Source organism: Wyeomyia smithii, chromosome 2, assembly GCF_029784165.1.
Source record: "Wyeomyia smithii strain HCP4-BCI-WySm-NY-G18 chromosome 2, ASM2978416v1, whole genome shotgun sequence".
NCBI classification, from domain to species: Eukaryota; Metazoa; Arthropoda; class Insecta; order Diptera; family Culicidae; genus Wyeomyia; species Wyeomyia smithii.
In genome coordinates, this window is record NC_073695.1 from 15,099,989 (window position 1) to 15,232,436 (window position 132,448).

Genomic DNA, 132,448 nt, shown 5'->3' on the forward strand with positions numbered 1-132,448 from the left:
GTTAAATAGTTTGTTTTGGAAAGTCTTCGGGTTTTACACCGGAAGTGCTTTCAACGGAGTAGTTTCAAGCCGAAGTTCATTTTAAAGGTTGTATAATTAGGGACACCATGGGGGGGTAGACAAAATAATTGAAGCAGGCAAAATTTTATCAATATTTAAATGGCCAAAACATCACGAAAAATGAATCAATTTTGACGAAACAGGTTTCATTTTACTGGAAAACTATCCTAGTTTCCTAGTATTACCTGAGAACTGGACGTGACCAAGGGACACTGGAAATGTTTCGGAATTCAGGAGTGTGTGTCAAAGTGTACTTTTTCTGAAATTTTGTTTCTCTAAGGTTTATATGTTGCCAAAAATTTAGAATTTATTTCTAGTTCATTGGTACCTAAAGATTGAAAATTCGCCAAGGAATCTTCGAGATAAGAATTAATTAAGTATGGGTGAAGATTTTGACGGTTTTTTTCCCTGTTGGGTACAATTTTTTTTGAGCTTGCAGCACCCTAGTCGAACTCAATAAACATGTGGGTGTGTCGGTCTTATTCGCGACTACGATGCTCAAAAAGAGCTCTCGTATAGATTGTCAGAGTATGCGTGTTGACCAAAGCAGGAATATTTCTTTCCTTCACTCTCTTATGCGAAAAATCGAACAAATATCAGCAGCTTCATAGTCCCAAAACAGCTTTGCAAATTTGCATTTGAAAATTTTACTGGACTAACATTTGAAAAGGTCAGATTTTTTTTTTCGCAGATTTATTTTTGGAGGTTAAATATTTACGCTGATTTTCAAATGACCGTGGTTTTTTACGCGAATTTTTTAATTAAAGTGGTTTATTTAACGGCTCACTGAGAAACGCAGTTGTTTCACGAGGTATATATCCCCCGCATAAGGAAAGCTAACTGTATTTGAATCTTCTTATAAATCAATATATCCAAGTAAAGACGAGAGATATAGAATGGTTATCAAAGGATAACTTTTCAAAAATTATCTGAACTTTCTTTCAAAAATATAAAAAAAAATAAGTTTAACATCCTACACTGAAAAAATATAGTTTTAACCCTCTAGTGCCCAGTGCCGCCTTTAGACGGTCTCCAGTTAGACCTCTAAAAAGATTCAATCAATACTTAAATGATTTTAAAGATTTTAAAGATTCATAGTGATTTTTTCGAAGCTCGTCTGAAAATTAATAACCGGTCAGTAAAATGAAACCGGTCATCAAAATTGATTCATCTTTCGTGAAATTCCTGCCATATTAAAAATTGACAAAATTTTGCCTTTCTCAATCATTGTGAGGGTGAGCCCTGTATAAATCAGGACACTTTTTTTCGGTGCGACAATTTTGTTGATTGATTTCATGAAGCTACATTTGGAGGAATTTAGTGGAACTAAAATTGTTTGTTGGGTAACCGATACTTCAAAAGTAAACAGTTCCAAGTTAAACTAAACGATTACCAGAGAACTACCAATAGACTGCCGCTATGCAAGTCCATCTTATTACAAGAGTAAGCATGCCGTATCATTGCTTCTTATGAGATGGGGCAAAAAGTTTGGATTTTTTTTAAGTTCTCCAGTACTAAGTTGTCCAATTCATCTGTTCTTAGGAAATTGAAAACTATAAATACCTAGTTAGCTACCATTTTTTCTCAGAAACTCAGTGACACGCGGGGCGAACCTTCGCACCACCAACAATGCTAAATTTTGTCGTATAGCAGCATCCAACAAACACCTAGCGGCAAAAGGAAATCCTGGGGTAGGGTAGGTGAGGTCTCCTCCTTCTAGGTCTCCTCCAGTAATCAGCCGCACTGACTTGCTCGTCCTTATAATATCGATAATTATCGTTAACGTCAAAAAGTTAACGATAATATCGATGACTGGAACTTATCGATATTATCGATAAGTATCGATAAGTTTCCCATCACTACTCATAATAGTTCTGAACAGCGACGACAGCAGTTCTCCCTTAGTAGCAGCGGGAGCGAGCAGTGGGTACCATCGATAGCAGATAGCGGCCACAACTGTGGCATGGCTGCGGATAAGCGTAGCAGTTTCAGCGGATCTCACCATCGATAGCAGCAGGGCCAGCAGAAGCAGGTACAGCGGGTACCAATGGCGGCCAGAACTGTGGCATGGCTACGGATAGCGTTGCAGTTGCTCAGCAGTTGGGCCAGCGTAAAGCGGCTACAGCTGTGGCATGGCTATGCTTAGCGTAGCTGTTGCAGCGGGTATATCAGCATCGATAGTAGCAGGGTCAGCTGATGCAACGACACTCCGTTCACTAAAATGCTGTTTCAGTGAGGTAGCGGGAAGCATCAGCAGCAGGCTTGCATACAGTGAATACATCAGCCAGCAACTTTCTGTAAGGCCTCTGCCATAGTAGACGCGAAAAGCGGCGCGAACCGATTCGCTCGGCCGCAGGTTAATGTACAATAACCTACAGCCGAGCGAATCGGTTCGCGTCGCTTTTCGCGTCTATTATGGCAGAGCCTAATGGGAAAGTTGTATCATTTTGTTCAGAAGAATATTATTGTCGGTAATATTCCAGAGATGCGATTGCGTAAATCCGATTTTGAATTGAACAATTGTTCTTTTGAGAACAAATAAAACACTTATTTGAAGAGTTAATAGCTTTTGGTACCAATAGCAGTATAGTGACAGCCTCAGCGGTAGATGCAGATGCAGCCGCTACTTCCCTGAGGCCGATGTAAAGGTAAATAGGAGCAGCACGGCGAAACAGTTCGGGTTATGCTTAGACGCGCGTCATTTTTCGTTCTTGATATTCCCCACATGAAACGACGCGCTTTCGTATGATAGCGGTGGTATTAGCGGTAGATGCATTTGCCAACACTTCCTCCAGTAAAGCCGTGTCTAGTTTTCAATGTGAAAACACCTTTCTCATTGTGTTGACCGTGCGCCTTAGTCCTCACTATCGAGGTAACACAGAGATGTAAGATAAACACTACATCCTATTATAAATTGAACAATTGTCCTTATAAGGACAACAAATGAATTAATGAAGATTTAATTTTGAATTAGAATACTTCTCTCAGGAAGTTTGGCTACATAGGGATGTGAAATGAAAATCGGAAACTGAAAAAAGTGAGAAATATGTCCAACTTCAAATGCTAATAAATCGGTTAGTTTTCGATGGATTTCCTTCGTTTTTGCAGCAATTGAATAGAAAATCTTCTAAGACTCCTACCAAATGCATGAAATTGCAATTTTATCATTCGAACTATTGTACTATTGAAAACTCTCAAGCCTTGTCAAAACACAAAATTCGACCTCTGATTGGTCGTTATACCGCGCTTTCCCAAGCACGGTCGGCAGAGTTATGGACCTAGTAAATTGGGAATGCATCATTTGGCCTATATTAGAGCTTCATCAGATAATAAACACACATTTCATCGGATATTAAATTGAACAACTGAAATTTGAAGAACACAAATGAATATTTGAAGAGTTAATATTTTCTCGTTTTGCGCTATAATTCAAAGTTAATTATCTTCATCTACATGCATACTCTGATTATTATTACGTGTTTGCGTCGCTTAGTGTTTGGCTACGGTCATGCAGAACGCAAATAACGGCGCGATGCGATTCGGCAAGACTATTTACTACTAAAACTATTTACTAGAAAAAATGACTGACACGCAAGCAGCCGGGTTATCTTTCTTGTAAAAGTATTCTACTTCAACCTTTCGGTCGTGGCTTTGCATACAACCTTCTTGTGATTTTTTTAAATCATTTCTTGTGCTGTGCGATTACAATAGTCTGCAATATATCGGCAGAAACATCTTCTGCACACTGGTAGGGGCAGGCTACCCCGCCAGTGATCTGATACGCAGCTGATATATCAGCAAGAATAATTCCCCCGCACCGCTGTTACCCCGCTAGCAGCACGGAACACCATACGATCGAGCAAGTGGAAGTCAACTACAAGTGGCATCTACAAGGTCGCGTGCAGCGTTGCCAGGTCATTTTTTCAAAAATCTGGAAAAGGCAAAATGAAAATCTGGAAAAAGCTTGCAGTCATTTCGTGGGGTGAAAGGTTAATTTTTCGAATAAAAGTCTTGGGGTACGCAAAATTTGAGGTGACAAAATTGCAAAATTTCGCACCAAAATTGAAGTGATGACCTTTTTGCGGAACAGAGAAAATAAAATCTGGATAAAATCTGGATCATCCATGAAATATCTGGATAATTGGACATCAAAGCTGTCTACCTGGATACATGTTCAAAAATCTGGATTATCCAGCTAAATCTGGATACCTGGCAACGCTGGTCGCGTGTAAGATACGGCCACTGTGTCACAACACGAAGCTGGATCGTCATTGTTTATTCTGCGGAGACACTCGATTGATCCTACTATCAGCCGTGAGGTCGTGACTTAGACGTTCGGTGAAGTATTCCCTTTAGATTTTTTATCATTATTATTAATATATTACTATCAATATTATTATTATTAATATTATTATTATTGTTATTATTATTATAATTATTATTATTAATGTTATTATAATGATTACTATTGTTATTAGTATTAGTATTACTTTCTTTTTTATTTTGATCCATTTTAGTTTGAAAAATTGTTTTTAAAATTTAATATCAACTACTTGTTTCCCCCCCCCCCACATTCGAATATTTTTCGTTTGTGTACGGTAGAGCGTAACGCTCCCGCAAAATGGACGACATGCAGGTGCACCTTTTTCTAGATGTGGAAACAAATGGGGAAGAAATTGATATTTCCCCCAGCAGTTCTCCCTTACCTTCCCCTGTACCACCCCCGCTACCTAGCCCCGTACCAAGGGTACCGGAAATACGGGTAAAAGCTTACCCAGATGCCGCTAGCAGTCCCTACGTTGTTTACTTCCGGCCCATAATAAAACCTTTGAATATAATTCAAATAGGCAAAGACCTGGCAAAACAGTTTTCGGCCGTAACCGAGATTACGAAGGTGAGGCCGAACAAACTGCGAGTTGTCGTGAGTAGCTTGAAGCAAGCAAACGAAATTGCTAGCTACGAGCTCTTTACAAGAGAGTACCGCGTGTACATCCCTGCCAAGGACGTGGAGATCGACGGTGTGGTTACCGAAGGAAGCCTCACGGTCGATGACATTTTGCGTCACGGGGTTGGCTGCTTCAAGAACCTCCTGATTCAAGATGTAAAGATACTGGATGTCAAGCAATTGCATTCAGTATCCATCGAAGAAGGGAAGAAGAAATTCCTCCCTTCTGATTCCTTCCGTGTAACATTCGCCGGATCCGCACTGCCGAACTACATCTCTTTGGACAGGGTTCGTCTGCCTGTACGCCTGTTCGTACCGCGGGTCATGCATTGCCAAAACTGCAAGCAGTTAGGTCATACAGCCACCTACTGCTGCAACAAGGCACGCTGCAGCAAGTGCGGAGGCAATCATGCTGAGACCGCTTGCAGTGAGGATACTGAAAAGTGTCTTTACTGCGAGGGAGCTCGGCATGACCTTTCGGCGTGTCCCGCGTACAAACAGCGCGAGGAAAAAATTAAGCGTTCCCTTAAGGAACGATCAAAGCGCTCTTTTGCAGAAATGCTTAAGAGGGCTGAGCCACCCTCGACAGGAAACATCTTTTCCTTTTTGCCAACCGATGAGGGTACATCTGACGATCCCGTCGAAGGGTGTTCTTATGCCTTGCCAGAGGGATCTAGGAAGAGGAGAATGCTCAACTCTCCTAATCTTTCTCGCAAAGGTCGTAAGATAACCCCTAGCGGAATGACCAATAAGACAACACAAAAAGGAAGCGGTGAAGAAAAAGCGAAGCAAGTACCCCCCGGTTTTAATTTCAAATCAAACCAGGAGTACCCAGCGCTTCCTGGGGCACCAAAAACCCCTCGTGCACCCATTTCTCGATCAGAAGACATAAAAGAAACAGGGTTCATAAAATTCTCTGATATTGTGGACTGGATATTTGAAACTTTCAACATGCCAGATCCCCTTCAAAACATTCTTCTTGCCCTTCTCCCTACAGTGAAAACCTTTTTGAAGCAACTCACAGCAACTTGGCCCCTCATTTCAGCTATCGTATCTTTCGATGACTAATACGTCGAAAGAGGTTAGGAATTTTGTCACTGTGTTACAGTGGAACTGCAGAAGTAACATCCCCAAATTCGATTTATTTTCACATTTGATAAACACATACAATTGTGATGCGTTCGCGCTCTGTGAAACTTTTCTCAATTCAATTGACCAACTTAATTTCCACGATTTCAACATCATTCGTCGAGATCGAGACTCACACGGTGGAAGGGTACTTTTAGGGATCAAAAAGTGCTATTCTTTTTTCAAAATCGACCTCCCCTCGATCTCGAATATTTGCCTTGTTTCGTTATATATTCCCCCATCCGCGCGGATTGAACAGAAGCAACTCCTTGATATAGCAGAATTGCTTCCCGCACCTTTTTTGATTTTGGGAGGTTTTAACTCTCACTGTTCGCTATGGGGGTCGCTGTACGACGACAACCGATCTTCTTTAATCTGTAACTTGATCGACGACTTCAATATGACACTTTTGAATACTGGGGAAGCGACACGTGTACCTAATCCTCCAGCACGTGAAAGCGTGCTTGACCTATCCCTCTGCTCGACATCATTAGCGTTAGATTGCCAGTGGAAAGTAATCAACGATCCCCACGGTAGTGATCATCTTCCAATCGTTATATCAATTGCTAATGGTTCAACTCCCCCGAACCCAATCAATATTTCCTACGACCTTACACGTAATATTGATTGGAAGCGTTATGAGTCTTTTATAGCGCAATCTATCGAGACTCACGAGGAACTTCCTCCGGAGGAAGAATACGCGTTCTTAGCTGGCTTGATAATCGACGCCACGACTCAAGCTCAGACGAAACCGGTACCCGGGGTAACGATTAGACAGCGCCCTCCCAACAAATGGTGGGACAAAGAGTGCTCTGAGCTGTACGCGCGAAGGTCCGCGGCGTATAAGGACTACCGCGAGTACGGCACTGTCAACCTACTTCGAAAGTACGAGGCACTGGGCAGGCAGATGAAGAGCTTAGTAAAGGCGAAAAAACGCGGTTACTGGCGGCGGTTAGTAAACGCGGAACCGTGACGTTTCGAATGAGAGTGAGGAGTATTCAGATCGCTGGATACTCGATTTTGCCAAAAAGGTCTGTCCGGACTCTGTACCGGAACAGAAAACCTTTCGCGACGCGTTTTTAGTAACTACGGAAGAGCCCCCATTTTCGATGTTGGAATTTTCAATGGCTCTCCTGTCGTGCAACAATAAGGCTCCAGGGTTAGATAGAATAAAATTCAACCTGTTGAAGAATCTACCCGACACTGCAAAAAGACGCTTGTTGAATTTGTTCAACAAGTTTCTTGAGCTAAATATTGTTCCGCATGACTGGAGGGAGGTAAAAGTCATTGCTATTGGGAAACCCGGGAAACCTGCCTCTGATCACAATTCATATAGGCCGATTGCGATGCTCTCTTGCCTCCGGAAATTAATGGAGAAAATGATCCTCTTACGGTTAGACAAATCGGTCGAAACAAACGGTTTACTTTCAGATACTCAATTTGGCTTTCGCCGGGGCAAAGGGACGAACGATTGCCTAGCGTTGCTTCCTACTGAAATTCAACTCGCATTTGCTCGAAAAGAGCAAATGGGTATCTGCGTTCTTGGATATTAAGGGGGCTTTTGACTCTGTCTCTGTAGAAGTTTTAAGAGCGAAACTTCATTCGCAGGGACTTTCACCAAATTTGAATAACTTTTTGCTCAATTTGTTGTCAGAAAAGCATATGTATTTCTCTCATGGCGATTCGACAACTTCCCGAATTAGTTACATGGGCCTTCCCCAGGGCTCATGTTTAAGTCCTCTCTTATATAATTTTTACGTCAATGACATCGATAAATGTCTTGCAAATTCCTGCACGCTACGGCAACTTGCAGACGATAGCGTTGTATCCATTACTGGAAGCGAGGCTAACGATCTGCAAGGACCATTGCAAGATACTTTAGACAATTTGTCTGAATGGGCTCTTAAGCTGGGTATCGAATTCTCTCCGGAGAAAACTGAGCTGGTCGTTTTTTCTAGGAAGCATAACCCAGCTCAGCTGCAGCTCCTACTAACGGGTAAAACGATCTCTCAGGTTTTAGTCGCTAAATATCTCGGGGTCTGGTTCGACTCTAAATGCACCTGGGCTTGCCATATTAGGTATCTGACACGAAAATGCCAACAGAGGATTAATTTTCTTCGTACGATTACCGGAACCTGGTGTGGAGCCCACCCAGGAGACCTTCTAAGGCTTTACCAAACAACGATATTGTCTGTAATTGAGTACGGGTGTTTCTGCTTCCGCTCCGCAGCAAACACACATTTGATCAAACTGGAACGAATACAATATCGTTGTTTGCGTATTGCCTTAGGTTACATGCAGTCGACCCATACGATGAGACTTGAAGTGCTAGCGGGTATTCTTCCGTTGAAACATCGTTTTTGGAATCTCTCTTACCGGTTGCTAATTCGATGCACAGTTATGAACCCATTAGTAATTGAAAATTCCGAGAGGTTGGTCGACCTTCAATCTCAATCCAGATTTATGACTTTATATTTTGACTATAAGGCTCAAGATATTAATTCTTCTTCATACGATTCCTCCAATGTCGCACTTTTAGATACTTCTAATAATGCTATATTCTTCGACACCACCATGAAACAAGACATTTCTGGTATCCCGGATCAATTGCGACCCCAAGAGATCCCTAAAATTTTTTCCAATAAGTTTAACCATGTTAGTTATGATAAAAGGTTTTACACAGACGGATCTAATCTAGATGAGTCCACTGGCTTCGGTGTTTTCCACGAAAATTTTACCGCCTCCTACAAACTCGATGCTCCTGCTTCCGTGTACGTCGCAGGACTTGCTGCCATTCAGTACTCTCTTCGGATCATCGAAACTCTACCCATAGACCACTACTTCATCTTCACAGACAGTCTCAGTGCCATTGAGGCTCTGCGATCGATGGAGACTGTGAAGCACACCCCGTATTTCCTGGGGAAAATACGGCGGTTTTTAAGTGCTTTAACAGATAAAAATTACCGGGTTACCTTAGCGTGGGTCCCTTCTCATTGTTCCATTTCGGGCAATGAAAAGGCTGACGCTTTAGCTAAGGTGGGTGCTATTGATGGCGATATTTACGTAAGACCAATTGCTTATGATGAATTTTATAGCATTTTGCGTCAGAGAACACTCAACAGTTGGCAATCATCATGGAACTCAGATGAACTGGGACGGTGGCTACATTCCATTTTTCCTAAGGTATCGACGAAAGCATGGTTCAAGGGGTTGGATGTAGGTCGGGACTTCATTCGCGTGATGTCCAGACTTATGTCCAATCACTACACGTTAAACACGCATCTCTTTCGTATAGGGCTTGTAGACAGTAATCACTGCGTTTGTGGCGATGGCTACCATGGCATCGAGCATGTTGTTTGGTCGTGTACCGAATACTGTGGTGTTAGGTCTGAGCTTAAAGATTCCCTTCGGGCCCGAGGAAAACAACCGAACGTACCCGTTAGAGACATTCTGGGATGCGGTGATCTCCAGTACATGACACAGCTATACGGGCTTATAAAAAATGCTGGCATTAAAATTTGATTTCTTTTATTTATTTGCTAGAATACAATTTCTGTTACAAACTGAAAGAGAATGATACACCCGGCTGGAGACACTAAAACGAAGACTCGGCATCTCTATGTTTACGCAGACACCTCAGGCCAAAACTGCTCAAACAGAACATCACTGGTTAGCCACGTACAAATGAATACATTCTGTAATATAAAATAGTTAAAAACAAAATTGTAACACCCCTCCTCTCACCTTAAATCCCCACTAGCTCGTAGTCGGCCGCGAGAATAAAAAAAAGGCCTCCCTCTTTTCCCTGCTAATTTAGAATTTAAAAAAAATGTACTTGGCTCAGTTAAACATAAATTGTATCGTGCCGTGTCAAATAAACTATTTAAAAACTAAAAAAAAACGTGCGGTGTTTTATTCGATATTATTCCTTTTTCTTGGTCTTCCAATCGCGCTTTCTGTCGGTGTGGCTCTGCCCACACTTCTATCCCAGACCCAGAATGTTGCTGAAAGACGTAATTCATCGTCAAAAAATCGTTTTTTGCCCTATCAATCTTCGAATTTTATGGGGAAGTGGGTGACTTTTTTCAAGAATGTCTTGAATCTGCGAAGCAATCTGATAAGAAACTGTTTATTTTCGAACAAATTCAAAAGCTATACAGAAACAACAATGTACTCTCAAAAATGAACAGACAAATTTATTACAATCTTTAAAGAGGATTGTCATCCGAAAATACCAACACACTGGTGTCCAATTTATTCAATAAACATTCTTTACAGCTTCTGATTCAATTATTCCCTAGGCATTTCATACTATGCAATCGTAAAACGAAACTATGAACTGAGATTGCGATAAAGTAGAAACGAAAAGGTCGTTTTCATTACCCCGATATGCAGTCCTGATTCCTTGGTAAATTGTCGTAAATCCAACATCAGAATCAAAATATGAGTTTGACATTCGATTCCATTCATCGTCTACTTTGATTACAGGTAAGAAGTTGTATCCCATTAAATTTTTCAACGTAATCGCCGCTTTCTCGATCCATATGTCAGAGACAGACAGAAAAAAAAAAACACTGCGCAGTTATGTTCGATTGTTTGATGGTGTTGTCTTTATTTTGAAAAGTCCAAAAATGTAAAATGTAATAATCATGACTGTTGACTGGTTACAACTAGTAATTACAATATGGTAACAGTACAGATGCGATAACGTTCGCGGGGTTGTGTGAGAATGTGTGTGTGTGACGAAATATGTTTCTGCTGAAGTGGTGGCGAACGGTCGAATGATAGCAATAAACGGTGATTGAATAATTTGAATTTTGTGAACTCTTCAACGTTAGTGTGATTTTAAGTTTTTTTTTACTATATTAATGGATCACTTTTGTTTTACGGCCCTGTTGGCCGCACGTAAGAGTGTCACTTTCACTGCTCTGGGCAAATGAGTTCGATTGATCGCGCTTTTTGTTTAGTTGGTAGATAGAAGAAAAGAGAGAGAGAGACAGTGAATGGGGTGATAGAGGTTATGTTTATGTTACGATATTAGATCGATTTGGAAGCCGATGAACAAGAGCGATGGTCGAGTGGTTCGGTATAAGCATGGCTTGTACAGTTTTTTTCTTCTATGCAATGATTTATGTTCGTCGTTGAAAAGATTGGAAGCATTTGATTGTTTTGCGAAACTTCGGCAGGTAAGTATAAAACGTAAAAGAGATAATTCATTTGAGTTGACCGTTTTTGACCCATTATTAGTGCGGCCGGCGGGGCTGTGACGGGTTTCACTCTTGAACAAGCAATCTTGACTTTTGACGCTCTCCGGTTGCCGTTCAACGGTTAAGTTCAGTCGTTAAGGTTGAAGGGGGCTTCAGAGGGACGAAGGAAAAAAAAGTGCGCTGCTGGGTATTGTGCTCTAGACTGACTATCCTAACTACCATTTCGCTTAGTGCTTCTAGCTGTTTTGAGCTGATACGATCAATGTCAATTGCCTACCGGCTGGTAATTGATGGCTGGAGACAACTGAATGGATGTTTTGGCTGACACACGAGGGGACCCGCGAATGGCTACCGAGGGCCTTGATTCTCTTGAATAGGTTAGGCTTCAATGTTTGCGAGAACCTTCGAACAAATGTTTGAGAAATGGCCACAAATTACTTCATTGTTGATCATACAGCTTATAAAAGAAATAGTTATGATGAAGAAAAAAGTATCATTTTAGATAAATGACAAAAAAAACTTGACAAATTGACAAACTTCCGAAAACATCCAAAACAGTGCTCCATCAACCTGTTTTCCAATCAACTTTACGTTCCCACAATTCACGGGAAATTTTTGCCTGCTTTCTATTAAGCAAAATTTAATACGCTCCTAGCTACTAATCCGCGCGAAAGCATTCGGGTGTTTAGGCCAACTTTTTGATTTGAATACGCTCTCGTTAAGTGATGCTATGCAAATTGCAAGGTAAGTGCGCCTTGGTGCCACACTAGCAGGAGGCTCCTAAGTCTTTTCTTGGAAGGTGCAAAATTAGGCGACTGCCCTATAATAGTGTAGTGGTGCTGTAGTTAATGCTGCGAATGTTAGAAGTATCTTTGACTATCCTCTTAACGACAAGCACGACGACTGACTTATTCGATTCGAAAAATATATACGCGCTCTCTGTTTCGCGCGTGTATACCTGGGCCAGTGTGTAAGTTAAATCACAATGCGCTATTACTTTCTTTGCTGCTTAGTTCTTAGTTCTGAGTGAATTATTAACGATTAATAGGAAAAATGTATAAAAAATATTTTGTTGTTACATTTATGTAATGATTGTAAACATAGATAAATACTGAATGATTGCGAACGTTTTTCAGCTTAGTAACTTACGAGTGAAGAAGACTATGTACAGCTAAGTTAGCGCAGTATGTGCAAAACGAAGATTTTTTGTATGCTTGGACGGATCAGGGGGTAAATTTTCCTATGTTTACTAATTCGTCTGCTACATATACTTGCTCTAGATACTCTACACTTTGCCCGATGATTCCGTACAGTATGGAGAAAACAAGTCAATTGTTCTGAGTGATTAAAGCTTCCGTGATTTGATTCTTAGCTTGTAGGATTACGATACACTTAATGAACAAAAGCAAGTGATTGATTGATTTGATTGGATTCTTTATGAGCTAACTAGTAGAACGTTAAATTGGTTTCAAACGGACAACAATGAGTTAAACTTGAAAAGCGTAAATTTAAAATTGACACACCATTCGGCTGGTGTTTTAGCGTTGGTTTTACTCAATAAACAATTTTTTTGTTAATGGCTAGAACTAGTAGTTTTTTTTACAATCATATTTTAGCTAACTCTAAAGTTTCTTTGTGATTTGTAAAAGTTTAGATAAACTGGATTGTTAAAGGTTGTATTTGGAGTTGATCATGTTAAGTTGGAGTTCCAAATGCGAATTCAATACGGCTGGGTTACAGCTCATCACATATAAAATAATTGCACAAACATAACAGCATTAGTTTAACGTCTCTAGACTAGAAAAAACGGTCTCGTGACAAAAAAGCTTCCTTGTTCGTTCTTGGTTTCGTTCAGTGCGTTTGCGATTGTTGTTTCGATTTATGTATACTAGTTTCATGGAAGTAATCATGGTTGACGGAAAATATTTCGGAGCACTAACTCTAGTTGATGAGAGAAAATAATAGAGAGCTTAACGGTATAAGGGTTACCAAGATCGGCAAAAAGTACGTTGGCTTAATTGTCCTTCTTGTTGATATTCAGAACCTTCCTAAGTTGCTCCCTAAAGTATTGCCTTAGGGTAGTTTGGTAGCATTACGAGGTTTTGTGTTTCTTGCGAGGATCCCGCCGGGCCAGATCGGGTGTCGAGTGCAGGGGCAACTCTCTCCACATGATCTGTAAAGTAAAGGGATGAGTAAAATTTTTGTACATTTGAGTTCAACCTACAATTTCCTCATCGTCCGGAACTCTCGATAACAGGTCTAGCACTTCGTTATTAGGAACACTGTGCGGCCGAATGAGCCGCCGACTGAACTTGACTAGTCCCCACAGCAGAAGTAACACTCGCATCGGAATGTAGTGCAACACTAGGCATACAACCAGCAGCAGTAGAGCTGTCAGCCAGCTCAACTCGGGAACAGAGAAGTTAAATGTGCTACAGAATAAACAAAAACAATGATTTACTGAATTTATAAGAAGCTCTAAAGGAATCATACTTTTTCACACTTTCCCCCAGCGAAGCCAGATAGCCGATTGTGTTTTGCACACTTTGGGAAACCTCTTGTATAGCTTGCAGTCTTTCCTTGATAGTTTTCTTCTCCTCCTACAAAGAGTAAAGAGTGGTAGTAACAAAATTATAACTTCCACTAAGATTAACTACCAACCTTTTCCTTATCCTCCTCGTCCTCATCGTCGCTGGCCACATCGTACTCGTCGGTTGTAGAGGGCGAAGACGAACCCGTTAGCCATCGTATCAGCCAGTTTCTGTAAACAGGAAAAGTTTGAAACACCAGCCAGGTATTTCACCGAATGAATAAATGATGACCCAATCCGGCGGAGTGGTCTTACTTACTTCAGCAAGTACAGCAGGGCTGCCGCTGGGATGGTGGAAATATCGAACCAAATGCATCCGCAAATCCACAGCACTAAAGCGATAAAGGACCGCACCGGGGATTCCCACTCGAAGCAACTTCTGCAAAATTGGAAGAATTGGACTGTATTATGCAAACCTAAAACACATCCGCTCGGCTGTCGGAAAACGTACTGAACAAATTGTCCTACTTCTATAAAATACATAATAACAGCTTTCAGTCTAGTTACGTTACGTAGAAATAGTTGACGTTTGAACTTTGCCTCCTGCTGGACGAGCTTTTCCTCCTTCGGTTCCAGCACGCGGAGCGCCGCCCGGAGTCTGTTCCACACTACCGTCATCTCCAGCAGGATCTGCGTCGTTGCGGGCGGGATGAATAAGCGGAAAGAGAACAGTCAGTATATTTATTCCATACAAATGAGAAATATGGAAATCATAATGTCTTTATAAGACCGTTAAGGTCGATGCTAATGAGTTTTAGGATATGGAAATTGTTGTCCTTAAAGTTACAGTATGCCAAAGCCGATATTATATCGGCATCGTTGCCCTCAATTCAAATGGTTGTTCTCAGACTTGGTAAACGGTTGTCTCCTACATCGAAACGCCTGAATGCATGCACTATAGATGTGCTACACCGCTTGGTATCACAGTTACACCGCATAGAAAAATTTTGTGCAATCCAACGTGTTCTTCGAGGTTGTAGGCAATAAGGTTGCGGATAAACGTAGAACTTTTTCGCATGCTGTGCTTGAAGAATATGAGTTCTAGAAATCGGGTAATGTACCTTGAAGAGCACTTTTAGTATGCTTAAATTGCGTGTAACGCAGCAAGCCTCTTTGAATTGTGAATATTTTCTGCATATCGGTTCCTAACCTAAACTTTTCCACTGCCTACTCTGCTCTCTTTTTTATACCAGCTATCTTATCCCATTTCACTGCTTCTTCATGCGATTAGTCGTCATATTTCTGCGAATTGAATTTGATTACCAGAGCGTATAATTCGATTAGCTAAAAAAGTACAGAAACTAAAGGTGCTCGCTGAAAGGTTTGAGAGGTTTGTTTTAGACTAGGCGTTACACTGATGACTTACGTAAGAAAAACAGTAGAGTAGTGAGGGGCAAATCGGTTTGGTTTCCAAGCGGTACATGAACCTTTTGTCTTCATAACGTATTATCAGAGTTTTTCGAATTTTGATTGTAGCATGACAATTTCACTTGTTGAAAATAAAAACCAAATGCGAACTTTAACTCCGCATGGGGGGGGGGGGGGCAAAAATACGCAGTTTACGGTTTTTGGGTATCCTTAATTAAGTTAATCATTTTTTTTAAATTTTACATCGATTCTTTTTAGCTGCGTTAGAGCGGTGCACCAAAACCTTTTTTTTATTCCATTTTTAATCCGGTTTGCTGGGGGTATGTTCCGAAACTTAAGGATTTTATAATTATTTGAACAGAATTTTACAATTATTATTTCAAAGTTTAGAAAATAACTTCCACAGGCCGTTTTTATGGTTTTGGTGATTTACCCACAAAAAGAACCTTTCGGTATAGATCCTACAGGGGCTTCTACAGGCCATAGAAACAATTAAATAAAACAAGGTCAAATACCATCCAATAAGGGTATTTTCAACCGAAATTCAACCATAAATGGGAGTGCAGACACAAATAACCAAAACAAACACTCCATCAACTATTATGGTGCAGTTTCGCGGGTAAACCGGTTGGTGAAAAAATTGTTCACTGTCTATATAACAATATTACCAATTTGAAAAAAAAAAAATTAATCCGTTCCGAAAAAGTATTGTGTTTTAGCTCAGCAAGCAAACTTCAAATCAAATCTGCAATGTGACCTTCCAAAATATGTGTATTGCATATAAGTTGTCGACTAGTGCCACTGTAATTGGATTTCTGCAATTGTCGCATATAAGTTGCATGTAAACATGATTGTAATCAAGAATGATTGAGTAAAGTTACTGTGTGGCATAGAAGTTACACTACCCACTCCGTAACATCCCTGTAACAAAGTGAGATTAAAAGTCAATTCGCTACAGATATGTGACATGTTTTTCTTTCATGTCACCTAATATATTTCACAGTAATTGCAATGAGATTACTGTGTGACTTTCCATTATTTTTTTTTATTTTTTTTAAGGGGGGATTTGTTAGTAGCTTAAGTATTTATGATAAATATTAGTAAATAATGAGTATGTGTGTCCAATCACAAATGGTGACTTCTCAACACTGTTAGAAATTTGTAATTTTAATTGTTAGGATTTGTTTGCTTTCGCAATTAGGACTTATCATTCGTAGGGATTTAAACCTACTTGTCAGAAAAGGGGAAGTAAACTTACAACTAACTTAATTGCTAACTTATTGGCTATAAAGAGAGCTTATCGTAGCAATTGAGGATTGCAACGATTTTTGTCGAAAATTGTTAATAATTTTATTTGACATAGCTTCTAATGGTTCAACACCAGTAAGTCTATGTAATTCGAGTGTACCAAACCAAGGAGGACGCTTCAAAATCATTTTCAGAATTTTATTCTGAATCTTTTGGAGCGTTTTCTTCCTTGTTGAACAGCAACTTGAACAGATCGTTACAGCATAAAGCATTGCTGGTCTAAAAGTTTGTTTGTAAATCAAAAGTTTGTTCTTTAAACAAAGTTTAGAATTCCTGTTAATGAGAGGATATAAACATCTCGTATATTTGATGCACTTGGCTTGTATACTCTCAATGTGCTCTTTGAAAATAAGTTTTTTATCATAAATTAGTCCCAAGTACTTAACCTTGTCGGACCAACTTAAAATAACCCCATTCATCTTGACAACGTGATTATTGTTTGGCTTGAGGAAAGAAGCCCTAGGCTTATGCGGAAAAATTATCATTTGAGTTTTAGAAGCATTGGGAGAGATTTTCCACTTTTGCAAGTAGGAAGAAAAAATATCTAAACTTTTCTGCAATCGACTGCATATGACACGAAGACTTTTTCCTTTTACGGAAATGCTTGTGTCATCGCAGAACAATGACTTTGTGCATCCTGGAGGCAAATCAGGAAGATCTGAAGTGAATATGTTGTACAGGACTGGACCCAAGACTGAACCTTGAGGCACACCTGCTCTGACAGGAAATCTATCAGACTTTGAATTCTGATAGACAACCTGCAGAGTTCGATCAGTAAGATAATTTTTTAAAATTTTGATTAGGAAAATTGGAAAATTAAAAGTTTGCAATTTCACAATCAAACCTTTATGCCAAACACTGTCGAATGCTTTTTCTATGTCTAAAAGAGCAGCTCCAGTGGAATAACCTTCAGATTTGTTAGCTCGTATCATATTAGTAACTCTCAGCAATTGATGAGTTGTGGAATGCCCATGGCGAAATCTAAACTGTTCATTTGCAAAAATTGAATTTTCGTTGATGTGTGACATCATTCTGTTAAGAATAACTCTCTCAAACAGTTTACTTATTGAAGAAAGCAAACTGATTGGTCGATAACTTGAAACTTCAGCTGGGTTCTTATCCGGTTTTAAAATGGGAGTAATTTTTGCATTTTTCCATAACTTGGGAAAATATGCAATTTTGAAGCAGCAATTGAAAATTTTCACAGCAAATTCCATTGTGCTCTCAGGGAGATGTTTGATTAGTATATTAAAGATTCCATCGTCACCAGGTGCTTTCATATTTTTGAAATTTTTAATAATTGATTTAATCTCATTCAAGTTAGTTTCAATTATTTCTGCAGGTAAAAAATTCTGGGAAGAAATTAAATCAAATTGACGTGTGACTTCATTTTCAATTGGACTCACAAAATTCAAATTTGAGTTATGAACACTCTCAAACTGCTGAGCAAGTCTTTGAGCCTTTTGTTCATTGGATACAAGAAAACGTTCACCATCTTTTAAAACTGGAATAGGCTTTGAAGGTTTCTTAAGAATCTTCGACAGCTTCCAAAATGGTTTTGAATATGGTTTCAATTTTTCAACTTTAGTCTCAAAATTTTGATTTCTCAGAAGAGTAAATCTATGTTTAATCTCTTTCTGTAAATCTTTATAAATAGTTTTTAAAACAGGGTCACGAGAACGTTGATATTGACGTCTGCGGACATTTTTCAAACGAATTAGAAGTTGAAGATTTTCGTCAATTATTGGTGAATCAAATTTCACTTGAGCCTTTGGAACAGAATAATTCCTGGCATCAACAATTGCACATTTTAATGCTTCCAAAGCGGAATCAATATTCACTTCGTTTTGCAAATCAAGCTCATTATTGAAATTTCTCTCAATATAATTTTTGTATCTTTCCCAATTAGCTTTGTTATAATTAAAAACAGAGCTCATAGGGTTTAAAACTGATTCATGTGATAAAGAAAAAGTTATTGGAAGATGGTCAGAATCAAAGTCAGCATGTGTGATCAAATCACTACATACATGACTTTGATCTGTAAGCACCGAATCAATTGTTGAAGGGTTTCTTACAGGAGAGAAGCATGTAGGACTATTCGGAGACAAAATAGAATAGTATCCTGAAGAACAATCATTGAATAAAATTTTGCCATTGGAATTACTTTGAGAATTATTCCATGAACGATGTTTAGCGTTAAAATCGCCGATTATGAAAAATTTCGAACGATTTCTGGTGAGTTTTTGTAAATCACCTTTAAAATAATTTTTGAGCTCGCGTGTGCATTGAAATGGTAAATATGCTGCGGCAATAAATAAAATCCCAAGTTCAGTTTGAACTTCGATTCCCAAAGTTTCAATGACTTTCGTCTCAAGATGGGGAAGAGCACGATGTTTGATTCGGCGATGAATAACAATTGCAACTCCACCGTCGGAACCCTGAATCCTATCATATCTATGAACTACGTAATTGGGATCATATTTTAATTTAATGTTAGGTTTCAAAAATGTTTCAGTAATAATTGCAATATGCACATTATTTACTGTTAAAAAATTAAAAAGCTCATTCTCATTGGCCTTCAATGAGCGAGCATTCCAATTTAATATTTTAATTGTTTTATTTAAAATCATTGCTAAATTTTAAATTAGAAACAATTTTAATAGTAAAATTTGTGCCTATTTGAATGGCTTCAAACATTGATTTTGCCTGCAACATGGCGTTCATAAGATCGAACATTGCCTGTTGCAAAAAAGAAAGTTTACCTGCCGTAATAGGCCCAGGCAGTTGACATTAGAAAAAATATTTTCGGCAGCAATATTAGCTGGAGTAATAGGTGTACAATTATTTTCTAGCGTGTTTTGCTTACCCATATTAACGGTCATTTTCGAACTACCAACACTAGGCGGTATAATGTTCGAACTACCTGTAACCTGTGCATAAGTTAAACGGGTATGCACATGAGTAGGTAAACAAAGCGTCACTGGTACGCTTGGAGAATTTTGTTTTGAAAATGGTTTTAATTGAGAAATTGAATTTTGTTTACCTTGCCTTGCCTTAACAATTGCTAAACGGACTGGGCATTGATAAAAATTTGACATATGGTTGCCGTTACAATTCGCACAGCGAAAATTTTTACTCTCTTTCACAGGACATGTGTCCTTTTTGAGAGAAGAGTCTCCACAATTAAGACATTTTTGGTCCATGTTACAGAATTTGGAACCATGGCCATAACGTTGGCAAGTACGGCATTGGGTGATATGCTTTTCACCTCCGCCATACTTCCTATAAGTTTCCCACTTTACACGCACATTATACAAAGCATGTGCTTTTACAAAAAATTTTAAGTTGTTAACCTCATTGCGGTTAAAATGAATTAAATAATTAACAAGGGAAATCCCAGTTCTCTGACTGTTTTCGCCTCGTGATTTTTGTTTCATTAGAATTACTTGGGTAGGGGCTATGCCAAGTAATTCTGTTAAAGTAAGTTTGATCTCATCAACGGTTTGATCGTTGGTGAGACCTTTCAAGACAACCTTGAACGGCTTGGCGTTCTTGGTGTCATATGTAAAAAATTTGTACATCTTGTCAGTTAAATACTGAACAAGACGATCACGCCCTTTACTGAGTCGGCAAATAAGCGGCATTCACCTCTACGGCCAATTTGATAGGTAACTTTAACGTTAGAAACAAACGTTGAAAGTTCCTTTTTGAATATATTAAATTCAGAAGAAATAGTTACCACAATAGGTGGAACTTTCTCCTTTTTTAAAGATTTTATATTTTGTATAGTTTCATTATTGGTAACTTCCATTTCACCAGCTTCTTGCTCAGGCAAAATATCAAAAGGATTGTCACTACAGACACTCGATGTGTCAGAAAGAGATGCCTCTCTTTTCCTCCCCGCAGCGATGCGTGGTTTCTTTTTCCGTCCAGCCGTTTCAGGTGATACGAAAAAAGTTAAAACAAATGTTAGATTCAAAAGTAGGTAGTCTTGAGAAAGACTGATGGGAAATAACTTTCAGGTAGTCTTTAAAAGACACACTGACAAAACACAAACTTTGAAGCTATAGGCAGTCAAAGACCAGTCCACAAGCAACCGAAAAAACGTCTGATCTGTAGGACAGTTCAAGACGCACTGTGTGACTTTCCATTAAATTTCCTTTTCACACAGACGTCTTGACATCTAGCTGGTAAATTTTTATTTCCTTTTCTGTTGCCAATTCCAAAAGAGTTCGGACGGTAGTCAATCGTGCTACTGAACAGTGCACAACGGTCCAGAAACCAAATTTAGGGGGAAATTTGGGTCTAGAGCTATTATTATTATTATTATTATTTATTATAATTCATCTGACAAGTTATAGTCTTAATGAATAAAAAAAAATTAAATTACTTAAATTTAACAGATATTAAAAAAGTCTAGCTGATAGCAATTTCTGTTTATAAACATTCGAGGTACATCCAAAATCAAACAGTTGACTAGTTTTGTTGAAGATACGGATTATTCTGGAGATTGGTTCAAAGTATCCAAAGACAGAGCGATGGAACGGCGTTATAAACATTTCATCCAGTGATCTGCGTTGAATTCGACCAGGAGCATTCAGAGAAAACTTGCTTAGAAGAGTCGGGCAGTCGATTTCACCTAGAATAACTTTAGCAGCAACCATTGCCTGCTGAATTTTTCTTCTACGTTCCAGAGAAGCAATCCCTAACAGATTACAACGGTGTTCATAAGGAGGAAGGTTCAACCTGTCTGTCCAAGGCAGTCTACGAAGTGCGAAACGGACAAAACGCTTCTGCAGTCTCTCAATCCTATCAATCCAAGTTGTCTGGTATGGTGCCCACACTACAGCTGACGACTCCACAATCGATCTTACTAACGCCGAATATAGCGATATCAGGCAATGGATATCAGGATATCAGTGAAATCTTTAGACACCTTCATAAGAAATCCTAGCTGACGACTTGCACGGTCAATAATATTGGCTCGATGCGGCCCAAAAGTCAATTTATCATCAAGTAGTACCCCAAGGTCGTTAATTTCATTGACACGAGCAAGAGGTGTACGTCCGATTGTATGAGTGGCTTTTATGGGATTACTACATCGATGGAATGAAATTACAGCACATTTCTGGACACTTAGTCATTAGGTTTTTTTGACACCAATCTTCAAAAATATCCAACAGATCTTGCAGTCTCTGGCAGTCGGAAAGTTTGTCAATGACCATATATATCTTTAGATCGTCAGCATAAAACAGTTTACATCCTCTTCCTAGACGGGATGCAACATCATTTATATACAAAACAAAAAGGAGCGGTCCAAGATTCCCTTGAGGAACGCCGGAGGTATTTGTAAATCGTCGGGATGTGCAGGATCCAAGTTTGACACTCAGGCTTCTATCACTTAGGTACGATTGCAACCATTTAACCAGGTCGTCGGAGACACCCATTCTAGCGAGTTTTTCGAGTAATATTCGATGATCAATTTTATCAAACGCAGCTTTCAAGTCTGTGTATACAGCATCGACCTGCTTCCCGTTTTCAATATGAGCGATACAGTCCGAAGTGAAACAAAGCAAATTAGTTGTCACAGAACGACCAGGATAAAAACCGTGTTGATCACTAGAGATGATGCTTTTTGTGTGAAACAGCAGATGATCACTTAGAATCATTTCAAATAATTTCGAGCAGGCGCTTAGTGATGTTATACCTCGATAATTACGAATATCTTGTCTGTTTCCTTTTTTGTGAATCGGAGCAATATGCGAGTTTTTCCAAAGAGCTGGGAGTTTGCCTTGTCGTAAAGACCAATTAAATATTTTTACTAGTGGATTAGCAAGCTCACTGATGCATTTTTTGAATACGACAGCAGGGATACCATCAGGTCCTGGAGCATTGGAGGTTTTCAACCTTTTCGCCGCCTTTAGAACAGCTTCCTCGGTTATCATCTATCTGGAAATTTTGTGCAGGTTGTGTTGCTGTATAGTCTAAGTTATCACAGAGATACTCGCCTTCGACGAGGGTGGAAACACCCTCGCCATCCGCATTAAAAAGCCCTGAATTGGTTATGGTACATCTACGGTAATTGTCTTCTACATCTAATTTATCAGAGCATCCAAAAATCGGGTCAGGTTGGCTGGCTGAGCAAGTTGTGCGCCGGGCAGCTGGCTCCACCAGAAGTAAAGCTGTTTCTTTTAGGGAACAACTGGTGTAACCATTGGGGTTGCTGATGTCACACCAAGTCCGTTTTTTGATCCGTAATCTCCGAATTCTCTAAATAAAATTTCGGCTGGCCAAGTGCTTGGCGTCATTGCTATTGTTTTGTGCTTTGGATCAATGCCCACTTTGAAGGAAACAAATTGAAGTGATTTCACATCAACATCTCGTTTGACCAATCTGACGACATCGGCTGGCTCGTCGCACTGTATACATTCTTTGATCATTGTTTGAATTTTATCGACGGTAACGTCCGGATGAATCCTAGATAAATAAATCCAGAACTTTTTCTCTGCTACAGGAACTGTCACAATTGTTGTCGAAAGACTGGTGTTCGTTCCAGCTACGATGTCTCGGTTAGAAATAGGCTGTTCTTCACGGCGACGTTTTTGTGTCGGACGGTAAACCGCTGGCCAAATATTGCGTGAACCTCGGGGAGTATATTCAGTTTTATCTGCAAGACTGGTAGCTTTCACTCCTTCCTTGCGTATCTCAGCTTTCAGTTCATTAATTGCATCTGTCTGCTGCCAAGAGCGGCAATAGTAGGGCGGAAAGTAGCAAATTTTATCAGCTTCAGGCATCCGTCACAAAACCACAAGATGTTTTCGTTGGAAGCCTTCAGTTTCGCAAAGTGCTGATTATTCAGCCCAGCACATTTAAAATGAGCCACCGTGTCGCAAAAGCCTTGGCACTTGATAAAGTCGGTATCCTTTGTCGGTTTAGCGCACTTGTCACAAACAAACTCCATTGTTCAACTTAATGGGAGTATCGGCACTATTCAGCGCGCAAAGATTATCGAAATTACGAGCACTTAGAGTTTTTTTCGGGTAAACTTCACGTTAGCTTAGCACTGTATAACTTTATTAAGCGGTTTATCACAGTCTAATAGTAAACCAAATGGAAATACACTATGAATTATAAAAAAATTAAACTTAGCACAAATGCAGCGAAATAAACAACAACAGTGTTGCCGGATAGCAATACTTTAGAGAAAACAAGCATATGATAAAGCGCTTATTGAAAAATTACCCAAATTTTCGATGCAATCAAGTACCTATCTAACTTTTTTATCTTTGGAAACAGAAGAAAAAGTTGTTCTACAATGTTTTGTTAACTTTGTAAAAATGTTTTTTTTATCTTCTATCTGTCTTCTTTCTATTTTATTTTCAAAAAATCATAACTTTTGAACCAGTTGATTGATTCTCGATCTTTTTGCATTAAATGAAAGGTAACTTATTCTAGTTCTAAGGAAAAATAGCGAAAAAATAAATCAGTGTGCATTCAAGTGCATAATATATAAAATAATTTAAATTTTTGTCATGTTTTGTCAAATGTGCCCTTTAAATTGAGACCAAAAGATATTTTCTAGGTTTGCCCCAAAAAAAAAACAAACAAATGAAAAACGCATATATTTTGATGGAAACATTAATAACTTTGAGTAGAATTAAGATATTTACGATATCAGCATTGCAGATTGTTTCTCTTGAAAAGCTTTAAATGTCGTTCGAAGACAGTTTTAAGGTTAAAATTTAGAAATGTGTTTTTTTTTATATATAAATCGGTAATTTTCAAAGATAGAATACAACTTTTTTTACAAAGTTATTCAAAAGTAACAGAACTATAATGTTCGCATACGAATAAACCAGCGCGGCCTGGCTGTCAAACTTATAAACAACCTTGTGCGAAGATCCCTCGGTCATCGAATTTTCGAAGTCATCCCATCAAACTGTCATCGATGCAGAATGCCGATTGTCATTTGTTGACTTCCTTGTTCCGCCAGCTAGAATATTCACCGAGGTATAAATAGCGTTCCAGCACGTGAAATACCTCTCTTCTACTTCGACACGGATGGTATTCAGTACTGTAAATGAGCCCCTGATAGTGCGTTTCCAATCAATACATAAGTTAAAGTTGAATATAAGATTTAAAAATGTAGTTGTAAACTGAAATATATTTAAATTAAGTGAAATTAACCTTCAAAATCAAGAGAAAATTAATGAAGTGAAAAGCTAAATAAAACGTGTTACATGAACTGAAATAAAACAAACTTAAAAGTGATCTGTGAAGAAACCAACGCAGCCACATCTGTTGTTATCCGCTGAGATATCGACATATAACATTGTAGAACAACTTTTTCTTCTGTTTGCAAACGATGAAAAAGTTAGATACTTGATTGCATCGAAAATTTGGGTCACCGTAATTAATAATAATTTTTCAATAAGCGCTTTATTATATGTAACAACTTCGTAGAAGAAAGTTTTTTCTGAAGTATAACTATAGAGCTCGAGACCCAAATTCTCCCCTTAATTTCGTTTCTATACCATTGCGCAATGGTACCGTGGAATGGGGTGAAATTGATCACTTGGAAATTCGTGATAAAAATACTAATCAAAAGATATTGCTCTTACAACACTAGGCAATGTTACCGTGTCCTTAAACGCAACTTTTGCATGATTCACATACCTGTCAACCCTTGCATGCTCAGTGCAATTTTCCATATTTTCGAAAAATTCTCAGTCAAAACTCAGTCAAATTTGATCAAACAAGTTATCAAATAACAAAAAAAAAGTATTGAATTTCCTTAAAGTAATCATAGTTGAGGGTTAATTACGTTAAATTTGGAGAAGTGAGTAAAGTTTGATAAAAGCTCAAAAATGAAATTTTCAACAATGATCATTTCGTACCATTAAATAAATACTGATGAATTCGCAGGAAACCACAAATATTTTAATTTAAGAGCTAGTTTTTGAGCTTTTGCAACAAACCGAAATAAAATCGGTCTAACGACGATCAAATAAGAGCAAATTTAGCAACAAGCAGCTCGTGAACCAAAATAAACAAATTTTACCCTGATATATTTTTATTTTCGTTTCCAAACTAGCTGTAAATGATATTTTCAGCACAGAAATCATCTGTGCACTTCTGATTCCGTTCCGCAAACGAGTAATCGATTCTGGAAGAAATTTTCCAGAATCTTGTACGGCGACACCGGTACATGGATGCTCCTGAGCGCAAGCGCTATGGAGTCCCAACTGGCGCTATTGAACGCATTCTTCAGGTCAAACGTGACGATTGAGCAATAGAGTATGCCTTTCTTGCGCTGGAGTGCTACCTTCGCTGTCTTTGTGGCGGAGAGGATAGCATCCAGCGTAGACCTGTTTTTCCGGAAACCGAAATGGTTTTTTTCCTCTGTGTGGACTCATCACTGCGACCAGAGACATTTGATCTATTGTGATATAGTCGAGGTGTTTTCTGTACTACGCACTTCATATTATAGCCAGTATCACTATTGAAGTGAATGATACGCTTTTCATTTATATCCGTGCTTGTGTGTGAGAGTTTACCCTTTCGTTTCAAGCTTACTGCTCTACTATACCGAGCCTCTTTATATCCTACCAATATTGCCAATTACAATTCCCTGAACTGAGGCTAACGTTCCTCTCTGACCAGGTTAATTCTAAGAGGGACTTATAATGTCAAGAGGAAGAAGTTTTATCGAAACCTCGTTCCCCGTGCCAATATCGCCAATTACAATTCCCTGTAGAGGGTAAATATTTCTGAAATCAGTTTTATTATAAGAAAGACTTATTTTGACAACAGGAAGGAGTCTTATCGAAATCTCGTTTCTCCTATCAACACCGCGTCACAATCACAATTCCCTGAAGAGGCACTCAATACTTCACCTCTGGTCAGTTTTATCATAAGTAGGACTTATATTTTGTCAAGAGAAAGGTGTCTAATCGAAACCTCGTTCCTCCAGCCAAGACCGCGCTATAATTACAATTCCCTGGAGAGAACTATTATACGTTACTCTGAACAGTTTATAATAAAACTTTTTTTGATAGGATGAAAGTCAGCAGGGGTACTATAGAATTCAGCTTGAAGGAAGAATATGGAGTGGAGAGCCTGAGAATTAACCCATGTTAAAGTTTTTTTTTGTCTGATTCTACTAAGATTCGAACCCACAACCACTCGCTTATCAAAGCGGACTCTGTAACCTTGCGGCTACGTAGCTCCCTAACCGAAACGGTTACTTGTCAGACCGTCTACACCCTCAGTGTACTTCATTAGTCTGTTAAGAATAATACTCTCAAGCACCTTGCCCGCAGTGTCCAGCAGGCAGATGGGTCTGTAAGCCGATGGGTCCCCTGGCGGTTTTCCAGCCTTCGGCTGTAAGACCAGTCTCTGCCGCTTTCACCTCTCCGGAAACAGGCAGTCATCCAGGCACCTCTGCATGACTGCCGGGAACAGCCCGGAGGCCGTGTTTATCCCCAGCCAAGTTATGGTTTCCCTCCGGTCCTCTAGGGAGTTAGCGATCACGATGAGTTTCTCATTCGTAACCCTTACCTCTTTCTCGATTGCGACACGGCTGTCGTCGCACACGGATCTGTATCTTAGATACTGTAACGTCGGACGTGACTGCCTCGACTCGACTGCCGGAGGCCAAGAACTGGGCTCGTGGCGAGGAAAGAGTCTCTCGATGATACGCTCCAGCATCGCTGGTGATCGCTTTGCAGGCGCCAGCGCGTCTTGGCTATTACGATCATGTTGGCGGGACCCCACGGATTCGTATTCGCATTCGCGCATAGCCTATCGAAGCAGGCCCTCTTGCTTACCTCAATCGCACTCTTCAGCGCTGATCATGCAGAACCGAAAGCTGCGTCTTGCACGGAGGCAAGCACTGCGAAGGGGTGCTATCGTGTCAGTCCATTAGTATACCGGTGATTTCCCATTTCTAGGTTGGCGACGTACGCTGGACATCTGGGGCCTTCCATAAAGTGTTTGGCGTCCTGTCAGGTTTACCGGAATATGCCATGCCCTTGGGAGACCCCCGCAATCCTTCGTTTTTTGGGCTGCACCACCGCAACACCTGCATAACTGACTCCTATCGGGCCCCTTGCAGGTCTAGGACTTATGTCCTCTCTCCAAACATCTCAAGCAAACGTCTGGTCTGGTTGTCAGTGTGTGTCATTTGATAGTTTGGCGATAAATGAAGTGGCGGATGGTATCATCTGAAAAAACTGACCATTTTACCTTAAACAGAACGCCTCACAGTGGAACACTTAGAACATCAAACCTGATCATAATTATTTAAAAAAAAATTTGCACTGAAAACGTATCATATTGTGATAATTAAAAAAAACAAATGATTGGATTTGGATAATTTTTTGCATGGAGTAACCCACCTTAAAGTGATGGATGACATTTCTTTAAATGAAATTTAAATTCAATCATAGTCGAGTCAAAATTCATCCAAATACTTGAATTTATCATGAAATGACTTTTCAGTACACATTTCAGTCGTTTGACAAAGTTTCATTTGGGTAACCAAGGCTACAACTATCCAAGAAGCGAAAAAATAAGAAATTCTTGATTATTTTCACATAGCGATAAAACACGTATAAAAACAATATTTTGGGTTTTATTATATTGATTTTGACAAACACCTGGGTATTTGGAGAGACTAGCATACATGCTGAGTACACATTTCTGTTCGATTAACATTCTTCAACAATCTCCATCGTTGTTTAATTTAAAAATCACTTGTTTATCTTCGGAACGTTATATTTTAGCTCACGGTATCAAAGCGTCATTATCATGCACAAAAAACTGTTGAATTGCGGTCGGTTCAAACCTCTCGTTAAGACCGTAAACATAACTTTTGGATGTTGATGAGCTGTCAAGTGATCAAGCATACATCACACTTCAAAATGAAACACTACAATACAAAGTTGATTCACTTATGATCAGGTTTTAAACGTATTTACTCCTATGTGCGACTTTTTAAAAACGCAATCTCTCCCACTATTTTCGATCAAACATATCGTAACCTTCATAGTAAAATGTAGCCTAATACTAGACAAACACGGCTGCACAATTGAATAGTATGAAAACTTTGTAGAACTCCTCCAAACCTTAAATGCAAGAGCGTAAAACTCACAGCAACATCAACTTTTAATGTTTCCTTGTTTACATTGACACTTCGGTGCACTTAACACTGCAAATCATGAGATTTTAATATTAGGCTAGGTTTTGTAGTTTAAGGAAAGGATGAAGAATCATATGGAACCCAAAAAGTCATGCTTTTCAAGATGAAGCACCAGATGGACCCCAGGGGTCGAAATTACCTCACACTACCCTACATTATTTTTGATTTATGTCGAATTCGTTTTTACGGCAGGACTATACCGTCCCGGACTAGACTTTGCAGTTGAAAAAAAAAACACTTTCCGAGCAGTTGCAATGGTGTGCTGTCACTTTTGTTTTGGTCATTATCGCCTTTGTCTTTTTATCGCGTTTGTGCTACTGTACGAAAAATTTGCCAATTTACTGAAAAATGTCAAAATAACAAAATAAAATAAATAAAATCCAACCTGATGTTTGACACGCGAAGAACGATAACCAAAGCAAACCGATTTTGACGCATTTTTTTTTATTTTGACACATACAAAACGAGAAAATATTAACTCCTCAAATAATCATTTGTGTTCTTCAAATTTCAGTTGTTCAATTTAATATCCGTTGAAATGTTTGTTTATTATCTGATGAAGCTCTTATATAGGCCAAATGATGCATTCCCAATTTACTAGCTCCATAACTCTGCCGACCGTGCTTGGAAAAGCGCGGTATAACGACCAATCAGAGGTCGAATTTTGTGTTTTGACAAGGCTTAAGAGTTTTCAATAGTACAATAGTTCGAATGATAAAATTACAATTTCATGCATTTGGTAGGAATCTTAGAAGATTTTCTAATCGATTGCTGCAAAAACGAAGGAAATCCATCGAAAACTAACCGAATTATTAGCATTTGAAATTTTTCTCACTTTTTTCAGTTTTAGATTTTCATTTCACATCCCTATGTAACCGAATTTCCTGAGAGAAGTATTCTAATTCAAAATTAAATCTTCATTAATTCATTTGTTGTCCTTATAAGGACAATTGTTCAATTTATCATAGGATGTAGTGTTTATCTTACATCTCTGTGTTACCTTCATAGTGAGGACTAAGGCGCACGGTCAACACAATGAGAAAGGTGTGATTGAAAACTAGACACGGCTTTACTGGGGGAAGTGGTGGCAAATGCATCTACCGCTAATACCACCGCTATCATACGAAAGCGCGTCGTTTCATGTGGGGAATATCAGCAACGAAGAATGACGCGCGTCTAAGCATAACCCGAACTGTTTCGCCGTGCTGCTCCCATTTACCTGTACATCGGCCTCAGGGAAGTACCGGCTGCATCTGCATCTACCGCTGAAGCTGTCACTATACTGCTATTGGTACCAAAAGCTATTAACTCTTCAAATAAGTGTTTTATTTGTTCTCAAAAGAACAATTGTTCAATTCAAAATCGGATTTACGCAATCGCATCTCTGTAATATTACCGACAATAATATTCTTCTGAACAAAATGATACAACTTTCCCATTAGGCCTCTGCCATAATAGACGCGAAAAGCGACGCGAACCGATTCGCTCGGCTGTAGGTTAATGTACAGCCATCAGTAGAGCTGTACATTAACCTACGGCCGAGCGAATCGGTTCGCGCCGCTTTTCGCGTCTACTATGGCAGAGGCCTCAGAGAAAGTTGCTGGCTGATGTATTCACTTCATGCAAGCCTGCTGCTGATGCTTCCCGCTACCACACTGAAACAGCATTTTAGTGAAGGGAGTGTCGTTGCATCAGCTGACCCTGCTACTATCGATGCTGATATATCCGCTGCAACAGCTACGCTATGCATAGCCATGCCACAGTTGTGGCCGCTATCCGCTATCGATGATACCCACTGCACTGCTCCCGCTGCTGCTAAGGGAGGACTGCTGTCGTCGCTGTTCAGAACTATTATGAACGGCTTCGACTAAAACAGGCTCTTATATAGGGATGAAAATAGGAATGAATTATTTTACGTACGTGGTGGAATGATATAACTTGAAAAATATGTGTGACTTCATTCTGGCTCAGAGCGATCATTTGATAAGCTCCACCTCTTTTTTCAGTTTCTAAAGTTTTTCCTCAGTTTCGTAGCACGGATGCACAAAAATGATTTCTTGTGGACATTCTGTCGAGCCGGACCGGTAGCACTCTCATTGAAGCAACATAATAACATGTTTTGTGTCGTGTTGTGCAGCTTGGTTGAAGAAAATATTCCCGTCCCCGTGTCGCATGTAAGCAGATTATTGCGTTCAGTAGACAGTAGATAGTGTATCCAGCGAATAAACACCGATGGTGCTCTCACACACGCAACGGTTTTAACCCGTATCTTATTGCGGTTTGTAACATCAAGCGATTTCGTTTGCTCGCTGTTGCGTGTTGCATCATGTTGCAACTTGGCAGCTGAGAGACGACGAAATTCTGTTTATGCTGATTGATTGAATCGACTTCATATTAGCTCTGCATAGTCGAACTAACTGCTTTTGTGAATGCGTACTAACAGGGCAGTTAATTATTCAATGTCGGTTATGCTGATCGCAGCCTTTGCGCTGCCCCTACAGTGAGGAGTTTACTAAATAAAGTGAAAATTAGACAACTACAACAGAATTTGATTGCATCCCGCACAGAATGTCTGCTTGTGTTGATGCCAGAAAATTATTAACCTTCAATTATTTTTTCATTTGCCTTGAAAAAAGCATGTTGCGGTTCAAAATCGGTTGCTAATTACAACCTTTGAGCTGCCCTAACACTGGGGGAATTAAGATACACGGACAACATGCACTGTGGAAGCTATTTCACATTCAGTAAATTAGACGGGTGCGACAAATTTGAATTGCTAGGATGCAACACAGAATGCCGCCTCAACACGGGGGGAATAATGGCTGTCTGGCGACACACGCTTTTTCGGTTTCAGATTTTCATTTCACATCCCTATGTAGCCGAACTTCCTGAGAGAAGTATTCTACTTCAAAAAAACACTTTCCGAGCAGTTGCAATAGTGTGCGTAATACCAGAGGTAGCTGTCACTTTTGTTTTGGTCATTATCGCCTTTGTCTTTTTATCGCGTTTTTGCTACTGTACGTAAAATTTGCCAATTTACTGAAAAATGACAAAATAACAAAATAAAATAAATAAAATCCAACCTGATGTCTGACACGCAAAGAACGATAATCAAAGCAAACCGATTTTGACGCATTTTTTTTATTTTGACACATACGTGTGAATGTGTTGGTGTCTCCAAAACTGCACTCTGTTTCTTTCGCGGACTGTCCGGGACAGAAGAAGGGTAGTCCGGGATAGTCCGGAAAATGAAAAATCACAGGAGGGTTGTGTGCAAAGCCACGACTGCAAGGTTGAAGTAGAATACTTTTACACAGCTCTACTTACGGCTGTACATTAACCTACGGCCGGGCGAATCGGTTAAATTAGACACGGCTTTACTGGAGTAAGTGCTGGAAAATGCACCTACCGCTAATACCGCCGCTATGCCCCTACCGTGGGGGGGTTCACTAAATAAAGTAAAAAATAGACAACTACAATAGAATTTGATTGCATCCCGCACAGAATGTCTGCTTGTGTTGATGCCAGAAAATTATTAACCTTAAATTACTTGTTTATTTGCCTTGAATAAGGCATTTTGCGGTTTAAAATCGGTTGCTGATCGCAACCTTCGAGCTGCCCTAACAGTTGGGGAACTAAGATACACGGACAACATGCACTGTGAAAGCTGTTTCACGTTCAGTGAATTAGACGGGTGCGACAAATTCAAATTGCTAGGATCCAACACAGAATGTTCGCTTGCGTTGTCAAAAAATTATTAACTTCCAATGACTTGTTTATTTGCCTTGAAAAAGGCATTTTGATTTTCAAATTTGGATTTCCTGATGGCAATCTTCATGCTGCCCCAACACAGGGGGAATAATGGCAGTCTGGCGACACACGCTGAGAAGAACCGCGCTGCACCTGAGACGTGGTGACCAACCTCAGGGTTAGTGCTGCTGCTAAGGAAGGACGACTGCTGTTGTCGCTGTCTAGGACTATTATGAGCGGCTCCGGCTGAAACAGGCTCTTATATAGGCCAAATAGCATGTTTTCAATTGCAAGGTATATGATTCTGTCGACCGTGCTTGGGAAGCAATCATATAACGACCAATCAGAGGTCGAATTTTTCGTTTTGACAAGGCTTGACTATTTTCAATAGTACAATAGTGCGAATAATAAAATTACAATTATCTTCATTTGGATAGAATCTTAGAAGATTTTCCAATCTATTGCTACAAGAACGAAGGAAATCCATCGAATACTAACCGATTTATTAGCATTTGAAATTGGACATATTTTTCATTTTTTTCGGTTTTAGATTTTCATTTCACATCCCTATGTAGCCGAACTTCCTGAGAGAAGTATTCTACTTCAAAAACACAGCTCTAGGACAAAGTGTAGTCCGTGGAGTAGCTACACCGCAAAAACGAAAACGACATTAGTATTCCTTTGAAGAAGCGTGATGAACTCGAGAAAACTGAGCATGAGTTTGGCGAGTAGAGAAAAAAACGAATGTTGATAAAATCAAAACAGCACTGTACTGCGTTTACAAAATATTCAAGTTCCATTTTTTTGTCTGCACCAGTAGGCGGAGCTGATCAACTAATCAACTAATTTGCCGGTCGTTTTTTTCATGTTCGGTGTGAGCGACTTAAAAATAAACAAGACTTCGAAATAAAAAATCCAGCAATTTTTTTCTCGAAGTTGAAAGAATTACTTAGATCTTGTCTTTGAATATGAATTTTCACGAAGTTTGCCGGGTCAGCTAGTAATATAAAAAATTAGAGGAACGACCGTATTTAGCTTCCGATTGGTGTCACGTTGACTAAAACAAATCTTAAAACAATATTCAATGCATAAAAAAATCCCGGAGAGAAGCCTACACTGAACGAACCCGGCACGGAAGCAGTGGCAATAGCGCTTAAGCCTGCAAGGTTCACACTTGTGGAGCTACCGTTAGAGCCCTTCGGATCTCAATCCCGGATAATCCCTAAAGGTACGACCAGGAGCTGAGGTGATTTTAACTGGTTCTCCCGACAGGAACGATAGCGATTTAGATTTGCAGTTTGGTCTGGACCTTTTTTTTACTTATTCTTAGGCAGAATGACTTACCTGCGGTTGTGTTCCCTTCGCGCGGGTGTACATCTTTTTGTCCTTCAGGGTGTACCATCGCTTTTCGCCGTTTCGTATCCGCAGCAGCGGGATCACCACCCGCCCTAGGAACTCCACCTTGTGGTCCCGATCCTCGTCAAAGACAGTTATCTCCAGCACCGAGGACATATCCTTTACATTACTGCAAGGCACATAAAGAGGGGGAGAGAGGCAATGCAGAAACAGGTTTTAAAACGAAAATTAGCAAATAACAGCCACAGGAAAAGTAAACGCACACAACTGAACAACATATCAGTGGTAAGAAGCCGACAAGTTAGTTAGGAAGAGATTGCTTGCGAAACTTACAAAGTGAAGATTTTGTTCCAATTGGGTGTTAACGTTTTATACTCGGTTTGGGTTTGCAATCTAGCGTTGATTAGCTCTAGCACTACGAATGGATCTGACTTGCCTCCGATATCTGCCGCCGCTAGACCTGTGGCCCCAAACACCTTGACCGTTAGGTGACCGACGTCACGCAAGTTCTGCAGGGATCGGTGCCAGACCTTGAAAAAGCACGCGTAATTGTAAAGCAATGCCCAAAATGGCAGTCAGAACGAAAAACCAACTTACGTATCGCTTCTGCAGGACCGATTTCTCCACGGGATCCTCCCGGTATGCGGTCAGATCGGTAATCGTTTCGGAAGCCGTCGTACCGCTTATCGTTAGCATCAGCTGCACCTCGCCGGTGCACTCCTCCAGCGGATGCCACGTAATGTGCGTTCGTTCACGGGGAAGACTTCGCAGGTCGATCGTACACTTGCCGTAGGTGTTGTACTTCCCGCACACGACCAGCTCCAGCATTTGATCGTCGTCGAACAGGTGCAGATCGAACTGCTCCAGCCAGCGGGCTCGGTAGGAGTTTTTGCTTTTGTATTTTTCGTTGCCTAATCTGAAACCACAGAAAGTGTTGATGATAAACGTTAACATTTATTCATGATTCGACGTACCTAAATCGAACGTAAACATCGTTAAGCCCGTTCTCGGCGTCCGGTGGGAGTCCTTTGGCTTCGATCAGCACGATCGTTACGACCGAGCTCCAGATTTGCGACTTCAGTCGGCGGGAAGCGTCTGCCAGTTTTGGATTTCGCTGAAAGTACTAGAGGGGTTAAGGGAAAGCGGGTTTCGCTTAGTGGTGGTGAGAGACAGTAAAATTGCCAGCCTAGTTTTTCTGCGGTGAGTGAGAGGTGGAAGAGGATTAACTAAAAGCGCACTACGGCTAAATCTAAAAGCATGACTGGTGGGTGTGCGGGTTTCACTAGAACTTTGTGAGTTTTGTGACATCAACTTTGCATATTTGAAAAACTTAGACGTCAATTTATACGAATTTTGCATTCTTAGTAAAACATAATTGGAAACGGTCCTTTCCAGAGTACCTAATCACAGAATTTGTATATTCATTGAATTTTTTTTATAACTTCAAGTGTATTTTTTTGATTCTCGAAAATCCTATATAATATATCCCAATGTATTAGACTCCTTCATAGGAAAGAATTTTCTGTACAACTTGATATTTTTGTTGTCTTCGATAAAAACAGATTTTTAAATTTTAAAGTTAACTTTTACTACATGTGGCGCGATAAAAAAGCAACGCAATTGAAAGAGGGTGAAGGAAATGACACTTGTAATACGCTAGTCCTGCTTACTTGTTCCTTATCTTCCTGGGTTTTTGGCCACAGCGTGACGTTCAGTTTGATTTCTCCCAAATCTTTGTTCGCTCGTTGAGCATCCTCCAGCTTGATGAGCATTTCCTCCGCTCGGCTCAGTTCAAGTGAGGTGAGCTGCAACTTTGCCGCTCCCATAAAATCATCCTGCAGACCCCAATCGTAGTCGAAGACCTGACGAGGAAATAAGCGTTGATGTTGATGAGTTGTTGAAGCTTTCATGTGACGCAGTGCTTACTTTAATGTTGATTGGCTGAAAGGGGTCCTCCACGGGTACGACGAACGTCTCGTCCCACACCGGGTTTAATTCCTTGTGTACGGTTTTCGATTTGTAAAGTAGCCTGCCGCCTACCTTGAACTTAACGTACGGATCACTTGTGCCTGTGAGGGAAAACAAGAGGTGAAGAAAAATCATAACAAGTGATTGATTGACGGGTCGGCGGAAGGATGTGTGAAATTACAATGCATACCGCTTTTATCCATGGCCACCAGGTTGTGGCCACTGATGAGGTGTATCCGCAGCTGGAAGAAGGAATGTTGTCGTAGCTGAGTTTCGCGCCGTCGTTGCACATCTTCCGGGCCTCCGATGGTACTGGAGCTCGCAGCGGCCTGGTATCCGCTCGTGGTGGGAACATCGTTGGGTCTTACTACAGCTGCTATACTGCTGATACTAGGTTCAATATCTACTTTGGTCGTGAGCTTCAGCGCGTTTCCTTCCGAGCTCATTGAAGCATTCCTTTCGTTCGATCGCACCAGCGGTGAATCTCCTATCGTTTGTGCCCGATGCCGGGGTGATTGTGTTTGCGGAGTGGCAGAACTGCTGTGCTCGGAGCTGTTATCCGCCGCGTAGTCACTTTGACTGTCGCGTCGTTCGAGATCCTGACCGGTGGATCCACCCCGTGTCCGTTCTTTACTGCGACCTCGGGACCAGCGATTCTGGAATTAAAAATGAAAGATTCAGAAGTTGTTCTCTTAGAAATTTTGAAACTCACCCTTAAAGTGTTGAAGAAACCATGGGTCCGCTGGATGACTCCGGGAATCGTGGGACCAGCGACGGCACTGCGAGCCCGCTGCGGTGATGACTGCGTTGAATCGCCGGATCCGCCACAATCGTTACAGCTGAGCTCCGAAGCCGACTTGCTGAGATGTTTGCGCAGCGATGAACACTTGGATTCTAGATTCAGTCGAGAACGTTCTACAGCGTTAGTAAGTTCCGGCAGTGTGGCCACAAGTAATAGCCAAGCAAGCGAGGTTGTGCGCAGGGTGCCAGTACGGCACATACGGATGGTTTATATTGAGGCACAAAGATAGATGGGGAATACTGAGTGTGGTTGAAATAGTGTGGGGTTAAGTTCTTTTTTTTTTTTGCTATGATGAGTGCAATGTTTTAATGTGTAATTGTGTGTAATCGAAAATTGGAATGACACAGAAATAATATCTGAAATGGAAATGTTTTGTAAACCATTCTCTGAAGTTCGACTCTGACTTTCTTTTAAATTATTACCATGTCGATGCGTGTGTCATAAAGAATACGCTGCAGGGCAGTAGATAAACTTTTACCAGCACCGCAGCGGTTGCGGTGGCCATATTAAAAATAACCACTTTATTGTTCTCGACGGATGACAAAGTTTTCCACTTACGATGGAATCGATTCAAGCACATGCGGCCAAGTGCAATTGCGGATGCAAATGAGATCAAAAGTTGTTGATGCAGTTTTATATGCTATTTTTGCCACGCGCCGTCCGTGTTGAAAGCGTTTCCCATGTAAAATAACTTACGTACTTCGAAAACAATTTTCTAATATATTTGATTATTCTTCCATTTAAAATCCTTTTAGGATTTCACTGGAGAACTAACCACAGGTCACGCATTTTTTTTATTTATCCAAATAAGATAGTCAGACAGGGTAATGGGTCTAGGTTTGGAACTAATTTTTCACAGAATTGTTTGTAATTGGGGAAAATGACGAAATTGTCGGCCAATCCCTGGCCAATGCAGAGAAATATAATCGCAGGGAATTGTAATCCGCGTTAGAAAACGTGAAAAATATACTTTGCTGTGAAAACGTGTTTTATTCGTATTGTTGTATAAAAGAAAGAGAAAAAATATGACAGGTCGACACGGGACCTTCTTTGTTCACTAGTAAAGAGTATGTGGTTATAGATGGGCGAAAAGTTCATCAGCGCACCGATACTGGAAATTTACCAACACTCCTCCTCGCTGATTACTTTTCTTCTCTCTTCTGACATAGCCCAAGCATTTGCCTGAAATGCTGCATCTTCACTGATCCTAGTGGCTTGGTAAAAATATCAGCCACCATATTTTCCGTCGAGCAATAGCACAGTTGAATCGTCTTACTAGAAACTAGGCTCTTGGCATGATGGTATTTCGTATCGATATGCTTACTTCTTTTATTCTGCCTCTCAAGCGACACAAAATCGATACAGCTACGATTGTCTTTATTGACCACTGTAGGAGATTGTTGTTTGTGTCCCAACTCCAATAATAGTCTTCGCATCCAAACCGCTTCCTGTGCAGCTTCCGAGAGAGCTACATACTCAGCTTCCATGGTAGATGTTGTTACACATCCCTGTTTGCGGCTTGCCCAACTTACGCTTGCTTTACCAATCTGATACACAAAGCCGCTGGTGGACTTCCTATCGGTTGTGTCCCCTGCCCAGTCCGCATCACTGTACCCGATCAGTTCTAAGTTCTTCGTTGCATCACTGCTAAATTTCAGCTGGCAATCCTGCGTAGCCATTAAATAACGTACTACTCGCTTAAGTTCCACCCAGTCTCGCTGCATTGGTTGTTTAGTTTTTCTGCTGAGGATTGACACGGATGCTGCTATGTCTGGTCTTGAGTTAGTCGCTACGTACAACAGCGCACCAACCAGACTATGATACTGAACGTTATCTGCCAGTGCTTCTCCTTCTTGCTGTCTGAAATATCCGGGGTCTAGCGTATATCTAGATGTTTTCGCACCGATAAGCCCAAACCGATCCGCAATCTCTCGTATAAAACACTGTTGATTGATTGCGTAGAACCCATCCGAATCTTTTGTCACTTCGATGCCAAGAAAATGGCTCACCTCACCGAGGGATGAAATGTCAAAACTCTGTTGTAGTTGCCTCTCCAGTCGCTCAATTTGGTCTTCATCCTTACAAACAACAATCATGTCGTCCACGTAAATTAATAGATAGATCCACACGCCATCAGCTAGTTGCTTGGTAAACAAACAAGCGTCTGACTCCGATTGACGAAAACCGAGGCCGACCAACACTTCCTTAACGGTTGAGTTCCAGACTCTTGCGGCTTGCTTGAGTCCGTAAAGGGCTTCTGTTCAATTTGCACACTAGTTCTTCTTTGCCCGTTACCGAATAACCCGGAGGTTGACGCATGAAAATTTCTTCTTGCAACACTCCGTTTAAGTACGCGTTTTTAAAGTCAACATGCCGCACTTTAAGGCCTTGGTGTCCTGCAACAGTTAACAATACCCTGAATGTTTGTTGCAGTGCTACCGGTGCATGCACTTCACTGAAGTCTTCACCAAATCGTTGCGCATAACCTTGAGCAACCATGCGTGCCTTAAAATGAATTGTTTGCCCCGTTGGATCCTTCTTTTCTTTATATACCCACTTCGATCCAATCGCGTGACGACCGGGTGGTAATGGAACGAGAGTCCACGTGCCATTCGATATTAACGACTGGTATTCTTCGTTCATTGCCTTTACCCACTCTTCTTTATTCACGCTTTTCAATGCATCCTTAAAATTCTTTGGTTCACACTCCTGAATCTTCGCAACACCTACCACGTAATCATCAAACCGTTTCGGTATAGCTCCGGCATTCGCCCGTTGTGATCTTCTCCCTTGCAGTTCATCACTAGCACTACCAGCCTCGTTATATGTGTCATCAATATCATGGTATTCTTCATCTGACGAATTCATGTCCGAGGAAGAGTCACTCACTAAATCATGATTATCGCCATTTTCTCCACATTGCACATCACCAATTTCCCGATTCTTCATTGAATCTCCATCACTCACTTCAGCTTTCTGCCTTGAGCTATTGCTTGGCTCCTCCTGCACCTTCACGCCGAGCTCGAGAAACCTCGCATCACGACTTATGGTAATTTTTCCCGTACGCTTGTTGAGAAATCTGTACGCTTTCGATCCACAAGCATACCCTACGAAGGTCAACTTTTCGGCTCTGCTCTGCAACTTGCTACGTTTAACATCAGGCACATAAACGTACCCCTCACACCCGAAAACCTTTAGCTCACTCAAGTTAGGCTTCTCTCCACACCATAACTCCATTGGCGTTTTCTGTACAACCCGCGAAGGCAAGCGATTTTGAATGTGAGCTGCCGCCGCAATTGCTTCACCCCAGTACTGCTTTCCCAGTCCTGCATCCAGCAGCATACATACTGCCATTTCCTGCAAGTATCTATTCCGACGTTCAGCGACACCATTCTGCTGCGGGGAATAGCCAGCAGTCAGCTGCATTTGAATACCCTCTTCGCGATAAAATTGTTGTAGCTCCTTGTTAACAAATTCTGCACCACGATCAGAACGAATTATTCGTGGTTTCTGCTGGAATTTTTTTTTCAACAAACCTGACAAAGCTTTTAATACATTCCTTAGCTTCCTCCTTATCTTTCAACAAATACAAAACAAGATAGCGACTGAAATCATCTATGAGCACCATAAAATACTTGTTTCCCCCAGGTGTAACGTTACTCATTGGCCCGCAGAGGTCTGTATGAATGAGCTCTAGTGGTTGACTCGCTCTATGTTCTGCTTGCTGTGGGAACGGCAAGCGCGCCATCTTCCCTTCCAAGCAGTGTTCACACACGACTTTCATATCGCAGTTCACTAATTTCATTCCTGTAGCTGAGTTTTCCTTCTGTATTCAGTCTATAATCGTTGGATCCCGATGACCGAATCGTCTATGCCACGTATGCTGGCAATGCATAGTGTGACTACCACCTGCAGCTACTGCAACATGCTCCGAATTTTTCAACACATATAATCCACCATTACGTTCACCCACAGCGACAATGTTGTCGGACTCATCATGGATCTCAACGCAATTTGGCTTAAATATAACATTAAAGCCTTTATCGGCAATTTTACTCACCGACAGGAGTCCACTATTGCTTTCCCGAACCATTGAAACCTGACACGGTACCAGCGCCATGCCCACCGGATTTAGTACACTTCCCGTTCGCCAACATAACCTGCAGACTCGACGAATCGTCCAGGGTTTCGAAAAAAACTGTCGCAGCTAGTCATGTGGCACGAAGCACCACTATCCACCGTCCAGAAATGATTTTGCTTCACTGCCGAACGAATAACATGAGTCTCCTCCTGCGCGAAAAAACTCACGGCTTCCGTGTTCGAGTTAGCCTGTTTCGCTTTCACTGGCTGATTATTGCTCCGACCCGAGCTGCCTGCGTTGTTTCCAGAAGGCCCTGGTACCGGTTGCTTATCTTTTGCCGCTTGCCACTTCCGACAATTCTTCTTGAAATGACCGGGCTTTTTGCAAAAAAAGCAAACAATGTCTCTGTTTACCTTTTGCGTTTTCAGTACCTGTTCGCCAACAACTTGTTTCCCTTCTCTTTGCAATCGCTTCTGATACTGATCCACCAGCTTTGACCGGACAAATTCCAACTTTATTTCTTCATCGGGTCGTGCCTCTAACGCCGATGCAAAACTATGGTACGAATCGGGCATACTGCGCAACATCATCGCAATTTTTAATTTTTCATCCAGATTCAGTCCGCAATTCTGAAGCCGCTCAAACACTGAGTCCATCTCAAGCAAGTGTTTTTCGACGTCACCGCCCTCCGGAAGCTTGGTGTCACACAGCCGGTTCAATAGTGACAACTGTGAAGTTGTCGACGACTTCTCATGGTATGCTCTCAAAGCATTCCATACCGCAACAGCACTAGCACAATCTTTTATTATGGTGTACTGAGTCTGCTCAAGACACAAGCCGATCGTAGCGCGAGCTTTTCTATCAGCTTTTTGCCATACCGATGTCTCCGGTTCCAGTTTTGGTTGTGCAACGACATGCCAAAGGTCCTCTCGCACAAGAAACATTTCCATTTGAAATTTCCATGTAGCGTAGTTCGTGTTGTTAAGTTTAACTAACGTTAACTAACGAAAACTTTCCTAGGTCCGCCATTTTGCCACCACACAACACGCACGAACCGAACAAAACACCTAACGCCGTCGACCGAAAAAACTTTTCCGAATTTCGCGACAAAAACGCTACAATTCTCACGGTCTGATACTGGGACCAAAACCTGTCGGCCAATCCCTGGCCAATGCAGAGAAATATAATCGCAGGGAATTGTAATCCGCGTTAGAAAATGTGAAAAATATACTTTGCTGTGAAAACGTGTTTTATTCGTATTGTTGTACAAAAGAAAGAGAAAAAATATGACAGGTCGACACGGGACCTTCTTTGTTCACTAGTAAAGAGTATGTGGTTATAGATGGGCGAAAAGTTCATCAGCGCACCGATACTGGAAATTTACCAACAGAAATATGAAAGAAATATAATTTTTCAGTGCTAAGATTCTAGGGATGAACAGATGACATTAATTTAATTTGAAATAAAACCTTGATAACGAATGTGTGTTGGTCATAATACATTTCATGCTCTTACGTGTTTTTAATATTTCAAACGGTTTTAAATCATTAAACTTATAAAGTATAATCCGTGTTGGTATCGTCCTGATGATTTTTAATGGTATTGGTAATGTTTTTCCGGAAGGCTGCTATCGTTGAAGTAGTACAGCCAGTAATGATTACTGATAACTTAGGTACTGACTGAATAATAACAATAGTAACTGATCGATTCACTTTTTTGGTTTCAGATGCTGTTTAGGGTAAAAGAACCGTTGGTACGCACCGGCTCATGAAATAAATAACAGTTTTCTGATATCATTGTGTTCTGCATTCTGCATTTCCCACATTTTCTGTGCGAATAATAAGATTTTAAGACGGTTCGACTGTATGTGATACTAATTGAACATCACCGGCGTTGTCCGGGGTTAAAGGTTCAACCTCAGGGATCATTTCCTCTAATTAACTGCCTCTTGCGCACAATTTGAAAATACTTATATTGGGTGGTTCCATTTCTGGCTGTTTTACCGACACTGGAAGTGGATTTCTAAACATCTGAAGTTGATTCCTGGTTTATAAGTATCATCTTAATGTCGAAAATAGTCATACTTGATGATGTTCCATCACATTAGGCTGTTTTGAGCAATCGAAAATTGCCATATTGGATTTCGAAACGGCTGTGGTCAAATTTCGCCCAATGAGCATCATCTCGTTTTTATTATATTATATTTTATAATTTTCGCTACCTAAGAGCAAGTTTGTGAGAGGTACAACCACATGTTGTTTTGATGTTTTCAAATTGGGATGAAATTTTCAGTGTTTATTTGTCTATCCAAGGTAGGATGTTTCGTGAAATTTTAATATTTTTCATTGGGGTTAAGTGGGGCCACACGGCCCTTAACCCGTTCCGGCTTATGGCAACTCTAGAGCACCAAGAACTGTAATAACATCAAAGTGTTCAATGTTTCACTTATATGATCGACAAAGATGTCGATATGAAATTATCGAAGACGTAATTTTTCTTTGAAACGTAATGTCTCAGCAATGCATAAAACTTCGAGGTCTGATTTAGTTTCAAAAAAATCAGAAAAATCAGCTTTCTGTCTTCTAGTTCGAAAACTTTCTGACTCGACGATCCATCCATTTCTAAGGCACTTGTAATGAACAACTTTTTCGATATCAAAAATTTTTTTTAGCTTTTTTTATCACCCAGAAAATTATAGCTTTTACCGCTTTGAGACACAACTTCCGGAAGTCCGATTGCAAAGGCTGAGTTAATCTTTCAGACCTTTGCCAGAGACTTGTATTACAGAATTCTCCGTTCGTGCGGAGGAACTAAAGACCGCGCGGATTCAAGAATGTTGCTATATTGATTTATTCAAAACAAATTCTAATGGAACACCGAAGATTTTCCGCCTGTCCTTTTATAGCTTTTTATTTCTTAACTTTATCGCTAATCTTTTCTTGTTGCCTACTCATTGCGCTGTCAAGCAGTCATTGTTGTTTCTCCCGTGGAAAACAAGGTGTTTAGTATCAGCACTTTATTTTGACGAAGAAATGTCGAGAAAACATTCTATTTTAGACTATGCAACAGAAGGTTGAATCAAATGTCTGTATATGGGAGTGCAATTTTGTGACTGTACCTCAGGGAAAGAGACTGCGCACAATTGAGTTGGCATTTCGCATGCGAACTTTTTTACGAGAAGACAAAAGTTTTCGAACCAACTGCTAAACGAAATCCCAAAAATTTGTTTTAAATATTGTTTTAGAACTAATCGTTGACTGAACTACGCAATGGTCAATTTAAGCAGCACGTGCGTTTCACGGTAGGCGGCTCCACTAATGATAGCAGAAAAACACTTTATTTCCCAAGATGCTCTCTCCTATTCTCTCTCTTTAATATTCTCTCGCAACCATTTCTCTACTGCAACGCACCCATTTGAAAGTGAGTAATGTTAGCGCACCAAACTATTGTCTCTTCATGCCGTTTTGTAACATGAAAAGTTTCTCTTCTCTCTGTCTACCTGGCTCTCTCTTTAATTCCTTGCTTCCCTGCTAAAAACCCTCCAGTCTCAAGCCTCATCTTCCCGGTCTCCTCCACATCCACGCACTCAGGACACATGGGGGAAGTATCCAGAACTTGTGTAGACACTTAGTTAAACGTTGTGGAATTATATTATTATAGTTATACCATTCTACAACGTTCGAAAATTTTTATTTCGTATGGCGTAATACTCATGTACGAAAAATACATCTCATTTCTTCTGAACCCGCCTTTATTTTCAGTTTCAGTTTCGTAACACGGATGTACAAAAACGATTTCTTGTGGACATTCTGTCGAGCCGGACCGATAGAGCTCTCATTAAGGCAACAAAATGATATGTATTGTGTCGTGTTGTGCAGCTTGGAAGAAAAAAAAATCAAAAGAAAAAAAAATTTTCCCGTTCCCGTGTCGCATGGAAGCAGATTGTTGCGTGTTTGATATTGCCGATGGTAAATATGAGTATGAAGGTCGAAATTCTGCTGTGATGTCTAACCATAACCGTCTTCTTCAAGGCGTTAATGAAGTGTTGTGAATTTTCTAAAACAGACTCAGCATCGTGAGAAGAACGTGCCGAGCATTTCTGTTTGAAATCGGGTTTTTTTCGTATATACGGCTTGTTATGCACAGTAACAACAAATCGTAATAAACATCACACTGCTGTGCATTTGCAGCTGCATCAAACCTCAGTTGCAGTTTATTAATAATTACACAGTGCAACAATAGCGCCATTTTTGAATTTTTGAGAAACCAATAATTTTTGTGGTTTTTTCGACGCCATTTTGTTTTGAGGCCAAATATCAAAATTCTAAGAGTTTGTCCACATATTAGCATCTTTTTACCCATCTTTTAAAAAAAACAGATCTTAAATCGGACAAAAACTGAGCTCAAAACGGTGATTCTACGAAACCGGGTTTGGCATAGTTTCAGTATATTTTTCACAAAGCAAAATGAAGACCGTTTCGATAATTATAAATTTACTTACGATCAACCGTCATTTCAAATAACGTGCAGTATTCAACCAAACGTTGGCTGCGTCCTGTTGTTTACATCCAAAAGGAACAGATGCTGCCATTTTTTCTAACATTTAGTGCGAAGTTTTGAAAATACGTGGCCTTTCTCCCGAGCAAAGAAAGCGAATTGTGCACAAATGGGCACCGTGAGTGGTCTTTCTATAAGAAAATTAGCCAGAGAAGAAGGTATAAGTGTCGGAGCAGTTCAAACCGCATTGCGGAAGTATTGTGAAGAGTGCACATTTACTGATGCACCAAGACGTGGTAGAAAACCCGGGCCTGTTGATCCCACAATGGACAAAAAGGTTAAGGAATACTACAAGCGGCATCCTTCAGTATCAGTACGAGATGTGGCGAGAAAGCTTGGAGCGAGTAACGTTATGCGTGCCAAGGGAAGAACCGTCGGAAGCAGAAGCAGCCAAAACGAAATCCAAAGCAAGCTGAATCTGTGGAACCGAGAGCTCGGAAGCTCTATGACAAACTTCTGACCAAAAAAATGGGGTGTGTTATCATGGATGACGAAACCTACTTAAAACTGGACTATAAAACTCTGCCAGGACCGCAATTTTATACATCACCGAAGGGAAAGGATGTCCCTGAACCAGTGAAAGCCATTTACACCGAAAAATTCGGCAAGAAGGTGGGAAGAATGTGGGAAAATATCTCGTCCATTCATTACGAATGACACAATGAATGGTAAAATTTACGTGAAAGAGTGTTTGCAGAGAGGGTTGTTACCCATGGTTAAGCAGCATAACAATCCTCCAATCTTTTGGCCCGATCTTGCTTCCTGCCATTACTCTAAGGATGCACTAGGGTGGTATAAAACAAATAATGTCACATGTGTCCCTAAGGAGATGAATCCTCCAAACTGCCTTGAAATTCGCCCTATTGAAACTTTTTGGGCTTTGACCAAGGAAAAGCTGAGGAAATATGTCAAACCAACGGACAATGTAAAAAATATAAAAAAGATTGGCTTAAAGTGGTAAAAATGGTCGGAGAACACACTGTGCAAAAGCTTATGAGTAGTGTCAAGAGAAAAGTTAGAGAACTCGCGTATCCTTCGAAAAAATAATCCCAACTTGAATTGAAACTGGAAAGAAGACACTTATTATCTATATTTCAGAATAAAATGACCCGAAAAAATCCTGTATTTTTTGTTTTATTCAAGAAAGAAGATGTATTTATAATTTTTCGGAACAGTCTATAATATCGATTATTTCTGAGTATTAATGGTAATTCGCAAATATCTTAAAGTGGTAGTCAAATTATATCTTATTTTGAGTAAAAAAGTCTCAGAAATCGAATGGTAGGTGTCTGATCAACGTAAAATGTCAGCAAAATGTCTATTTTGCCCCAATTCCCCTACAATACTAAAATAGGTTTATCTGCTGACATTTTACGTAGATCAGACACCTACCATTCGATTTCTGAGACTTTTTTACTCAAAATAAGATATAATTTGACTACCACTTTAAGATATTAGCGAATTACCATTAATGCTCAGAAATAATCGATATTATTTTGCTTTGTGAAAAATATACTGAAACTATGCCAAACCCGGTTTCGTAGAATCACCGTTTTGAGCTCAGTTTTTGTCCGATTTAAGATCTGTTTTTTTTAAAGATGGGTAAAAAGATGCTTATATGTGGACAAACTCTTAGAATTTTGATATTTGGTCTCAAAACAAAATGGCGTCGAAAAAACCACAAAAAATATCGGTTTCTCAAAAATTCAAAATGGCGCCATTATTGCCCCTTAAGTTGAAATATATTCAAACTCGGGGAAATTTAGTTTTGCATTAAAATACACAAAAAAATATATATAGAAGCCAAGGCAGAAAAAAAGTCAATTTTTGTTGCACTGTGTTATTCATTATGCTCTTCCAGAACATTTAGTAGCCTTGAAAAAGGCCGATTGCTGCAAATGCAATTTTCATTAAATTTTTGCATAAATGCTCCATGGTCAAATATACTCGCTGCAACTGCTACGCTATTCGTAGCCATGCCACAGTTGTGGCCCCTATACGCTACCATTGGTAACACTGCCCCTGCATCAGCTAGCCCAGCTGTTTTCGATGCTGACACTCCCGCTGCAACTGATACGCTAACCGTAGCCATGCCACAGTTGTGGCCGCTTTACGCTGCCATTGGTATCCGCTGTCCCTGCATCAGCTGGCCCAGCTGCTATCGATTCTGAGATCTGCTGCAACTAGTGCGCTATCCATTGCTACGCCACAGCTGTGCCGCTATCCGCTATCGCTGGTATCCACTGCACTGCTACTGCTGCTGCTAAGGGATGACTGCTGTTGTCGCTGTCTAGAACTATTATGAGCGGCTTTGGCTGAAACAGGCTCTTATATAGGCCAAATAGCATATTTTCAATTGCAAGGTATATGATTCTGTCGACCGTGCTTGGGAAGCAATCATATAACGACCAATCATAGGCCGAAGTTTTCGGTTTGACAAGGCTTGACTATTTTCAATAGTACAATAGTGTGAATAATAAAATTACAATTATCTGCTTTTGGGAAGAATCTTAGAAGATTTTCCAATCTATTGCTGCAAGAACGAAGGAAATCCATCGAATACTAACCGATTTATTAGCATTCGAAATTTTAGATTTTCATTTCACATCCCTATGTAGCCGAACTTCCTGAGAGAAGTATTCTACTTCAAAAAATTTGCCAAATTTCCTACCTTTAATAGACAAACAAACGCTGAAAATTCAAACCCAATCGGAAAACATCGAAACAACGTCGCTCAGAAAGGTGGCCGAGCTTCCCGCGAACTGGCTCTTAAATTTAAAATAACTTCAAAACGAATGCATTTACGAAGCTTTTTGATTTGAAATAACATCACTGAAATACAATTATTATTAAAAATGTTGGAATATAAAAAATGTTTTCAAATTTAACCTGCAATAAAAAAAATATTTTTCATTTCTCAAGTTACGTTGAAGGAAAAAAAAAACAAAGAAAAATTCAAACTTTTTTCTTGTATATTATTAGTTTTAGTACTTATTTAGAATTTTGCGTGCTCAAAAAAAATTGTTTTTACAGTGTAGATTTTTTTACGAGGCAGCACCCGTTTCCTACAATTCGTTCTCAGACAGTTTTTCTGTACAACCAAAGATTTCGGAGCTACAATCTTTGAGTAAAGTTTGTGCCAAAATAAATACGCCCTTTTAGGAAATCACTCGTGTGTCCAAACAATTTGTCTACCAGCAAAAAATACTCAGTTCGCTGAGTCAGATACGTGTGCAAACTTTTGCGTATTTTTAGATCGTTTGGCGTAGTTTCGCTTTTGATGTAAAATAAAAATTTGTGAGTTAAAACTTAAATTTTTCTACTTACTTGAAAAATTACGATCACCAATTTTCTTCCGAAAATCAAAAATACAAAAGGAAAACCGATGCAAGTTTTGCAAAATTTCAACATTGGCACATTGCGATAAAATAATAATATAATTTGATCTTTTAACTGGTCATTTTTGATAGTGAAACATGGAAACCCCTAGAAAATCCCTGCCTTCGTATCAAAACAGATTTATTCTCCTAATTTTTGAAAATAAAACTGAGAAAAACTACGCTGCTGTAGAATCGCAGTTCGATCTCAATAAAATTAAAATAAAACTGCTTCAAAAAATATATTTAAACTAGCTGACCCGGCAAACTTCGTACCGCCGCCTTGAGTTTTATTGATTGTTGTATTGCAAAAACTGAAATATCTAACTGCTGCTAAAGAAAACATACCCAAGATATGTTTTAGTTAGGTAGTATTTTTAGTTTTTTTTAATCCAGCGCTCGTAAAATTCTGAGTTTTTATTTAATTGAACATTATGAAGCACCTTTCAACCATAATAAAATTATTTCAATACATGTCTGAAAATAAACAGTCATTCTTTTGAATATTCTGAAGGAAATTATTACGTTATTTATTCAATTATTATTCAATTATTCAAAAGCTTGGCTTAATGCAAATATAGTGAAGTAAAAGTGGTCAAGGAGGTCCCAGCCACTAAATTTTATATACACTAAGGTCGCTTTTGACGCGGTTTTTTGACGCGGATTCTGGAATTTACGCGGATTTTTACGCGGATTCCGGAATTTACGCGGTTTTTTACGCGGCACGTATCCCCCACGTAAAAAGCGATTTTGGTTTATTCCACAATGTCGGGGTCCGGGTCACGTAAACATGCGACATAGAGCTGTCCATGTGAGAACATGGCTTTGGGTTTTATCGAGAATGCGCGACGCACGGGAAATTGCAGACGTTTGAAATTAAACGACAAATCGGTAGGAGTAATCGGGATACGCGGGATTATTACGACTTCTCCTTTGTAGTTTCCTATCAGAATTGTCGCTCAAGGACATTTGCCACCAGGTAGTGGCAGCAATGCATCTGTTCGGTGGTAAATTTGACCTTGAATCTACAAAACAGTTTTATTTGAAAATATTTGATTAGCATTTTTCTCTCAATTGAGTGTTTAAGTTACTATACTTTATTTTTCTTTTGTTCAAGACTCGTTTAAAGACTATGAAAACTAAGTGTGTAACTGACAATTCTGAGATATATGGGGTGTCAAACGTCGGCGCATTTCGAGCTCGTCTTGTTCTTAACCGATCAACTTCCCTTCGGGACTCGTATATATCCTAACTTTCTAATATTCTATCTACAGTGTTGCGGAGCCTGACACTTTTATTGACCTGCTACTACTCGTGTCTTAACTCGCAAAACTGGAACAAAAACAACGAATTTAATTTTAATTCAACGGCATTGTAAGTATTTGAACATTCCACTTACAACAACTTCATCTGAACAAAAAACATTTCGACCACAGCAGAAATTTGTCAAAGTCAACTGGAAGATATGCAAGAATCAGTTTGATCATGTAGATTAGGGAACATTTCTTTTATAAAATACCCTTAGCGGCATCTTCGTTAGGAAGCATTTCCACTACATGTGGAGGAAAATTAATCGAAGCCAACTGAAACCAGTATGAATACTCCTCAGAATTCTTGCAAAAACACATTATTATTTTTAATCTATTATGTTTATTACGTACCGACAGTCTCTTCTTTTTTCTTGAAAAACAGTCACAGCACAAATTAACAAAAACCGACGTTGAATTTAAGTGGCATCAACAGAAACCAATACGAAAATCGCATAGAACTATTCCATAAAATATTAAATCGTTTAAGTACCGGGGCGGTGATGGAAACTTGTTTCGAATTTTTCCGATCAAAGGCAACAAAAAATCGTTACTCACTAAAACTCACAGAAAACCTCTCAGAATCTCAGAAGGGCGGAAATATCAAGGGTTGGTTTTTAACGTTTTATAACTTTTCCAGTTGATTTTCGTTATTGCCATGGCAAAGTGACAATATGGTTTTATCTTGAACAAAAATTCTCGCAAAACCTAATGGCCAACCATTTTCGGGTATTTTGTCTTTTTCAAACATATATTATACCAATTGTTTTTCACGTGACCATGTGACATAAAGCTGTTCATGCGAGAATATGCATGTTTTAGGTTTAATGCCACCAGTTATCAGGGCTTTGGGCATTGTCGAATATCACGCATCACATACAGACGTTTGAAATTAAATGGTAGGTACACGGAGCTTCGAAATTTTCGCTTCAATGACATTAATAATTCATCTGCTTTTTAAGGCAGATCTGCTGCCTAAGCACAGTGCAATTGACACTTCGCAACATTATAGTTTTCAATTCAACATTAAACAATTAATTGTAAATCCAGAGATTTGTAGGAATGCAATAGTGCCTATTTAACGAAACATGAACAGAAATCAATTTTTTTTGAGAAGCAAAAACTACACGTTTCTTTTTTTTCCAGCATGAGCAAATGTCAATGATCTAAGTCAGTGTGCATTTTAGAGAAAATTGAACAGATTGATTAGATCCGAGCAATGGTAAATTAAATCATCGCACATGTAGTGTTATTCTTGTTCTTTCTTTTCTCTTATTAGATAAATAAAATGATTATATGCAACTTTGCTCAGATAAGCCAGAAATTTAATTTACATTATCAAGTATATGCCCTTGAATAAAATCAAAGCCACGTTGAGAGTATTCACATGCATGTCGAGTTTGCTGCTACCACGCTATAGCGCTTTTGCATAGAAAAGGTGTAGTGTAGGTGCAGCGAAAACGAATATCATTTCATATGTGAATTATCAACAGGTGCTTGTTTACTCAACAACGACGCCTCAATAACGACGCTAACAGCTTGTCTACCGCTCAGAGCTTGCAATCATAGTAATCTAATGACGTTGTTTTTGGAGTAAAAGGCGGGAGAAGGCGAAAATGTATTTCAATTTTTTTAAACTTTAGCAGTTGTTTATTGTTATTTTTATGGCTTATTAACTCGTCGGAGATCAAGACAAAACAAACACAAAAAGAATCATTCAAATCCGTCGATTCTATTTGGAGTGAAACGCTGTTATACAGACACCAACTTATTTTTATTTAATAGATGATTGGAGCTTAATTTTGGGTTGATATTACCTAAAAGTCCGTTATAGTCGTGTTATAGTCTGAAATTCAGATTAGTGTTTTTTTGCAATTTTTTCGAATTCATCTCATGTTTTTCCACAGCGGATCATCGTTGATGTGAGATACTTTATTTATACCACAAAAGAAAAATAGTTAAATACTTGGCACGTGAAAGTAGCGGAAATAATTCAGTTCACAAAAACACACAACTATTTGCGTCATTATTTTACCAAAAGATTTTCAAAAGTGTTCAAAGATATAAGCTTCACACCCAACTTCGTTCTGCATCCCTAAATGCTGAAGTTCAATAGATTGAAATTGAGAAACGAAGCGTGTCACTTAGAAGTATCAAACTAATGTGGCAATTTTTACTCACACTCACATTCATTTCAATGTTTAGCAGTGGTAACATTCCTGTACATCATAGCTGAAGCATTTTGAAATCATTTCACTGCTCTTTCATCGGTGAGGATAATTACGTAGGTATATCCGATCGTTTTCCTTGTTTAAAACAGCCTCCATGGTAAACAACTTTCCATCCGGAAAAATTATGTTGTGATCAGCGTGCAACCTACATCAGGCCTATTGGCTATATTTTAAAATAAGAAAATACTGGTCGACACAGGTTTTGTTCTAGGGCTTAAACTGAAAAAAATAAGATAAAATTATAGCTTTTCGACCATTTCCGTGAATTTTGGTGCCCCTAGCCAGTTAGGAAGTGTATCAAAAGGCCACAGACTAACTGATTGCCGGGTTCCTCGCTTGTACATTTGCTTACAGGAAAACTTAATTTGAGGATCCGAAGACTTTATGAATAGTGGCACCAAAACTCACAGGAATGGTAAAAAAGCTATTATCTTCAATATATTCGTTTTTTTTTAACGTCACAGAAATGAATAATGAATGCGTAGAGCTTAATGTTATAGCTCCCTATGTGATTATTTTCGAAGAGTCCTGAATTTCGGTTAGAGTAATTAATTTTGTTTATAATAAACCTATAGCAAAGCACATAATTTGAAACTATTATTAAAAGTTTCGCAGGTTCCGGATACGATTACAGGTTATTATCATAGCTATGGTTTCACTTGTTCCAGGTGATTAAGCAAACTTCTTTTGGCGGAAAGTGCTTAAAATTTTTTCAATTGCTTTTGAAGTTTCACTATCAGGTCGTAAAAACTACTTTCTTTTGCATTCGTTTGTTAAATGCATTACTATCCACAGTCAGCAGCCACCACGCTTAAGGTTGAAAAGAATATCATTTTCACTGTGCTGCTTCCCCACGTTGTACCTACTACATATCTTATTTATGCTACGGTGGATTATTGTTCAAGACAGTGCTCTTCTCAGTTTCAGGTACGTTTCGCCATTTGGATAGCGCACAGGAAAATGCGCAAATATTAATATTTGTAGCCTTTAGAAGTTTCTTCAAGTCAAAGCAGAAGGCCGTTTAAAGATATTATTTTGCTGCCAATTTTGGTACCCGTACATTTACTAGATTTTAAGTTTTCAACACGGTTGACGCTTGTGTGTGTTTGAATTGTTCCCTTAACAATAGTTTACCTTTGACCAATATCCCTTAAAAAAAACTTCGACTCCCAACGTTACCACCGCATCAGTATTGTAGGAATAGATATTGTAATGTGAATTACTACTACGGGAGACGAGCTTCATAATAAATGTTGTGTGGCCGGATGGTATTAGGATTTTATGCGTGTTGTTCTGACGAGACTTTTTCCTTTCTTCCACTAACATTTCCCATCTCATGTGACATTTGTGAGAGCACGTAGAGTTCTTTGCGGTTCGCTTGGGTAAATATTGGATCAACAGTAGCAAAGACGTTGCTAGCACGACAAAAATTTTCCAGAGACATGTGACCTTCATTTTACAGCATGTAATTAGATTCTCATGTCGCTGCTCACGAACAGGGGTAATTCATTCTCGTAAACATGTTTATGCTACCGACAAATTTTGCACCTGTCGCATTCCAAATTCAGTTCGAGAGTTTAATTTAAATGTGGCGTACACACGTACAGCTCAAAGTATAACTGTAGAAAGTTTGATAGATAAAAACCAGAAAAAAACTTTAATTGTTCTCTGAAATTGTACTGATCTGATAGAACAATTAGAATTAGCCGGTATTATCAATTGTATGTCGTCGTCGTTGTTAGTTCGTATTTTGGTTAGTGGAAGCCGATGGCAAAATATATCCGATACAGTTGGGAAAATTGAATTATTGGGGCTTCGTTAGGGAACTTTTTACCGGTTCATTCTTTTGATACTGTCATTTTTGTTTTCCTCTTGTTATCCTTTCATCGAAAGGAAATTGTTCGCGATTTAATTGTTTTATGTTGTCAACTGTAGAAGCAACATAAACTTACTATCGCAACTTCTACCTTTTAAGGTTTTCTTTTGAATGTGTTTTTAAGCAATTTAAAAAAGTTTTTCATTATTTGATGAAATTTGTACTATCGAAATATTTATAACCAATTAATAAACATCCCTATTTAAACAAAAAATACGAAATTGTCAAAGTTGCTGAAAATTTAAAATCTGGCAAAATTTCACGGTAGTATTTTTTTGCTGTTAGCTTTCCACTGATTCATAAAATCAGAACCAATCTGCTTTGAAATAGAATTTAATTATTCTGAAACAAAACTGAGAACAAAATGCAACTGTAAAGTTAAGCAACTATGAGACGAAAAATACCAGAAAATGACACTATCAAAAGCAAAATTGAACCTGTTTTGTGGTAAAAAATTAGGACAAAGAATAAAAAATCAAAACCATATTATCGGATGCTGAGAACAGATTCGAAGCAGGAAGTGTGGCTTTGTGCGAAACAACTTCCGGAAGCAGAAAAACGAAAAAACACAAGTTTGTGCATGGTGATAAACTTTGGCAATTTGTTTTTTTTTTTCTCCGTGTGCGGAGATATTCGTACATAAAGTGGATGCACTTGGAAGCTTTTAAAGTTTGGCTGAATTTCAGTTGAAGGCAATAAAAAATCTCGCACTAAAAAAAATAATCTTGATATCGTGTCGTACCCATTTTCAGCTTACGTTGAAAAAACACCTCATCTAAAAAGCCTAGCGTTTCATAAAAGTATCTGTTATTACTGAGACACTTTGAATGGTAATCATGTCTGCCGCTTCCTTTTTTTGTGGACTATGTGTCACAGCTAGATTTTCAAATGATGGATAAAAGCTTCATGCCATTACTCTATACTGATTCTTATATACCTATGTTCAATCGGTCGTAAATAATAATGTTTTAATTCTCATCAAAACGATGCGCCAATGTTGCAGCTAGGCTTACAGGTATTTCAAAACTAAATTGCTCTGTTTGTATCACAAAGCATGTTTGCGGGATTATTTCTTTTTTGCTACCAGCGTAATACCACTCGTATGCCATAGTTGTTATCGATATCACGAGAGCTGCTATCGGAGAATCGCAGATAATCGTTCACCATTATCTCATGCCTCGGTTGAAACGATTGCTCTGGATCACGAATGGGAATTGCTCGTAATCAATACATACCGTCGCTGTATCCCGCTCCAGGTGCTAGGCTAATGACATGTCACTGAATAATGAGTAAATTAATTATTTTCAATACGGTCTAATCGGGTGTATTATTGCATGCTTTAACAACAAAACAATAAACCATCTCGATTATGACCGCTCCGCTTACACATTTTGGTAACAAAGTTGTGGTCGTTTATTGGTTCTACCATGAGTATAAACAAGTCATCAAGCCAATTTTGACCTATTCTCATGTTCGTGATTTTCTCACCAGCAAATTTTCAATCGATTGTTGAATATTTACTTAATCAGTACCTACCCACCTCCGGGCGCAACTTGCCGCAACAGCACACAATTCAATACTCGGATTGGCTTTTGTCTACACACTGCGCTATTCCGATGCGAATGATTATTTCCAGCGAAGCACTAGCTTCATATGGCTTTTACGGAAACACTACAGAACAAGTGCACTCCAGAAAAACAATTCACCGGTAGGAAAACACGATTGGATGCTGTGATTTCTAAAAATCCCCTTTCGAAAAGTAGGTACAATTCGCGCCAGCTGTTGCCAGCTGTTCACGTCACTTCTGCTCGATGCGAATACCAGCGGGAAACTGAAATGAATTTTGCGACTGCAAATTCAGCTCAACCCGGCTTGCTTTGCTTCGTCTAACCGCAAAAAGCAGCGCACTATCGTGAAGTTTATATGCGCTTCGCTGTTCGCTCGTTCTGGGTCGCTAGGTACCCCCCAAGCCCACCCACATCTACATATCCCACAGTGACGACGACGATGATAGCTATGACACTGTGCACAGTAGGCAGGTTGGTTTGTACTAAACAGTTGCTTTAACTCGATATCAAAGATATGCCTCCATTGTTTTTAATTGTCATTGCACAGTGGTCCAGATCGTCGATTTAGCGGTATTTAATTTTTTGTGCAAAACCAGCTGTTGTTAGGTTTATAGTATATCTGAAAGATATTTTATGTTTGAGTTATTATGTTTTTCCCTTTCAAAATACGCCCTTTTCAAATGTTTGTATCTAGTTTAATAGCAGACACAAAGTAAAACTATTAATTGCGTTTGAAAGGTCGTACTTTTTTGTATATAATATATAAAATTTAGAGAGTTTTTTTTATATATTTTGTATTTGATCGGTCTATATCACTCAACCCAACTTTTCTTGTGAATGAGATAGCGCTTCCAAGTATTCAGAGAAAATATGCAGACATAAAGTTGTTTGAAGACCAAGTTTTGATAGAGTCAAAAATAAAAAAGTTACATCGAAAAAACTAGATTTTTCAGCGACACCCTTACTTGCTATCTTAAATTCATCATACCGCTAGAAGTATGCTAGATAGAGACTAGCTTTCTTCAGCAAAGTTATTTAGAATGAATGGATCTCCAACTCCTCTGAACTACAAAGAACCGTATTTTTATCAGCAAAAAAGTTAGTTTTGCTATTTTTGATAAAAATGGAGCCACCCTAATTTTTCTTTTCTAAAAAGAAGTGCCTTTTAAAACACAAAATATTTTGCCAATACACTACAAACCTAACAACAGTTGAATTTGCACAAAAAATTAAATACCGCTAAATCGACGATCTGGACCACTGTGCATTGGTAGGGTGGTTCAGGTTGCGGGTTGTTTTAGTTTGGATACAGAAATAGAGTTTTATACTGCCGGCGCACGAGAAAAAAAATTTGGATTTCAACCAACCGCACAGAAAAATACGTACTTACCTAATTTCGTCGCATAGTTGTGTTCCGCTCTTCTATTATTAGCAGTATCACTATGTAAATGGATGTGTATGGATGTAAAAGAAATGGTGTACCTATGTATGCTTTTCAACCTTTCCTTAACGCTTACTATTCCGAGCTTAGTTTATCTTGTCAATACAATACAACCCCCCCGATCCAGAATCAGCAACTAGACCCCGCACGATACCAGCAACTAGAGGCCCGAGAAAGTCTATTTTCCAGTACGTGTCTTGGTTTAGCAGAACATAACAAATAAGCTGCTCATTGTTTTTGGCTGTTTGAAGAACATCATGACGCCCCAACAACAAATCACCAATTTTAAAACGCGTTTTAGTTTTAATCTTAGATTTAATTTCAACTCGTAGTCGGCAGCGAGGATAAAAAATTTGTGTTTAGTTTTTAAGATACTTTATGAAGTAAAATTCTAGAGATAATTGGCCCCGTAAAGCATTAACTTGTAGTGTGCCGTGTCAAATAAACGTTGATAAAAAAAATACAATACGATTACAATTCCCTGAAGAGGTCTCAACTAGATGTCCCTTTAGCAAGTTTTATTGTGCGAGGGGACTTATTTTTGTCATGAGCAAGTCATCGAGATTTTATAGAATTCAACGTGAAGTAAGGCTTAGTAGAGAGCCTAAGAATAAACTCATGCTAAGGTCCATTACCGTCGAATGGCTAAAATTGTACTAAGAGAATATACTGAATACGACATTGTTTGGAACATATTTTCAAAACGAGTACTGGAACACAGTGAACAAGATCCAGTTGCTACTAAAGTTTGGTAACAATTCTGTTTTTAAAATATGCTCTAAAAATTTTTACACCAGTCATTAGTCTGGAGTGACTTTGACCACTTCATTGTTTTGATGAATTCGAAGTGAAACATTGCAGTTTCAACAAAATTCAACAGCCTAAAATGACATAGGCGACATCCATGAATTACGTAACGCAAAAACCCAATTTTTAGACCCCCACCCCCATATGTAACGAACCCCTACACCTACCCCTCATAAAAATTACGTGACACTATACAAGAATCTGCTTGATAAAAAGCTCGTTTTTGGAGAGTCTCTCCAGAGTTTTTGTGATAAGTAACGCTGATCTTACCCCCCCCCCCCCTTCCTATGTAACAACTCGTAACGCTCAAGGAAACCCTCCTCCCCCTATGAGCGTTACATAATTTATGAATGCTTCCATAGATGAGTTTATAAAGATGAGAAGCAATTCAAAGGCCATTCACATTCCAGTTTATGCAGGCGAGTGTTCACGATTCATGCAAAATACAAAATACACTAAAGTTTTTTTAACGCGGGGAATACGTAGCGCGTAAAAAAAGTCCGTGTAGCACAAACATCACTCTAAAATTTTAAAATTAGAACACAATTAGTAAAAATTACGACAAAATCGAGGCTCTAAAAGCACATTTTTTTTAATAATTCAAAAAGAAGTTAAGTGATCAAAATAACTCTGGTTAACGGTTCCAAGATTTTAACATGAATAACACTGTGCTACAGCGATTTAAAAAATCTTAAATGTCTGAAATGACCTAGTGTAGGTAAAAGGTCTTGTTGAGTGTAACATTCGCTCATACTAAAGAAGAAAGATAGGTCTTACGAAATAAATACTAGTATGTATCAATTTGACCAAAACATGTTGATTTATTTGTGTTTAATTTTTATTGTTCATATTTTTCCACGCAATTTTTCAACTTAACTTGAAATTTTCCACATATTTTGGTGAGAAAAAGAATACAAAAACACTGGTACTTTGAAAGTATATTCGATAAAGAATCGAATAGTAGTGGTTTGTGAGAATCGGGTGATATTTGGCTGAATAATTAATTTTTCAAGTGAAATAGAATTTTACCATCACAATTATTTTTTTCGAACTAATTTCTATTTTCAACAACGGCATTTACCAGTTAACATGCAAAAACTGAACTTGAAATAAAATCCTGTCCGAAGAACTTCTATGGTTACGTGAAAACTAAACTAAAATCTGACAATTTTTCCTCTACGATGCATCTTGACGAAAATGTCGGGGATAACTCGGAAAGGATTTGCAATCTTTTTGCGAAATTTTTCCAAGAAATCTATGCAACATTTTCTGAAGAGGATCGCGACCATTCTGCATTTTATCCAAACTTCTCGAGGGATATTGGTGTAAACCAAATTCATGTGCAGGATATTTTTCAGGCGTTGAATAGCTTAGATGCCTCAAAGGTCCTAGACCTGACGGAATTCCGCCAGTATTTATGAAAAATCTTGCAACAGAACATACAGCTTCATTGTTCTGGCTCTTCAACATGTCATTGGAATATCGATGCTTCCCATCAAAATGGAAAAGCTCGTTTCTAGTGCCTATTTTCAAATCAGGCCGGAAATCCGACATACGTAATTATCGTGGAACAGCCCTAATTTCTTGCATTCCTAAACTATTCGAAGCAATTGTAAATGAAAAACTATTTTCTCAAATTAAAAACCGAATAACTGAGAAGCAACATGGAATCTTGAAGGGCCGTTCAACATCGACCAATTTACTTGAATTTATAAATTATTCATTGAATGCAATGGATAGTGGAAACCATGTAGAAGCTCTTTACACAGATTTCAGTAAGGCATTTGATCGCATAGACATATCAATGCTACTTTTCAAATTGCAAAAAAATAGGACTTGAGCCAAAACTCCTGAAGTGGCTCGAATCATATTTAACCAATCGCCAACAAATAGTTAAATTTAACGGACAAAACTCAAATCCGATTCTAGTCACTTCTGGTGTCCTCCAAGGCTCTCATTTAGGACCTCTTCTTTTCATCTTGTACGTTAACGACATTTCCTTTATTCTCAATAAACTAAAAGTGTTAATTTATGCCGACGATATGGAGCTCTTTCTGGAAATAAGAAATGAAGAAGACATCAATGCATTCCAGAATGAAATATACATATTCTACACATGGTGTAAAAAATGCTTACTAGAGATAAATGCAAAAAAATGTAACCACATATCATTCTGTCGAAAAAGAACAACACCAAACATTACAATATCATTAGGAAACCAAACTGTAGCAAATTGTGAAAGAGTTAGGGACTTAGGAGTTGTCTTAAACTCCAAACTAACCTTCATTGACCACTACAACACAATAATCCACAAAGCTAATAACATGCTAGGATTTATAAAGCGCTTTTGTTACAACTTTCAGGATCCGTATACCATCAAAACATTATATATAGCCTATGTAAGATCGATACTGGAATACTGCAGCATTGTATGGTCACAATCATACAATCACACACGAAGAAAGAATAGAATCAGTACAAAAGCAATTTCTATTGTAAGCTCTTCGTAAATTAGGTTGGACATCATTTCCTCTTCCATCATATGAAGCTCGTTGCATGCTCATAAACATACAATCATTGAAAGAGCGTCGTGAATTCGCAATAGTGTCATTTGTAAACGACATCTTTTCGCAGCGCATTGATTCAGCTACACTTTTATCTAAACTGAATTTTGACGCACCTCTTGAACAACTTCGAAATCGAAACACGTTTGCCACCAATCATTACCGCACAAATTATGCAAAATTCGGACCCTTGAATCGTATGATGGCCACTTACAATAAATACTGCGAAACCGTTGACTTTACAATGTCTCGGCATGAACTTAAACACTTTTTTAGCTCAATACGCAATCGCAACGCTTATTGAAAAACAAAAATAGTTTGTAAGTAAACATTGTATTAGAATATTAGAATATTGTATATTGTCTACTTCTGATTGACAAAATGAATAAAGAATATATTCCATTCAAGTTCATTAAGGCAGACAATTGTGCTTATTACGGGAGCTACCTTACGGTGAAATATATTTCACTTTCACGCTCATTCCACTTTTTAAGATCTATTCCCGGTTCCACCTCAAGTTAGGTGGCCAACATTACCTCCGTGAAGTGAGATTGCCAGTGCAGTAAAATTGAGGATAGGACAAGTGAAATGTGGGACTTTCCCAGCTCCGAAAAATTTCTAAGTCCCGGAAAGTCGATTGAGCTGAAATTTTGTATGAGGACATTTTTCTACAGGAGTAAACTTTTGTGCCCTACCACTTAACGAAATTCGAATGACAAATTTTCCCTCACGTTTCATTGGCCGCAGCTAAAACAATTGTAAGTCCCAGAAATCGATTTTTTTCAGGAAAAAAAGATTCGCCTTGTTACTTGTTAACTTCCGTATCTTCGTGAAATCATTTCACCGTTGAAAATAGTTGTGAAATAATTCCACTCGAAACGTCGCTTTTTCCGTTTTCATAACACTCATAGGTGCTTATTACGGGAGTCACCTCACGATGAAATATATTTCACTTTCACGTTCACTTCACTTTTAGAGACCTATTCCCGATTCTTCCGTATCTTCGTGAAATCATTTCACCGTTCAAAATGGTCGTGAAATAATTCCATCCGAAACATTGCTTTTTCCGTTTTCACTTCACCCATATGACAATCATAATAACCCAGATTTCACGGCAGATGTCACTTTGCGACGTTTTTCTCACTTACGTGAGTCCCGTAATAGGACTTTATTCACTTCACTCTGATTTCACCGTGAAGTGGCTCCCGTAATAAGCACCAATGTGTGCAGCAGGGGAAGGGAAAAATAGGCGAACTGGAAATATGATACAGATTTGGAAAAATATACCGACGGGACATGAACCGGCAATCTCCCTGTCTCCGGCAGGGTGTTTTGACCAATTAAACTACGGGGGACGGTGCACATAGGAGTATTTGAGCCAGAAAGCTGGCCAAAAGTCCAAATCGCTCTATTTTAGTAGTAATTGGATAGATTTACATCAAAAACATGTTATTTTCGTATAATCAACACAGAAAAGGTGACATCCATTTAAAACGTCACCCAAGATATAAAATATTGATTTAAAATTCGCTTGCTCCATTTTTCTAGTGTCTTTTTACACATGATATAAAACAAAGATTTAGAAATTTCCATATAAATCTTCATTTAATAAAATGTCAATAAAATAAAAAAGAGGAACCAGGAGGAAGATTTTTCTTTTCGTAAATTTTCAGAAGGCTTTGACCTTTCTGTCAATGAATAAAGCTTCGACGGGACTTGCGTGAAAGGTTACTAAATCATAAAATTAATTTCACAATATTATGGATTTTTTGCGGTTGGTTTTCAAAATCACTTATTTCGTAATTATTCCATGATTATGTTATGCATTCAACGTTTTAAATATTGCAAAACAGTTTCCTTATCTCGTAGATTATGTCCTGTGAGAGAGAAAAATTATTTGACATAATTTTTCAATTTTATACGCCACCCGAGCTGTAGCACGTATTTTTCAAACTGACCAATTTACTGTGGAATAAGTTTGAAATGTCCCCGTGGTTCTGTGGTTAGCGATGTCGGTCGGCTAGCTCTCCCACACGGTTGTGATATCGGGTTCGATTCCCGATCAGGTCGAGGATCTTTTCGAGCTGGAAATTTTCTCGACTCAGCACTGGGGCACGGTGTATCGTTGTATTTATCCTACACATGCAAAATGTGCCAAAAACAATATCGATAACGAATTCTCTCAACTAATCTAGTTGATCGAGACCGCATAAGCCCCCCAGGCTTGCATGCGATATTGTTTTTTTTAACTTTGAAACCAAACTGTTATGGTTTATGTGATAAGACACCAATGGGTTCTGGGATAGCATGAGGGTATGTTTTAACTGAAATTAATTAAAAATAATGGAAATCGTGTATTTTGTATCGGACTTTTGGCCAACTCTTTGGGTCAAATACTCCCATGTGCGGTGGTACGTGCAAGTGTTATTTATACAACTGAAAGGAATGTCTCATCACACACAGAAGAGTCAGCTGACGCTGATAACACTCTTATAGACCTGTGTGATCGAGACCAAAGTTAGTCTGAGCCGCGCTGTATCATATTTTCAGTTCGCTTATTTTTCGCTTTCCCTGCTGTACACATTGTCTGCCTTAAGGGGTAATATCCACAAAAAAAATTTTTCTTTTAATTTTTTTTATTGGCTTGAATCGTGCTAAAACTATCTTAGAATCAAAATCTACATCGTCTAGGTGCTGATCTAAACTCAAAATTCGTTTAAATCTAGTTTTACAGAACAACTTTTATGCTCTAAAATAACATTTTTCATTTATTTTGGCGATGCTTGTTTTTCTTTTTATTTCGTAAACTAGCAGAAGTTACTTATGATCGTTTTCGTTTGTCTAATTTGAAGTATAGAGGTCGCTACATCAAGTTTTGACCGTTGCAGCGTCTCTACAGTACGTGATTACTAACAATTTCCCTTTGTTTAGTCCTAATAGACGTTCTTGTTGTGTACGTTCTTTGTTTGAGTTTTTCTATACGTTTTAACTGTGAGTTATATTCAAAAGTACTTATATAAGAGTGACGAGTTTGAGTTTTGTGTGGGGTCGGACGCCAACCGCGTCAAAGTCGCTGAGAATCGCATGTCTGATATCGCGAAAGAGGCTAGGCGCAGCCTTACATCAGATAACGAAAAGGAAGAAGAGGAAAATAAAGCCCAGGAAGGACAACTTTACGGTGCAGGGATAGCTGACTGAACGCAAAAAAAATATTAAGGGACTTTTTTATTGCCGTTCTTAAGATTTATAGCATTTTGAAACTTTAAACGCGTTTTTCTCAAAACCGTGTTTCCAAAATCGGCGCGCAGTAGAACTGAATAAGTTTACATCTGATCGACTTGAAATTTCAACTGTAGCTTCTTCATTAGATTGTCTAGTGAAGTACACACTATTTTGGTAATTCATTAACAACAACAAAAGTTATAAACAATTGAATCGATTTTTTTTGTCGAAAAAGATTTTGATTCCAAGCCGTTGCCATTTTGTGAAGAAAAATTCTAAAAATATAATCATGTGTACTTCACTAGCGACACTTATGTAAATAACAAAAAAAAAATTGTTTTGGTTATAGGTAAGGGGCCATCCACATACCACGTGAACAGATTTTCAGCGATTTTGAGCCCCACCCCCCTCCCCCTACGTGGACAACTGCCCATATAAATTCTAAAAAAATTGTATGGACCGTGGATATTAACCCCAAAGCTGTCCACGTGGTATGTGGATGGCCCTTAACGGTGGGCACGACTTTTATTGCTCGCCGCGGAAAAACTTAAAAAAAGCGGTTCACGGCAATCGCTGCACATGGCGGCTGTGCAAAAAATGTAAAAAAAAGTAATACATTTTTTTTTCTATTCTCCAAGAGCTGCTTAATCCAATGATACATTAATCCAATGATAAATATGTCCAATTTCAAATACTAATAAGTCGGTTAGTTTTCAATGGGTTTCCTTCGTTCTTGCAGCTATCGACTGGAAAATTATCTATGCGTCCGTCAATGCAGAAAATTATATTTTGATTATTCGGACAACATGATCGAAATTGTTTTGACCCAAACAAAAAAATTTTGTGATTAATTCACCTAAAAGTGAGAAACGAATTTTACTGTTCGCATTTTGCATATAAAAATCCGCTTTGTTCGGCAAAGTACAACAGATTATATGAGAAACAACTTTGCCAAAAACAACATACTTTTATCTGCCTATTTAGAAGGATTTAAGTGAATTTTGCTCTACTTTGCCATTAAAATCTTTTTTTATAAAACATTTATTAGCGATTTTCTACAATTTTTCAATGTTGTTTGCTATAACGAAACTAGCAATTTCATCAAAGAAAGTTTATTTTTCATATTTCTTTGGTTATTGACGATTTTTAGTAAAATAATGCACTAAGTTACTAACAGTTATCTACAAAATCTGCAAATATCTGTAGACAAAAGAATTCCTATAATGAATAAAAAATTAGAAGATCATTCAATCAAGATATAAGCATTTGTCTCTCGCTGTCTCTTGCATTCTCTTTGTGTAAATATCTGTTAACATTATTTTAATACAAATAAAAATGAATAAATATAAGAGATAAAAATAAACATCTTTTGGTGAACTTGTGTTTTTTGAATTTTAGTGAACAACACATAAACAATCACAATAATTTTTTCAGGAAATTAATATAAATGCTATATTAAAAAAATTATAGCGGCATTCTTAAGAAAACTCAATAATAGTTCATTCAAATTGATCAGGAGAGGTATGGTGTCTTTGGAAAACCTGTTTCTTATTAAATGTGTTACAGTTTCACCGAAAAAAGTTGATTCTAATAAACAAAAATGCGAAAAATAAAACCTGTTTGTCACTTTTAGGTAGATTCATCACAAAATTTCAACTGCTATGAAATGGAGGATAATTAATAAGACAACTTTTCTAAAGGTACTTAAACCACTTTCTTATAAGACTTTCTTGAAAGAAGAACCACGAAACATCACTAATTTATTGCAAGAGTGCACAAATTGTAAATTAACCGTCTTAGGGAGAAAGCTTTTGAAATTGGCTCTAATTAGTCATCTTTGCCAGGGGGATAGCAAGGACGTTGTTCTGTGAAACAAACGGACATGAAGCTGTTTGAAACTCTACTAGCCCAAGTTGAAGCGAAAGATTTTTGTTATTGACTAATTATCTTTTTAGCAACCAACAATCATTCTAGAGATGATTCCATTGCAAATTATTTTTTTTAAAATAAAAATTGATTTTCTCTATCACTTATCGTTCTAATTAGTTCTATCATTGTAATCCGCCGTTTTCGTACCAGACTATGTATATAAAAGAAACTGCAAAACCAGCAATAATCTCCTTTGCCGTTTACACTGAAGGAAGCTTAGCGGCACTCATTGAAAGTGGGTCAGACCGACAGCAGCGTGTTAAAAAAGCTCTGAAGTGAATGTGTTTTCCTCACCTTTTGCTGCGCTAATTAGGAGCTACGTGATGCTTGTAAAGTAGCTAACTACCTGACAGACAGAATGTGGTCGTGGAAATCGAAGAACAGAAAATGCCTAAGTGCCAGGATTAATTTACACGGCACTAAAACCGACAAGTGAAAATGATGACGAATGGGAAAAGTGTAAATTAGCACGTTAAACTGTACTTCACTTTTCATCTGTTGCTTTTGTCATGCGAGTGTTTTCACTGTCAGAAGTATAAAATATAACTTTAAAAATTTAAACAGTTTGATCTCAGTCTTTGGTTTATTGGATTTTGCTTCAGTTTTAGCGAACAAAGCGTTTCTAAACTCACGATTCTAATGAAAACAGACTCTTCCATTCGCACGTGAAAGCTATCAGGAAATTATCACTATCAGCGAACATTACGATGAATTGTGTGACTGCTTTCCTCAAACTGCGCAGAATATAAAAACGCCAGAATCAATTTTCTTGTTCAAGTGTGTTTGCGATTTTTATCGCTTTCTCAACGATTCCTGACGTTGTTAATTGCCCCGCACTGCATATTCAATTATCTACTCCTCTTCCTGCTGTTCGATTATGCATAGATCTGGCCGAACCATTCTCCCGTGCATCAACCAAGCGAAACCGGCCTCAGTGTCAAGGACACCGGAAACTTTCCTCCGGCTGCAGCAACTCGATTAGAGTGGAAGGATATTCAATTAAAGCCTCTTCCTCGTTTCGTTGTAGCGCTCAGCTCAGACAAAAATGTTCCGATATGATGGCTGAGAAAATCCATCATCGTTCCTTCCACCCACATGAACACATATGCTGATGCTTATCGATGATATCATGTGCGAAAAGCTCAATCTGCTACGTAACAGTTCTGAACGCTACTTTTGCAGTAAACGACTTCAGGCAGAGCCGCGAGTTGCGGCTGTGCAAGTTTCCCTGGAAACCAAGAGAACGGGTAAAAAACCTCTCCGCTCACATGTGAGTACGATTTACGATGAATATCCTCGACCACGGTGTTGTTCCTATTATTTTCTCTTTCCATCGCCGTCTCTTCCGATGTCGAACATTCCAAGGTGTGTCAAGCAAGACGTATGCATGAAAAGAAGTAATTTTCCCCCACTCAATCACGTCCCGAGGCTTCGGACGGATTTGGGGTGAAAGCTTTCACACCAGCCGTTGCAATTTGGTGTAAATTAGTGGCTGATGGCTTAAGTGGAGATGTATTGTCACGTGATGGTGAAACGATGTCAGCCTAATGCCAGAGATGTGGTAACAATGATAATCGTTTAATCTTGTTTGGACGAACGTTCCGAAATAGAAAAGAAAATGTTAATCGTCTTCACTAGCGAAGAACAAGTAATTCGATTTTGCGACGGTTGAACAGAAATATATTCAAAAGATTAAATAACCGTTTCATCCATATCCTTTTGATAATTATTCATTATTCCTCATTTATCATTCATTGTTCATCATTGAACACTCATCATTCATCACTCATTATTCATCATTCATCATTAATAAGTGATCAGTAATCAGTAATCAGTAATCAGTAATCACTAATGATTCATCATTCATCATTCATCATTCATCATTTATCATTTATCATTTCTCGCGTAATTTTTTAAAAGGGACCCAAGTTACAATGACAGATTCTCTCCTTTCTCACTTTGTTTCGTTAATTACGTCGTCATTATATATATTTTCTAAGCATTCTTCCCCTTAATCGAGAGATAGTAATACTGTCTTGCTTACTATGCATTAAGTGTTATGAAATATGGAAAAAATAACATAATTATTGATCAAAGAGAAAGTAAACAAAGAGAGTCTCTCAATGTTAGATAGGACGCTTTGAAAAATTACGCGAGATTTATCGAATATCATTTATCATTTATCAATTCTTATTTCTCATTTATCAATTATCAATTATCAATTAACAATTATCATTTATCATTTATCATTTATCATTTATTATTTTCTATTTTCTATTTTCTATTTTCTATTTTCTATTTCCTATTTTCTATTTTCTATTTTCAATTTTCAATTTTCAATTTTCAATTTTCAATTTTCAATTTTCAATTTTCAATTTTCAATTTTCAATTTTCAATTTTCTTTTTTCTATTTTCTATTTTCTATTTTCTATTTTCTATTTTCTATTTTCTATTTTCTATTTTCTATTTTCTATTTTCTATTTTCTATTTTCTATTTTCTATTTTCTATTTTCTATTTTCTATTTTCTATTTTCTATTTTCTATTTTCTATTTTCTATTTTCTATTTTCTATTTTCTATTTTCTATTTTCTATTTTCTATTTTCTATTTTCTATTTTCTATTTTCTATATTCTATATTCTATTTTCTATTTTCTATTTTCTATTTTCTATTTTCTATTTTCTATTTTCTATTTTCTATTTTCTATTTTCTATTTTCTATTTTCTATTTTCTATTTTCTATTTTCTATTTTCTATTTTCTATTTTCTATTTTCTATTTTCTATTTTCTATTTTCTATTTTCTATTTTCTATTTTCTATTTTCTATTTTCTATTTTCTATTTTCTATTTTCTATTTTCTATTTTCTATTTTCTATTTTCTATTTTCTATTTTCTATTTTCTATTTTCTATTTTCTATTTTCTATTTTCTATTTTCTATTTTCTATTTTCTATTTTCTATTTTCTATTTTCTATTTTCTATTTTCTATTTTCTATTTTCTATTTTCTATTTTCTATTTTCTATTTTCTATTTTCTATTTTCTATTTTCTATTTTCTATTTTCTATTTTCTATTTTCTATTTTCTATTTTCTATTTTCTATTTTCTATTTTCTATTTTCTATTTTCTATTTTCTATTTTCTATTTTCTATTTTCTATTTTCTATTTTCTATTTTCTATTTTCTATTTTCTATTTTCTATTTTCTATTTTCTATTTTCTATTTTCTATTTTCTATTTTCTATTTTCTATTTTCTATTTTCTATTTTCTATTTTCTATTTTCTATTTTCTATTTTCTATTTTCTATTTTCTATTTTCTATTTTCTATTTTCTATTTTCTATTTTCTATTTTCTATTTTCTATTTTCTATTTTCTATTTTCTATTTTCTATTTTCTATTTTCTATTTTCTATTTTCTATTTTCTATTTTCTATTTTCTATTTTCTATTTTCTATTTTCTATTTTCTATTTTCTATTTTCTATTTTCTATTTTCTATTTTCTATTTTCTATTTTCTATTTTCTATTTTCTATTTTCTATTTTCTATTTTCTATTTTCTATTTTCTATTTTCTATTTTCTATTTTCTGTTTTCTTTTTTCTATTTTCTATTTTCTATTTTCTATTTTCTATTTTCCATTTTCCATTTTCCATTTTCCATTTTCTATTTTCTATTTTCTATTTTCTATTTTCTATTTTCTATTTTCTATTTTCTATTTTCTATTTTCTATTTTCTATTTTCTATTTTCTATTTTCTATTTTCAATTTTCAATTTTCAATTTTCAATTTTCAATTTTCAATTTTCAATTTTCAATTTTCAATTTTCAATTTTCAATTTTCAATTTTCAATTTTCAATTTTCAATTTTCAATTTTCAATTTTCAATTTTCAATTTTCAATTTTCAATTTTCAATTTTCAATTTTCAATTTTCAATTTTCAATTTTCAATTTTCAATTTTCAATTTTCAATTTTCAATTTTCAATTTTCAATTTTCAATTTTCAATTTTCAATTTTCAATTTTCAATTTTCAATTTTCAATTTTCAATTTTCAATTTTCAATTTTCAATTTTCAATTTTCAATTTTCAATTTTCAATTTTCAATTTTCTATTTTCTATTTTCTATTTTCTATTTTCTATTTTCTATTTTCTATTTTCTATTTTCTATTTTCTATTTTCTATTTTCTATTTTCTATTTTCTATTTTCTATTTTCTATTTTCTATTTTCTATTTTCTATTTTCTATTTTCTATTTTCTATTTTCTATTTTCTATTTTCTATTTTCTATTTTCTATTTTCTATTTTCTATTTTCTATTTTCTATTTTCTATTTTCTATTTTCTATTTTCTATTTTCTATTTTCTATTTTCTATTTTCTATTTTCTATTTTCTATTTTCTATTTTCTATTTTCTATTTTCTATTTTCTATTTTCTATTTTCTATTTTCTATTTTCTATTTTCTATTTTCTATTTTCTATTTTCTATTTTCTATTTTCTATTTTCTATTTTCTATTTTCTATTTTCTATTTTCTATTTTCTATTTTCTATTTTCTATTTTCTATTTTCTATTTTCTATTTTCTATTTTCTATTTCCTATTTTCAATTTTCTATTTTCTATTTTCTATTTTCTATTTTCTATTTTCTATTTTCTATTTTCTATTTTCTATTTTCTATTTTCTGTTTTCTATTTTCTATTTTCTATTTTTTATTTTCTATTTTCTATTTTCTATTTTCTATTTTCTATTTTCTATTTTCTATTTTCCCTTTTCTAATTTCTATTTTCTATTTTCTATTTTCTATTTTCTATTTTCTATTTTCTATTTTCTATTTTCTATTTTCTATTTTCTATTTTCTATTTTCTATTTTCTATTTTCTATTTTCTATTTTCTATTTTCTATTTTCTATTTTCTATTTTCTATTTTCTATTTTCTATTTTCTATTTTCTATTTTCTATTTTCTATTTTCTATTTTCTATTTTCTATTTTCCATTTTCTATTTTCTATTTTCTATTTTCTATTTTCTATTTTCTATTTTCTATTTTCTAATTTCTATTTTCTATTTTCTATTTTCTATTTTCTATTTTCTATTTTCTATTTTCTATTTTCTATTTTCTATTTTCTATTTTCTATTTTCTATTTTCTATTTTTTATTTTCTATTTTCTATTTTCTGTTTTCTATTTTCTATTTTCTATTTTATATTTTCTATTTTCTATTTTCTATTTTCTATTTTCTATTTTCTATTTTCTATTTTCTATTTTCTATTTTCTATTTTCTATTTTTTATTTTCTATTTTCTATTTTCTATTTTCTATTTTCTCTTTTCTCTTTTCTAATTTCTATTTTCAATTTTCTGAATTCTATTTTGATATTTTCATATTTTTCTGTTTTTTTTATTTTTCTATTTTTCTACTTCTCTATTTTTCTATCCTTTTATTTTTCTATTTTATATTTTTTTATTTTTCTGATTTTCTACTTTTCTATTTTTCAATTTTTCAGTTTCTCAATTTATCTTTTTTTCTATTTCCTATTTTCTATTATTTGTTTTCTGGTTACTGTTCACTGTTCACTGTTCACTGTTTACTGTTTACTGTTTACTGTTTACTCTTTACTCATTTCTCTTTACTGTTTGCTGTTCATTGTTTAGTTTTTAGTGTTTATTTTTTAGTGTTTATTTTTTACTGTTTACTGTTTAGTGTTTTTTGTTTATTGTTTATTTTTTATTGTTTACTGTTTAATGTTTACTGTTTACTGTTTACTTTTTACTTTTTACTTTTTACTGTTTACTGTTTACTGTTTACTGTTTATTGTTTACTGTTTACTGTTTACTGTTTTCTGTTCATTGGTTACCGTTACTTTTTTTATTTTCTGTCTTCTGTTCACTAAGAGTCAATCAAAATAATATCTTTACTTCATCTTTTGCAGACATGTTAAATAAAATAAATGAATAATGAAATCAAATGTATATTAAAGGCAATAATTGGTTTATGGGTTTTGATGAGTTGAATGCGTTAAAAATCCCTTAACAAAAAAAAAACTAAAAATTTATAGTACAAGGCGTCCCCACCGACCTGCAAAATTATGGAGCCGCATTGTCCATAATTAAATGACCCTTCATGAGAAGGAATGCGTCAACAACAAATAATACCATGCGTCTCCGCCAGTAACCAAAGTTATGGAGTCCCATTGTAGTTTACAATTGAACATCATCCTGTAGAAGCAGGATGAGGCAATGAATCATCAGGATAAGATATTTTGGATCTCAATTTATTGCTTCTATTTGTGTGATCTGATTGTGAGTCCCAACGCGCGCAAAAAGCGGATAGAAAAAGGTTAACGATTCTACTCACGCCGCTCCTCTCTTGAACCGGAAATCTATCCAATTTATTTCAATCCCGCAGTAGCACTAAAGAGGTGTTGGTGCACGAATCGATCAATTTTTCCGTTTTTGCACTTTTATACTTGAGCTATCTTCTTTTTAAACACTAATCAGATTTTTTCTTCGCTTTTCGCAGAGCAGAATTTTCAGATCAACAGTTACGTAATTACTTTTGCGGGAATCGAGCTTTATATGTCAGATATTTGACGTGTGTTAGGCTTCCGATAGCTGGGAACGCCAATGTTGAACTGAACTTTGCAGCACAGTTTTGTCTGTTTGCCGCCTGCGATAAAAACCCGCGGAGAATTCAATGACTTTACTGCTCTCTTCCGATGGTGGAATGGCATGTAAACACTGATCGGTCGGTGCCGGAAAATGAATGACGGGCGGAAAAGCCATTCCCGCCAATGTCATGCGTTTCCTGTTTACTAGGCAACGTTTTCGCATGCAAACGACGTCCAATAAAACTGGAAAATATTGATGAAAACGGGGGAAGAATTACGAAAGATTTCCACGGCTAAGTGCTTCCGGCTGTCATATAAACGGTCGCAATGTTAATTTGATATTAATAGGCTGGCTTGTTTGATATGGATGCTGTAGAATAAATCGTTTTAGTGCGGCTCGGAAGCGACTATCATCGGCCTATTTCATAAGTAGAAATTCAATTCTGCCTGTTGATGTAATACGGGATGGTAAAAATTTATTGGTGCGTTCCCGCTAGCGTATGAATTTTTGATTTCCTTTTACAACCCACCATAGCGCACCTGTTCATCATTTATGCAAACATCTCTCACTCGACCATTGCAATAAGATCAACAGAAGGATTCTCGGTGCTAAATTATTCAGAGGATCCAATCCAGCGCACTGTGGTCCAGAAATGAAAAAAGGTGGTCAAAAGTCATTTTCTCATAAACGTTACATTTTAGAGCAATACTGTCTTCGGGAAAGTTTTAGAGTAAAAAAAGATCCTCCTTTGGACATCAACAGATCCGTGATTAATCCTCCTACAAGTGAGATAAAACAAATATTTTCTCTAAAACTCAATATTTTTTATCGCCGTCTTTGGCAAAGTTTTCCAAAATAACATAACAAAAAACTTTGCTGAAGACACTAGGTAGCTATTTCTCAATCTTACTGAGCTATCTGATTATGTTCAATGATGTTTAAAAATAAAGGTTTTTGCCGTTAAAATTCATATTTTATACCACTATACTTCTGATATTCTTACTGAACTTTTTAAACAACATCAGACCTTTATTTTTTATATGTTACAGTAGGCTTTATTTGATGATAATTAGGTTTCCTTCAATTTTTCGTGCCAAAAAATTCACTTTTGACAAGTAATTTTCGATTTTCTTCCGTTTCCCAACACATCCCAAGGCAAGATTACCACTAATTGAATTGTCCATGTGCTCTGCACACACGGCAGTTAAAATTTCTTGCAGAAATTTACAGAAACTTATAAAATCATGAAAACAAAACAACTTTAACTTGAGTTCATTTAAGTCATCTTGATCAATAGCGGATCTTTGTTGCAAAAAACAAAACAAGCTTTGCATTTTTACCTTTGATGCATCTTTTTAAGTATACTCGATGTATGTAAACACGTGGTTTTTGAAAATTCAAATTTCAGCTCAAATATTCCCGAATAGGTGTACCGCTCATATAATTCATCTTTGGTAGGCAACAATAATAATTGGTTATTGTTTACATGCATTGATAATACTTCAAAAGATGCATCAAAAGGTAAAAATGCAAAGCTTGCTATGTTTTTCGCAACAAAGATCCGATATTGATCAACATGACTTAAATGAACTCACGTTGAAGTTGTTTTGTTTCATGATTTTATAAGTTTCTGCAAATTTCTGCAAGAAATTTTAACGGCCGTGTGTGCAGAGCACATGGACAATTCAATTAGTGGTAATATTGGCGTGGGATGTGTTGGGAAACGGCAGAAAATCGAAAATTACTTGTCAAAAGTGAAATTTTTGGCACGAAAAATTGAAGGAAACCTAATTATCATCAAATAAAGCCTACTGTAACATATAAAAAATAAATATAGATGAGGAAAAAAAAAATATAAAAAATAAAGGCCTGATGTTGTTTTAAAAGTTCAGTAAGAATATCAGAGGTATAGTGGTATAAAATATGAATTTTAACGGCAAAAACCTTTATTTTTAAACATCATTGAACATAATCAGATAGCTCAGTAAGATTGAGAAATAGCCACCTAGTGTCTTCAGCAAAGTTTTTTGTTATGTTATTTTGGAAAACTTTGCCAAAGACGGCGATAAAAAATATTGAGTTTTAGAGAAAATATTTGTTTTATCTCACTTGTAGGAGGATTAATCACGGATCTGTTGATGTCCAAAGAAGGATCTTTTTTTTACTCTAAAACTTTCCCGAAGACAGTATTGCTCTAAAATGTAACGTTTATGAGAAAATGACTTTTGACCACCTTTTTTCATTTCTGGACCACAGTGCAGCGCGAAGGTGGTCTCCAAATTGAATAGAAATCCAACAAACAAGAAGGTATCATTTTCACTTCCTTCTCACTCACTCCTCTCTGTTAGCTTTTTTTTTGGATTCAACGTTGTCGGTATCAAATTTGATTGCGGTCAGATCCAATCCAACCGTTCCTATGCTTTGCATTGCTTGCCAAAAGAAACAGCCACAAGCTCTCTAGTTTCATAATCTGTAAGGTCAAGGCCGGTGGATTCAATTTCTGTTCGACCTAATACCTAATGTGGACGGATGACAGGGAGAGTGCATCTTCGTCTAGGGAATTATGGCGAGCGGGTTTGAATTACGTTTCCACTGCACTGGGATGGTCAAGTGTCGTTTGAGGCTTTAGGTTTATTGCGGCCTATCAATGTTCCGAGTGCGAAGGTTTCTATTATTTTCATTATTTTACAAAATCTCTCTCTAATATGACAATTTTATATTTTATTCTCTCCACTAAGAAGTTACTCAGGGCAGAAATTTAAAATGGACCAAACAGAATATTTACAATAAAATTATCATTGTCGATTGGAGTGATTAAAAATCGTGTTTTATATCAAAATCTTGGTTCCTTTTCATCAAGCCTATCGCCCATTAACTCAACCAGGAAGGCGAAAAAAGTACCCTCTTAAATGTTTTACTTCAAGCAATTTGCTCGAAATTGACACGAGAAGATTGATTTCCCGTGAAAGTAGCCTTCACCACGCAGTCGACAGGAGAGTTAAATATTTTATTTCGCTGTTTGAATAGACAAGGAGAAAATGGCTATCACCGCTCAGTCATGTCACCGAGCTGAATTTACGTTCTCGGTTGTGTCATTTTAAATAACGAAAGAAATTAAAATTGAATCACGTAGCGTAGGAGAAGAAATTTAGTTGCTTTTATTTTCTGTCACCGAATACAGATTAACACGTTGCGAACGTTGCAGTTTAGCATTGTTTTATCGAGTCTTTTGTGTGAACCTTGCAAAACTTGCATGTTGCGCAACGCTACGTTATAAATCATTATTAACCACAAGAGTAATCACTAGCAGAAAACGCAAAACCTATACACGATTCTAGTTATAACCTCCTGTTTCGAGCAATTCGATAGGTAGCATTTACTTTGTTTTCCGGTCCGATTGGCCCGGCACCAATAACGCCAATCGAGCCATTTCGAAAAGTTGAGTTTCTTCATCAAACCGGTTGAGTTTAAAGGGCACACTCGACCGTTGTTGGGAGCAACACGGCCGAAGAAAAGTTCTACGGTGATAATGCCATAACCAGTTTGTCTTTGACATGACCCCGAATCGAGAGCATCCGGTTTCGACTGTCGTTGTGGCACACACGTTCACAGATCCGGTTCCTGGTGGAAAATAACTTTTTCAATTTATGTTCCCCGGAGCATGATTTCTTTACTACTTAAAGTGCTAAAATGGTTTTGTCCGAAACAAGGGTAAACAGGAATGCTATCAACCCTACCTGTAAAGAAGTTGCCTGCAGCAACTATGGTGAAAAAGGATCGGAATCGTAGCAGGTAATAAAGCGAGGTATTGACTCTACATAGTGAAAGTTCTCAGCATAAAATCGATTGTTCTGTCACTTCTCCAAGCAAGTTTGAAGCAATGTAATCTTAAAGATAATTACAACTACAGCCACTAACCGTGTAGCTGCAAATGACGGGCAAAAAAAATATGAGCTATCCTCTGGTTTACCCATGTTGCAATGCATAAAAAATTAATATTTTAATTTACCTCTGCTTCAGCATTAACCATACTTTTTCTCGGCTGGAATATCTGCAGGAAAATGGCGCTGCCTGTAATCGTTATGTCTTCGCCGCGAATCTACCAGCTGTCCTGGCCACAGAACGAAATCATTGCTTTCGCTCCGTTTCCTACTTTGCAACAGCGTGGCACAAACATGGAAAGTTGGAATGAGAATAACCTGTGTGGTTAGTGTAAGGGTACTAATGTTTTGAAGTTGCGGTTATGTTAAATAGTTTCGAGTTTTTTTTCATTACAGCTGAAACAAGTTCAACATGTTTCAACATTTTCGGAAGCTGTAATCCAAAGAAATTACATTCGCCTTTACACCAAAGTTTCAAGCTCCGCACGGTGGAATCCCAACGGGGAGCTCATTTCTCCCCAGCACCAGAAGCGCAGCGTGAAAAATGTCAGAGAACGTATAAGATAGGCGAGAAAATGTTGCCTAGCGGGAGTTGCTTTTGGCGTTCCCTGGGCTTTGGGCTTTCAGCAGCAGCATCAGCAACAGACGTTCGAGACATCGACAAGTCGATTTGCTTCTGGTGATTTATTTATTGCCCAGCTGGCGAAGTAATGAAGGTTTAAAGTTTAAACAGCCCACACAAGCGTACCATCGGGAAGAACATTCACAGAATTAATTAAGGTTGAAAATTTCATGGGATTTTGTGAAGGTTAGACACAATGTAGACAGGATCAACAATTATCATAACTTTTTTAGTTAGGTTGGATCTTTGCTGGCTACGATGGTGATTTGAACGTAAATATTAAAAATAACTCATAAACTCGCTAGTAACGCCTCATTCTGATACTTTTTGTACTTTTTTGAAAAAAAATGAAGCATTTCGGAGACGATGTTGAATACTTCTAGGCTAATCTATACAAGTTAGAATGAATGAACCACCTTAAAGAAATTATTTTCTGATAAAATAAAATTTTCTAATTAATAAGTTCATTCCATCAGTCATATTTAAACGTTACCTAGAGCTAGAGGTTTCAATTTTACCAGACGTACTAGAGAATAACCAGAGACGACGTCGCTTCATCTCCGGCTCGGAGTGCAGGAGAAGGGAAATTATTACGAGGTAGGCTATTTAGGGACTTAATATGGATCTCATCTCACGGAAACAACAACGAAAATCTCACGGTGAAGGTAGACGCGTGCAAATTGAATGGGAATCGCCGTGCTTATTTTGATTGTCGCTTCTCTAGTTTCCATCGTGAAGTGAGGTCGGGAATTGAGCCCTTAATTATTTTTGAAGCTACAATACAACAATTCAAATTAAACTGAGGTAAGTGATGCTTCACCACTTATTCTAAAGCAGCAGTTACCTAATTTAGAGAATTTTAGAAAGCAAACATTGAAGTTCAACAAAACGGTTCATTGGTTTATTGCTAAACTATCAGAGAATCTTAAAAAAATGAACCCTTGAAGGTACACTGTTCCCTGGCCACATTGATTTTTGAAGAATTCATCTCTTTATCTTTAACTAAAATTTGAAATTTCACATAAAAATTTCATCTAATAGAATTCAATTGCACCCATGCAGTTTTTTACCAGGGAAGAGGTGCTTCACCTACAACAAATGAAAAAAAAATCTAATGACTTCAACCAAACAACGCTCCCCCTCAGAGTAACCAATCATTTAAAGAAAAGAGAGAATTGAAGAAGAATAATTACTGAAATTCAGCGCTTCAGAACAAAAAATTGATAAATTGCACGAAATACATTGCCATAATTCTACGTCAACATCGCGGGAATGTCACGTAAACAATCTCTACCTTTTTTCTTCCAAGCCTTTTTTTTGCTTTAAAAATGCATTCAAATTCATACAAAAATAATTGACCTGGCGTAAAACAAAATATTTCCTAAATATAGTGATAATTTTGTGGTGTAACGAAAAATTCAATTCCCACATAATGAAACATAAATTTCTGCATAACTCAAGAACTAACCAAGCAAATGACACGTGGAGATTTTTAGGAGCAAGAAATATCTCTATGATAGTTCGATACTCCTCCACCTTCTATGAAGGGAGACTCTCCTATAAATAAATCATCATCGAGTTTCTGAATTATTCGAGCTTTAATAGAGCAAATATATAGGATCAAAATTGGATTTAAAGTTCAAGAAATGTTTTTTTCCGAAAAAACTAATCATTTCAAATGATTTGCCCTTTGGGTTTAAACGTATCCAATATCAGATTGCTCATGCATTTGCAGACTTACGTTTGCGGTAAAAAATGGACAAAAATTGCCGATTTTTCAAGGGTTTAGCTTCAATCGCACTGACGAAACTACTCATGCAGCATCAATCATAGTAACCCATGAGTTAGAAAAAAAATGACAGCTCTATCAGTCAAACTCTAACTGTGATGGCGAAAAAAGTGAAGCTACTCCGTTTAGAAGTGTGCGCGTTCAAAGAACGGTACTCCGCTACGTCAAAAACGGACATCGTGTGGCACTTTGTGGACGCCGGGTATGCCCGTTCCGGCATCTACAACATCTTGACACTATTGGACAACCTAGCGGTGGTTTGACCAATTGGTAATTCGGTTCAATGATGGCAATTTGGGTCACGGGTTGCTTTCAAACAAGTTTATTTTTTGTTCAGGCCAACGTTTCGAAGATATATTTCCTCGTCATCAGGGCAACTACAGTGTACAGATCACAGTAATTAATGACATAAATTATTTCTGTATTTAAACACTTACAACAGGTTTTTGTCACAAATTATAAATTTTGTCACAAATCTATACTGAACTTAACTCATGTACAAATAGCAAGTATGTTAGTTTAAACTTTTAAAAATTTAAATCACCGGATGAGCCTCAAAACTTACACAGTATCTTCCAACACACATCATACACAATTAAAGCCGTCGGAGAAACATTGCGTCAGAAAAATGCCGGGTTAGCTAGTACATAAAAATTGTACTACAAGAAACATTGAGTAATATAAAACGATTCATGTAGAACTTTAAATGTCTTACATGAAGACTTGCATAAAAGCTTGTATGCATGGCTGAATGGATAAGCAGTGCTGCCGTTACGGTCGTCAAAGGTGCAAATGTAATTGAAATGTTTCTATTTCTCGCAACGTTGCATTTTCAAGACTTATTCTATAGTTAATCATTCTTGGCTTCTTTTCATTTTACCACTCCTCTACTCAATAAATACTCTAAACTATATCACTAAATATGGGTCAGTTAAACGACCTACCTGATGTGTTTGTAAAAGGTAGAGGTTCTTCGATGAAGGGTTACTGGAACCCTCTGCAATCTGGAGTACAAATGATGCGCTTCATACGAAGTGTAATACCGGATATTGGTCAGATTATAACGTCCACAAAACATCAAAAAATTGATCGCAGTGACGAAAATACCCAACACGGAAAAAATATGGGTCAATATGGTTTGATATAGATGTATCAAATGAGTTAAAGATCTGAAAATAATAGGGTAGGAAACATATTCTAAGCAGCTTTAGGAACCGCCTGTGTATTGAGACAAAATACTAGGAATCTGTAAGGTGAAATACAAACATAAGTATATCAATTTGTTCTCTATCTTTTCTCTGTCAGCACTTGTTTTCAAATTCCAGAACCGATTTAGCAAATTTTAACAAGAATCAATTAAAGTTCTCTATCGAGGAACACTATTCCAATCACCCCGAACCTTTCAAGCAGTTTGTTTTGCAGGGGATTTTCTTTAGCACCCAAATAGTGTCTGAATAGCTGCAACTTTTTTCTTTTGACGTTTTTTTTTTCAAAGATTTTTCTGTGTTGAACGGTATTTTATGTATTCGTAAGACAGCTAGTTAATCAGAGTTTTCGTTCTCATCATTGAAATTGTCATTATTGGTCAAAATTCAGGAGATTGAGGCCCGTCTATTTTGACTGATTAAAATAGGCGCCACTGCTTAAGCCGTTCCTTACCCTAACTGAACTTATAAAATTCCAATATTATTTTGAGACAAAGTTTACCGAACCAACTCCGTAAAATACAAGATGGTGAATGCCGATTCCTGGAAAACGACCAAAAATAGATAAATGCCAATGAGCAAAGAGTGTTCATAGAGCCGGAATGATACCTAGAGGCCATTCTGATTGTCCAACATTAGTATTTCCGGAAACGGGGTGACTAGAAAGGCTAGAAATCGATCCCAGAAGCCATCAAATGATACAAAAAGCATATATAAGCTTGCGATTGTGTCTTGCTCGTCACGTTTCTGTATTTTTTTTTAACGATTTTCCTTTCGATTAAATATTTTTATTCTAGTTTGATTGGAGATGAATACCTAGCACGTTTATCAAAAGGGATAACCGATTTTTTCACAGCAAGGTCATTCCACTAATTATGAATAAAATGTGTTATATACCTAGGAAACAATCAGTTGATTAGTTTCGCTTATCAACGGCTAAACCGATTCGAATGCTGTGTCATTTCTTGCATCATAGGACAATCATATTATTTGACCATTTTTATCTGGCTGAAGCTTGATCCAGATGTGCTACCTGTGGGCTTGTTTTGCCATTGTAAAAATTGTATTGATGATTATAGATATTTTTAGATCTTTTCAAAGAACCTATTTTTTATAACACTCGCGTTAGGAGTTAGTCAAAAAATTCAACTTAGGTCAGCACAACACCCGAGACTGATGTCTCGGATAGATTTTTTGATTACACTAGTCGACAAAAGCGAAACAAGCGTTGCCCTAAGGTTCGAAAAAGCTGCCCTAGAAAGATTGTAGCTTTTTAACCATTCCTGTGAATTTTTGTGCGCTTGGTCATGACCAAAACGCGATTGTTTGTTTGATCGGTATAGTTGTAGATAAAAAAATCGTCCTCAAAAAAAAAAAATATATAGGGGAGAAGTGCCAGTTATGGCAATACCTAGAAAATGTACCAGTTATGGCCTATGGAGTTTAAATGGTGTATTGCCAAGACTGGTACCATTGCGCTTATGCGATACAACCATAACTGGTGCACTTGCCATAACTGGCTCACCTACCCTATGTACCATGTAACAAATTAAAATTTGTCAAGCATATTGTGTAGTTTTTTGAGACGTTATAATTATTCCTACCATTTTCCGTGGTGAAACATGGGAAAAAATCTCAAAATCGAATATCCTCATACATTTTTCATATGAACAATACTCTTTACCCTCTACTGAGTAAATGATGATGTGCGATAAAGTGTGCAAGCGATACAAAATAGCTATTTAGCGAGGTCGTCTTATACGTCTTGCGGTGGTGTAATCGGAAACGCATCTGACCGGAGATTAGAAGTTGTGGGTTCGAGTCCCACCTGCTGGACTATATTTTTCGTAAATTTCTAATTAACTATTTCCCCAGTTAGTACATTTTTCAATCGTCAGCTCCACATTTACTGCTTGAAATTAAAATACTATACTTTAACATAATGTAGTGCATTATTAGATCATTATTGAGCTCTCTAGAAAGGTAAATGCAAAAAAGTAAGTTTGCCCATATAAATTTTCATACAAATTTGAAATGCAATGCGCCAAGCGGAGACAGAGCCAATCGACTTCCGGTAGGTTTGGGGTTGTTTGGGGCCCCAAAAGGAACCAAAAAAACTTGGTTCTGGAAAATCGATTACTTTTCCCCACCCTAATGCCTTATCTTCCAGACACGGGCATAAAAAGGCAGATCCATTTGGCATCGCTCTCGAGTAAATCTCGGTTGTGTTTGGTCTTTATAACCAATTGTGTCTGTTAACATTTGTACTACAGAATTCTTTTGGGAAACCCCTAAGGCGCGAAAGCTAAATTTAATTTATCAATCCACACAATTTTAAACGGCCATTTGTATGAAAGGTGCTACGTAGTGCTAATGTTAGCAATCAACTCAGTGCGAGGTATGAACGTTAGAGTAGATTTAACCCTCTAGTGCCCAAGTTTATTTCTAGACGGGCTCCGGTAAAATCACTATGAATCATTATAAACACTTTTCAAGTATCTATTGAAGCTTTTCAGAGGTTTGACTGGAGCCCGCCAAATGGCGGGCTTGGGCAATAGAGGGTTAAATTCTAAAATCTATATGATTGATAGCAATGGTCGATAAAGGTGAAAAAATGCTACCCTAAAGCTCAAAATAGTTGACCTAGAAAGATAATAGCTTTACAACCATTTCTGTGAAATTTGGTGCTTCTAGTCATGTGTCAAAACGCGTCAACTTATGTTAAAGAGACGCATAGTAATTGCTCGCTTTCATCGTTATGCTTACGAGAAAACTCACTTACGAGTCTCTGAAAAAATGTTGGAGGCTAGGGGCACCAAAATTCACAGAAATGGTTACAAACTTTAATTTTTCACTTCTCTCCAGTTTGAGTGTTAGAGTGTAATTAAACACTAGCAAAAAATAAATAAAATATATTTTGCATAATATTCAAAGATTTTTTATATGAATTCGCTACTGAAATAGCAATCGAGCTTAACATCGAATTTATTACAACAGTTCCGATTATATACAATACTAGCTGTTCCGGCAAACTTCGTTCCGCCCATTTTTTCTTTATTTGCATTTTTGCAAACACTCTAAATTGAATTCACCTACATCTTAAGATTTACCTTCCGATTTGTTCCAAGACTGCAGAAGCATAACGAATCGGACATTGGATACGTTCAAACTCAAAAGAAAAATCGTTTGAAATGATTGGTTTCATCGGAACGAAAATATCCTTGCCTTTCAGCTTTTGTACATCACCTCGATTCCGAAAATTCGCATATTTTCAGCTGATTTCCAGGAAAGGAAATGGTCAGCTTGGATTTGAAAATCGCGCGAGTAGTCAATTTCTGGCCTCTGACCATCAGTTTGATACCGGAAATACCCCTATGGTTGTTATTCACTCATTTTGGGCGGTTTTTCAGAATCCGGAATTTGCTATCTTGGTTTTCATTCTGGCCTCTGAGCGTCACTCTGGTTCCGAAAATAACCATTTTTACCCACTTTGGGTCACTTTCACTTCCGGCTGTTTTTCAGCCACCCCTCCTTCCATAATAGGGAGGGGTGTCAAACCATCATAGAAACATTTTTCACCCCCAGATACCTTCACATGCCAAATTTGGTTCAATTAACTCGATAAGTTCTCGGGTTGCGCAAAAATTTGTGTTTCATATGTATGGTACCCCTCCCTTTCGGAAGCAGGAGGGGTGTCGGACCGCTATTGAAGCACTTTTCACCCTCAGAAACCTCCACATGCCGAACTTGGTTCCATTTACTTAATTATTTATGAGTTATTCAGAAATTTGTGTTTCATTTGTATGATGAATTCGTAGACTATTTGTAATTCATGAAGCTGTAAGAAGACAGAGCTTCACCGGAGGAAGGCCGGAACCCTCAATCGGCAAAGATGCCCCTTCTGCAGATTGTTATGAACCATGCGTATGATCGAGTTTCAGTAAGAAGTGACTGGTTTGTAATGGTGAAAACTTAGTCAATTGACATTTACTTACAATTGGATGATAATTAATGACGAGAGGGTTGAGCTACGTACGTTATAGAATGAAAAAATTCGAGAATAGAGTGATGTTTCAAAAGCGTTCTGTGCCTGCTGCCAGCATTACAAGCAGATAGCAGAAGTGCAGCATCCGCAGCTCCGCAACAGTATTAACCGTGTTGCGATTAACCTTGCGGCTATTGCTAGGGGAAAAAAACATTTTAATACTAGTACCGGGAAATCCGAATCAGAGGCAAAGGTAGTGTACCGCAATTTTTATTTCTCTTAGTTACGGATAGTATAAATGCTTGTATATCTTTCCAACCAAACCAGTGAGAAAACTATCTAAAAATCTATTGGAAAGCTTTCTATTCCGAACCGGATAGAGCTCTCATAAAGATAACAACATAACATGTATCGTGTCATGTTGCGCGGCTTGAAGGAAAAATATGTTCTCGTGTCGGATATAAGCGTAGAAATTCTGCCGTGATGTCAAACTATAACCGTCTTCTCCAAGACGTTTCATCCTTGTTGATGGGGTGTTGGGAATTTTCTAGAACGGACTCAGCATCGTGAGTAGAACGTGCCGAAATTTTCTGTTTGAAATCGCATTTGGTTTGTATATACCGCTTGTTATGCACAGTATCAACGAATCATAATAAACATCACACTGCTGCGCAATTGCAGCAGCATCAAACCACAGTTGCAGTTTATTAATAACCATTAATTATGGTCTTCCAAATACTTGTAGTAGCCTCGAAAAAGGCCGATTACTGCAATTGCAGTTTTCATTCAACTATCGCATAAATGTTTCATGGTCAAATCGCATGCGATATCCGCTCTGACATAATAAATTTTTCGAACGTTAGAGAATGATATAACTGGAAAAAGAGGCGTAACTTTTTGATTTGGTTCCATTTGCTTTGAGTAATACAAATGTTTGTACAGTGCTTTTTCCATTTTATCACGTTCAAAAAAATTTCACGGTGAATTTGTCGAAACCGTAAATTTAGCGAAAAAAAAAGAATTTTTTGTGTTTTATTGAATTGATATTTATAGTATTTTGAGTAAACTTCAGTGGAATATAAGTTCAAGATACAAATGAATAAACGAATAAAAATTAGTTCATAGTTAAAAGATCTTCTTTCTCAACTGCTCGAATAATACATAAATTTTCCTCCAAAGTCAATGAAATACGTATTTCACGGTTCATTTTTCTCAAAATTATGACACAAATTAAATGTAAAAGCTGTGACACTTGGAAATTGATCAAATAAATTAAGTTCATAAAACTATACACATGCAAGGACACAAGACACAAGTGAAAATGATGGTTCAAATACACTTTCTACAACTGGAAGTACATTATAATTGATTTAGATTTTTTTTAAAAAGCGTGATAAAAACGAAAAAGAGCATGAGAAAATCGAGCGTGAATTTGGCGAGTAGTAATAAAAACGACTGTTAGTAAAATCGAAACAGCATTGTATTTCGTTTGTATCGGAGCTCTTCCTTTAGAAGCAGGGAGGGGTGTCAAATTACGATAGAAATATTTTTGACGTAGGACTACGTCTAACCGCACTATACCGAGATTCATTCCGCGAAAACTAAAACCAAGATGTAACGACGGAATGAAAGATTTCAAACGGTTATACTGATGTAACCACATGATGGACCACAATAATCGATATGTCGTTGGATTGATAAAATGATGGACAATTTTGTGATTATCCAATTTTCATTATCACTTCATTGTTAAACAGTGAAAATTGAATAAAAGTTTCAAGGTCGAATGTTCACCAACAATGTACCAATCATATGCGAGCACGCCTAGCACAGAGTTCATGAATAGACACCAACTGCCTGCAGTGATATCCTGTATAGCAGTGGCAAAAAAAAAAAAAATTTGACAGAATCTCCCCGTCCCAATAGGTCAACTTATGTTAGCTTCCATCAGCCTAGACTAAATTGATGTCTTGAAGGTAAAGCTTTTTCGGAAAGTTCGTAACCACCTCCACTACCAGACAGTTTTACGTTCTGCTGTTAACAAATATGTTAATGTTAATAAAACTGATGTCTTGAAGGAGAATATGATGGCACAGGCAACAGTACTGCACCAAGTAATGTATGAACAGAGCGCTGGTTCCTCGTCGTCTATCAGTGCAGGAAAACTTGATATTCATTTTTGTGCAGTCAAGCCAAGTGAAAACTACATTGCCACTGTTGACGCACAGTGGGGCGTGGAACACAATCGAATTGCCGTTTGAATTGTCTTCTTCTTCTTCTTGTTTCGTATAGCAGCAAATATCAGAAATCAATATGATTTTTCGGATGTCGCAAAATAGGCTGCGCCGCCGGGGACAACAAAATGCGTTGTTTATTTTTGAACTCTACACTCTGCCTTTTTTTAGATTTATTTAAATAACTAAATATAAGGTATTTAAAAGACAATAGAAAACCAAAATGCTCCGTACAGATCTTTGAATAGGTAGTTAAACGAGCTGTACTGATGATTATATTTTACTAGCTAAATGAATTTAGTCCAATATGACAATATTAGTTGCATCACGCGGCGGCAGTTTAGAGAAAAACGAAATCCATTTCATCTTGATATTAGAGTTCCGACGTTAGTGTTTGTATTTTTCAATTGAATTTTTTTTTGAATTAGCATTTGCAAGAAAATATTACTTTCCATAACCTTACTTGTAATTGAACAACGCTATGCAAACATTAATTGCTGAGGCTAATGTTGTGCATCACTCTAGCCCAGTTAATTTTCGAAGATAACGGACATATAACTTTCAAATATGGTATCTTCGTTGTTCTTTGGTATCTTGAAACTGATCAAATTTTTTTCTGATTGATTCTGTATACTGATAAAATGTTTAAATTGACCTGAATTGAATGTTAACATGTTCATAAAATTCTATGTCAATTTCAAATTTTCTGTGAATATACATTTTCTACTAAAACTGTGATTCGTTATCGATATTTTTTCCACGAGCTTGTAATTACAGGAAAAAAATTTATGTGACATCTTTGCCGCTTTGTGATCGGTGAGTGAGCCAACTTCAACAAGACAAATAGGTATAGAAGGAAGTTTAATTTCTACTAAATCGTACTCAATTAAATATTTTATAGAAGGTTGCCTTTTCGCGCATTAAAGAAAATTCGCTGTATTAGAACGAAAGGTATTCATCAATGGTCCAGAAACCAAATTTAGGGGAAAATCAAGTATCTAACCTTTTTATTTTTGTAGATAGAAAACCTTGTTTTACAATTTTATAACTCCAATAATTTTAAGTAACTTTGTAAAATAAAGTTTTTTTTATAAAACATTGCTATAGAGCTCTAGACCCAAATTTTCTCCTAAATTTGGTTTCTGGACCATTGTGAATGTTAAAGAGCAAACTACAAAAGTAAAACGAGCTCAAATCAAACATAGCTTCAAAATAAAATTATAAAATTATTGTAGTCCTACGTCAACTATGCGGTCGTGTCTTGGTTACCACCCTCCTACTATTTGTTTCTTAGTACTTTAACGTGCCAAATTTGGTTTCATTTGCTTGATCAGTTCTCGAGGTATGCAAAAAAAATGTGTTTCATTTGTATGGGGGCCCTCCCTTTCAGAGAAGAAGGTGTCTCAAATTATCATAAGAACCTTCACCGGCCTCGAAAAACCCTCCATACAAATTTTCATGTGAATCGGTTTAGTAGTTTACAAGTCTATACGGATCAGACAGACAGACAGGTAGAACTCCATTTTCATATGTATAGATTAAAACGGTCCTTTTCAAGGACATTATGAATAAGTTTGATCAACAACAATGAGTGTAGTCTTTCGTTCAACATGCACTCATATCTCAAATACAATTTTCATTCATATAAGCAACTAGTTGAATACCCGATCTTGCTATGAAACCAAGAAAGTTGATGAAAATTTTTCTAGTTTCATTGAGAAATAAATATTTTGGCGATTTCCTTGTTCTCTTTCTTTTTTTCTGTTACCTTTTTTCCTTCTTCTCTCGCTGTCTCTCTACTACTCGGTCGCTAAACTAATCCACTAACTCCATCATGACATCGATAGGAACAACCCTGATTTGGTGTGTAGAATACTGGAAAATGTCAATTCACTCTACATAGAAATCGTTTAATAAAAAAAAAGTTGGTACAAATGATATATCATACCCGACAACACTGGTCGGCAAAAGCTGAAACGAGTTACCCTAAAGCTCAAGATAGTTGCCTTCAAAAGATTATAGCTTCTTAACCATTCCGGGGTTCGTCGTAGTTACGCTTGCTTACAGGAAAACTCATTCTAGTCTCTGAAAAAGTTACCATTTAAATTCACAGTAATGGTCAAAAAGTTATAATCTATCTCTTTCCGTATTGAGAAAAACCAGTGTTTACCAGTGTAATTGGAAAGTATTTAAGCATTCTCCAGTTTTACACAGCAAATATCGGAAGTCACAAATAAGATTTTAAAATGGTTCTAGACCTCTGGACGTAAGCCGGTTTACTTACGTTGAAATGCTTTAACTTTGCCCACTATTGATCGATTTTAATAATGCGAACACCATTCAACTGGAATCCTCATTTGCTGTTCATGCATTTGATCTTAGCTACCGCATATAGGACATTCCTGAGTTCCGATAGGCAGGGCAAAGCTGCCAATTTCGGATGATTTGGTAATGGGTTGCATGATAAAAAATGCTTATTTGCATTAAGAGTATAGGCGGAAGAACCATTCCTGAAGCGAATTCATCACAAGGAATCTTCCAAAAGACATATTTCTAAATATAGGCTGCATTAATCACTCTCGGAACAACCTGGATGTCCCGAAGGAACCCGTAGCAGCAGTAAAGCATGTATTCAAAAATGTGTCTCTAGGAACATTCCTCACTACCGGTTCCTTCGAGAAGATAGAGGTGTCGCTCGCTATATTTTGATGCAAAAATGTAAATATCCCTTACTACAGGTTCTTTTGGGGACTTCCGGATGAAAAATAGTGTAGTTGCCGTGTCTACCGGAATTTAGAAATATTTCCTTCATCCGGTGACTTGGGGCGGCACATGTGTCAAATAAGACTTGAAAAGTTTCTCAGTTAAATGATGAACGAATTATTAGAATCGAACAACGTTTGGCGAAGCTACAGCATTTCAAAGATGATCAAAATTTTGCCTTTTCTGCTAGTTTTGATTTTTTATTATCCTGTATATTGGGGAATACATAATCGTTTTTCGGCGATGGAGTCATCCTTATTTCGAAAATACTCATATTGAAGAGTATGTAATCCATTTTTGTAGTTTTTCAGAATCCGGAACTCTGCATCTTAGGTTCCAAAAAGTCGTCGGATATCGACTTCTGGTTTGTAAGCATCATATTGGATCCGGAAATATCAATACGAGGGGTTTGCAAACGCTGTCCATAGCGTGTATTATTAACGACTGGTATTAGTTATACGGATGGGATTAATCTGGCTATACTGGCTCCTGAACATGATCACTTTTAAATATAGCTTCCCTTGAAAACGGCCACCAAAAATGGCCGAAACGTCGGGCAGTTCACACAGGTTTTCGGATATTAGCTTCAAAAAGACTGAGGAAGCCAGATCACCATCTTGGTTTCAAAAATGATATCGAACATCAGATTTAGATTTCTGTACATCAACATCTGGCCTCCAGACATGACTAAGAGTCCGATAATCATTGAATTCCGAAAAGTTCCTATAATGCATGGAAATGCATGCCCTCCCTTTTTCAGTGTTAGCGCATTCCCCTTTCCAATATTTTCATGACTTTCTTCTTTCTACAAAAAAAAAAAAACGATTCGGTTAGAGTATTTCATCGCAATTTACTAACAAGTCAGAAGTTCCCCAAGGGAGCAACATGGGACCCTTGTTATTCACACTCCACCTGCATCATGGTACGATGATTAAAAATATTACACGCCAGCTTGGTTTTATTTCAAAAGTAGCCCATGATTTCAAAGATCACACTGCCTAAATGCGCTGCCCCTATGCGCTTTATTGCACTACGCGAGTTCCCTTACGTGATTTAGCTAAATTACCCTAGTATCCAGATCGCAGCCGTTTGGTTGGTATTGATACCCTATAGGCGTCACTGCAGATTGTATCAAGCAGTTTTTATAGCCAAATTACTTTGTGGAGAAATAGACTCACCGAAGCCCCCCACCCCCACTATCATACATCATTTGGCTACAATGAGCAACGATAGTAGGGTTCGAATGTTATTTAAAGCGTTTAATTAGGTTTCTCCATTGTCGAGTAAGTCGCTGGTCTCTAGAAAAACAGCACTTTGAGGTGGAAATGTTCTACAATTTTTGTTTTAACTATTATTCAATAAAATCTGTTATCCAGATTGTATATGTACAACAAAACGTTTCGAATGCAAATAGTGGTGATCAAATCGTTCCAGCTGTTGCTTAAATGTTTTTCATGATAAAAAGTTGATTGCGACCTATAGAAAATAATTCCAATGTCTATCTTTTGAAAAAGCTAACTCTGAGGTTGATTACTTGGGTCTTTGTCGACTCTTCTTTCAACGTTTAACCCAAAAATTTTATTCGTGTAAGTCCTGCAACATTTTAATTTTTTTCAATCGATTTTTTCCATGTCTAATTTTACCTTTAAATAAATGCAAAAGATTATAGATATAATAGATAAAATGTAGAAAACCCAACTTTTTTCAAGGTGAGGAGACTGCCTTAAGGTAAAACAAACAATCAGTAAACTTTCAAGTTTATAAAACATTTTTTCGCATATAATGAAGACTCTAATGGAAGAAAGTAGACAAAATTTCGTTACTTCAAACAGAATTACCAATATGAACACCAAAACTGCTTTGAAAATCAAAAACTTGCTGATTACTTGTTTTTGTTTCCCAAACTTTGTTTGTTCTTTTTTTCTAACATAAAATGCATACGAATGTTTAGTTTAGAATAACCGTATTGCTACCGCAAAAATATTAAAAACTTTGTCGACTATTTATCTTATCATTACCGCAACTTTGAACCACATACCGAGAAAAACATAAAAGTTTTTGTTTAACTATGAATTATTGCCAAAGTTTTTTGTTTGCAAAACTGTACATTAATGTTAGTGTGAATTTGTTGGCACGTTGTTAGCTTCATATGATGACAGATAACATTTTTTTACTCAAAGCGTACAAGGTGGAAACAAGCAAACCCATTTTCCCGGGGGGCTGAAATTCGTCTTATCTTTTACCGCTTTTGTGCGGTCACCCAAAAACGTCATAGATCAAATGTGTAAACCAACCAACTGTGTGTCACGTGGTTGACTGAATTTGTAACATCATTTGTTGTCACAGCTTTTGTTGTACAGTGTTATTTACGAGCCGGACAAAAAAAAAACAAACTCCCGCGCCCCAGCACTGGGTCTGTCGGTTGACACCGGTAAAGGATACCGACTGACTGCCTGTGGGAAGCAACAAGCAGCAAAACTTTTAAATCGATTATGGCTGTCGGCTTCTCTTGGCACAATTTTTTTTCGTGTGTACTCGCGGCACGAATGTCAAAGAGCAACTCGCGCTGCCGGGGGATTTCATACCGAATCATCGAGCCGTTAGCAGAACCCTTTCAAATGTTAGTGAATCTCCAATATCCAATATCGACGTTGAGTTTTGCGGTGAACATTCTTCGGTGAAAATTTAATACAACCTGAGAAGATGGTCTCAATTCATAGACGAATTTGCGTGAAATCCCTCCGCTGCTTCTTTGTGGGTAAAATGAAACGAGTTTTATTTCTCCTCTATTTCCTGAGTCAAGTAGCAAAAACACGAACTACGGAATATAATAGTCACTCAATGTGGTAAATTATTAATCAAGTTGCGTTTGTGAGAGGGATAAAGAAACAATGACTGTACGTATGTTGTGAGTGTAAGTGTATTTTGCAATTGTTGGTGTGCGAAATTGTGCTGCAAACGAACTTAAGGGGAATCTACTCACTGCTACTGCTGCCGGTAGATGGCGTCATTGCGGTAGGTAGGTCTGCCATACCTACAGGTATTATGAGCCGGAACGGAAGTCGACGGAAGCTACCTGCTTGCTACACGTAACGGATTTCACACACGCAAGCCGCTTTGTCTGCTGGTACGTCAGGCTTACACTGCCCCTGCGGGGACGGGTGCAAGCAACAGCAGCGGTGGAGCGTTGATGGAAAAATGAAAAAGAACAACAACCACTCTGTTGCTCACTGCTGCCGGGGGGAGCAACCCTCGGCATTAACGGTGGTACCCTCCCCAAACGGTAGGGGCAGCGTTTCCGCGTTCCTGTCTATGGTTGAAATAGGGGCTGCAACCATCGTCGGGCGGGTTTTGGCCGGTTGACACGAGATGGTTATTAGGGCTTATCACGCTTAATGTAGGAACCCAACCAGGAGGCACACCTTGCTTTCTGCTGCCGGTAAGTGCTGTGATTTTCATGCTAAATTGCAATGTTCTTCAGGCTTGTATCATTCCGTTTTGGCATGCCGTGCTTCGAAACACAGTTTCAATACCGTTTTGCGAGTTCCGTCGTCGATCCGGAAACTAGTTGGTGGGATGTTACTCTTTTACCGTTGACAGGGGTATTTGGCTGGAAAATTGCAGAATAAAAGGAGAAAAACTATATTAAAAAGAAAGAATAAAATTCACTCATTTTGCTTAGGCAATTTGCTCCAATTCACAGTCACGTATTGCTAAGTGGGATAAGGATTTACGACACCATTAAACTTTTTTTCACTGAGCAAATCCCCCTGAAGTTGACAAAAGTATAATCACGTAAATCATGATACCGTTGGTAAAGGTCACGCTGTCAAGAAAGATGCCGCTAGCCCATGGAAGATCGGTATTTAGTTGTTAAAACTGCCTGTGGTTTGCTTCCATCTTGAAGACAATTTTGAACGTTCCAAACCTCCTCAACTGTTTCTATATGGATTGAAATTTTCTGAGTAAAACATCAAATGTCATCCATGACAAAGATCAAATTGTTTAAAGGGCATGCATCGTAAAACTTTTACGATGAAAAGGATTTAATGATGGGTGAAAAGGCTTAAAGCGTTGCTCTTACATACGAGTGCCATCGTTGGAATCCGTGATTATCCAGCGGTATGGAAATTGTACGGTGGTCTACTAGTAGCTTACAAAAATAGTGGCACTTTTCTCGGACGTGATTTCTAGTGTGCTATCAAATTTTGGAACTAATAACGACACCAGTCACGTTCGAGAACTGAGAGGGAGAAAACTAATCCGCGGGATGCTGCTAGAGTTTGACAAATTCGCTGGATGTCTACAAGCCATCTTTACAAGTTGATGCAAGAGTGGATAAGATCTCCCCCTGGTAGATAGATGAGGTTTTCTCAAACCCATTGCTCATGAATCATGAGACATAATGGAATATTCATTCTACATCACTTTCAAGTTGCAAAACAAAACCAATAAAATGTCGCAATTTGCATATCAAACCACCCCCTTTTGATATCCGTTATACATAGTTGCGATTTTTCATCCTAATTGGAACCGAGAATAAATTAAGCTGATAAAATTCATACATAAACTAATAATAGCATGAATTCAAGTTCAAATTGTATGTCTAGGTTGATAAACAAACAAAGACAGTAGGTGTTGGCTAGCTTTCATTCTGTTGATTCAGTTATGTCGATTGAGAATTTACGGACTAAACTATAGGTTTGATAGTGGTAAAATAAGAATAACGACAGACTTTCAATTTGTGGCGGCAAATCTGTGTCACGCTTAAATTTCGTGCGATCAGGTTTTTTTGATTTTTCATACTGCTGCAGTTTCGATTCGTACCATGAACAAACGGTTGATTAAATCGCTGCAAACCAAATCTTTTCTAACATTCTAGCAAAAATGCGAAAATGAATACCTAACTCATAGCCAGTGATCGCATCAAAGTTGAACTGAGTAACTCTTTTCCAGATTTTACCTCGACTTGAATTTGCTTCCTCACAATAGTTCGATCGTAGTTGATCGATTAAGTTTAAATGCATGCAGCGCACGATGTATTAAAAGACGAAGGCGATTGAATTGATGCGATAATTTTGATCGAAATTCATGCTTTCGAAGGACAATGCAAACAGCAGACACGATCTCATCGAAATATGCAGGGAGTTTTAAAACTCACTTGGATGCGAGTGCAAAGTCACACTGTCTATTCTGCAGCATTTTCTAACATTGAAATGAAATTTTTAGACTAAAGCGCATAGTCAGGAAGAATAGGCATGGTTCAATGACATTTTAAACACTTTTGCTATTCTTGATGTTTTGAAATTTTTGAAATTTTGCCTTTTTAAACAATTTTGTAATTTTTTGACATTTTTGTCATTTGCAACATTTTTGAAATATACCCATGTCATTGGACATTTTGAACATGCGGGTAGCTAAAATTTTGGATTTTATTCTACTGCTGTCAATGAAAGGTAGATGTACTTGAAGAACAATTGAGCTTATTCTTTATTAACAAAAAAAATCAACATTTGGGAAAGCTCCGTAATCAGTTTTTCGACGAAGATTTTTCATGTAAACAGAACAAGAGCGGTGTAAAGTCTTCACGTCGAGTTTTCTAACGAATCTTTTGATTCTAACAATCAACTGTTTGCAGTTCGTTGTTCTTCATTTATTTTAGTACACCACGAAACTCAAAATCAGAAAGAAAACTTCTATTGGACGATCATGAGGCAGATTTGTGAGGTTGCATATTCCTGATAAAAAGGGGTTGAGAAGAACATTCTGGAACGTTTTTTTTTTGTGTAATGCGATAATGGTTGATCTGGCCAAAACACATAGTTCCTATCGACATTTTATTCTTGAAGAGATAGAATCAAAACTATTCTCAAACATTCGTTCTGGTTCACATTTTGATCGATAGTCTGGACTTTAAACTATGCTCTTGACAATAAGAACGAATTGTTTTTTTGTCCATAGATTTGGCCAGTTTGTAAATTATACACAGTCGAAACCGGAACATTTTCGCTTTTAAAATGGTTTTTTGTGCAGTCAGTTGAAACTGTATATCGCACTTGCAAAATGCTCCTTGTTTCAACACTATTTTGAACAGAACTGAGGTAAACAAGAACTGCATAAACAAAACAAAAAATAGTAGCACAAAGAGAAGAAAAGATCTTATATATACATACTCCCATTTCTCTTTGAGCTTGTGTTTTTGTGGAGTAAGAGAACCTCCAAAAATCTAAAATTTCAATTTCACATTTTTTGACATTTTTGACAACATTGACGGTTCTGACATGTTTGATATTGTTCGTCATTTTTAACAGTTTTTACATTTTTCACTTTCTAGATTCATATGTTTGTATCTTTCCTTGTTGTCGTAGCGTTCCTTACAATATTAAGCGTGATCCTAATAATTAGGGTTTGCAATATTCCCGGGAATCGATTTCCCGGGAAACGGGAATGAAAAATCGCGTTTCCCGGGAATTCCCGGGAACCGGGAACGGACATTTTTTTAGCAAAATGAGTTTTTAAATGAAGTTCATCAGAAAAAGGTAACAAAAAATTGTTTAAAATATCATTCTCAATTCGCATGAAAAACAAAACAAACAAATGAAATACAAAATGTGATCGATTTTCGTAGTATATATTTTGAAGAGAAAAAGAGGAGAGTTAGGGGCTTCATGACGTCAAAAAATCTCTTCAGATCCGCTGACAATTTTTCGTTAAGCTCGAAAATGTTATTTCCTTCTGTAAAACTTAACTCAAGTCTGCTGAATCACCGGTGATGTTCGATTTCCAGAATACTTTAAAATCACAAAGAACAGCTTTTGCTACACTTAATTGAAAACTGGTGTCCGATTCTTTCACTTTGTTGAAGAGAAAACTGAGTGTTAGGCAGGCGTTGGACGCGGAAAATATTTGCTATATTCGGTAAGGTTTTTTTGGGCAAAATATTTTTTACGTTACAGTAAATATTTACTGTTTACTTGAGCGGTAGCTAACCTATTCGCATTTTTTTTTCATTTAAATATATTTGCTATGCCATTGTGATATTTTTAAACAAACTGCGTCTCAAATCTAGTTTTCATTGGCAGAACAACAATTCAAACCCTTTTGGAGTTTATTATTGATTAGAACGTAAGATTCCGAGGAAGAATTTCGGTTAATTAACTACGTTATTTCGTTATTTCGCCGTTCGGTGATTTTCTGTGACCGAGACAAACCGGAAGGAAACGATAGAATACTAAATAATCAGTTCAATACGACTCAAAATAAGTAAGTCTTAGAGCATTTGAATGCTTACTAATCAACATGCAAAGATGATTTTTACGTTGAAATACTATACTGACTTTGAGATTTATTAAATGATTTATTTCAGGTCGCACCAGTTTGACGTATTTAATTTTATTGCAATATTGCATAAGAAACTATAGTGAATCTTACAAAATTTTTCGCGGAACTCGGGAGTCCCGGGAATCAATATTTCTGTTCCCGGGATCCGGAAATCCCGGGAAAAGCTATTTCCCGGGAAATCGTTCCCGGGATTGCAAACCCTACTCATAATATTTCTTACAAGTTTTATTACTTCCTGCAAGAAATCGGATGTCCTCTAAATACATAGGTTAGCTGTGAATACTATGAATAAATACCCCCGGCCAAGCAATTCTGAACAGATTTACTATGAGCAAAAAGGTTAGAAAACTATGTAGTGAGTTCTACAAAGTTCCCTTACTGCGCCAAGTAAAGTAAGTCGACGCCGCTATAAGTGTCTAGCACACCCATCCAAGGGGTTTCAGTTAAAAATAACTCAAAAGTTGTTGATTCTGATTTAGAATACCTATGAGAACAATTTTAAAACATCGGATTGATAAACGAAACTTTTTTAAACATGCTAATCCTTTCAACCGCTTTCCTTCGTAGGCAAGTAATTCGTGACTTTTCCTACGTAAAACTGGCTCAAATAGTAATTTTTGGACGCAACACTTCTTTCATTGGAATTCATTCCAAGAATCGGAAAAACTAAATGGCTGAAAATGTTGTCGGAAGTGGTCTTATTTCATATGCCGCACAAGTCGCACAAAAAAAATAATCGCATAAAAAAACTCGCACAAAATAAATTTCGCACAAAAAAGAGTCGCACAAAAACAGGTTTGACTGTATTTGGTAACCGGACATAATAACTGGTCACAAGCAATGACCAGTTTTGATGGGAGGTGCAAATCAAGCCTAATTATTAGATCCGAAACACGCAAACTGGTTTGGCTCAGGTCCTAAAGACTCTCATGGCATCGCGGAGAGTAATTTTTCGATGTTAGGAATAACTTACAATATTCTCAACGGCTATAATTAACATAAAACAATTCATGACGCATAATCGAGGGCAAGGAACCGAGGCGGCACAAAGCCGCCGGGGTTTCCGCGGTCCGAGCCGGCCGCCGACCCACCGTCGGAAGTGGCGGCCTCTCGCATACAAACAACTGATCTACTGGTTTTCTAGGATTATTCAAACAGGTTTTCTTTCCCTTAGTAGAGTCCGAACAAGCGGTAGCGAGTAAGGACAGCTTACACTTGGACAAAAGAGTCGGCCAAAGGCCGCGAGTGTGTGTTGTTAAAAAGAAAATAGACCATTTTTTGATTCTGCCATTCGTGCTCTTTGTGATTCTGCCATTCGTTATTCTGCCCTTCGTAATTCTGCTTTTCGTGATTCTGCCTTTTGATTTTCTGCCCTAGTAAGGCTGCATGTCGAAAAAACTATATGTACACAGCAAACAATCAAGAAGTGAATACGAACCGGAACAATCGACAACCACCTAGGCGACGAAATAAAGACGAAGATCAGAAGCATGGAAGATGGAACTGAAGAATTTATTTATTTATTTCGTCAATCATAGTAGACTACATCTTAAAAACTATTGCTAACATCACAAATATAGTTATGTAATTCTAGTGTTCAATATTTTTCTAAGAGCATTTCGTGACATCGTTAAATCAATAACTTCACAATATTTATTGTAAAGACTCATCATACTATTAACTGGCCCGGCCATGGCATATTCTGTTCTATAAGAATTTAATACGAAAATTTTTCGCGTTCTTAATGAGCGTGTAGGAGCATAAAAGTTGAGTTTTCCAAGCAGATTTTCCGAACTTATGCGTTGTGAAACTAAATCGTTGACAAGAGTTACCGAAGCAATTTCTCTTCTTTTTTCAAGCGTTTCTATATTAATAAGCATGCAACGCGATTCATAACAAGGGAGAGGAAATGAATTCCAACCTAGTTTTCTTAGTGCATATAACAAAAACTGTTTTTGTACGGATTCGATTCTATTGGAATGGACGTCTTGATAAGGCGACCAAACAACACTACAGTATTCTAAGATAGATCTAACATATGTAACAAAGAGAGTTTTTATAGTGTACGGGTCTACGAAATGATAACTGAACCTTTTTATAAAACTTAGCATACTGTTGGCTCTATTGATGATCGTATTGTAGTGATCAATGAATGTTAACTTAGAATCCATAATTACTCCTAAATCTCTAATTTGATAACACCTTTCTACAACTTGATGTGCAAGAGTGCAACTGGCATGTTCAGGATTTTTTTTCCTTGTGTAGGATATAATACTACATTTTTTTACGTTGAGATCAAGAAGACTTTTTTTACACCAAATGTAGAAAATGTCAACCTCTTGTTGGAATTGTTGGATGTCTGATTTGTGTTTTATTTCCATGTACAGTTTCATGTCATCGGCATATATCAATACTTTGAGACGATTCAACACAAGGGTAACGTCATTAACAAATAAAATGAAGAGCAAAGGGCCTAAATGGGAGCCTTGTGGAACTCCAGATGTCACTTTTACTGGTACAAAAAGGTGTCCCTTAAACCTAACCGTTTGTGTCCTGTTCGTCAAATAAGATTCAATCCATTTAAGTAGGCCTGACTCAAATCCCAGTTTTTTTTCATTTGAACATAAGCATGGAAATATCTACTCTGTCAAAAGCTTTACTAAAATCCGTGTATAGAGTTTCCACGAAGTTGCCTCTGTCCATAGACGCAAGAGAGAAATCAACAAATTCAAGTAAGTTGGTAGCCGTAGACCTCCCTTTGTAAAAACCATGTTGGTTACACGTTATGCGATTCTTTACCTGATTAATTATTTTTTGGTTTACGATAGCTTCAAAAAGTTTAGGAATACATGATATTATTGCAATGCCACGATAATTTTTGATGTCAGATCTCTTACCTGACTTGAAAATCGGTATAAGAAAAGATTTTTTCCAGACTGATGGAAACTGTCCGGACGTAAGGGATAAGTTGAAAAGCCAAAACAAGGGTTTTACGAAGGCAGGAGCAAGATTTTTCATGAGTGAGGGTGGAATTCCATCTGGACCTGGACCTTTTGAAGCGTCCAGTTCTTTTAGTGTTGCGAGGATTTCTTGAACAGTTATTTGCTTAATAGATACGTTATTTATTTGTTCATGCAAGTGCGAGAAATATTCAAAGTCCCTGACTTCGTCGCTATTTTTATAAACGGTTTGAAAAAAACTCGCAAACTTGTTGCAGATTTGCTTTGAGTCAGTACTGGCAAAGTCTTCATATTGCATGCGAGATGGGAAGTTATTAGACTTCATTTTATCGTTTGCAAATTTAAAAAACTGTTTTGGGTCTGATTTAATGTTATTTTCCACCCTCGTGTTGTGGTTCTCATACGCAATAGATATTTTAGTATTCAGTTCATCACAAATGTTCAAATATTTGTCCAAATTTCTTTGGTCTTTAAGTTTTTTGTGAGTTTTATGAGCTTTTTGTTTCCTATTCTTTAAATTTTTGATTTCTCTGGTGAACCAAATGGGATCTTTTGAGCTAACCGTTTTCTTTTTTGATTTTGGTACAGTTGAGTCTAAAACACTATACAGTGATGATAAAAAATTATCAACCGCTTTGTTCATATCTATTTCATTTTTTAGAAGTGATTGCCAGTCGATGTCAGTTAATTTACGATTGATTAGTTCAAAGTTTGCTTTAGTGAAGTCATATTTATATTCAGGATGATGATCAGAGGGTCGTGATCTCTCGGTATCAATCATTAGCGAGTACTCAATTGCAGTATGAAATTTTTCATTTTTCCATAGGGGATATTCTGCTTTGTCAACACTAAAATCTTCCGTGCAATTGGTGAATAAAAAGTCTAAAAAACAGTTTTGCTCATTCCGGATTGAGTTTACCTGATTTAATCCAAGTTGACTAAAACTGTCAAAAATAAATTGCAGAGTTTCGTTTTCTCCTACTACAGGAAGTAAAAGCGATTCATTATCATCGTTTACAATAAAATCAGCATCATTTTGATTGAAATCTCCATATATATGAATTTTTGAGTTAGTGTGGGACTCATCATTCACTAATTCTACCGTCCTTAAAAATTTTTCATATGATTGCTTTTTGGCAAAGTGGGGTGGAAAGTAAACAGATACGAAAATATGGATTTCACCCTTCAACAGAACTTTAACCCAGACATCTTCAAATTCGGCATGTTTCTGGGTTATGATTTGCTCAGAATCATGCTGAACCCCAACAGCTACAAGCACTCCTCCACCTGATTTCTTATCAGATAGTGATAAATCACGATCGCTCCTGAACACATTAAAGGAACTGTTGAAAACTTCTTCACTTTTAATATCTTCGTTCCAGTTCGTTTCCGTTTTTAAGATGATTGAGTATGAACATCCACTTATTCTGTTATTAATGTGATTAATTTTGAGTGCACTGCGCATCCTGTTGAAATTCTGAGCATAAATCAATACTTCATTGACTACTGGCGTTGTTTTTTCTTTCTCTGAGCGTCACTGATTTTGAGAACACGAATGCTTACAATAACATCCATCACACGGGAAACTTGCTGATCTAAAATTATTGTTATTGTTATAGTTGTGGCTGCCAGCCAAATGGTAAGGACACGATACAGCTGAAGAGGTCGCGGGAGTCGTTAAGTTGAGAGGGCTCGTTGAAACGGTAGGCATGAAAGATGATTGTGACTCATTATTCGCTGGGTACGGATTAAGTATTTCGCCTCGTTGAAAAGAGATATGCTGGAGATTAGGTGGGGGTCGAGAAAATTTATCCTTCGCTGCAGCAAGAAGCACACGGTCTGGTGGTAGTTGGTTGTAGTAGCTGTTGTGAAGATTCCTGTTAAGATTGAGGTAACGATTCGGGATTTGATTGTTGTTATAATTGATGCTGTTATTGTTGTTGTTGGAGTTGTTAATGTTGCGGTTGTTGTAGATGTTATTATTGCGATTGAAGTTATTATTGTTGCGGTTCTGGTGGTTGTTGTTGCTGCGGTTGTTGTAGATGTTATTGTTGTGATTGTAGTTGTTATTGTTGCGGTTCTGGTGGTTGTTATTGCTGCGGTGGTTGTAGATGTTATTGTTGCGATTGTAATTGTCATTGTTGTTCAGGTGGTTGTTATTGTTGCGGTTGTTGTAATTGTTACCATTGCGGTTGTTGTTGTTAGTATTGTTGTTGTAAGCCTGTTGTCGTCGATTCCTCCTTCTTCTGGCTGCATCTGCATTCTTCAACTGTACCAAACGACGCCTTTTACGTTCATCATAATCTGTCCAATCCGCTTTCCAAACTTTTTTGGAACCTAGAAACCGCCAACCTGAATTATTGGCGTTATCCAAATTAAGTTCTGTTGCCAAATTTGGAAGTGAAACAGGTGAAGCTATTGGGGGAGCGGCAACACTCGCTGACTTAGATCTTAGTTCTTCGATGCAGGATGACAGAGTTTTAAGTTCATCTACAATGTTTATCTCTAACGGACTGGTTTGTATTGAACAGCTGGTTGCTGTTTCTACAAACAGCTGTCCTAACTGAGAAAGTTCGTTATTTATGCTGGTCAGCGATTCCGTTAATTCGTTCCGAAGTTCGTTCCGAAGTTCGTTCTTGAATTCCGAAAAAGCAATGTTAACGAGCTGCGTCAGGTGATTTTTAAGTGTAGGCATAACACCAGCCACACTGTTGGCTTTGATGTTTGACGTTAGCGCTTGGTTTATTTGTATAAGTGACTTGTCGATACCCTCTAGAGTTTCTGGAATTGTGCTTGGTTGTTCGAGTTGGGTCACAAGTCGATGAATCACCTCTGTATTATCATCAATCAATTTCGTCAGCTTGTTCTGCTGTTTGGTCAACGTGTTCAATTCAAACGATGCCGTTACTAAAAGTTGGCAGGAATCGCAGCACGGTAGCAAAAATGCAGTTGGATCTACGGCTGGTTTATCTTGTTTGTCTTTTTTAACGACACGCAGAGAACTTCTGCTTTTAGCAACTACTTCGGGGGGGCACGATACTCCCACACAGGCGGCATGGAATTTTCGATTACACCCTCCAACACACGACCAGAACACTTCGGCACCGGAGTCTTTCGCGCAGACTTCGCAAATTTGATTCATTTTTACCGACACAAAAACACAACAAGCAAAATGAAAACTAAGCGAAAAACAATAATTTGATTTAAATTCGCGCGTGGATAGGAGCTAACAACAAACACGTCCAACTTGGTTGACGACTGACTGAAAAAAAAGAAGATCACTGAACGCTCTAGATATCAACCAGACCCCGCCACTTCCACATAGTTGAGCTCCAAGAACTTTGCCTTAAGAAGAGAAGGGCTGGAGGATTTGTAGTTGCAGGACACAGTACTACCATAGCGGCACCACCAATAAGCGGAGTACCCGCTTCATAGTGCATTTCACGCGCAGCTGGTGAAACTCTAAGACAGCTGCTCGTGTCGGGACATCCAGATCGTCATCGAACATCGGGAGCACTTTTTCAAACCAAAATATTTGGCAGAGCATCTGCATTCTTGAATCAATGAGAAAAACTTGTACATGAAATGTTTGTAATCCCATTTTTTATGCCAAATACCTTAAAAATGCACGACACATTGAAATGTGGTGTAATCCAATTTTTTTTTCTCAAATTCCGATCTCAGCTTAAGCTTTCAAAAGTCACAAAAAGTCGATTATTTTCAAAAAAAATAAATAAATAAATAAATAAATAAATAAATAAGTAATAAAAACTTGTTTGTTTGATAACACCAGACCTCGAAGTTCCATGCATTTTCAAGACATTTGACTTAAAAATTCGATTTCGACAATTTCGTGAACCTGTGCATCTTTTTTCTTGGTCAACAAAGTGAAATTTCGGTCAAACATATTATTGCTGAAAATTTACCAAAACTTTGCATTCGAGAAGACGTTCATGCCATGATCGATGATGAGGCAGCAGAATTGTTAGATTCGATTCTCATGCCGAACAACACGATCACTCGGCATATTTTTAACATGGCTAAAGATGTCACAAGCACTTTGATTTCTCGATTGTACATAAATTTAAAAGTTTGCGATGTAGATTGAATCCACAGATGAGAAAGGGCTAGTAATTATGATGGTATTATTATGCTATCAATTTCCTGAAAGTTTCCAAGAAAATTAGTTCTCAAGCTGATTGAAGATGACACTGGTCGACAAAATGAAAAAAAAATGCATTCCAAAAGCTCAAACCGGGAAAAAAGAAAGATTATGGCTATTCGACCATTCCTATGCATTTTTGTGCTCCTATCCATTACCAAAACGTGTCAACTCACATGAGAGTGCCGCAAAAATTCAACATTATTCAAAGCGTTGTGTTAGAAGAAGGGATGTCAGAAATCTACATTACTGCTCCATACCGAAGTATGCCGGTGGTTGTTTAAATTGAGATCGGAGGTAAGAATGTTTTTGGGTGACAATAATTTTGCATTGCGGAGTAAATTTAGTGATAATCAGTGGCTCATCTGCTCAGCTTATTTGACTGATACTTTCCTTAAAATGAATGGTCTGAGCCTTTTAATACAAGGCGAGAAGATTGTTATTATAATATTTAACACATACAGCAAAATTATGGCCTTCAAGAAAATAATTGAAATTTGGGCAGAATTGTTAAAACAACGAAACCTAGGCAGCTTTTCAGGGACCCAAGCAGAAATTGCACCGAAGATATCATTCAAAACGAAATGAACGAGCATTTGCAGGTAGGTTTTATAACAAATAATAATTTCGAAATGCGCAGGATATGTTGGAGAGTTTTGAACAATACATCCCCGATGAGTTCCATAGAAAATCGAAGGAATACCATCGGTTGAGCAGCCTTTTTCGATACCAACGAAGCCAGAATCATTGACGCCAGACGAAAATCGCTGAAGGAATTTTGGTGTCCGATGAAAAATGATTTAAAAACCTAAATTAATCCACCTAGCGGTCAGACCCAGCCTTTCTCATTCAATTTTTTTATTGTAAAAATAGATTTACATGAACGCTTCAATCCAATAAATGTATATTCACTCTTTAGGTTCTAGAATTTTGATGTTGTAATCTTTACATATAAAAATGCAGTCAAGTCTGTCTGTCTGCCTGATCCATAAAGGCCCGAAAACTACCGAACCGATCGACGTGAAAATTTGTATGTAGGAGTTTTTGGTGCCGATAAAGGTTCCTATGATAGTTTGAGACCCCTCCCTCTTCTGGAAGGGAGGGGTCCCATACAACTTACTTTACTTTACTTTACTTTACTTTACTTTACTATTTTGGCTAACGGACCGTTCACCGGTCTAGGGCCGAACGAATTAGAGATGTCCAGCTTCTTCTGTCTTGGGAAGCCGTTCTCCAGTCTCCCCGTACACCAGCAGATCGTGCATCTTCTTTCACCGCGAGGCCTACCACGGAGTCGACGGCCTCTTCCTGGTTCTCTACTGAAGATAGTTTTGGCGGCTCTCTCGTCAGGCATCCTGGCTACATGTCCAGCCCACTGAAGCCTGCCCCGCTGTATTACCTTCACCATATCAGCATGTTTGTATACCTGGTACAACTCGTGATTCATGCGTCTGCGCCACACTCCATCTTCCAGTTTACCGCCAAGTATCGATCGCATAACTTTACGCTCAAAAACTCCGAGCACTCGTCGATCAGCTTCCTTCAGCGTTCATGCTTCATGTCCATAAAGGGCCACCGGGAGTATCAGCGTCCTATACAGTGCTAGTTTTGTGCGAGTTTGCAAACTACGGGACCTTAGCTGGGGGGGTCCCATACAAGTGAAACATAAATTTCTGCACAACTCAAGAACAAACCAAGCAAATGAAACCGAATTTGGCATGTGGATGTTTTAAGGGGTAACTAATATGTCCATAATAGTTGGATGAAAAACAAATGTGTGCACATCTCGAGAACTAATCAAACAAATGGAACAAAATTTGGCAGGTAAATGTTTTTAGTGGTAACATATATGTACATAATGGTTTGAAACCCGACTCCCTCTTCTATAAGGGAGGGATCCCATGAAAATGAAACACAAATTTCGCACAGCTCAAGAACAAATCAAGAAAATACAACCAAATTTGGTATGTGAATGTTTTTAGAGGTAACAAATATGTCCACAATGGTTTGACGCCCCTCCCTCTTCTGGAAGTACATGTTTCTTCACAAATTTCTGCACATCTCGCGAACTAATCAACTCAATGGAACCATATTGGCAGGTGAATGTTTTTAGTGGCAACAAATATGTTCCATAATCGACCTCAGACAACATTTTACAATCGTAAGATGGCAACGTCCGGTTTCTGGAAAACAGCCGAAAATGGCCGATATCCACCCAATATAATAATATCCGGATCTAGAATAATACACAGGAGCTAAAATCGACCACAGATAGCATTCTAAATTCTAAGATGGCGACTTCCGGTTTCTGAAAACAGCAGAAAATGACCAAATACCACCCAATATGAGTTTTTCTTTAACCAGTATGCCGTTCAAAATCCAGAAATTGTCTCCAAATGCCATTATGAAATCCAAAATGGCGACTTCCGGTGCCGGAAAAACAGCGGCAAATGACCAAATACCACCCAATATGGGTATTTCCGGAACCGTAATGATGCACTGGAGCCACAAATCGACATCAGACAACATTTTGGATTGTAAGATGGCAACTTCTGGTTTCTGGAAAACAGCCTGAAATGGACGATTCCTATTAAATATTAGTATTTCTGGAACCAGAAAGATGCACAGAAGCTAAAAATTGATCACATACACAATCTTGAATTTTAAGATGGTGACTTCCGGTGTCTGGCAAACAGCCGGAACAGACCAAATACCATTCAATATGAATGTTTTCGGAACCAGAATTACGCCCAGATGACAGAAATTGATTTCACAGGCAATTTTAAAGTCCAAAATGACGACTTTCGGCTTCTGAAAAACAGTCCAAAGTGACCAAATATCACCCAATATGAGTTTTTCTTTAACCAGTATCCTAAACACCATTTTGAAATCCAAGATGGCGACTACCGGTTTGTGAAAAACAGCCTAACATAAACAATTACTATCCAATATGAGTATCTTTGGAACCAGAACGATGCAATGAGCTAACAATTGACCTCAGGCACCATTTTGAATTGCTAAATGGCAACTTATAGGCAACAGTCGGAAATGACCAAATAATACTCAATATGGATATTTCCGTAAACGTGATGATGCATAGAAACCAAACATTGACCCTGGACACTATTTTGAATTTGAAGACGACCACTTTTAGTTTCTGGAAAACAACCAGAAATACCTCCCAATATGGGTATTTCCGGTGTCAGATTGATGCCAGAAAGTCTGCTGATAATGACAGAATACCACCCAATATGAATATATTCAGAATTAAGGCGATGTACAGAAGCCCAAAGACGAGGATGTTGTCATTTCGATAAAACCAATCATTTCAAACGATTTGTTATTTGACTTTGATCATATCCTATGGCCGATTCGTCGTGCATTTGCAGACTTCAAACAAACCGCAAGGAATCAATGTACTTGGAACGTTCAAATAGTACGACACCACATTTAAATTATGTTGAGGCCACATATATCGATCAAAGCAGGTATAGTTTTGAATAGTCTTTGAATTTGTCTTCTTTCCACAACTTTTGAGCCACATATCAAATTGTTATGAAGTTTGTTATTTGTAAGTTTGAGAGATGACTCGTTCGTATGACACTAGTTATGTTCAAATAAGTCATGTAATCTTTGAGATAATAGACTTTCGTTGTTTTAACAATTAAATACATAACGGCTGCTTAAGTTTGATTACAATCAAATGAAAAGGGAACGTACAGGGCAGCCAAACTTTGAAACCACGTGTTCAATCATAATTCAATCATACTAGCCCGCTCATCTGATAATAATAATCAAATCAGTTGTGTAGTTTCTGAGGTAATGAAGTTTCGTGATTTTCACAAGTCGGCACGTTACAAATGAAGTTATAGTTCGATTACAGTAAAATTCAGTAGGGTCTTTTGAGACAGCTAGACCATTCATTTGACACTAATTTTGTGGAAATCGGGTCGGCCATCTCTGAGAAAAGTGAGTGAGTCCAAGTAGTCTTCGGAATATGTTCCTTTGCAAAGCTGGATTTCACATTTTTAAACATAACAGGAAAAGTAATAGTCCGATTGCAAAACAAATCAATAGGGTCTTATGGGGCAATGGACCTTCCATTTGACACTGATTTTATGAAAATCGGTACAGCCATCTCTGAGAAACATGAGTGAGATTAAACAGTCTTCAGAACACGTTTCTTTTCATAACTTTTGTACCACAAGTTCAATCTTTATAAAATTCAAAACTTAAGGGTTTTCTAGGTAGCCCGTTCATTTGAGACCAATTTAGTTCAAATCGGTTGTGTAGTTTCTGAGATATTGATGTTTCATGATTTTCACATTTCTAAACGTAACCTCTAAACTAAGAATCCGATTACAATAAAATTCAATAGGGTCTTATGGGTCAACAAGACCTTTGCAATTATTTTCATGAAAATCGGTCCAGCCATCTCTGAGAAAAGTGAGTGAGAATAAAAATCTGCACATACACCCACACCCACACACACACATACACACACATACAGAAAATGCTCAGCTCGTCGAGCTGAGTCGAGTGATATATGCCATTCGGCCCTTTGGAGCACTTTTATACTTTCGGTTTTGCGAGTGATTGCTATACCTTTCTAGGAGAAAGGCAAAAATTTTATCGATAAAAGAAAGCTTATACCATGTAACCACATACAGATATCACATATAAAATCGAATATTTTGTAGCTTGCGAAACCAAAGAAAGGTTACTTGTTCAATGGAATATGTCGAATTAATAGAAATTTCCAAAATATAACCGAAAATAGCAGGCGACCAGCGACAGTATGGGTATGTTGAGAAAGAAAGGTCGCTTCTACAACTACACCATCCTCAACGTGCACTGCCCTCACGAAGGAAGATCCGATGTTGAGAAACTCTACATCAGAATAGAAGGGAAGAGATGTACGAATCGGGGATCGGCCCACACAGTCTGCACACCGAGACGAGAGACAACGGCCAGCGTTGCGTTAACTTTACAGCTTCCTGAGGACTGGCAGTCCAAAGTCATTTCTTTCCCCGCAATTTCACATACTGAGGAGAATGACAAGCATGGCGGTGCGGATATTGACTCGGATCCCTACTTAGTCTGTATATCACGCACGGCATTACCGAGCCACGAGTCGCAACATCAAGTAACTCCGGAGCTTTCGGGCTGTGGAACAATATGCGCATCAGCTCGGAGCGGCACTACCAACAGTGGAGGACCCGGACGAACACATACGATTCGCATAGATTCTCTAGAATTCCGCACATTGGATTCGTGAGCGTCCTTGAAAAGGATTCCTGAAAAAAAAATCCTCAGGAATTCCGTCACCGAGTTAAAGGTATCCTGGGGATTTTTACTCAGGATTCTCTGCGTGTTAGTAAGAAGAGTCTCTCGAGGACGGCTGATGCAGGTTTCGCACAGCTATCAGGGAGACCGCAACGGCGACACTAGGAGTGGAGGCTACGATGAATGAGAAGAAGCGAACCTGGGCGATGTACTTGTGTGAGTTGATGTGGAAGAACAAGACCGAGTACAAAGAGGCAACGACATAACCACGACTCTTAAACGAAAGAAGCACCAGTAGAAGTATAATGAACATGAGGGTCGCGAGTAGCTGTTCCGTGCCAACGATACGCGGAAGTTCTATGAGAAGGTGAATTAGTCTCGCAACGGCTATGGAACAGGAACGGATCTAGGAACACCAGCAGTAGGTAACCGAGTACCAGCCTCCGACGTTCATGAAGTCCGTTGTGAGATCGGAAAGTTGAAGAACAACATAGCCACTGACAAAGAAAGACTGCTGAGCTCCTAAAATATGGTAGAGAGGCGCTGGGTAGAGCGCTGCACTAGGTCATTTCAAGATGGAGTAAGTCGTGGGCCCAATTTACAAAAAGGGCGACGAGCAGGGATGCCACAACTACCAAGGGGCCGCACAGTGGTCCAGTAAGGCAAGAACTTACTTTCTTACTTTTTTTCCTTGTGAAATATCCCTCAGGATTTCACCTGCATCATAATGTTACGCCAACGTCCTCGGTCCATAGCAGCTTGTCTCCAGTTTCTTGAGATTCCCACACTTCCAATATCTTGCTCCACTTGGTCTAACCACCTAGCTCGTTGTGCACCTCTACGTCTAGTACCGGCCGGATTCGGGACGAACACCATTTTTGCGGGATTGTTGTCCGGTATTCTTACATGTCCCGCCCATTGTACCCTTCCAGCTTTTGAGATTTTCTGGATACTGGGTTCGCCGTAGAGTTGCGCCAGCTCGTGGTTCATTCTTCGCCTCCATACGCCATCCTCACATACTCCGCCGAAGATAGTCCTAAGCACACGTCGCTCGAAAACGGCCAGTGCTTGCAAGTCCTCCTCGAGCATTGTCCATGTCTCGTTCCCGTAGAGGACTACTGGTCTTACAAACGTCTTGTACATGGTGCACTTGGTACGGGAGCGAAGTTTACCCGACCTCAAAGTCTTGTGGAGTCCGTAGTAGGCGCGGCTTCCAGCTACAATACGTCTGTGGATTTCTCTGCTGCAGTTGTCGACGTTACTTCCAACAAACCTCCCTGCTAGCGGCAAGAGACGGCGAAAGGCGATCTGGAAGAGCACTTTGTAGGCTGCGTTGAGAATCGTGATCGCTCGATAGTTCTCGCATTCCAACTTGTCGCCCTTCTTGTATATGTCGCCTTGTCACCTTGACAGCTAGTCTCACTACACCGTTTGTACGCTTGGGTCGTCACAAAACAGTGATTTCACACATCCTGATGGTAAACCAGATAGGTGATCTAACTCTGATAGGTGATCTAACAGATTTACTATTTGAATAATGCGGTCATTCTAGTAACTTTGGATCACTGTTGTGATCAGCGAAGGAAAAAAATCACCGCTAGCGATTAATGAATACATATAAACGAAAATAAAGTATCGGTGCTGGTGCACTCTTTTTACTTTCCTCTTTACGATATATTTCTATTCATTAGTGTACACCACAATACGTGGTTCTCAATGTGCACAACTCGGTATATGAAGTTATTCGTCTCTGTTACAGAGAGCGATCAGAACTTGTTATATCCTTATTCTTTTGACTCATGAATATGATTTCTTGTCAGAAAAAAAAAAGAAAATGACAGTGTATGCTCTCCTACTCTCGCTTAAACTCAACCGCTGCCGAAGTAGTTCCTTCCCCCACACATTCCCTCTCACCGCACCACACCTCTGCTGCCGTTTAGGCGACATGATTTTCTCCTGTTGCTATCCTTTATTCCCGTAACTACCGGCCTATGGAGAGACAAACGCAACGATCGAATCGCTTCTCAGAGCTGATGTAGTCTAGTCATGTGTTTGTTTTCTCCCAGAAACCTATGCACCCTATCATCATTTCATTATGGGTTAAGAGGATTCGAGTTTAGTCCCGGCCTGTACACATCGTGAAGTGCACATATGATGAATAAACGACGATTGCATCATATTCTTTTCGTTTCCATCACTGAATTTGTGATGTTGAGGGGAAAACAAAAATTGGACATATAAGCTATTAAACCTTTGTGAAACAACCCTGTCGTATACCTTTTCTATGTATAAAAGTGCAGCTTCATTGGAATAGCCTTCAGAATAATTAGTTCGAATCAAATTAATTAATCAAAGTAACTAATGGCGTAACTAATGGCGAAAACCAAACTGCTCATGCGCAAAAATTGAATTCTCATTAATAATTTTTATCATTCAATTTAGAATTATTCTTTCAAAAAATTTGCCATGAAAGAAAGTAAACTAAACGGCTGATAACTTGATGCTTCAGCTGAATTTACGTTACTGAGAATGCTATTTCGACTATTTCGACTATTTCTAAGTGATTTTCGTGTTGACTTTAATTGATTCTTGCGACTTTCTATCTTCGTTAGATTTAATTGGTTTAGCTGAATTTCTGATATGTTCGAAGTACCTAGGTATTTAAAAAATGAGAGGACTTTTTTGATACGAAAAAAAATAATATTGTTGACTGAGTCTATTCAAAAATGTTTTCCCGAATATTGCGCGAAATTATAAGATTCAGCTCTGGTTAAGCGAATGTGCGGTTATGCCTGCCAAAATTAAAAATACGGATGAATTAAATTGATAGGCAATTGCGTTCGTACAAGTCGGTAGATTCCCTCAACAAACCTGCCATTTTTTTTAAAATTGCTGTAATTGACCAAAATAACACTTCACAATTTGCGGTTATAATTGCAAATTCATAATTTTCGCAACATCTATGAACCTTAACTGTGCAATGACACGCAACGCTGATGCAAAATGTCATTGAATTTCACGTCTCCTGGTTCCCTTTCAATTTGCCGCTAAACATCTGCAATTTCCCGTGCGTCTCGCGTTCGTGATTACTGTCAATAAAGAACGTTGAACTGTATTATACGAAATACGAGGCAGAAACCTTAAATATGGTGTATATGGGTCTGAACCTGAAAAGTATACTAAATCAATCCCGCGACATAAAACACCAAGAATTCAAAAACCAAATCAGCTTTTTCCAGAAATGTTCTGGACATTTCAAGTTCTGAGCATGAATCAAACCTACCTCATCCGATATCCAAAAGTACTCAGAATTCGAAGGTTTGATTCATTTAGAAAGGTAAGATATCCACCATATTTGCATTGATTCAGACTTTTACAGATAACACAATTTCTTTAGAAACATTGTATAATTTTTTTTTTAGAATAAAGTGTAACAATTCTAATAAGGTAAGTGGTCCCCGCGGCTCTGTGGTTAGCGATGCCGGTCGGCTAGCTCTCCTACACGGTTGTGATATCGGGTTCGTTTCCCGATCAAGTCGAGGATCTTTTCGAGCTGGAAATTTCCTCGACTCAGCACTGAGGCATGGTGTACCGTTGAACTTATCCTACAAATACAAAATGTGCCGAAAACAATATCGATAACGAATTCTCTCAACTAATCTATTTGATCGAGACCGCTATTAGCCCCAAGGCCAAGGCATGCGATATTGTCAATTCTAATAAGGCGCCTCATGCAGTCCAACAATACAAGAACGAAGTTTACCGGGTCAGCTAGTTCACCTAATAAGATACAGAATACAGTTTACTAGCCTATAATTAGCACAATCGCAATATGCACTATGCACACACAATGATGGCTGCAGATGCGGGTCAGCTTGAAATTGCAATAAAAAACTTGTGATGTACTCCCATCAAGGGAGTACATCGGATTTTAATTATCATTCCTGTTGCACGTCGCATGTCAAAATTATTTCCATGCGGAAACATTCCATCGCCGCAGCAGAGCACAACTTATTGGCTTCATTTTTTTCTTTGGTGCAATTGACTTGACAGCCGGATGGAAATGTCTACAACCGTTTTGGGCAGCAGGTGTTTGGCCACTATCATCCCCATATTCGGTTCCAAGCGGCATATAACAAGTATAACAAATTATGATGGTCAGAAGGGAAACAGCCTTACCTCGTTCTGTTTGATGCCACATTCCAAAGCGATCGGAAATGTGCAGCAGCGAATGGTTGAGCGAATCCAGCTGTTTTTTTTTTTTGGCGATTAATTTTGTATTGCATAGAAGGAAGTAGGGAGAAAACCCTAATAAAACCGGTTTGACGCTAACTTGGACTTTATCGAGAGTGCAAAAAGGTATGACGACGATTTTGCTTACAAAAGTTAGATTAACGTACAGCTTTTGCATTGTTATTAAACTCTTAATAGTTTCGTTTCCAACCAGTCAGCTCCCGCTGTGGAGCAACTAGGTAACTTGACTGTGTTTGAGTACTAATGCTTGTTACTTTGCTTGTTTTCATAGTATCAAATACAAAGTACACCAAACAGAAGAAAAACTCGCCGATTAACGCTTGGGTGACCGATTGGATGAAAAGCACACAAAAAAATAAAAATCAATGAAATCACGCAATGGGTGGCGGTCAGTCAGCCAGCGAGCCATAAAGAGCAACCCCCAATTTATGACCCTTTATTCTCAAACTCCAATATTATACCGGAGTCAACAAACGTCGCATGTCTGGCACGCACTTGCTTCGCTTCGTTGCCCATGCACAAGAGTTCACTATTTACAAAGCGAGCGCCGTTAAGCCTAGAATGGCCGCAGCGAACGCAGTTTGCCATCACTTGGATTGGCGTATGGAAATTTTGTGTGCAAAAGACCGCAGTTCAAGCGTCAGCTTGGCGCGTCTTTGTCACGCCTAATAATTGGCCTAAGGCGCCCCGTACCCGTGAAGCATTGACTCAATAATGTAGTGCGTTCTGGTGTTGAAAAGCAAATATTCCAGAACGCTTCCAGCCAAACTGCGCCATATGGCTTAAATGTTTCACAGAATATGGTCAAAATATTATTGTTTTAGGTAGGCGCGTTTCCAAACTGAATTATGAATTAATGGTGTTGCTTTTTCATGAGTACCATTCATGATAAAACGATCAATACTTTTTTTAGGATAGTAACTTTTTGTCCGTTTTGATTACAAATTTGTTGCGCTTGTTTTCGTACTGGTAAATATAACACGAATTGCACCTGAATAATTTGTGCGAAAACTTCTTGAAAGAGTAAATTTTTTTCCGGTACAGCTGAATTTTCTTTTACCAACGATTGTTGTAGCGACCTTTCAACGGATCTGCTTTCCACACAATGACAAAAATATTGATCCATTTGTCGGTCGCGTCGTATTACTTCTGTTTCGTTTATGATTATTGTAAGCTCACCGAATTGCACCATTTCTGCTTTGTTATTCCGATTTTTTCACTTTTCTTCTGCTTACTAATGAGTACCCACTCGCAGCGATTCCGACTCAGACAGGACGATTTTCTCACACCAGGATTTCTTGTATTGATCGGAAACACACTCTTTACTGCACCGCAAGCGGCATCACTTTCCATCCAACGGCACGGCCACCATCACTGGAGCGAAAGTTGAGACATTTCAGAATGAAGAAGCCAATTTTTTTTTATTCACCCACTTTCCCACCCCCGTAACGTTTCACTTCAGGATCCTCCCGAGACTGCAACTAGTGAGTAAGTAGAAATTTTCATTCATTCATGCTCTGCCAGCTCTGGTAGCTATCCTACATTCAAAAGCCGGAGCTTTTTTCTCTGTACACTCAAAACTTTTACCCCACACAAAAAATGCGCCGGAACACGTCTATCATTCTAATATGACACATTCACTTTTCATCATTAGAAGCACACTGCATCGACTTTCCGCTTCACTGAGCACCACCATCATCCCATATTCCTTATTGTCTCCTGTTTGTCTGATTAGCCACAGCGAGAACCGATGAGGTGCAAAACTTTCCACCCGCTGAAGGGTGTAACAGCTAATGTTTTCTAAGCTAACGCGAAAACGATCACTTTTGATAGAGCCCACTTTCGATCTAAACCGCGAGTTAATTACACCACCATTACCACCTTGCTAGAATTGCGTTTTTTTCTCGACTATTCATGTTTTTTTTTTTGCAATTACTACCAAAAAATAAAATACTACCGACGGGCAAACGGCAAACCTCTCGCATCCGGCGTGGCTCCACAAACTCGACTGGTTCGGCAGTGGGATGCAAAGTGGCACCAAACGCGTGCGGAAGCTCACTCGCTGTTTGTGCTTTTACCCCATTCGCGCGCTCTCTGGCTCTCTGTTGTTTTTGTTGCGCTCACTCTCTCGTACCACACATAAAAATAAAACACAGCTTCGCTCCGCGAAGAACTGTCAAGTTTCCTCCGGTGGTATTGGCGGTTTGCAACATTGTGTTGTAGAGGAGGATTGTACAAAACGCACCAGTTAAGCATTTTCGCGATTTACAGCGCTTCAAATCATTTCAAAGCGACATTGAACGTGTAGGATGATTGTAGTATCTATTTATTGTATGTTTATGACAAAGTTTATTATAAAATACTCGATTTCAATGTCTTTTGAAGTAGAATACTTCTCTCAGGAAGTTCGGCTAAATAGGGATGTAAAATGAAAATCTAAAACCGAAAAAAGTGAAAAGTATGTCCAATTTCAAATGCTAATAAATCGGTTAGTATTCGATGGATTTCCTTCGTTCTTGCAGCAATAGATTGGAAAATCTTCTAAGATTCTTCCCAAAATAAGATAATTGTAATTTTATTATTCACACTATTGTACTATTGAAAATAATCAAGCCTTGTCAAAACGAAAAATTCGACCTCTGATTGGTCGTTATATGCTTGCTTCCCAAGCACGGTCGACAGGATCATATACCTTGCAATTGAAAACATGCTATTTGGCCTATATAAGAGCCTGCTTCAGCCGGAGCCGCTCATAATAGTTCTAGACAGCGATAACAGCAGTTGTCCTTCCTTAGCAGCAGCACTAGCCCTGTGGTTGGTCACCACGTCTCAGGAGCAGCGCGATTTTTCTCAGCGTGTGTCGCCAGACAGCCAATATTCCCCCCGTGTTGGGGCAGCATGATGATTGCCATCAGGAAATCCAATTTCGGAAATCAAAATGCCTTTTTAAAGCAAATAAACAAGTCATTGAAAGTTAATAATTTTTGTCAACGCAAGCAAGCATTCTGTGTTGCATCCTAGCAATTCAAATTTGTCGCACCCGTCTTATTTACTGAATGTGAAATAGCTTCCACAGTGCATGTTGTCCGTGTATCTTAATTCCCCCATTGTTAGGGCAGCTCAAAGGTTGTAATTAGCAACCGATTTTGAACCGCAACATGCTTTTTTCAAGGCAAATAAACAAATAATTGAAGGTTAATAATTTTGCTGGCATCAGCACAAGCAGACATTCTGTGCGGGATGCAATCAAATTCGGTTTTAGTTGTCTTATTTTACTGTATTTAGTAAACCCCCCACGGTAGGGGCAGCGCAAAGGCTGCGATCAGCATAACCGACTTTGAATAATAAACTGCCCTGTTAGAACGCATTCACAAAAGCAGTTAGTTCGACTATGCAGAGCTAATATGAAGTCGATTCAATCAATCAGCATGAACAGAATTTCGTCATCTCCCAGCTGCAAAGTTGCAACATGATGCAACACGCAACAGCGAGCAAACGAAATCGCTTGATTTTACAAATCACAATAAGATACGGGTTAAAACCGTTGTGTGTATGAGAGCACCATCGGTGTTTATTCGCTGGATACAAAAATCATATGCGAATTGTGGAATAATTTGTCTGAAGAACATTAGGGAATGGAACAACGTGGCGTGGCCTATTTCGTAGCACCCTTCGGCTATAAAAGAGTTTTTCTGGGAAAATAAGCCACATTCATTAGTCGGAAGGTGAGCTGGATGGACCGTCCGGGTTGCGTCTGTCTGATTTTTGCCGTACATCAGCCGGCACTTCCTCTAATGGAAAATTTGGATCATTTTGTTCAAAGGAATATTACTGTCGGTAATATTACAGAGATGCGATTGCATTCTATCCGATATGGAATTGAACAGTTGTTCTTTTGAAGACAAATGAAACACTTAATTTGAAGAGGTAATAGTTTTGGGTACGCGCTTCTTTCGTACGATAGCGGCGGTGTTAGCGGTAGATGCATTTGCCAACACTTACTCCAGTAAAGTCATGTCTAATTTTCAATGTGAAAACACCTTTCTATTGTGTTGGCCGTGCGCATTAGGCTTCTGCCAGGCTAAACGCAAAAAGCGGCGCGAACCGATTCGCCCGGCCGTAGGTTAACGTACAGCCGTAAGTAGAGCTGTGTAAGAGTATTCTACTTCAACCTTGCGGTCGTGGCTTTGCACACAACCCTCCTGTGATTTTTTGGTAAAAATTACCATTGCCGCCAAACAAGCCCGTGACCAAAACGCACCACAACAAAGGTCAGTATGCTCCAAAGCAGGTGGCTAATATGCCACTAGCAGAAATCAGCAAGCGAAGTGAGAAGCGCTTGAAGTCTCGAAAGTAAAATCAAAAATAATGGAACATGCTCAAAGTTGTTAAGCAATCTCCTGCAAGCTCTTCATAGTGCATTCTGCCCCAATTTTAATTTTGATTGTTTTTAGGTAAAAGTTAACGGGAGTTAGTGAAATAATTTGAAATACTCATAGTATTATAAACTCCAAAAGTGTAAAGGTTAGGGGAACCATAGTTTTTTGTATTATTTACTAGTCAGTTAATCATAAAAGCTTAAATAAAATTCATGAATAATTACATGTTGGACAGAGCCACAGCCAATTGCACAGTTTTTTGAGTATTTCAGTCATTTTGGCACACTTTTTTATATGATAACTGTAGAGAAACTGGGTTTTTATGAGAAAAGCGAAGAATTTTGTCATAAAGAGCCACATGTGTAAGTATTTTGAGGAATTAATAGCATGGGCCATCTTACCCAACTGGTGCGTCTTGTACGGTTCTCCCCTACATAGCATAACCTGATATTATTTTGTGAGGAAATAATTTTATTTTTGTGTTTTGCCTTTTTCCTAGAAAGGTATAGCAATCACTGGAAAAACCGAAGGTATAAAAGTGGTCCCAATGGCCGAATGTTATATACCACTCGACTTCTTTCGACGAACTGAGCATTTTCTGTATGTATGTATGTATGTGTGTATGTGTGTGTGTATGTGCAACTTTTTTTTCTCACTCACTTTTCTCAGAGATGGCTGGACCGATTTTCATAAAATTAATTGCAAATGAAAGGTCTAGTTGCGCCATAGGCTGCTATTGAATTTCATTGTAATCGGATTTTCAGTTTAGAGGTTATGTATCAAAATGTAAAAATCACGAAACATCAATATCTCAGAAACCATATAACCGATGTCAATGAAACTGGTTTCAAATGATGGGGCTGTCTCCAGAACCCTTAACTTTTAAATTTCGTTATGATTGTACATATGGTTCAAAAGTTATGTAAAGAAAAGTTATCCTGAGGTTGTTTAAACTCACTCATTTTTCTCAGAGATGGCTGAACCGATTTTCACAAAATTAGTGTCAAATGGAAGGTCTAGTTGCCCCATAGGTTGCTATTGGATTTCATTGTAATCGGATTGTAACTTTGTCCGTTGTTCATAAAAAATGTGAAATCACATAATGAAAGTAAACATAATGACTTTCTCCTACGATCACTGGCTAATTAAAAGGTAGAAAAATGATTGAAATGGCCGAATGTCATATACTACTCAACTCAGTTCGACGAATCGAGCATTTTCTGCATATATGCATGTATAGGTGTATATGTTTGTGTATGGGTGTGTATGGGTGTGTACGTGTGTAAGTGCACCTTTATTTCGCACTCACTTTTCTCAGAGATGGTCTGACCGATTCTTTCTATCTTGGTGTCAAATGAAGGGTCTATTTGCCGCTTAGGTTGCTATTGAATTTCATTGAAATCAAACTTTTAGTTTTGGCGCTGCGTCAGAATGTGAAAAGCGCTCTTAAATCTCATAAGCTATGAACATAGTTGAATTCAAATGAATGGGCTTTCAAACCCTTAAACAATGAATTTCATAATGTTTAAACATGTGGTTTGAAAGTTATAGAAAGAAACGAAACCCGCAGACTGTTTAAAACTATAACTACGATCAAAATATGTGGCCTCAACATCATTTAAATTTAATGTTGTACTATTTCAATGTTTGCGGCCTTGCTCGGGATTGAAGTTGAAATTAAAAGTCATTTCTATCATTTCACTTTTTGCCTTTCTCCTAGAAAGGTATAGCAATCACTGCAAAAACTAAAGGTATAAAAGTGCTCAAAAGGGCCGAATGTCGTATACCACTCGACTCAGTTCGACGAGCTGAGCATTTTCTGCATGTGTGTGTGTATGTGTGTGTGTATGTGTGTATATGTGTAACGCTCTCCCAATCTCACTCGATTTTCTCAGAGATGGCTGAATCGATTTCAATGAAATCAATTGCAAATGAAAGGTCAAGTTGCCCCATGAGACCCTATTGAATTTTATTGTAATCTGGTTTCTAGTTTAGAGGTTATGTATCAAAATGTAAAAATCACGAAACATCAATATCTCAGAAACTACACAAACGATTTGAACAAAATTGATTTCAAATGAACGGACTACCTAAAAACCCTCAACTTTTGAATTTTATGAAGATTGAACATATGGTTCAGAAGTTACAGAAAGAAACGTGTTCTGGAGACTGTTTAATCTCACTCATGTTTCCCAGAGATGGCTGAACCGATTTTCATAAAATCTGTGTCATATGGAAAGTTTTGTTGCACCATAAGACTCTATTGATTTTTTTCGCGAACGGATTATTACTTTTCCTGTAATGTTTAAAAATGTGAAATCCAGCTATGAAAAGAAACATATTCTGATGACTACTTGGGATCACTCACTTTTCTCAGAGATGGTTGACGCGAATTCCACAGAATTAGTATCACATGAAAGATGTAGCTGCCTCATAACACCCTAATAAATTTTGCTGTAATCGGAATGTAACTTCGTCTGTAATGTATCGAAATGTGAAAATCTCTAAACTTCATTATCTTAGAAACTACACAACAGATTTGAACAATATTGATATCGAATGAACGGGATAGTTAAGGGTTAACTGATGAATTATGATTGAACACGTGGTTTCAAAGTTTGGCTCCCCCATACGTTCCCTTTTCATTTGATTCTAATCAAACTTAAGCAACCGAGATGTTTTAATTTGTAAAATAACGAAAGTCTATTATCTCAAGTATTACTCGACTTATTTGAACATAACTAGTGTCATACAAACGAGTCATCTCTCAAACTTACAAATAACAAACTTCATAAAAATTTGAGATACTGTTCAAAAGTTTTGTGAAGAAAAAAAATTCAAAGACTATTCAACACTATAGCTGCTTTGATCAATATATATGGCCTCAACATGATGTAAATGGGGTATCGTACTATTTGAACGTTCCCGGTATCACTCGTGATTAAATTGTTCGACATTAAGAGTCATTTCTTATATTTCGCTATATCTGAAGCACTAACATTACGTCAAATTTCATATTTTATACTTTATTTACAACATCAATATTTTAGAACCCAAAGAGTGAATACACCTTTTTGGATTTAGACATTCATGTAAATCTATTTTTACAAATAATAAGTTTGAATGAGAAAGGCTTAGTCTGACCGCTAGGTGGATTAATTTAGGTTTTTACTACAGCGAAGCAGCTGATAGCAATGTTATCAGAGTGTTCTGCGGGCAGTTTCGATCGTGAATTATTAAGAGGAACGATGAAATATGTTTCAAAAGCTGGCATAGAAGAGCTGCTGAAATTCAAAAAATACGCTGCCATGATAAGGATCTTGTTTCAAACAGGAAACTTCGGTTTTGCTTCGAGTTTATGTTTGTAAAGCTTGCGATATCTACTGTGGAAAGTACAATTTCGTTTTTTTTTCGAGCACGTGATATCGCTAAATTATCGCCGGTATATGGACGGAGTCCCTAGCTGGGGTGAGACTTGCGCCATAAATTTATTAAACACTAACCCAGAATTTTTATAATCGTTCCACCCCTAATGTGACTCAAATTATTCCATTTATTAGCTCACAAATGTCCTCATGCAACACATACATGTAAACTGGGTCCCAGTGGCGTCCAGGAATCATTTTACTGAGTGTATTATGTACTTTGAAAAAAAAAAAAGAGAAATGAAAACATTATGCAAAAACACAAAAATAAGATATTTGCTGCAAGGCTTTAAAGCATAATGCTTTATGTCGAAGAACGAAGTGTATATCATGTTAGTTAAAATGAAAAAAAAAAAAAAAATAGAAGAATTTGCTAGTTCGTCGAAAGTGAAACCTCTAAACCAATTCATGATGAAGAGACCAAAAACTAAGACCGATACCAGGAAGCTCCGTACTCTGTCGTGGGTTCGAATCTCAGTAGAGCCAATGCTACTGTTCCCCCTTTTGAATTTTCTCTTAACAAGACCCACAATAAAACTGGTCTGACGTAAAACGTGAAATAGTTCTCTTCAGAGCATTAAACTTATTATTGGCAGGAGGAACGAGGTTTGGATGAAATTCCTCCATCCTAACAAAATAAGCCCTTTTTATAGTAAACCAGGGGAATATAAACCCTCTCCATAGCATTGTAATTGTCAACATTGGCACGGGGAACAAGGTTTCGATAAGACTATTTTCTCTTGACATAATATGTCCCTCTTAACCAATTTCCAAGGAACTATAATTTGGTGATATTTGTAGACAATGCAAAAAGGCTCGGTATAACAGAGCAATAAGCTTAAAACGGAAGGGTAACACTTCATACACAAGTACGGATAAAAATGAAAAGCATGTCACTTACTCTAATAGTTATACTGCCAATACGAACTTATTCACTTTTATGGCGGCAGATCATAGAGATCCTATGCTGAATTCAGAATACGTCCCATAAAATTCGATCTTGGGTTGCTCCATTTCTGTCGCCCCTTACACCCACTGCACAGGCAAAAATCCAACGTGTGTGGAATCTGCCCCGAAGTCGTCGGCCTCTGCTGAATATTAACTTTGTTACGTGGTGACTGTAACCGGCCGTGTTACATCAGCTTGCCAATATGTGTTTGTGTACTTTTAATAGCTCGTGATTCATGCACCTGCGCCACACTTCATTTTCTAGTTTAAAACCGAGTATTGATCGGAAGATTCAACGCTCGAAGATCCCCCAAGCGCTCGTCGACCGAGCTCCTTCATCGTCCATGATTAATGTCCGGAGAACGCCACTGGGATGATCAGCGTCCTGTAAAGTGCCAATTTCCTGCGATTCTATAGGTTGCGTGATCCAAGCAGGCTACGCAATTCGTCAAAGTCTTTTTCCACTTTGCAGCGCACGTTACGAGATAAACCACTTCGAAAGTATCCCCTCCCATAAATACAAAGTTATGTTTCACAGAATGTTCGTGAGCCCGTTCTCTTGATTCAGACTTTCCAACGTCATATACGAGATTGATGAGGACCGCCCAGAATCGCATGTATCGACATAATCAGTTTCGTAGGAAAATTATGTCCAAGTATAATCTGCCACAACTCGTTGGGTTTCACCGAATCGTACGCCGCATTGAATCCATAAGCACATTATCCATGTGTCTCTGCAAATTGTGTTCTCTAAACTAATCAAGGATCTGTCTCAAGGTGAACAATTACTAGTTACGTAAATAATTTCATACGTTAACCGCTACAACTTGATCTTTTCTCGCCAATATGGATTCAGAAAAGGACCAAGTACGCTAAACGCTACATGCGACTTACTGGAAGATATATATGACTCTCTTGATAACAAAAAGCTGGCGTGATCGGTTTTCATTCACCTTGAAAACGGCGTTCGATACAATAAATCATGCACTTCCAATTAGGAAGCTCGATTACTTGGGTTTTAGAGGAATTTCAAAATCTGTTTTTGAAAGTTATCTCACTGATCGCCTGCAGTGTGTTGTATTGGGTAATAGTTGCAATGCTGTACGGTTTACTAGAACCGGTGTACCGCAGGGTAGCAAAATTGACCCGATTTTGATTATTTTGTTCATTACCCAAGTAACACATGCAACATCTTTTACGAAAAAAATGAAAGGAAAAAGTTATAAATAAGTCATAAATAAGTTACAAGGAAAACGTTAGGTTTTAATTCATTCGCATTGATGTTTTAAATCGGAATGATGTTTTAAATCGAAATAACAAGTTGAAGTTGTAAATACATTACGAATTGCTGTAAAAACTGATTTATAACATGTTTATAACTAGTTTTTTTCTTGAGAATGCAAGAGAGACAACAGTGGTGAATATGTGTTTGACAGCAGAACGTATAGTGGAGACAAAATTGAAAAATGGCCGCAAAAGTTGTAGTTTAGTTTAAAATCAGTTGTAAATGTGATTTTATGGTGTGAACTATTTCTTCTTCATCAAATACAGTGCAGATCAAAAATACTGTTATAATGTTCAAAATTATATAAAATATTTAGAAACCCAGGGAATTTATGTTTGATTAAACATAAATAATAAATTTGACAGTAAAATCAATAAATTTATCATTCAATTTACTTAAAACAAGAAAATCGTTTGATCTGATCGGCCATGATTTGTTTCAATTTTTTTTTGTCTTGCTCAACGATCTTCGGTTTTATTATTATTATGTTGATCATCGTTAATAACCTCAGATCAATGTTTGAATATTTCTGTTTTACTTAAATTTCAAAATACACTAAGGTCGCTTTTTACGCGGTTTTTTACGCGGATTCCGGAATTTACGCGGTTTTTTTTACGCGGATTTCGGAATTTACGCGATTTTTTTTACGCGGATTCCGGAATTTACGCGGTATTTTTTTGCCCGGATTTCGGTTCCCCTTCACTCGGAATGCAAAATTAATGATGGTTTTTTTTACGCGGATTCCGGAATTTACACGATTTTTTTTAACGCGGATTCCGGAATTTACGCGGCACGTATCCCCCGCGTAAAAAGCGACTTTAGTGTATACTACTTATTGCGTGGTTTAGTTAGGAGAATTTTTATATTATTTTCTCTACTACAAAAATCAAGTTGGTGACGGCGATTTTTTTATAGATTGTAGTAGCTTTATATAGCCTTGCTTAATTGGTTTCACGATTCCATCTCCAAATTGTGGCAGAAATTACTCCTCGCTTGGTTTGCTAAAAGAGTAAGAAAGTTCAAATAATTAGTACATAGTGCATGACATCTTAGTTCACCTTGATGTTTCAATGTACATTATTTAAATTATTTTGCCATATTTTTACCGAAATAAACTTTATAGATAGTGGTTATATAACGGACAAAATCTTTGGGCAATCGGTGTACCCATTCAACGAATGCCAATAATCAACATGGCTGCCTCGTTAGCGCAAGCGGCGTGCTAAAATAATATTCAACACCATTTGTCTGTGCTAAAGGCACGTTTCATAATATAATCCTATCGAAAATATATACTTGAGGGTCATTTCTCTAAAGTTCATTTGTTACTTTTTCCTTTATTTCAAATTTAAAATAAATATGATATTGATTACTATCATTTTGTGGTATTTTCGAAGCGCGTAAATTTTAACGAAATACAAGACAAATATTCACGACAAATCTGAAATCGCACGTAGATTTATTGTATTTAATCACTATACCAACACGTTATTCTATCAATGAATTATCTTGATAATTTCTCAAATGAAGAGCCATGATTATTTTCGTGGGTCATCTGTTTTGTATGTATTAGAAACAATCATCAGCGAGTGAAATTTCAACTCATTTGTGCAATTTGTTTATGACCTATTAATAACAGGTCACCATTTGTTGGTACTGGAAATGTAAGAGTGGTGGTTCTAGACGTTATAAAGTTGTTTTATATAAGTCGTGTGAACAATTCATTTGAAGTTGAATACATGTTTTATATTGGCGCCGCCCCTTGCGCTTTTTGAGTTGTTAACAAGTTGTATATAGGTTTATACGTTATTGTTATAGTGACGAGATTTGTTATACATCAATTATCTAAACTTATTAAAGACTAACAGTGTTACTGTTATAACGATGCCAGCAAACTTAAGCTGGAAAGTAGTATCTGAAAGTAGCTGGAAAGTAGTTTGTTTGCTGATGATACATCGTTCTTCTACAAAGCTGTTCAACGGCAGATGGAACAAGACCTAGTTCTTTTGCACGATTACTTCAGATCCAATATGCTGTCCCTAAACTTGCTTATGCACTCGCCACGGAGACGGATCACACCACATTAACCGCTCGACAGTCAAGGACAAGAAGTCCTGGGTCCTGGGTCTCACACTTGACTCTACTTTAAGTTGGTTCGCCCACATCCATCAATTAAAGATGAAGCTGAGCTCTTTGTGTGAATCACCACACAGAAAGTGACCTCGCTTATTCTGGAAAAATGGCTGTTTAAATTATACATTTCGGTTATCCTATCCCGGCTGCAACATTCGGTTGCTATTTGAGGCTTTGCCCGCAAATCGAATATGCATGAGCTTCAGGTCATTCAAAACCACTGTCTAAAGACTTTTTGAAGGAAACATTTCTGGTCCCTAACAGTTCAACTGTACTCTGGTGAGAAGGACGTGATTTTACCTATGAAAACTTAGCACGAATTTTAGACACTGACCTACGTTCACAAGTTTATCATTCATCCCTCGTTGCATCACAACATTGTCGTAACAAGGATTCAAAATTTTGCTGAGAAAACAGCAAAATTTGATTAACAACTGTACTGTCTCTAAAATGACTGGTTCATTATAAATCTTGTTTCGTACACTAACTGTTCTGTACCTCGACGTCTCCAGTATCTAAATGTCAGCCTTTGGTCTACTACCAATCTTTATTACCGCCACTACACAGGGGCGGACGAAGGCTGATTTGAGCTGCAGGCGAAGACTGATTTTTGAATGGGATTTTTGACTGATGTTTGAAAAAAAAAACCCTACGCTCAGAAACACCAAGAGCTCGCCGATCAGCCTCTTTCAGCGTCCATGATTCATGGCCGTAGAGGGCCACCGGAAGAATCAGTGTCTTATAGAGTGCAAGTTTTGTACGGATTTGCAGACTGCAAATCCGCCTCTTTATCCCACGGCTAACCTCGTTGTCACATGTCACTTATGTTCCCAGGTAAATAAATTCGTCGACTACTTCAAATGTTTCCCCATCTGGCACCACCGCAGCACCAACGGACTACCACGCACTCTGCCAGCCACCATGTATTTCGTTTAGGCAGAGTTTATGACAAGCCCTAATCTCGCAGCTTCTCGCCTGAGAGGTCCGAAGGCCTCTTCCACTGCTCTACGATTAATACCGATAATGTCGATATCATCCGTAAACCCTAGAACAAACAACCATATCGCACGCTAGCCTGGGGGCTGATGCGGTCTCGATCAACTAGATTAGTTGAGAGAATTCGTTATCGATATTGTTTTTCGGCACATTTTGCATGTTGTAGGATAAGTACAACGACACACCGTGCCCCAGTGCTGAGTCGAGAAAATTTTTCGCTCGAAAAGTTCCTCGACCTGATCGGGAATCGAACGCAATATCACAACCGTGTGGGAGAGCTAGCCGACCGACATCGCTAACCACGAACCACGGGGACCACCTAGAAGCGTGTGCGATTTCGTAATGATGGTGCCGCTTCTCTGCACACCAGCTCTTCGTATAGCACCTTCCAATGCGATGTTGAACAATAAGTTCGACAGCCCACCACCTTGCTTCAAATCATCTAACGTCACGAAAGGGTCCGATATCTCACCGGCTATCCTGACGCTTGATGTAGAACCTTCAAGGGTGGCACGTATGAACCTAATCAGCTTTGTTGGGAAGCCATGTTCGAGCATGATCCGCCATAACTCATTTCTCTTAACTGAATCGTACGCTGCCCTGAAGTCTATTAACAGATGGTGCGTCTGTAAGTTGAATTCTCGAAATTTATCCAGCATTTGTCGCAAGGTAAACATTTGGTCCGTCGTGGAGCGTCCCCCTCGAAAACCGCATTGGTACTCGGCAACAAAGGTCTCCTGTAACGTCCTCAGTCTGTGGAACAGGATGCGGGAGAGAATTTTGTACACGGTATTGAGAAGAGTTATGCCCCGATAATTGCTACAGTCCAGGCGATGACCTTTTTTGTAGATCGGGCATATGAGACCCTCCAATCAGTCCGAGGGCAATTCTTCATCAGACCACACTCTCAGCATGATCCGATGGATGGCACGATACAGCTGTTCGCTCCCGACTTTGAAGAGTTCGGCGGGAATGCCGGCCTTCCCACCTGCCTTGCAGTTTTCAGCTCTTTCACTGCTTTCTTCACCTCGTCCATGGATGGTGGATCCACAGCTTGACCATCATCCTCAATAGTCATCCTGCTCCTTTCGACTCCACTGTTTCCCTCACCGTTCAACAGCACACTGAAGTGTTCCTTCCAACGCCTGGCCACCTCTGTTTTATCGGTTATCAGGTTCCCCTCCCTATCGTTGCACATGACAGGAGCTGACACGTTTCGATTCCTAATTCCGTTGACCTTCTTGTAGAAGCTCCTCGCATCGTGCCTGGAGAAGCAACCTTCCGCCTTCGCAAGAAGACGCTCCCAATGCTGTAGTTTCTTCCGGCGATGCAGTCTCTTTTCAGCGGCTCTAGCATCTCGATATCTACCCACGCTCTGACGAGTCACAGCCGTGGCCAACATGTGACCCCTGGAGCGGTTCTTCTCCTCCGTCACTCGCTGGCACTCAGCGTCAAACCACTCATTGGACGCAGCTGCCGCAGTTGTACCCAACACTTCTCGCGCTGTAGTGCTGATCGAACTGTGGATGTGTCTCCTGCGCTTTCATTGTATGTCTTTTCCAGGAGCTCAAAGAACACCACTTGTTACACTAATGGGTAAAGTGAGTTAAATTCTCAAAGATACAAAAACATTTGAAAAAGTATCAATCAGTTGATTTTTTGTGATGTAGTTCAACGCATTCATTGGAGTCGTCTCAGCTGGCAACATAGGTGATAAAATAACAAGTTCTTGGAGCATTTCATGTCCATCGATGTCACACTCTTTCTTGTGTGTGAGGATTTTCTGTAAATGTTGACAACTTTTCTCTAACTGATCTGTACTTCAACCCATTAAACTGTGAATATCATGCAAGAAGCTGAAATTGTCACTGTGATTTTTCATTAACTGGAATCGATCATCGAACGATGCAATAGCTACATCCAATACAGAATAGAAGAAATTCACTTTGAAAGAGAGTTTTTTCGATGTAATTGGTTCATCTGACTGTTCGTATGCAAACTGTTTCCTTATCATTCTCGGCCGAATTCGTGTTTCTGTTTGAAACTCCGGATTTACTTCTAAAATGTCGGCACGTTCTTTAGCATCAGTAATGACGCTATTCAAACCTTCATTTCTCATATTTTTCAAATAGTTTTAAACGCTGCCTATCAAGTCTATAGTGTTTTCGAGACTGCTATTTATTTTTTGAAGGTTGGTTTTGAACAAAATTGAATGCGAAGCTACTAAACTGCATAAGAATTCGATTTTTTTTAGTTTTTTTTTGCTAGGCTTTTTGCAGTATTTCTTGCAAACGCATCTTGATTCAGATCCTCGATTGCTTCATATAGGGCATAAAAAATTTCTCCTATATCAAGCCTCAAGGGAGTGACAGCATCAATTCGACTTTCCAACGCGTTCCACTCAGAGGCTCTACCGTAAGAGAAGTAATGTGTTTTTTGAACGATGAGTTGAAGCAGAAAAGAAGTTGAAAATTTCTTGCACGACACTGAAAAAGTCTACTGCATCAAAACATGACTTGGCACCATCGCTAACAACAAGATTGAGAGAATGGTTGCTGCATGGAACGGATTGATTTTTACAAAAATTGATTTTTACAAAAAAAGTTTAAGATAATTAGTTTAAGAGATTATAACAGATCTCGACGTTTCATGCATTTCTAAGACCTTTTTTTTAATATTGAACATTTTACGAACTACCTGTGCATTTTTTATCGGCCGAAAAAGTGAAACTTTGACCGCTTCGAGGCACCACTTTTCGAAGTCCGACTGAGCTGAAATTTTGCAAAAAGACTGTGGCATGTGGAGTGTTAGTACAACGTTAGTACATGAAAATGTGGATGGTCGCGTCGCACGTGAATGGAAATCCTGCTAGAGAGAGAAAAAATTTCCTCGTCGCTCAAAAAATAAACACACGCATTAGCCGTCCGTTTGCCGCCCCTCGATGATTGACGAGCAGGCGACCGCCTGCTTCGCCTACGCGTTAATCCGCCCCTGCCTCTACTACCACCGCTGTTACCGCAACCCTCGCTGCTACCTCAATCTCTATCTACATCATCGCTACCGCCACAATTGTTGCAAAAACTATCATCATTACCTAGTTATCAGTTACTTTATGTTAAATTGTTAGAGTAACTTTCCTCGTGCTCCCTTGAAAAAGAATAATTCTCTCTGGGAGTTTTTAACGAAGTTGTTCAAAACCCTACTGAGCCCAGACCCCCATGGCATGAAGAAAGCCAGCTTGTGGTATTTCAGCTCTCTGCAAGCGAGCTCTCCCATTTTTCTCTCATGTTTCCCTCGACGCCTCTCCTACCTCCCACACCGTACTTGATTCCGTTCACCGCTTTATAGAAGCTCCTGGTAACCTGCTATTCACCGCCTTCGCGAGGACGCGATCGTAGTGTTCACGATTTTTACAAAACGTCTAGGTCCAGGTCCAAGTCCAAGTCCAAGTCCAGGTCCAGGTCCAGGTCCAGGTCCAGGTCCAGGTCCAGGTCCAGGTCCAGGTCCAGGTCCAGGTCCAGGTCCAGGTCCAGGTCCAGGTCCAGGTCCAGGTCCAGGTCCAGGTCCAGGTCCAGGTCCAGGTCCAGGTCCAGGTCCAGGTCCAGGTCCAGGTCCAGGTCCAGGTCCAGGTCCAGGTCCAGGTCCAGGTCCAGGTCGAGGTCAAGGTCAAGGTCAAGGTCAAGGTCAAGGTCATAGTCAAGGTCAAGGTTCACGTCCAGGACCAATACCAAAACCAAGAACAAGACCTATAACCATGACCATGATCATGATCATAGAATAAATCAAGACTAAGACTAATTTCAAAACTAAGCTTAAGACTAAGCCCAAGTCATAGTTCAAGTCCAAGTCCACGAGCGCATCAAAAGAGCGACTGCCTGAATCAATGTCCGCTGCTAATTGTGTTTAGATGGATAGCCTACGGAAGGTAAGTGGAAGGATTCTCGACCTGGCGTACGTCTCCCGATTACGTAGAACATTCTGGCACACCACTTCCACTACTAAAACTAGACGAGCATTAAAAAACTTTTATTTTAAACCTAGCACGCAGTTAACTGGACCATCCGGTCAACAACGCTTTGAGAAAGCCGCAGGATTCAACTTCAAGAGATGTGATATTAACTTAAGCATTAAATTTTAGCAATCAACTCTGTAGATGAAACTATAACGGCTTTCTATGATGCACTTTATGGTATCTTCGAAAGACTCGTCACGCGTCGCAAAATCGGCACATCCTGTTTTGCACGCAATCTTGGTGGACGCAACAAGCTTCTTAAAACCCTAAACCGATTCTTTAGGGCCAGGTCCGAAGAAACCAGCAATTTCCTGCGACTCATCGAATGTGAATATTCCAGTGTCCTGGCAACGATACAGAATCGTACGAAAAGCATCTTACTTTTCTGAATGCTACAAAAGGGCCTGGCGTTGATGTTTTGACGCCATATATAATAAACATTTGTGCAGCACTAGTTACGCCGTTAATGAAAATTCTCAATCGTTCCCTAGCTGAGCGTACGTTCCGTCAATGTGGAAAACTGCCAAAATTATTCCAATCCACAAATCATAAAGCATAAATCTCTTTGAAAACTATCGTCGAATATCGTTACATTGCCGTCTGGGAAAAGTTTTTGAAACAGTCGCCCATCGTTTTCTGAACAAGGCTATTAAGCCTATAATCGACGAGCTTCAGCAAGGTTTTGTAGCACACCGTTCAACTACGACCAATATGATGGATTATACCAACACGCTGTTCCTGCTGTGAAATCCTATTGCCAAGTAGATTCGATTTACGTAGATTTTCTGAAAGCCTTTGATGTGATTCCATACGCTCTAATAATCGAAAAACTTCTACATTTGAGCTTCCCATGCTGGATAGCTGAATGGCTAAGATCGTACCTTACTGGAAGAAAAACTTAAGTCTGTCACATCTGGCATACCACAAGGAAGCATCTTTGGGCCTCTCATCTTTATCCTGTATATAAACAACCTCGTTTATCGTTTGCCATCAAGGACGCTATTTTTCGTAGGCGACATCAAATCTTTCGAGTAATTTGATTCGTTTAGGATTGTGTATCCCTACAAGTTGACTACGACAAACTCCTGTTGTGGTGTGACGAAAATGGGATGGGCGTGAACATAAAGAGTTCAACGATTGGACCAAGGCGTTCTCCGTATTGGAGTTTCCATGTCACCACGCAGAATTCATCACAGATGTGTATGCACATTAATCACTGTACTGCTAGTAAATGCGTAACATTCTGAAATATGCAGCACCGGTCTGGACACCGTATCACGTTTCGCATAGTCTGATGTTAGAACGAGTACATAAGCAATTCATACGATTCGGGCTTCGCCACCTCCCATGGGCCAACCCTATACCTCGTCCGATAGACGTCTTAAGTAACAGCGAACGTTTATTTTCGACATTCTCATTAGCCGTATGGATTATCCAGCTTTACTTCAAAGCATCAACACCAACGTCCCATCTCGTACTCTTTGATACCATGATGCACTTTGGTTCCTAGCAAACAGGTCAAACTATGGATTCAACAATCCATTTAGAGCACGCATGCTGTTTCCGACTATTTCTTTCTGTATTAGTAGAGATGTTCTTGTTAAGAGAATTAAGTGCCGTCAGCCGGGGTGAGATTGTGTCAGTGGGGGTGATATTGAGCCATCCAACCCTTGACAACAGCTATTACTCCTGGGTCAGAAGACTAGTTTTTCTTGGCTAAGTATTTGAGGATACTTATTCAAGAAAAATGGGTCTTGTGATCGCCATGGGATGGCGTACAAACAATGGGTTTGTATGGCACAATCTCACACCCACTGGCACAATCTCACCCCGGCTTACGGTATTTAGTGTAAACAGCAGTCTTCGAAAGTCCAGCTCTGAGTTCAATTCTCTAACTTAAGTCCATGTCTAAGTTCAAGGTAAAGTTCAAATTCAAGTCCAACTGTTAATAGGAGTCCAGATTCAAGTACAAATCTAAGTTCAACATTATTTCAATATAAAAATCCGATGATTTCAAGACATTTCAACTTTTACAAATGATGAGAATAACACCATTTAAAAGAAATTGAAAATTATGTGATTTTAGTCATTTCGTGACTGAAAAGATTGAACACTTCGCTTAAAAGTTATTGTGACATCGAAGACATAAATCGAAATGCTATAAAACGCTGTAAATAATTTCTTAACTATTGTAAAACACTTATGCTATCATTTCGAATAAAACTAAGTTAAAAATAAAAACCAAAACTCGCTGTTTTTTAACAGCAAACAAATAACATTAAATTCGCAGACTACCTACCCTTCTCCGCGAATCTCGGCTGAATGAGATGAGTAATGGAACTAATACCCTATGTATTTTTCAATTTTTTTACTTGCCACAAAGAAATAAAATTTAATTGAATATCAGTTTTAAAAATTAAAAGACATCGTTTAAGCGTTTATGCTGGGATAGAACCAAGTTTTGAAGAACACTAATAGGTATGAGGATTTTTTTCTATCGCAACCCCAAGCTTTGATTTAACGGTGCGTAATCACGCAAAGTAGAACAGAACGTTTGTAC

The 132,448-nt window shown here is 38.1% G+C and overlaps 1 protein-coding gene across 2 annotated transcripts; it reads right to left on the reverse strand.

Moving 5' to 3' along the window:
• Positions 1-10,715: 10,715 nt before the first annotated feature.
• On the reverse strand, positions 10,716-114,704 carry LOC129722416 (multiple C2 and transmembrane domain-containing protein). Of its 2 annotated transcripts, none has more exons than XM_055675842.1 (16): positions 113,890-114,704; positions 91,691-92,317; positions 36,595-36,923; positions 36,073-36,538; positions 35,841-35,983; positions 35,585-35,776; positions 34,889-35,028; positions 34,512-34,830; positions 34,248-34,444; positions 33,903-34,083; positions 14,382-14,560; positions 14,190-14,309; positions 14,002-14,101; positions 13,834-13,940; positions 13,565-13,772; positions 10,716-13,513 (listed from the first exon to the last, which is right to left on the reverse strand). In XM_055675842.1, exons 3-16 carry the CDS (start codon positions 36,880-36,882, stop codon positions 13,433-13,435), a joined length of 2,721 nt encoding a protein of 906 aa, XP_055531817.1. In that variant the 5' UTR covers positions 36,883-36,923; positions 91,691-92,317; positions 113,890-114,704; the 3' UTR covers positions 10,716-13,432. The 2 variants fall into 2 exon arrangements, with proteins under 2 accessions (XP_055531817.1, XP_055531815.1); XM_055675840.1 differs by having other exon boundaries at positions 34,889-35,037.
• Positions 114,705-132,448: the final 17,744 nt, after the last annotated feature.

Bases quoted from the DNA above. Each gene is read 5' to 3' on its own strand.
- LOC129722416 (XM_055675840.1), bottom strand. From the start codon at position 36,882: ATGTGCCGTACTGGCACCCTGCGCACAACCTCGCTTGCTTGGCTATTA. The intron at 36,539-36,594 runs GTGAGTTTCAAA...TTTTAATTCCAG, and splicing joins GTTTCTTCAACACTTTAAGG to AATCGCTGGTCCCGAGGTCG. The intron at 34,831-34,888 runs GTACGTCGAATC...CTGTGGTTTCAG, and splicing joins GATGTTTACGTTCGATTTAG to ATTAGGCAACGAAAAATACA.